At 39.6% G+C, this 144,179-nt stretch overlaps 2 protein-coding genes across 4 annotated transcripts; both read left to right on the top strand.

The window, feature by feature from the left end:
- The first annotated feature begins 81,350 nt into the window (after window positions 1–81,350).
- On the top strand, window positions 81,351–88,831 carry CAV2 (caveolin 2). 2 transcript variants are annotated; one of them, XM_056118136.1, is made up of 4 exons: window positions 81,351–81,578; window positions 81,976–82,163; window positions 86,696–86,861; window positions 88,202–88,831. In XM_056118136.1, the coding sequence occupies exons 1-3, from the start codon at window positions 81,429–81,431 to the stop codon at window positions 86,844–86,846; spliced, it is 489 nt and encodes a 162-aa protein (XP_055974111.1). In that variant the 5' UTR covers window positions 81,351–81,428; the 3' UTR covers window positions 86,847–86,861; window positions 88,202–88,831. The 2 variants fall into 2 exon arrangements, with proteins under 2 accessions (XP_055974111.1, XP_055974110.1); XM_056118135.1 differs by having other exon boundaries at window positions 86,696–88,831.
- Window positions 88,832–106,237: 17,406 nt separating this feature from the next.
- On the top strand, window positions 106,238–143,514 carry CAV1 (caveolin 1). Of its 2 annotated transcripts, none has more exons than XM_056118555.1 (3): window positions 106,238–106,554; window positions 107,951–108,115; window positions 141,293–143,514. In XM_056118555.1, exons 1-3 carry the CDS (start codon window positions 106,525–106,527, stop codon window positions 141,632–141,634), a joined length of 537 nt encoding a protein of 178 aa, XP_055974530.1. In that variant the 5' UTR covers window positions 106,238–106,524; the 3' UTR covers window positions 141,635–143,514. The 2 variants fall into 2 exon arrangements, with proteins under 2 accessions (XP_055974530.1, XP_055974532.1); XM_056118557.1 differs by lacking the exon at window positions 106,238–106,554 and adding an exon at window positions 107,009–107,033.
- Window positions 143,515–144,179: the final 665 nt, after the last annotated feature.

The following is a 144,179-nucleotide window of genomic DNA, read 5'->3' as shown; positions in this document are numbered from 1 at the left end:
ATATCTTACTCAGAACTTCTTCCATTATGACCAAGATGAACAATTTTTTCATAACTGCTCCGCACTCTCTGAAATGTATATAGTTATGCTTAAATGTGCTCACTACTTTAAGTAGCAAAGGTTTATGTGCTTACCAAAATTAATTTGGTCTATTGTCTGAGAGACACAACTACAATATGTTTGCCAGCCTCCCATACCATTAGGTATTTATAGATTCTCTGACCAGTGAAACCTCAGCAGAAGTGATCTTGGTCATTTGCAGCACGTTCATATTATTATTGCCATGTAAGTCAGCCATTAACAGAGGATTCCTTTAGAAGATTCCTAAGCCTCCCTCAGGAACCTCAGGAAGTGAAGCTATCACAAGATGAGAGGGGTTTGACTCTCTTAAGCAGTTATATGGATTTGTCCTCACCAGAGGCATACATGTGTAAAAAGAAATAAGCATTTGTTTTATTGGGATGTCATTATTACAGTAGCTGCGGCTATTGTTACTTATTTTAAATAACACAGGAGCAATGCTTTTAAGGACTTATTTGTAGCAGCCTTTGAACAAATGTCTAGTTTTTTATTTAGAAAATATTCTTATAAGTAGAATTTTGAGTCAATAGTTATAAAAAATTTGTCATAAAATTAGCTTTCAAAAAGTTTGCATATCATTTAAAACACATGCCATCGATTTATATTTAATAAATAATTCAATTAATTGAAACTCAATAATGGATTCTAATGGGTCAAAAAATTTTATAAGGCATCTACTACAATTTTGTGTTACCTCTTTTAATAATTATTTGTGTGCCTTAAATTAACTCTATGTAACATGCCTATCCTTCCATTTATTCCAAGTTTCATATGCATTATAATTTTAATTATAAAAGATATGAATTAATATGGTAAATTAATTATGCATCTAATTTCATATATGTGAAAGAAATAGTTGCTGTTCCGAATCTTATTCTGCCTTAAAAATACCATCCACTAGGATCCTCCCAGGAGGGGAGATGCAGGTTGAAAGTAGACTGGACTGAACATGTTTGCCACTCAATGCCTCTTTTGCTGAACACAACACCCAAAAGGAGAGAGAGAACAAAAGGGAATGCCCTGCCACAGTGGCAGGGGGGAATGGGGGGATGGGGGGAGGGATATTATCTTGGTGGTGGAAAATGGGCACTGGTGGAGGGATGGGTATTTGATCATGGTATGACCGAAATCCAAGCACAAAAATTTGTAAATCTACAACTGTACCTCATGGTGTTTCACTAATTAAATAAATAAATAAATAAATAAAAAGTACCATCCACTAAAACCTTACTCATGTAATCTTCAATTAGATTTTCGCTTTCCAGAACTATCACAGAACCAGTTAGTTAGTTAACAAAACAGATATTTCCTTCTTGTAGTTTTTATTGGCTTAAAATGAACACAAGCTGTAGTTCAATCAGAGGTGAGAGAATGAAATCTAAATGGGGAAGTGGCAGAATATGCACTAGAAAAGAAGATAGAGTTATCTGCTATTTGTTTTGGTCTCCTTTGAAAGCTGCTGCATCTCTGCTCCTGGTTTGACACTTGGAAGCTAGGAACTTTCCAGCAGTGTTGAACAGGACTCCTTTGTCCCCTTGGGAGAAGCAGCAAGCCATGGTAGACCACAGGAACCAATAAAAATACCTCATCCTATTTTCACTGGATCACATTTCAGCCTTTCTGACAGATGGAACATTTGGAAAGGAATAGTAATGACCATGGGGAATTGATACTCTACTTTTAGGGAAATACTCAATAAATAAGTAAGTGATGTTTCACACAGAGACTACCTAGGTTTATAAAGTGCTTAGAAGCCACAAAATCTTTTTCTAGGACTTTGATTATTTTTTATTATCATAAAACTTAATTTCTACATAATTTCCTTATCATAGTAATAGTCCACAAATAAAATGCTTCATTTTTTAATTGATATTTATTTTTTTACGTTTTCCTCTCAATTCTGAAGTTATATGATTTAGAGCTATCTGTCCTTAAAATATATACATTATGTGCACTAATTACAAGCTAAATGAATTAATGTAGCGAGTGAGAAAAGGCCATGGTGATGTCTTCAAAGGGTCCCAGAGGCCCTCACAGCTGATCATGACTGTCAACCTGACACACTGAAGTATAAGATTAAGATTAATCTGACTAAAAGAAGATAATCCTTGTACATTTTATTCAAGCTTCTTGAACACAACACTATTATTGCCAAATTCCTTTAAAAATGAGTCACATTATTTGTCAGTACAACTTGACGAAAGAAGGGATTCCCCTCTGCCTACTTTAGAATCACTGATAAGTTAACTAATATATCAAACATTGGGTTCTTTTATCAGAGATTAGTCACTAACGCAGATAGTCAAAAATCTTCCTCCAACAGAAGGTTTTCTGGTATAGGAAACTTGTGCCCAAATCTGTGAAGAATAACAAGTACTCCCCAGCGAGCTGCCCCAGGATTATCCCTGCATATGTCAAGAAGAAATTCAATAAATATGCCTGTAACTGTGTGAAATATGTCAAAAATCTAAAGGTACAGGGTGTGTTCAGTTTGCTGTTTTGGATTCAGACAACTACAACCCACAAAGTGAAGGGAAATATTTAGATTTTTATCAGTGCAGATGAGCCATCTTAAGGTACAAAAACTTGGGTCAGGAAGAATTTCACCTAGTGATATTATTTAAGTCTGCTTTTTTGTTTGTTTGATTTTGGTTGGTTTTTGAGCAACGCCTGATGGTGCTCAGGGATCACTCCTGGTTTTGCACTCAGGGGTCACTCCTGATGGTTCTCAGAAGGACCATATATAGTGCCAAGGATCAAACCAAGGTTGGCTGTTTGCAAGGCAGTGCCCCTACTTGCTGTAATAATGCTCTTTTCCTGGATAAAATTCCTTAAGAACAAATATTGAAGAAGTTAAATACAACAGTGAAAAATTATATGTATTTTTATATTTTATTATTATAGTACAATTTCTAGAATACTAGAAATAAGTCTAAATAAATAATGTTTATGGCATGACATTCATATCTAATATTTTCAAGATAGAAGCATACTTAGAGAATTTTTAAAGAGGATCAGAATGATGCCAGAGAATTATGAATAAAGATTAAGGATCTGTTTTGGCAGGTAACAACTAACTAAAAAGTAGAAAAGAGCACATACTTCATTAAAATGAGGAGTTACTTAGAGATGTGAAGAATGATGGTTGAAAATTATGAAAAGGAAAATTGAAGAAATAACACAAAAAAGTTTTTGATAATCAAACATTTTTTAACTTTAGGGAATTCTTGAAAAACCCATCAATTAGATCATATTAAACTCTATTTTCTCTGAGACAGGCTGAAAAATTACATTAGTGCTGCATAAGCCAACCAATAGTACCTGTCACAGATGAGAACACACTGTCAAGTTTGTTTATTTATTCTTTTGAAACGATTCAGGAAGGACATCACACATCGTATGGAGCACTCGAATTTTTGCATCACTGTGTACAAGTGTAGAGAGTCTTACATTTTTAATCACAGTGTTATAGTGTATTTTGGGGATCTGCAATTTTATTTTTAAATCATTCAGCTGTTCTGATTTGCCATGATCCAGCACCTACAGAGGTTACATACACTATACTCAAAATTCAAATGCTAAATTATATATAAGAAAATGGAGTGGGAAACAGTATGTTCCCTCTTAAATCATCATGTTCATTCTTTCCTAATATTTTGTTCAACATAATGTGTGTTTCCTAATCACAGACTAGGTTCAATTTTTTGCGTTCCCTTTTGCATTTCAGAGGGAGTCTGAAAACTTAAAAGCACCATTTGTCCTTGAATTTTCCTCTTGCTTCAATTCTTCCTCTAATTCCGGCTCTTTGATTTTCCTCACAGAACCCTTTGCTTTCCCAGTTATTCATCTCTCTCTCTTATAGAAAGAACATCCTCCCTTGGATGCTGAATAATCTTTCTCCAGACCACACAATGTGTCTTTTTGTGTAATGATGGTGGACAGATGTGATTTTCCAATGAATTCTATTTTGCTTGCTTATTTGTATATTCTTCAGACTTTGGTCTTTAGTCTGCAATAAAATAAATCCACTAATTCACTTCTCCAAATTTATACTGAGAGATGTTTTAACTAGTTTGAAATGATTTATTAATTATACTAAATTCTTAAATCCCTTTATTGAAAAACATGGAATACACTAGGTAAAGCTAAAAACCACAGTTTTGTCTCATTTAAAAAAAAAGGTTTTCAGGGGCTAGAGCGATAGCATAGCGGGTAGGGTGTTTGCCTTGCACATGCCAACCCGGGTTCGATTACCAGCATCCCATATGGTTCCCGAGCACCACCAAAAGTGATTCCTGAGTCCATGAGTCAAAAGTAACCCCTGAGCATTGCCGGGTGTGACCCAAAAAGCAAAAAAAAAAGTGTTTTAAAGAGTAAGAATTCTTAAACAATAGCTTATTTTTTCGCAGAGGAGTTTTTACAATATTTATGTAAAATGAACACAAGCGAAACTCATAAATAAATCTCAAAAGAGATCACTTAGCCACAAAAAATTTTCAGATATTCATTGCTGGCTGAGACCTCTGGGGTCATCTTGGAGAGACAAAGTTCCAGCAGTCACTCCTACACTGCAAAACTGACACCATGTCTCTGAACCAGACACCACCTTATCAGGACTGAGTCCCACTGAGAACTTAAATTGCTGAAAACTTCATGTACTTGGTCACTGTGGCTGAGAACTCCAGGCCTTTCTGAAGTTGGGATGGGTGACCTCCCCATCCCCATACCAGTACTTCCAAAAGCCCTGGCAGCTATATGACTAAGCACCACTGCTGCCATATAAGCTCATCTTTCCACCTGGTTCCAGAGACTCATAAATAAATCTCAAAAGAGAAAGATGAATGAATGAATGAATGAATGAATAAACAAAAAAATGAATACAAAGAAGTCCCACAACCTATGTCTTAAAATTTTTCAATTATATTTTTCATTCTTAAAATAGCACTTATGGGGAGTGGGGTCCTCCCACACTGTACTCAGGGGATCCAGAGGCTACTTTCAGTTATTTTCAACTAACTGGACAGAAAAATTGAATTCTATGTCTCAAGAAAGTGGTTCTGCTAGGGACCTGCAGTGTCAGGAACTACCAAGACTACCCAAGTAGTGGACCTCTAGTGCCATACCCAGGGGTGTTCAGGAACCCAGGTGATGCCAGGATTGAACCTGGGTCAGGTGTGTGCCTTACATTCATCCTAATACCTGTAGTATCTCCTCAGCCCTGGTATGATTATTTGTTAACAAAGTATATTAGATCTAAGCTAGCATTAAATTTTATTATATAGATGAGATAATGGGTGTCACAAAAACTAAACAACCTACCCAACAGCTCATGATTTTGACAGCTGCATTCAGGGTTGTAAACTAAGTTTACTCTACAGGGTCATATTAGGAACTAGGGGGTGGCTGGTGGATAAGTCAAGCAGAGATGGAGTAGAGATGGGGCAAAAAAAATTTTGTTTTGCCAGAGTGATAGTACAGCAGGTAGGGTGTTTGCCTTACATGCTACCAACCCACGTTCAATCCCCGGCATCCCATATGGTCCTCCAAGCACCGCCAGGAGTAATTTCTGAGTGCAGAGCCAGGAGTAACCCCTGAGAATCACTGGGTGTGACCCAAAAATGAATATATACATATATACCTGCTGAAATTGGGATGGTGAGTCTAGTAGATGACAGCAGAAAGAAAATAAACTAAATAAAACATAAAATGGATCATTTGCAATGACATGTCTCCCTTTAGACAAGGGCCTCCTTTAGGCAGTTCTCCCTTTAGACACGGGAGGGGTTACATATAGCTAACTCTTTTTCTCACTCATTAATTGTTTTTTAGCATGTTGATGAACTGACTTACAGGTAATTTTAATTTTCAAGCCTGGTGAGGTGAAGTGGAGGAAAAGAAAACATTCCTATGGCAACTTCAGCTGAACAACATTTTTTTCCAAGGACTTGGTAATAACAGCAGAGCTCATGGCCCTTTAAGAAGCCTGCTTTACTCTGAAGGAAATTCCTTTGACTTGGTCTGTTATTTGGTTTCTGATTATGCATTCATCCATTCAGTCATCAAATTTAGGTACTGCCTACTATACACCAAACAACTTCATCATTGTTAATATTTACAATAAAGAGAAGATGTTTCTTTCATGTGAAGACACAGCATGGAAAATATGAAATCCTTCTTTCTAAGTGTTTGTAAATAATCACCTTGCCAATCTGAAATATTTGTGTGTTTGTGTTCAGAGCAAACAATTCCAATGTCTCATAATAGAAAAGCAATTCCTCTTATCTCCTTGAATGTTAAATCAACAAACAAAATACTCCTGAGTTGACCATGAAAGAATCGGGTGCATTCAGGGTATACCAGTTCAGAGAGCAAGCACTTGCTTGAGCCATGTATCACGTTATATGACATCTATACATAATAAATAATTTACAGAATTAAAATAATGGCTTTAGATCATACATTTATTTATTTTTTTATTTTCAAAGAATCTGTGACTAATGTTAAAGGAGTCGGTTTTCTCCTTCATCTCTCTCATATCAATTCCACACCTGGTCTTTAGTAAAACAGAATAAATAGAAACAGACCATTTTTAGCATAATGCACATACAAATGAACACATGAACCACATTTACTGTGTATTCATTGTAACAGTCATCATCACAGTAGCACCAATGTCTGAATTTCCCTGACCTCCTCTAAGGTTTAGAAGAACAGAATAACATTCTACAGATGCACACATACCTGGAGAGTCTTAAGGATCATGTGGTTTCAGGATGACACATAGACAAGAAACAGATCTCGCTTTTATTATAGTTTTGTAGTAAAACTTAGAACTGTTACTTTATCTTGCTAATAATCTGTATTGCCAAATGATGGGGATTTTCAGTGGAAAGAAAGCCTTTTCTTACTATATAATTTATGCATAATTAAGAAACACAGATTAACTGCTCATTTAAATTATATATTCAATAATAAAGTAATTTAGCTCCTACCTTACTTATTCTTCTGCTTTGTGCCTTCAGTGAAGATTGCTAATATGACTTAAGTCACACACCATGTTAAATCAGGAAAAGGTATGTTTTACATAGTCCCCAATGAATTGATTGCTGACTCTATTCATTGAATCTGATCCACTTCTTTTCTTAAACCACTGTTATAGTCTAATGGAAGAATTGCCTAATTTATCATTGCCAAGGGGTTGGATGAGCGCCTGTAGAAAGACTATAATCCCAAGAACAAAATGTCCACTTCTTAAAAACCCTCCAAATCAAAACAGGCTATTGACAAGTTCATAGAAAAGACACTGACAGAGAAAAATTCAAAAGATAATGTACTTCCCGGAGGGTCTGTATGTTTTCAGTTCTCAAAAGGAATATAATATGTTCCAATGAAAGGGCTATTCTGAACTATGCACATTTAAACTATGACACAGGAATGAGAAAAGTATCTTTAACAGGGAACACTGCTGCTTATATAGTTCTTCAAAGAGGACGGGATCCCAAGAGGTCTCATGAAATCTTACAAAACAAAGCCTTAAATCCAAACCAATTAAATCACAAAAAATATAAATATGAAACAAGGAGGGGAAGAATTGAGATATCTAGTAATAATATCCAGTATTAGGAAATATTAGAATAAATATCAAAACACATTTATTTTTCTCTTGGGGGGCCACATCCCCAAGTGTTCAGGGCTTACCCTGAGGGGACCATATGCTGTGCCAAGAATTGAACCAGGGATGTCCACAAGAAAGTCCTGTACTATCACTCTGGCCCTTCAAAACATATTACAAGAAAAATGCTAAATACAAGTGATTCTTGTATTTCTTGTTTTTTCTTTGGGGTTTTTGGCCACACCTGGCAGTACTCAGAGATCACTCCTGGCTCTGCACTCAGAAATAAATCCTCGCGGTGCTTGGATTGCCAAGGATCAAACCCAGGTCGGCCACATGCAAAGCAATAAATAATATGCCCTACCTGCACTGCAGTACTGTTTTTCTGGCCCCTCCTTCTTTTCTTTCTTTATTCCTTTCTCTTTCTTTTCTTTCTTTCTTTCTTTCTTTCTTTCTTTCTTTCTTTCTTTCTTTCTTTCTTTCTTTCTTTCTTCTTTCACCGTGTTTATTTACTTGTGGTTCGGGGACTATATATGGGGGGTGCTCAGGACTTACTCCTGGCTCTATGCTCAGGGATCACTCTTAGAAGGGCTTAAGGGACCATATGGGGTTCCAGGGATCAAATACAGGTCAGCTGCATGCAAGACAAACACCCTCCCAGCTGTACTATCCCTCTAGGACCCCCCCCTACACACACCCATATTTCTTTATTATCATCAAATGAAAATGAGTAAACCATCTTCTGGAAAATTTGCCAGGTTCATTTAATCAATGATTATTAACATATGTTCTAATATCCAAGACCTAAGATTTGATGTGTTGCCAAAAAAAATCTGGGTGTAGACAAAAGAAATGCAAGGAATTCAGCCTCACCTTTGGAAGTTTTCAAGAGAAACGATTTTATGGAGAAAACACTTGTATTAATATAGAAAGTTTATTTTAACTTGAGTGTGTGGGTAGTGGATCAAGCAACAGAGGGGAGGTGAGCAAGGGCTTTGGAAAAAAAAACAAAGATACAAACAGAGTTGTCAGAACTTGGCTATTCTGTTTTCTATTAGATTCTATTTGGACTCCGGTGGAGTGAGTATTTGAGTGTGAAACTAAAGAGTAGCTGAGAGCTATCAGCTTTGAATTCCCTTACATTTCTTCTTAAAAGTACAACCTTCCACATCTTCCTCAGTTTTCTCAAAAGAAGTTCTCTTTAGTTTGAAATAGTCCATTAGCAGCACAAGAGATAGTGGGGTTTCCAATATATTTTAATTAGATTATTTGCACAGATGGTAGCGAGTCTATTATTTCCTCCATCGCAACATCCCTCCATGTGTATTTATCTGATTTTACACCAGCAGTGGGTATTATATCTTTTTTTAAAAAAGGAAACAGATCAAAATGTACTTTAGGAGTGATTTCTTCTAACTTACTTCCTTGTCCCTTCCACATCAGGCTTAGTACTAAGTTTTCCTTCCATCAGTAGGGACATTTGGAGGATTTTAGAAACTAGCAAGCATTTTGTGTATCATACCTGGTACCATAGCACAGCAGGTAGGGCGTTTGCCTTGGAAGACCCAAGTTTGATTCTTTTGCCCCTCTTCGAGAGCCGGGCAAGCTTCCAAGAGTATCTCGCCTGCACGGCAGAGCCTGGCAAGCAACCCATGACTTATTCGATATGCCAAACACAGTAACAAGTCTCATAATGTAGATGTTACTGGGCCCACTCAAGCAAATCGATAAACAACTAAACAATGGGAGGACAGGGACAGGGACCATGCTTAGTGTTTTTTATGCATTCAGTTATTATGTCCCTAAAACAACTCTGTGAGATATGCAGTCCATTATCCCTATTTTTTTTAAGAAGAGGATGCTGAACCTTGGTTGAAATGAATTCACTTTCTACAGGTTACTGAAGGAATTCAATTCACATTGAGCCGGGGCCGAGTTCAAAGAGACTAACTCTAAAAACTCATACTTTTGATTATTCAGTGTGATTGTGGTCTCTTAAGAAAATAGCAAATTCAGCTAAACTGCTTTTTTAAAAAATAAGACGGAGAAAATAAAAACAGAGTAACTTTTTGCACACACTGCCACCCTCTCTTCATATGGAAAAGACTTAATAATTTATTGAAAAATGAATAATGTTCCACTATAAATGCATTTTTCTAAAATTCATTGCACTAGCTGACAGAATATTTCATTTTATTAAAAAAATTGCACCAAATATAATCTTTTGACTTCATTCAAAGAAGCTGCATGTTACCATGTTGTAAATATAATTGAAACCTTCTCACTAATGAAATTTAATATGCTATCTTTGAGGTATACATTTACTGAGAAAAAGGTAGGATTATTTCTTATGTTTTGATAATTTCATTGAGGCATAATTGATATACAATAAACTACACATTTTAAACTATATCATTTGAAAAAATTTATATTTGTATATACCTAAAAGACATAAATCAAGTAACAATTATTTCTACACCTCAAAGTTTCCTTTGTCTTTCTGCTTTAATTTCTTTCTGTCACACATGTTATAGGCAACCACAGATCTGCTCTATATTACGATACATTACATTTTATTTCATTCCAAATAAATGAGTGAAATCAGAATGTGTACTTTTTGGCTTCACATACTCAGCATAGTTGAGATTCAATGTTGAGATATAAGTCAAAAATTCACTTTTATTGGTGATAGAGTATTCCATTGTATAGATATATTGCTATTGTTTACCTGTTACTATTTGATGAATAATTATTTCCATATTTTTACTTTCATACAAAAATATGTAGGAATACGTGTTTTCATTTCATTTATTCTTAGGAGTAACTTGACTAAATCACATAATAAGCTTATTTACATCACTGTGTTTCCAAAGTAAACAATACTGCCCCCCTAGCAGGAACTCTGGATTGATCCATGTGGATGGTAGTAGCCTCTGGTACAATTGGGGTGAGGGGGGGTATTCTCTGTTACCCCAAATAAGATAGCTTTTAGGGCAGTTCTGAGTGATTTTTTTCCTAAAAGGGTACAATAGGCCAAATTCATTTTATTACCTCTGAATCTGGTTTCTCTCCCGGGAGCAGAGGAACCCAGGTGTGTGGGACCCGGGACTGAGATCTCCAAGCCTGCACGGTTTGGGACTGGACCTGCCAGAAACTAGACAGTTACACCCACCAACTGCTGTGTAACTCCAACAACGGCCAGGATCCAGAGATTATCACACTCAGCTCCCGGAAGCGTGCAGCTGCATTCGAGGCCGCGCAACATCTTATCATCTCATTCCTACTTTGGACAAACTGGCAGGCTACCAAATGTAACCTGCCCACATGGCAGAGTCTGGCAAACTCCCCGTGGTATACCCAATATGCCAAATACCAGTAACAATGATGGGTCTCATTCTCCTAACCCTGAAAAAGCCTTGAATATGGCACTTTAAAAAAAAAAAATCTCAGGGCTAGGACGAAGAAGACGTTACTGGCACCTGCTCGAGGCAATCGAGGAACAACAGGGTGGTCGTGATCGTGATCGTGAATCTGGTTTAAAACCTGCCAAACTGAACATTTCTTTCAACAGTTTGAGAGGTAGGAAAACCTTGTTTTTCTTGTATCATGATCTTCAAGATCTGATGGCTGCTTATGAAACTTTTTAAATTAATATCCTTTTCACATTTATCTTCAGAGGTCCATATCCAAATGCGTAATTTACAACTAATCTGCTTACCTATGCTAAAATATTCTCTTAACTGTGGTCTTCAGCCAGAAACATGCCACCTAGGAGTGAGGTATAGATTAGGGATGAGCAACAACTATGGTGGAGGGAAGTGTTCGACCCAGAGGAGGAGGGGGTGCTGAAAGGTGGTAAAGTGTTACACATGAAACCCTGTTAGTACAATACTGTACACACAATGCAAAAACTTTTTTTTTAAAGTACCTCTCAGAGAGGCAGACTGGTATATGGGAGGCAAATAGCAGATGGGGTGGACATAAATAAGTAAAGGGAAGTAGAAACTGCTGGGAATGTTGTTGCAACATTGCATGTCCGAAGCCCAAACATGAATAACTTTGTGATTTCACAGCAACCAAATAAAATTAAAACTTCAAAAATAAATAAAATATAATCTCCAAGCCATTTCTTGACTTCATATTTGTCCATTATACTCTGCATATAAGCACCAAGTGTAACCTTACATTAGTTATCTCATCATCCCTACTTCCAGAATTGGACTTCAAATTCCTCTGCACATACAGATGGGGAAAAATTTCTGACCATATGAGTCCATTTAACATATAAGAGAAAGTTAAAACAATCATTGCACATAAAACCCTCCCAAGTTTATCACTCATTACATTTTGCTTTCCTTTACTGTCTCAGAATACATGTAAATCCTTCACATCTCATACTGCCTTGCCTCGTGAGTTCCAACATGACTTGTAATCTCAATAGATTGTCCACCTACCCACCATTTCCCTAATTAACTCATCTTTGTCATCCCGTACTACGGGAAGTCTTTCTTCAACCCTTAAGTGAGGTGAATTTTTCTTCCCTTTAAGCTCCATATTTCCATGGGTCTACATCTGGAATTGTACCAGCAGACTGTTTCTCATTATGTGTTTATGAGATTTCTACCCCTGTAGATTATGTGCCCTTTGGCACAGAGGTATTACAACGTCATTATTGCATCCATGATTCATACAACTTTGCTTGACCCAAAGCTAAAACTAATAAATCTAGGTTACATGTACAGAAATTCACCCACTACTCATCTGATAAAGGCCTAATATCCAAGATATATATATAAAGCGCTGGAAGAATTTTGCAGCAAGTTCCTAAAGGATTCTGCCACAACCTTATTTGGCCACAATATTTCAACCAAAATTAACTGGTTTTTCAAGGCAGAAAATTGAGCTCTGGACAATAGTTCCTTAAGGTCTTTTGAATTTCATTAGAAAATTATTAGATAAATATATCAAGGGCTCCTGGAAAAAACATCTTATTATATTACATGAAGACCAAAAAGGTACTTCTTGAATAAACTAATTACTTGATTGTTTTGGAGATTTTTGACCAAAACAGGGAAATGCCTCCTCTGAAGAGCTCTCATCTTCTAAGGATGCATCTGCATATGAAACAGGGCAAGGATGTGTGACTCAGAAATTCCACTCACTGGAAGTCAAAAGAATATTTTTTTCCCAGTGGGCTTAAGGCCATTATCACCACAACTTTAATGGACCAGTGTGACTGTGATCCATATAACCTCAGAATTATAATCATAAAAATAAATTTAAAATATTATTCCAGAGATAACTGAAACACAATTTAAAAATAAATAAATATGGATGGGACATAAAACTGGTCAAATGGCATCACTCTGTCCACAAAGTTGCTGCAAAAGAACTTGGATATTTTGCAAATATTTATCTTCTTATCACATTTACATACACACATGTATACACACTTATCTGAATTATATTCTCCTTCAGTCCAGCTCACTGAAAAAGTAAATAAATAAACCTAAGTGATTCAGGCTTAATTCAGTTCATTAAATAAATAATTTCTGTACTTTTCAAACAACTCTACTTTCTATGGTCCATTCTGTTATCCAGACTCCATTTCTACCTGCATATGCTCATTCTCCCTGAGGACAGTTTCATTTATGTCATTACTATCTAATCTTTGCATCATGATTATGAAGGAAAGTCTGATTGGTTCAATCAATCCTAATCTTCTTTGGAAATTTTTCATGGCTATTAAAAGAAAAGACGAAGAAGTACTGATAGGGTGAATTCCTTTTTTAAGGAGAAAAATTTATTGACAGTGGATAGTCAAGATGTTAAATGCATTTTTTAAGCTGTGTCATTGATTTTGAACTTGTTATCTTATAAGAAATGGATATGAAGTAATGAGTTGGATAACGGAAAGGAAATGGCTAAGGATTTGAGTGTGAAATTATTAATATTCACTATAGTAGGTACTTGACAATAAGACACACTTGCAAAAGGTCAGAAAGATGATGGGTAAGTTTAGGATATGTTGCACTTCATAGGTTTTTCATATGGAAAACTTGTTCAGAAGCTCAGAAAATTAACCCACGTGCACATTTAGATTTAATTTCCCTAAACAAAAGTAAGGAAATATAAAAGGAAAATATTTAGGGCTGCACTCAGAAGAAGAAACAGAAATTAGACCATAAGAAGAAAGGTAGATGTCCTTGTCATTGAAGAAATCACCCTCCATCATTACTCCAATTTCCCTTTCCTTTTAATAAATGATGGCCTCAGACTTGCTGTTCATTCTTCCACAAGCCGAGCAGAATTCCAGAGTTTTCCTGGACACTTTTGTTTGTGAATTTTCACTTAATCTCAATTTTGGTTTCTTTTAACATTCCATATAAAATTTACATACATATTGCCTGATTAAAACTCACATCTAGTGAGATCTAGTGGGGAGAATAGAAACCCTAGATTAATATTTCAAGTCAATTTAATGGTTAATTATTTTAATACATATATTCAATTTAATTTATATATGGGGGATTGAGACCCCCATGATTATATTTTTTTCCTAAGTATTTTCATATAGGATTGTTTTCTTAGATCTTGTTTCAAGTGCATAACTTTTTATAAATATCAAGTGAATTTTTATATGAAACATTTCCTGGCAGCACCTTAACCAACGTATCCAACCTTAAATGACTTTTTCCAAAGTTTCACTGGAAGTGGATAAAATGTTTCTCATTAAATTTGTAAGCCAAACAGTGATGAGATACTAATGCCTAAAAGGTACCAATTAAATCTTAAATAAAACATCTATATATAAGCTTTACAACATTCTTGTTATTCCCCCTATGCATAGCTTGACAATATTCATTTTCCATTCATTAAAAAATTGAAAATTACTATCAGTCCCTGGCATTGTCTGTTTTCTGACCTACATAAAAAATATCCCATAGGAACATTTTCCCTGGGCCATTGTTTGGAAAAAGAATGTTAACATCTTTGCCTAGAAAATTCCTCTGTTAAAATACATAAGCCGATTAAATCTCTTTCCTTCCTCAGTGCACTTGCTTCCATTAAAGGTAATTGCTTTTATGCTTAGATGTATAGATACTAATTCTCTATTTAAGAGTTTAATAAATGAGAGGGGAAGTACAATTCAAGAAAAAATGTACTTTGCAAAATTTTCAGAGTAACTTGCTTCTTCCAAGACATTTGGGAATAAATATTAATAGGGAATATGAATCTTACGCACCAAGTTAATGAAAGAAGACTTTGGCTATTGTTATTGCTTCACTTAAGGCATTAATGCCATGTCTTATTCTTTATATAGAATATTTTGGAGTATTCTTTTGGTTAACTAAACTTAAGAAAGTATCCAGATTCATGTCTTGCTACATACAAATTCTGATTACATATATTTGTTTCATGCTCTCCAAAATCACTTTAAGAAGTGAGCCACATCAGAATATTAGATAGTGGGTCTGGAGAGAATTATTATCTTTCTCCATCTCCATTTCTACCTCTTTATCAACATCTAGCAGTTTGCTTTCCTCTATTTTGCAAATGAGGTTTCTCTATTGGTCCTAAAGATACACTATTCCAACAACAAGAGCTCAAGGCACATTCAACTTGATTATGTAAGCTAACTTAAATCATATAAGTTACATATAAAATGGTTCCACAATCTCATGCCCAGCCTCTCAGCTCATCATTGAGGACACACCATTTCACTGTTCCTTGTCAAGTGTCCTAGAGGAGTATGCTAGATCTATGAGCCTGCTGGTGTCTAAAATTTCTGATGTTTACTGGGACATGAAACTACTCATTTTATATTCCATCTAAAATTGAATCACACCCACGCCCCATCACACTCTACCCCCCACTCCTGTATCTACATACACAACGGGATCTTGAAATGAGAGATGAAGGACACTCAGTTCCTACGAAACTTTTTATTTTCTAAATGTTTCACTCCTTGTGAAATTGCTTAATCTCTTATGGAGAACAAAAAGACACATACACATTCTCCCTGGTAGTAGAACTAGAGTATGTCTTTTTTTGTTCTTAATTTCATCTGTCTTTTGACTATAAAATCTAACAATTGAACTTGGAATATAGACGGAAAGAGCTCTTTGTTCTCATCTGTGTGCTTTTCCTTCCTTGAGCCATGGATGCTTTGTCCCTTCCCCCTTTGTCCCATAAAAGGTGGCAATTCAACAAGGAAAACAGAAAGTTCTCAATAGTATGTACATTGAAGTGTGACCCATCATAAGTCCTTTTTATGTCATCTTGTCATACATTTCTTGTCTCACCAATGAGATTAAATGAGCTAGTCCCCAAAGTGCCTTTGTCCTGAATCTCACTTGAACTAGCACTTCCGTCTTTGTGGTATGTTCTACATTATCTTTGTGTCAAAATAGCAGAGTTTATCTTGGGTCAGCCAATGATTAGCCCAGGAGAGTTGAGATAATCTGGAATAAAATGGTTCTGAAAAGTTTTCCCTCTGAATTTGCAATAATATAGATCTTTCCTGTTCCCTAGATATTTTAAAAAACTCATTTTATATTTTCAGTTTTATTGAGGGAATAATGGACAAAAACAATAACATTTAAAGTATGTTATGTGAGGAGTATGATCCTTGCATGCAGACAACCCTAGTTTTATCTTGAGCTGCATATGGTCCACACAGCACTGTCAGGAATGATCTCTGAGCACAGAGCTGGGACTAAACTCCAAAGCACTGTCTGATGTGGTCCTAAAACAAAAACAAATGAAGAAAGTACCAGGAAGCAACCGATAGATTTTGTCAGGGGACAGATAGTACAGGGATTAAGGCTCTAGAATTGTAAGCATCTGATCATGCTTCAGTCCCCAGCATCAAATATGATCCTCTCAGTATCACCAAGTGTAATCCCTGAGCATATAGCAATATAGTGCTGAGAGAAGGACTAGGTACTGCAGGGTTTGGGTCAAACTGCCCCTCAATTTAATAAAATTAAATATACAATGGGGACTCCGTGCCAGGCTGTTTTCACTTGGGCCGCCCCAGAGTGTGGCAAGTGAGAGCCCTCCCCTCCCCAAGGGACTCAGCCCTGGCTGCCGACCTCCACTACCCAACCACTGCCACGCTCCAGGCCGCTTTCTGGATGCTCGAACCAAGCCTCACGCATGAATGAAGTCCCATGGAACCCAGATAATGCGGAGCTTTGTGACCTTGGATTCTGGACTCAATGGGACTCAGGAGCAGAGATCTTAGGCCTGCTTCCCCCAGTCTCTGGTCATCCAAGGATTACACCCTTAAACCACACCCTGCTGGCAATCTCCTCATTGGCCACCCTCCAGAACTCATGGCTTCTCCTCCCAGATGGGAATATAAAATGAGGCCCCCCATAACCATGCCACCAGACTCCGCACCAGGCTCTTTTCACTTGGGGCACCCCAGAAGGGGGGCGGGTGAGAGCCCTCTTCGCCCCAGGGGACCCAGCCCAGGCAGCCAACCTCCACTACCCAACCACCACCATCCTCCAGGCCACTTTCTGGACACATCATAAGACACTTCCTACCCATTTTCCATAATTACCACACCATATTTAATGAGGTTCAGACAGTAGGCAACAAATCATAGAGAGAAATATGTAAATATATGCCTCTCAGAGAGCCTGGCAAGCCACCAAGAATATCCTACATGCACAGGCAGAGCCTGGCAAGTTCCCCGTGGTGTATTCGATATGCCAAAACCAATAATGACAGCAGGTCTCATTCCCCTGACTCTGAAAGAGCCTCAAATTGTTGGGAAAAGACGAGTAAGACAAGGCTGCTAAAATCTCAGGGCTGGGTGGAGTAAAGACGTTACTGGCTTCTGCTTGGGTAATTCGACGAACAAAGGGATGACAGTGATAAAGAAGTATACAATAGAGTCAGTTATATCTTTAGTCTATTCCCAGAGACAAAGGTGTTCTCTAAGTTCTGTAATTCAATGACAATTGGCAGTAAGAAATTAGAATATTGGCATATGTCATGCTCTATTTTTCATTGGCTTAATGCTCCACTTTGTACTATAATACTATATTTCTTAGAGCTGCAGATAAAGGGCGAGGATGAAAGAGATCCAGAAGGTCACACCCTTGTTTTCTAACATTTAAGACTCAATAGGCGCTGTATTGTCTATTTACAGAAGACTAGAATGATTAAAATTTCTCTACTTATCATAATTCAGAACACTTCGCTTAGACCCCTAGTGATGATCAGAGGAATAGTATATTCTTCATAAAACGACTATTCATCATTAATCTTGCTTGGGACTGTTTTAAAAGCCCAGTCTTCTCTAAAATCATGACGTTCACTGTCCTAATCTCATTTGATTTAATAATTATTTGATAAAGATAGAATTTCTTTATGCTTCCATGAAATATATTCAGCCTCTAGGCAGAAAAGTAGTCATTGAAAAGAAGAGTCAAAACGCTCTTTGTAAAATAACCATTTACAACTGAGTGTTGATGGAAATTTGAAAATATAAAGCCCAATTTTACTTATAAAATTATTAATTAAGAGGAAAGTAATGCATTCCATAGTAACTTGAAAATAATTAAGCCAATTATGAAACAGCACCAAACAATTTTCACTGTTATGCTGAAAATGATTTCTTTTTTAATAGAGAAATGACATAAACTTACCATGTTTTATACATAGTAATTAAAATAAGAATCTTCATAAACAAAAGCATCATGGTTTGAGTTATGATATGAAAACTTGTTCTCCAAGGAGAGAGAGAACAAAAGGGAATGCTCTGCCACAGAGGCAGGGTGGAATGGGGGGGTGGGGGGTGAGAGGGATACTGGGACCCGTGTTGGTGGAAAATGGGCACTGTGGAGGGATGGGTATTTGATCATTGTATAATTGAAACTCAAGCACAAAAATTTGTGAGCCTACAACTGTACCTCATGGTGTTTCACTAATAAAAATTAAATATTAAAAAAAGCTTGTTCTTCATAGAATTTTTTAAAAATCACCGAAGTATATATATCACAATTTTCTTTTATGAAATTCTTGTTTCAGATTAACATATCTTTAGAGTAATTCACTTCTGATAAAATATTGTAATCTGAAGATATAAACATTATCTGGGATGTAAAAAAGGGAAAATGTTAAATATTTAAGTAGTGACTTGCCATCGTCACTAATGTGTTGGAAAGATACCACATCACATTTTCTATAGTAGATGATTTCTATGTACAGGAAAAACAATGCTATTAGCAACAGTGAGTCTCACATTAATAAAACATGTGAAATTTCCAAAGTCAAAATACTAAACAGTTAAATTATTACAAATAAAATAAAGTTCCTATGAATATGTAGGGACTAAATACCAATTCAGTGCCTGATCCAGATAAACTACTTAGTAATATACATATTTTTTAACAATGAAAGAAAATGCTCATTGACAAGTGTACTGGCTAGGTACCTCCATAGATGGATAACTCAGGATTATAAAGTACAATGTTTCACAAGAAACATATGCAAAAATACAGCATGATAGAATTATGTGGAATGGCAGAGTCACATCAAGTTTAATAAACAATGGATAATACTTCAGCTTAAAGATTTTGCAGAAACAATCACAAGATAAATAATTTTTAAGCTTGTTCTTAAAGCACAGATCTGATTTAGGTATAGGAAGAATAGGAAAAACATATCTGAGGATTAAGAATGTACAAATGCAGCACATTAAAAAATTCTCTATTTAAAATCTTAACAAAGCCACTTGGCTCCAAACATCAGACTTAAATATTTGCATGTGTGAGAAACTGGCAAAGATGGAAGTTGTGAAGGCAAGTCCAGACCATCTCGGGAACCATTCTAAGGACTCAAAATATTCCTATAGGTTCAGGACATTTCTGAAGTTGTTAATTAATTAATTTTTATTGAATCACATAGTTGCAAAGTTGTTCATGATTGAGTTTCAGTCATATAATTTTCATAATTCTCCAACCCCCATCCCTTCACCAGTGCACATTTCCTGACACTAACGTCCCCAATTTTCCTCCCACTCACCCCCTGACACCACCACCACCACGGAAGTCATTTAAACAGAAATAAAGTATAATTGAATTCGGATTTCAAAAAACCATGCTGTCTCATCAGGATGCAGGCTGAGTTTAAATCAGACAGGGAGAAGAAATGTAGAAAAAACAGAAACAACACCGATTATGCATCACTCCATCTCTGAGTTCTTGGTTCTTGATAATACAAAGCTCATTGGATGAACCAATGAGTGAGTGTTTAATGCAGCTTGCTTTGCGATCAATTTTAAACTTGGCACACATAATTTTAGGGCAAGAGTAGCGCTGAAGTTGCAATGGGCTGATAAGCAGACATGCTATACCTAATAACAGACTTTTCAGAGATGTTACTTATATTTAACTGCACCTGGGCTCAGGAGGAAATTAAAGGTTAGATTTTATTTTACTGTAATATATGATGTTTCTATATTACTAATTATGCAATGAGGGTAGATTATATATGAACTCTTTTATTTTCTTTTAAAATAAGAACCTTACCCATCAATCCTGGGGACAGGAGTAGATGGACAGCTAGGGGCCTTCTCACCAATACTCAGCCTGGGGGTCAGGCCTGAGGGTCTACCCAGCTCATTGCTGCTGTGCTGCTCAGGCTTGGCAATCAGCTGAAGGACTGGAGGCTGGACATCAGGCCTTAGGGGACCGGAACTGGAAAGCAAGATTTCACATATGCCACCCATGTGCTCAACTCTTTTGAGCCACATCCCTGACTCATATCATTTCTTTTTATAAATGTTTTTGCTCTGATACTACTGTTTTGGGCATATCGAATATGCCACAGGGAGCTTGCCAGGCTCTACCATGAGGGCAAGATACTCTCAGTAGCTTGCCAGGCTCTCTGAGAGGAATATAGAATTTTAGAGCGGATTCTAATCGCCCTTGCAGGTGTCCCCATGGTTCAAACCATATTTGAATGCCATCAAATATGATGCGGTAATCTTGGGAGATAGGTATTAAGTGTCTTAAGATATGTCCGGAAGGTGGCCTGGAGTGTGGCAGCGGCTGGGTAATTGAGGTAGTGGAGGTTGGCCGATGATGTATTTATCTGGCACTGGCAGGGTGGGGTTTGTGGGTGTGATCCCTGTATCACGAGAGATTGGTGGAAGCAAGTAGGACAGGGTAAGCTGGGGCTTCTGGGTTTAACCCCTGGGTCACCTGAGATTGGTGGGAGCAGGCAGAGGATCTCTGTTTCTGGGTCCCGTTGAGCCTGGAGTCCAAAGTCACAAAGTTTCGCTTACCTGGTTCTGTGGGGCTTCACTCATGCATGGTTCTTGACCCGAGTGTCTGGAAAGCAGCCTGGAGCATGGCGGTGGCTGGGTAGTGGAGGTAGTGTAGACCACCAACTGGGAGCTCTTTGGCGCTCAAATTGGGGCAACATGGGAAGATGCCATAATTGACCACATTGACGAAGAATACAATCAACTGGTTCAGCACCTCCATGATTGTGCTAGGAACGCCGAGAGAGAGAGCCACAAAAAGACGCCTGTCTTCAAAAACTCTAGAAAACATGACTTGGCACAAGCCTCAGGCAACCACAAGTGAACGTTGGAGCTTGCAAAGAAGTGCAGAGAAGCAATCAAGGAAGACCTCAAAGAGAGAAGAGCAGCAGTGCTGGCAGATGTGGTAGAAGCCAGGAAAAGCATTCACAATGCCCGCCCCTCCTTTGCCAACTACAAGACCAAGATGACTGCCCTCTGACATCCTGATGGATCAATCATATCTTCCAGAAGTGCAATGGAAAAGATTATTCATGACTTCTATTCGGATCTCTTCAATAGCCAAGTCCAACTGCCCACATACCAAATTCCGCAGGATATATATGTTGTTCCCAACGTTCTCCCTTCCGAAATCTGACATGCCATTTCCTTGGTAAAGAAGCAAACAGCACCTGGCCGACAAGGTCAGACCCGAACACCTGAAGAATCTGCCATCGGTACTCATCAATACACTGGCTCTGCTCTTCACATGCTACCTGTCTGAATGCAAGGTTCCATCCCAATGGAAAACCAGCAGGATTGTACTACTGTACAAGAAGGGAGACATCCATGACATTGGCAACTACCGCCTGATCTGCCTATTGTCTGTCGTCTACAAGCTGTTCATTCAAGTCATCCTGAATAGGATTGGCAGAACACTAGATGAAGGACAATCATGCGAGCAAGCCGGGTTCCAAAAAGGAATCAGCACAATCGACCATATCCACACGATAACCAAGTTCACTGAGGTTTCTCAGGAGTTCAAGATGCCACTCTGTCTAACGTTCATTGATTTAAAGAAGGCCTTTGATTCTGTTGAGACTGAAGTGGTCATCAAAGCCCTATTCAAACAGGGCGTTCAAACTCAATACATCAGGATCCTCCATGAGCTGTTTTACGAATTCACTACCAGAATCTCACCTTTCTACAAGAAAGTGATCATCCATGTCAAGAGAGGGGTTCGGCAGGGTGATACCATTTCACCGAAACTCTTCAATGCCACCTTCGAGTACGTCATGCGATGACTGGAATGGGAAGGAGTGGGAGTGAAGATAGATGGTTGGCAACTATACCACTTCTGCTTCGCTGATGACATTATTCTAATAACACCAAACATTACCCAAAGGGCACAATTGCTGGCCGACTTCAACCGTGAGTGTGAAAAGGTCGGACTACAGCTGAATCTCACGAAGACAATGTTTATGAGAAACAGTCTCGTTCCTGACATTCCATTTGCTCTCAATGGAACGACCATCTCCGAATGCAACAGTTTTGTCTACCTAGGTCGAGAAACTAACATGAAACAAATTACCTGGCACCTGAGTTGCGCAGGAGGAAGAGAGAGGCTTGGAACGCCTTCAAGAGCATTGAAGAAATAGCTAAGAGGATGAAAAACCTCTAGCTCCGGGCACATCTCTTCGATTCCACTGTTCTCCCTACATCAACATATGCCTCAGAGACCTGGGCCCTATGAAAACAGGATGAGAACGTTATTCAGGTCTCCCAAAGTGAAATTGAAAGAGCTAGCTTGGAGTATCATGCTTCACTCAAGTGAGAGAAAGAATCTGAAGTTCCAATCTCCACTGACAATAAAGAATCAGGGATGCTGTCTCGTTTGCCAAGGCATCAAAAATCTGACGGGCTGGACATGTAACGCAATTTGGAGATGACGTAGGACTAGAGCCATTATGAACTGGATTGCACAGGACCTTAAATGATTGATGAGATGGTCAGACTTCTTCGTCAAAACTCTGAACGATAAGTTTGAGGCTCTTCATGTTCCTGGAGTGAGCAGACACCATTGGCTACACTAGCACATGACAGGGACAAATGGAGACGTTACTGGTGCCCGTTTGAGCAAATTGATGAGTAACAGGATGTCAAGTGATCAAGTGATCAAGCTCTAATCATGATCATGATCACGATCATCCTATTGTTAGGCACCAGTAATATCTCAATTGTGAGACTTGTTGTTACTGTTCTTGCATATTAAATATGGCACGGGGAGCTTGCCAGGCTCTGTTGTGCAGGTGGGATACTCTTGGTAGCTTGCTGGGCTCTCTGAAAGGAACGGAGGAATCAAACCCAGGTAGGCCACATGCAAAGCAAACGCTCTACCCATTGTGCTATCACTCCAGCCTTAAAATAAAATAAGAACAAAAAATTAATTTTTTAAAAGGAAGATAAAGTGATCTATTGGACAACTTCAGGAGAAACAATGTTCTTATCATTTGAATTCCAGAGAGAGAATTAGGAAAATAATTATTATTTGAGGAAGTAATAGCCAAGAACTTGTGTAGTCACTCGTATCCACAATGCTCAGAATTTCAAGCAGAATAAATTTATACACACAAAAACATATTATAATTTAAAATGGCAAATATTAAGATAAAAAGATAATCCTAAAAGCAGATAGAGAAGAACAAAAAATCACATTTAAGGTAACCACCATGAGACTATCAGCAGATTTCTCAAGAGAACCTCTAAAGACAAGGAGGAAATGGCATATTAGAAGAGTTGAATTAAAAGACCTGTAACCAAGAACACTTTATGCAGTGCTATTATCACTCAGATTGCTAGGTGTAACAATGAGCTTTTCAGATAGTTAAAGTAATCCATTAATACTGAACTTTATCTACAAAAAATATTAAAAGTTTTCTAAAAATAGAGGAGAACACTTTTAGAAGAATATATGGGACTGGGGTAATAGTACAGCAGGTAGGGCATTTACCCTGCACACAGTTGAATCAGGGTTCAACCCCCGACACCCCAAATGTTCCCCCAACTCTGCCAAGAGTGATCTCTGAGTACAGAGCCAGGAGTAAACCCCTGAGCATAGCTGGGTGTGTCCCCACCTCCCAAAAAGTAGTAAAATATGTGAAATATAGGAAAATATGAGAATGAAGAGTAACAAGGAGCCATCTTAGAACAAACCTACTATTTATTTACTTTCAATTTAACATAAAATACAAATATAGAAAGCCAGACATAAAACTTCATGGTAATCAAAAGACAAGAATAATTATAAGAAACAAATCAATATTCATTGATGACACAGTAAACTTAAGAAAGCAAATCATAAACCACCTCAAATTAGGTGAAGCTGATATAGACATTCACTTCTGAGAAAATAATTCTTATGAGTTATGTGTTGAAGATTCTATCTCTTCTGTTTATTTGTAGTAATTTAGAAATATATCTTCTATGAGATCTCAAAACTACAGTTCTACGTATTAATTTTTCATACATCAAATAATCATAAAAATTTTTTTTGAGTTAACAAAACTGATTTAGCAGAACCCAGAAGCTCCACCCTGGGGGAAAAATGTAACACTTCAATGGAGAGTAACTAATTTCAACTCTTAGGAAATCCAGGGAATCCCATCTTGAACAAAAATATTTTCATATTGCCTTTGAAGAGCAGAGTGGGAAAATGTTGAGGAAATAGACCTTCCTTTTTCTGCCACATGTGAATAATTATCCAGCTGCATCTCCAAAATAAGTCTGGCTGGAAAGTTCTTTCAAAGGAAATATGCATATTTCTAATGCTATTTATTGTTCTCTTGGTTCATGATGGAATTATGAGGATCTCCTGTTTTTTTCTCTAAATACAAATAAATGTAGTTTGGTGATTTGAAACATATAGGTCCTCCCTGCAAACTTTTCTTCTTTTAGATTGGCTAGATGACAGGGAGAGCCTTTTGATAGGGGAAATTCATTTAATCTACTAGAGAGCAAAGACTATTATAAAATCATTGTTATATTGATAATGAAAATTTTTTTATATTTATAAAATTGTACTAAATACTCTTTTAAGATGGGTTTTTTGCTCTTTTAGACTTTCATGTTCTATTCACATCTATTAAAAGGTATGTCACAACCATAAAGACATACTTTGCTGAGCAAAAGATATTTTACAAATGTTTTTCTTTTATTATAAATATATTTTTAAAAAATTCTGGGCACTAGGTCCAGTCTATTCTCTTTCAAAAAATATTTCAGCTGGTGACACCACAAAAAAACATTTGAAGATGGCAAGAGATAAAGGGCAGAATAAGAAAGTGGTACTGTGCTCTAACTTCAGCACCATGCCATCATTCAATTGAGACATTTCCTTAGAAAAGGAAATATTTACCCACTGTTACAGCTGAAGTTTCAAAATAATTGAAACTTTTATATATAATATTAAAAAATAAAAGGAAATTAATGATGGAGAAGCAATCAAAAATATAAATCAGCATAGGCTAGTGAAAATGAAACCTTCAAAATGCCAGTAAATGCATTTGATAATGTTTCTATGTAGAATATAAAAACATTAAAACACAGGAATGCATATTTACTAATCAAATATTGAAATAGAAATTGCTTTTTTTAAAAAAAGATAACTGATCAGGAAAGTGCCATATTGCTAAAAGAGTATAAAACTGGGTAAGGTCTCTAGGTGTGAAGATTTTATGTGGATCAGAATTAGGAAGCTATCCCTGACATCAAGCTGGAAATTTGAAGGGAATCTGGCATCTGAGAAAGGTGAAAGAAGGAGCGGAGTATAAATATTTTTCCACAAACACTCCTAGATCAGGAATTTGTGTGACTAAGGCATGAAACATAATTGAAGTTTAATATGAATCTAAAAAAATGTGAGTAATATCTGCATAATTTTATGCCCTATATTCTACTCATGAAAGCAAATATCATTATCCCTAAGCATTAATATTTGAAATGATTCTCACCTCCCATGATGTCTCCACTCTTTCCACTCTGTTAACCTCTTAACTAAATCTGGACCTCACTCCTTATCTACTATGAAACTTTGAGCAAATTACATACATATCTTAGTTTCTACACTTATAAAAACAGAAACAACTAATAACACCTATGGCATAATATAGTACAGTTGATTAAATGAGATAACACAAAGAACTAAGAATAGTGCCTAGAAGTTGTCTTATCAATAAGTGGGAGCCACTCAAACTATCACTGTTTTTAGTATTACAGACATATTTCAGGAGAACAAAGCAGCTATCTATATTATTTGTCACCCTATGAAGAGGAAAAAAAAAGTCAATGTTACAAAAGAGGGCAAACATCAGTGTTCTTGTAGGAATGGTTCTACATCATTCTATCCCAGTGGGTTTCAGATGACCAGTCAAAAAACACAATTCCCAGACAAACATTTATCTGAATAGTATTACCCAGTAAAAATTTCTCAGATGGGAAGCACTCTTTGCTTCTGCGTCAAATTCAGTAACTATGCTCAATAAAGGCAAAAGAACTCGTGATAAATGTAACAAGCTAACTAAAGGGAAAAAAAACACACACATCTATTAAAGAGAAAGGGGGAGGGAGGAAGAGAGAGCTCAAAGATCAGAGTCCATACCCAGAATGCACAGGTTCTGAATTCAGTCCCCAGAACTGCAGATGCCTACTCCAGTACTGCCTGTTGTAGCTCTGTTGATCCCTGGATATTAAGGTAAAGGTAAAGGCCCTCCCGTTGATCGTCGATTTGCTCGAGCGGGCCCAGTAACGTCTCCATTGGAGACTTTGTTGTTACTGTGTCTGGCATATCGAATACTCTCGGTAGCTTGCCGGGCTCTCCGAGAGGGGCGGAGGAATAGAACTCGGGTCAGCCATGTTGGCTGCTTGTAAGGCGAACGCCCTACCCGCTGTGCCAGACACAGTAACAACAAAGTCTCCAATGGAGACGTTACTGGGCCCGCTCGAGCAAATCGACGATCAACGGGAGGGCCTTTATCCTGGATATTACTAACCCCTATTAAAAACAAAGAATCAACAAACTAGAAAACTACACAAAATGGAAATTCTAGAATTGATATCTATATATCTCAATAAAATTTTGCCTATGACCAGGTTAGAGTTAGCAAGCTTAAAATTTAAAATCTTAGAGACACTAGTAAACCTTAACAAAAATATTGAATTATTTAATCTGACAAGAAAGAGAATAAATTTTTAAAAATTGGTCCAACCAAAAAAATCCTGTGAGGGGATAGCAAAACATTTACTTAATTTCATATAAATTTGGAATCCCAGAGAAGACAAAGGGAGAGTGAGGCATAAACTTAAAAATTTTGCAAATTAATGTAGCAAAATTTAATAAATTTTGAAAAAAAATAAATGTGAAGAATCTAGAAACAGCAATTACTAAGCAAGACATACAGAAAAGCTATAAAATATATTGAAATGGGATTATAGAATTAGTAGTGGGTAGGACACTTGTCTTGCACATCACCAACCCAGATTTGATCCTCTAAAACCACATATCGCATATTGTCACCAAACCCTAACAGGAGAGATCCTTGAGTGCAGAACCAATCTGCTGCCATACCACCCGGCAGGTACCTGATCTCGTCTAAGTGCAGAGCCAGGAAGGAGTCTTGAGCATAAGAATGGCCCTCAGACCAAAAAAAAAAAAAATTTAAAAAGATAAGCTATATTGAGATAGTTATGTTCTATCACATACACACACACTACACACTCATGAACCCCCACTCCCCCCAACATACACATGTGCACACATATACACACAGTTGCATATTTTCATCTTCCTCTAAATTATTAATTGCTAATTTAATTTTATTTATTTTACTTCTATATCTATCTATATTATATTTTATGTCATTTTCTGAATATCTGAGAGGATAAGTATCCTGGAATTCCATTAAAAACCAATTTTCAGTGTATTGGTAAATGGATGGCACAATTTTATATTAGTTACCACTAGAGGTATTTTTCACTCGGAGAAACAGACATCCTTTGGTTAATTTACATTTTGTTTATTTCTTCATTTACTTGCTTTAGCATCACACCCGGCTGACTCAGGGTTCATTCCTGGCTCTGCATTTAGAACTTACTAATGTCTCATGCTCAGGGTCCTGGGGTGCTCAGGGGAGAATATCGGGTATCAAGAATCAAACTGAGGCCAACAACATACAAGGCAATCCCCTTTTATTATCATTCCCGTCCTGGTTAGCTTACTTTCAGGGGATTAAAAAATAGCACTGGCAACTTCCAAAAGCAGTCTCGACTTGGGATTGACCTCTAAAATGATGTCTGTCTAAGGACATTCCTCGAAACACTAGGAATTGAGCTTTATATGAAAATCCACTCCTTGGAATATACAAAGAGCCCAAAAAAACACAATACAGAAAAGACATCTGCATTCTTGTGTTCACTGCAGAACATTTCACAATAACCAAAATCTGGAAACAATCCAAGTGCCCAAGAACAGATGACTAGATAAAGAAACTATGGTGCCACATACACAAAGAAATACTACTTGGCCCATAAAATAGATGAAGTCATACAATTGCCTGCTACATGAAAGGATCTGGAAATTATCATGCTGAGTGAAGTTAGTCAGAAGAAGGACAGACATAAAATGATCTCTCTCATATGCTTGATATAAAGAAACAGAGTAGGGGAACAACAAATCCCCCAAAGCAATAGAAACAAAAAGCATGAGAAGTGGTTTACAGTAAGAAGCTTACAAGCTGGTGGGCAAGAGGAGAACAGTTCAGTGAGGGTACAGCATGACACTGGCTTAGGAAAGTGATCATCCTTAAGGAGAACAGAGTGCTGAAAGGAGGTATAAAGTGCCTGCCTTAGAGGTAGGCTGGAGGGAGGGATGGGGAAGGTAAGGAAACTGGCGCCATTGGTGGAGGGAAGTGGACACTGATGAAGGTTGGTGCTGGAACATTATACACCTAAAACCCAATAATGAATAACTTATTTTTGTAAATCATGGTGATTCAATAATTTAATTATTCAATTATTAATAATAATTCAATAATTATTTATTAATAAATGATGTTTGTCATACACAAACAAGTGGTATTTCAAAAGTTAAATGTCAAATTGTTTCATGAAATTTGAGCACAATTTTTACAAAATCCTAGTATAAATAACTGGTACATTTCCCATAATGTTTAAAGGTCTATATTGTTGCTGGAGTCATACATATTTGCAATGAAAATAACAGAAAGCAAAATATTGAGAATTGTCATGCAAAAAAGAAAACAGGATAATAAACCACTTTCTTCGCCATTGGTACCAGTGGAGAATGTCCAACACTTATTGATAAATTTTAAGGTTTTTATGTAACTTTCAATTTCATTTCAACATGGAAAATAAGGTCCAGAGCAGTAGGATAGCAGGTAGTGTATTTGCCTTGTATGAAGCAAAGAATCAATTCCCAGCATCCCAAATGGCCCCTGAGCCTGCCAAGAGTGAGTCCTGAGCTAGGAAATTCCCTGAGCATAGCTAGGTGTGGCCCAAAATCAAACAAGCATGGAAAAATTAAAAGAATGCATAGCCAACATGTAAAGCAATGCCCAAATCAGTACATACCGTAAGTTCAGTTAGATATAAGGAGTGTGAAAACAAAATCAAGAAATTCAGGAAAATAAGAGCTATGCTCTTATTTAAGCTATGCTCTTATAAGAGTTGGTGAATGAAATTCAAAGAAAAATGGGTGTGCTTCGAGGTACCAGAGAAATAGTACAATAGGCATTTGCCTTGCAAGTGGATAACCCGGGCTTGCTATGATCCCCCTAGCCAACTGGGAGTGATCCCTGAGCCCAAAGCTGGGAGTAAGCCATGAGGATTTCCAGGTGTGGCCCCAAAACCGAAAGAGAAAGTGTGTATGTGTTTGTAAAAATTGATGTGTGGCAAGCAGAATGGATATGCATTTCTTTCCTGGCTTGTGTGATGAAGGGGTCAATAAGCAAGGACCTCCAGTTGCATAAACAGCTCTAAAATTATCTTTCACCAAGAGTAAACATAATTTTTTTACAGAAGTAATTTGTTCCAAGATAAGACAGATAAAGTATACAACTCAAAATAAAAAGGTCCAGAAATTCCAAAGTTATTTCAATATTTCTTTGAATTTTTCAAAGGTCTTAATGGTGTATATACACCACATATTTTTTTATGCCATTGGGAATTTTGGTTGTTTCCATGCTGGCTATTGCAAATAATGCAATCAACACAGGTGCATATATACAAAATGGAATTACTACTCAGATATAGAAAGATGAAATCTTACCTTTTTTAACAATGTGAATGGAAGGACAGGATGTCATGCTAAGTGAAATAAGTCAGAATACAAATACCAATAATTTCATCCACAGTGAATTATAAAGAATTAAACCAAGGGAGTGAAGCCCCACAGAACCAGAGAAGCGGAAATCTGTGACCCTGGACTCCAGGCTCAATGGACCCGGGAACAGAGATCCTCTGCCTGCTCCCAGCAGCCTGGCAGACCTCCACTACCTTCACTACCTCAACTACCCAACCGCCTCCATGCTCCAGGACACTTACCAGACCATACGGCCGCTTTGCGGTGGCGCGACACATCATAAAACACTTAATACAAGATCACCACACCATATTTGATGGGGTTCAAATCTGGTTTGACCCATGGGAACACCTGCAAGGACGATTAGAGGCTGCTCTAAAAGCCTCTCTCCCTCTCGGAGAGCCTGGCAAGCTACCGAGAGTGTACCGCATGCACGGCAGAGCCTGGCAAGCTGTTCGTGGTGTAGTCGATATGCCAAAACCAGTAAATATGATGTGTCTCATTCCTCTGTCCTGAACGAGGAATACCAATAATACCAATACTTAATACCAATACAGCGGTGTTAAGAGAGATGAGGAAGGAGAGGCTGATAAAATCTCAGGGCCAAACTAGGCTGCCAAAATGAAGAAAGACAAAAATGACTGTCTGTACTTTCAATGCACGTACACTGGCATTGGATGCATCCATCGAGGACCTGATGGTGCAAGCACGAAAGATTAAGTACAACATCATTGGTCTGACTGAAACGAGAAGGCATCAATCACATCACACCGTTTTTGACACTGGAGAAGAACTGCTCCTCGGAACATGCAACAAAAGAGGCATCGGTGGTGTCAGTGTCCTTTCGACACCTAGGCATTCAAATGCCTAACAACCCGAAACAGACGATTACACTTGAATAGATATGGCTCGAGTTCGATTCCTCCACCCCTCTCGGAGAGCCCGGCAAGCTACCAAGAGTATTCGATATGCCAAACACAGTAACAACAAAGTCTCCAATGGAGACGTTACTGGGCCCGCTTGAGCAAATCGACGATCAATGGGAGGGCCTTTACCTTTACCTTTAGATATGGCTCACTGCCGGCAGTTTCTATCTTCGTTGTCTATGCACCAACATCCAATTCTGATGAAGGAGAAATTGAGAAGTTCTACACGGAGCTGGAGAAATTCTATAAAGACCACACCTTTTACAAGGTCATTGTCAGTGATTTTAATGCCAAGATAAGATTGAGAAGATCAGCCGAAGAATTCCACATCGGGACCCATAGCCTAGAATGGAACGAACAGGGTGTGAGACTGAGTTCATCATGTCGACCAAGACAATCCATGGTAACTTACAATTCCAGAAGGCCAAATCTAAATGTTGGACATGGGAGTCTTCCGGTGGATGGTTCCACAACAAAATTGACCACGTCATTATTCAATTGATGGTCTTGCCTGACTGATGTTGCTGTTGTCCCAAAATTCCAAACGGGATCACACCACCATCTCCTTTGTGCAGAGCAGGTATAAAGGGCCACAAAGCTTAAGAAGAGAACTCCACCAAAACAACCACCAACTGGGAGTTCTTTGGCACTATTGAGGCAAGATGGGAAGATGCTGTCATTGACAAGATGGACGAGGAATACAATTGAATGGTTCAGCACCTCCATGATTGTGTGAAGAATGCCGAGAGAGAGAGATGGCCACAAAAAGACACCTGTCTTCGAAAACTCTCAAGCTCATTCGCCAATGTGGCTTTGTGCAAGCCTTAGGCAACCCCATATGAATGTCCAAGCTTGCAAAGCAGTGCAGAGAAGCGATAAAGGAAGACTTCAAAGAGAGAAGACTTCACAGAGAGAACAGGAATGCTGGCAGGTGCGGCAGAAGCTGGGAAAAACATTCACAATGCCTGCCCCTCCTTTGCCAACTATAAGACCAAGATGACTGCCCTCCGACATCCTGATGGATCTATCACATCTTCCAGAAGGACAATGGAGAAGATTATCCATGACTTCTACTCAGATCTCTTCGATAGCCACGTCCACCTACCCACATACCAAATTCCGCAGGATGAATATGACGTTCCCAATGTTCTCCCTTCCAAAATTTGACACACCATTTCGTCGGTAAAGAAACAAACAGCACCTGGCCCAGACAAGGTCAGACCTGAACACCTGAAGAACCTGTCCTCAGTACTCATCAATACACTGGCTCGGCTCTTCACACGCTACCTGTCTGAATGCAAGGTTCTATCCCAATGAAAAACCAGCAGGATTGTTCTACTGTACAAGAAGGGAGACATCCATGACATTGGCAACTATCACCCGATCTGCCTGCTGTCTGCTGTCTACAAGCTGTTCACTCGAGTCATCCTGAATAGTATTGGCAGAATACTAGATGAAGGACAACCATGCAAGCAAGCCAGTTTCCACAAAGGATTCAGCATGATTGACCATATCCACATGATAACCACATTCACTGAGGTTTCTCAGGAGTTCAAGATGCCGCTCCGTCTAACTTTCATTGATTTAAAGAAGGTCTTTGATTCTGTTGAGACTGAAGCGGTAATCGAAGCCTTAGCCAAACAGGGCATTCAAACTCAACACATCCGGATCCTCCGTGAGTTGCATTGCAAATTGACTGCCAGGATCTTGCCGTTCTACGGGTAGGTTATCATTGACGTCAAGAAAGGGGTTCGGCAGGGTGATACTATTTCACCGAAACTCTTCAGTGCCACCCTCAATAATGTCATGTGACAACTGGAATGGGAGGGAATGGGAGTGAAGATAGACAGTCGTTAACTATACCACCTTCACTTCGCTGATGACATCGTTCTAATAACACCAAAGATCAGCCAAGTGGCACAAATGCTGGCCAACTTTGACCCTGAGTGTGGAAAGGTCGGACTACAGCCAAATCTCATGAAGACAATGTTTAAGAGAAACGGTCTTGTTCCTAATGTTCCATTCACTCTCGATGGAACGAACATCTCTGAATGCAACAATTATGTGTACCTAGATCTAGAAGTCAACATGATGAATGACCTAGCCCCTGAGTTGGGCAGGAGGAAAAGAGAGGCTTGGAATACCTTCAAGAGCATAGAATAAATAGCTAAGAGGACGAAGAAATACTCAGGCTCTGGGCACATCTCTTCGATTCCACTGTCCTTTCTGCATTAACATACATCTCAGAGACCTGGGCCCTATGAAAACAGGATGAGAACGCTATTTGGGTCTCCCAAAGAGGAATTGAAAGAACTATGCTCGGAGTATCATGCTTCACTCAAATGAGAGAAAGAATCCGGAGTTCCGACCTCCATCAATGCTCAAGAATCAGGGATGCTGTCTCATTTGCCAAGGCATCAAAAATCAGATGGGCTGGACACATAATGAGATTTAGAGATGACCGCCAGACTAGAGCCATTACCAACTGGATTCCAAGGGACGTCAAAAGATCATGTGGCCACCCACCTATGAGATGGTCAGACTTCTTTGTCAAGACCCTGAACGACCGGTTTGTGGCTGTTTGTATCCCTAGACGAGCAGACACCATTGGGCTACACTGGAGCATGACAGGGACGAATGGAGACTTTACTGGCGCCCAGTCGAGCAAATTGATGAATAATGGCATGTCAAGTGATCAAGTGATCAAAACAAGGGAACAGTCAAATGAAAACAAACTTTTAGTCTATGACCACAGATCTAAGATTATGAGGGGAGAGGGAGAGGGAAACAAACAGGTTGAAAGTAGAATAGTCATAAAAGTGAAAAGCATATTTCAGATGTTGCATACTCATGAAAAGATACCACATCTTTAAATTATCACTGTATCACTGTCATCGCATTGTTCATTGATTTACTTGAGTGGGTGCCAGAAACGTCTCCATTGGTCCCAGCCCTGACATGTTAGCAATCTCTCCTTATTCGTCTTTCCCAACACTGCTGTATTAGATGCTCTTTCAGGATTAGGGGAATGAGATCCATTATTGTTACTGTTTTTGGCATATTGAATACGCCACAGATAGCTTGCCAGTCTGCCATACCTTTAAAGTATCAGATTGAAAATAAGAAGATTCTTTTGTCATTGAGCTAAAACTTTTACAAAATCTCTTGAAGAAAGGAGGGTAGGTAAGATAGAAAAGGGACTGATATGATAATAATAGTTAGCAATGATCATGTTGGACAAGAAATGAGTGTTAAAAGTAGGTAAAAGGATGTACCTGATAACCTTTCAGTATCTGTATTGTATTGCAAACAACAATGTCCCAAAGGAAGAGAGACAGACAGACAGATAGAGAGACAGAGAATCAGAGAGACAGCAAGAGAGACAGAGAGACAGCAAGAGAGATAGAGAGGCAGAGAGAGATAGAGAAACAGCAAGAGAGAGCCAGAAAGACAGAGAGAGAGAGAGAGAGAGAGAGAGAGAGAGAGAGAGAGAAGAAAAACAACACCTGCCATAGAAGCAGGCTTGGGACAGGATGAGGGGTGGTAATGGAAGGGAAACTGGGGACACCGATCCTGGGAAATGTACAGTGGTGGAGGGATGGGTGTTGGAACACGATATGTCTGAAACCTAATCACGAACAGCTTTGTGAGGGTCTATCTCACAGTGATTCAGTTAAAAAAAATAAAAAGAACAAAAAATATCTTGAAGAATTTTTCCTAAAACCATTGTTAAATAGCCCAAATGAAAAGACATTAAAGAGCTGCCTTTGTAATGAGTCATCTTTCTTATTTATCACATTAGCACATTAATCTGTATTAAAATTACCACCATAGAAGATTTGAAAAAAATAAAGCAAATATATACATATATATCACTAGGACAAAAGTTCTAGTGATTAGTTCTATGAACTAATCCTCTTAAGATACTGAAGTCACCTTAAGAAAAACAAAATATTTAACTATAAGTAAACCTATACAAACTTGATCTTTGAATTGAGGAAAAAGTTACAATTAGACTTAGTATTTCTATCTGCATATCATGCAAGTAATTTCTAAATCATATATTGTGCCTAATATTAATATTTCTAATATTAGGATACTATCCTCAGAATTCAGCTTGGACCTCAGAAATGTAAGGAGATGGTCGTAGTTCTGTGTATTAGACAGACTGAATCCTTTTGAGTAATTAACATGTCAAGTTTAATGAAAATAATCAACATTTATTGTGCACTTAATAAGTACGGGCATTTTGCTGTATTTAAATATTTGTTTTATTTCAGTCTCTTGTAGGTCTAAAGAGTTAGCGCTATTATTATTTTTGTTTTACAAGTTAAGACTCTAAGTTTACCAGCTGGCAGGAGGAAGAGCCAAAACAGATAACTACCATCCAACCACATCTCAGGTCCCTTCACCACTAAACTGTGCTCCTCTGTATTTGAAGTCAGCTTTTCAAAAGGTCACCTTCAATCCAGCACAAATTACTCTGCCCTATTGGCACATCAAGACTTCTTAAGTCACACAAAGTTGTATTGAAATTATCCAAAATATTGTGCTATTATGAGTCAGGAAAAATAATAGTGTGTCATAAATTTTGTATACTTCAAAAACTAATCATGTAGCCATTAACTTTATTAGAAGCAACTTTTTCAGACTAGCTAAATTTTGTGAAACAGGCTTAGGACTTTAAATTTGTGTATGTACTGCAACAAAGTACACCACTTGGGTTTAATTTATGAGTATATTTTACTTAGCAGTACAATGCTTTTCATAATATTGTAATAACAAAACCATCGCTCTGAATAAACAGGAGTATATGTGTGCAGTCGCTTGTTCCAAGGAGTTTTTCAACTGTAAACCAAGTTTCACAGAGGGCAGAGGCAAAAGGGAAGCCTGCTACTATCTTATCCTGCAGTGCAGATGATATCAAAATGGGTGATTGCCTGAAAGCCAGATTGTAAACTGTATTTGGCGAAGACTAAATAATCAAGATAGTAAGGCAATAACTTTAAAAGAAAACATCTTTGGTTTTCACTGTTTTTTAAAATGTCTGTTTTAAAAAATTTTAAAATACAGGGTCAGGTTTTGCACCAGTTCTTTAAATTTTCCAAAGTGCTAGTTTGCCTTTTCAACTTGCTATCTCTGAATGTGTTAGATTACAGGATTTTCCTCCCTGAATTTAAGGCAATAATGTAATGTTAAACTGCGGAATTAAAAAAAAAAAGCCAACCTCTATAAAAATCTACAGTTCCACTAATGTATCATGGAAATCTGAGTGCCTAGCTAGAGTACTGTTGGCATAGTTCCTTTTCTTTGTTTCCTATGTGATAGGGAAGTAATACCCCAGTTGAAAAGGAGCTTCTGGGCCAGAGAGCTAGTACCAGGGATAGGCATTTGCCTTACAGGGTATTGACCACTCTCCCCAGAGACTGCTCAGTGGTCCTGAGCACTAGGCCAGGAATAGCTCCTGAGCAACAAGGGATGTGGTTCCCAAAAGCTATGTATGTACTTTGTACTGTACTTTGTTGCAGTACATACACAAATTTAAAGTCCTAAACCTGTTTCACAAAATTTAGCTAGTCTGAAAAAGTTGCTTCTAATAAAGTTAATGGCTACATGATTAGTTTTTGAAGCATATATATATAGGCTTATATTTTATATATATGTATATATGTACATACATACATATATCTGTATATATATACATATGTATATACTTGAAAGGGAGTTTCTTTTACTGCACACTTCATTATTCTTTTCCTTCTTTAGATCTTATTAAAAGTTATGTTATAATGCAGTCATAAATCTAGAAGTACACAAAAAAAACAAGAGAAACACAAATAAACATTTTCAATAAGTGTTCGAGAGAGTCAGAGAGATAATACAAAGGTATTAATACAAAGGTATAAGGTGCTTGTCTTGAAGGAGCCAACCACGATTTGATACTGGGTATAGCATATGGTCCCCTGAGCATTGCTAGCAGTAACCCCTGAGCAGAGTCAAGAATAAACCCTTAGCGCTGTGGCCCAAAAAGCCAAAAACAATTTTTTTGAAGTTTCAGGAAATAAAAAAGTAGAATGCAATGGGAAATCTACTGAAGTCGCCAAGAAAAATTTACAGCCCAGAATATGTTGATTTTCCTTCCTTATACTCACCCTGATCCATACAGTAGAATAGAATGAAAATGCTTATAAAGATGACTTGTTAATAACAGTATAAATTATATAATTTGGGAGAACGAAACAAGAAAGGAAGCGTAAATGTAAGCCTCTAATGTCTTTTTATGAGGAAAGAAAAGTAGAGATACCGTGTAATTGGTAAATAACACAAAACAAAAGTGGAAGATTGTAATGGCAAGGGTGTTTATCTCTTTCAATGTCAATATATGATATCTATTATGGTCACGGTCCTCCCGTTATTCATCAATTTGCTCGAACAGGCCCAGTAATGTCTCCATCGTGAGACTTGTTGTTACTGTGTTTGGCATATTGAATATGTCATGGGTAGCATGCCAGGCTTTGCCGTGTAGGTGAGATACTCTCAGTAGCTTGTCGGGCTCTCTGAGAGGGGTGGAAGAATCAAACCCAGCTCAGCCAGACCGGCTGTGTGCAAGGCAAACGCCCTACCACTGTGTTATCACTCCAGCCCATGATATCTATATGAAATGTAATAGTGACAAAGGGGCCTGAGGGATAGTACAGCAGGTAAGGCACCTGTTTTGCAACTGGAGCACAGGTAAGGTGCTTGCCTTGGTGGTGGCTTACCCAGGTTTGATCACTGGCACCCCATATGGTCTCCTAGTCCCGCCAGATAAGATTCCTGATCACCGAGACAGGAGTAAGCACTGAGCGCCACTGGGTGTGGGTCCCCCAAACATACACACAAACACACACAATAGCCACATAGGAAGCATAGAATGTAGATATTTGAAGTTAGGTAGCAAAATTGGAAGTACTAGAAAGAGGGGGAAATTGTTGCCTTTTCGAATTAAAGCTACATGTAGGAAAAGACTAGACAGGGAGCTGATACTTTAAATTATAAACTTTTCTATATCTTATTTTAAACATGGTCTATGGACTATGTTTATAAGAATTTTTAGTGTTTGTAAGAAAAATGAAAGGCTTTAAGTATTTCCTATGTTCAATATTTGAAGTTAGGCCTGATAGGCAAGGTGACAAGGGAAGGAAATTGCATAAAAAATTCAGAACCTTGAAATAGTGCATTAGAGAATGCAAAAGCTCCTGGTGAGGATTAACTGCTATGACATAATAATGTCTGTTTCTATTCTGGCCAATAAAGCCTGGCAGTTTGTCTCTTGTTATCCTATTAAAAGTTCTGGAATGGAAGGATTAATTAATTTTGTTTTTCATAAAAGACTTGCTGACAAGGCCAGAGAGACTCCACTGACAATTCCACTCGAGAGCCTCTCCCTTCTTTGGGCAATGAAGATGCCAGCAATAAGCTACCCCATCCTCTCTAAAATCTGCTCCTTCACTCCTCCTCCAGGTATAGATCTCTACCATGCAGAAACACTGGGTAATTCTGTGATTCTATGATTATTGCCGTCCTTGAATACAAATGTTTAGAGCTGTAACACAAAAATAGCTCAATTTTCAAGAACATGGCACCTTCATAGAATATAGTGCCTATGGTTTTTAAAGAAAGTGAATTTTTACAAGTCCATTAAGTTACAAAAGTTCTTTTGATTCACACCACAATAAGTAAATAGTTGCCAATTTGAAAGTATTATTAAAATCCACAAATATAAATGCACAGGTTGCCCCTACCACACACACACACACACACACACACACACACACAGATTCACATCAATGCGAGCAAACCCATGACTTGTTCAGCTTTCTTGCCAAGGGGAATAATCATTGTATATGCATGACCCACATTTGACATGTAAAATGCATGAGCAGTGACTCTGGGATGAACTCTGCCATTGATGCTCTGATACTCTGGTTATTAATCACAGGATGATTAACTTTTAAATTGTCTTTATCGAAGAAACATTATTTAAAGTATTAGATCATCCTAAATCAGTTGTCAATTGACATTTCAATCTTAACTTGACCAAAATGGAGTATTTTATATTCCTTCTCAAAACTGCAGGTTTTGAGAAAAACTCCTGCTGGTTTCTGAGATAGGTTAGAAACTCAGCTTTGGCTACTTCATTCCTTAAGTCATGAAAGTGATCTATATAGGCTACCCTGACTCTTCCTTCCTGCGCCATCCTATCAGGAAATGCTGTTGACTCTGCCGTTAAAACATACCTAGACATTCTTTATTTTTAGTCTCAGTGACCTCTCGGCCAGCATGGATTAAGATCTCCCTAGAAGCCTCCTAATGACCTCCTTTCTTCCATTCTTGTCCTTTATAATACTGTCCCGACCAGTAGTCAGAGTGATTCTTTCATTTGTTATCCCTGCAGTTGCCATGCTGGAGGGTTTACTCAAAGTGTTATCAATTTGGCCAGGAATCAAATCCAGGGCCTCCTCGTGCAAAGCATGTCTTCTGTCATCTCAGTCCTAGGCCCAGACCCAGAAGAGTCATTTTAAAATCTGCTTCACGGTCACTGCAACAGCCACCATGTCTGGATGGGGTAAAGATGGGAAGAGTCTAGGCGAGGGCAGTGCTAAGTGCCACTGCAAGGTGCTACAGAGACAGGGTGGGGTGGGGGGTGGGAGGGCTACTGATATCATTGGTGGTCAAGAATGGGCACTGCTAACCACAACACCCAATAAGAGAGAGAACAAAAGGGAATGTCCTGCCACAGAGGCAAGGTGGGATGGGGAGGATGGGGGGTGGGAGGGATACTGGGATCCGTGGTGGTGGGAAATGGGCACTGGTGGAGGGATGGTATTTGATCATTGCATAATTGAAACCCAAGAACAAAAATGTGTAAGTCTGCAACTGTACCTCATGATGTCTCACTATAATATATATATATATATATATATATATGAATGGGCACTGTTGGAGGAATGGGTACTCAATCATGGTATAACTGAAACCCAAGCACGAAAGTTTGTAAGTCTACGTGGTGTTTCACTAATAAAAAAAAAACCCTGCTTCATAGCATATCAGTCCTCATCTGTGGCACTGTAGCACTGTCCTCTCATTGTTCATCAATTTGCTCAAGCAGGCACCAGTAACGTCTCCGTTGTGAGACTTGTTACTGTTTTTTGGCATATTGAATAAGCCATAGGAAGCTTGTCAGGCTCTGTTGTGTGGGTGGGATACTCTCAGTAGCTTGCCGGGCTCTCCAAGAGGGACAGAGGAATCGAACCTGGGTTGGCCATGTGCAAGGCAAATGCTCTACCCGCTGTGCTATCGCTCCAGCCCCAGTCTTCATCAAAACCTCCCAATTCTTCTCATCTCCACTCCACCCCCCCAGAACTTAAACAAAATCCCCTGGACCCCTTCCAGTCCCTACTTCTACCATTACTGCCATTTCCATTACTATCCCTTCAATCAATTCTGGTCACACTGCCCTCCTGGTTATTCTGTCAACTCACCACACATGCCTTTAAGACCTTGCCCTTGAAACTCCTTTAGCCTAGATTCTGCCCTGAGATAATTTATTTTTGAGTCTTCGCTCCTAGGCAATATCTTCAATGGGGATTACCTTGCGCATCTCTCAAAAGGATTTTTTTTTCTGTATCACTTATTTGATTTTGTTTAAGTCTCATTGTCTAACTCTTTATCTCATTTGTTTGTTATGATCATTGTGTATCTCCCTACTCATTTGTCTTCTGTTCTGAAATAGAAATGCCATGAAATCTATGTCTAATATTAGGAGATAAATATTTACTGAATAGCAAATGTGAATAAAGTGAGAAATTTACATCTCACTGATAAAAAGTATGGGCTCAAATAATGTAACGATGCCCCCACATCACTCAGCTAATAAGTATGATAGTATTTAAAGACAAAATTTTAAAAAGGACAATTTCCCAAGTATCACAGAGGCATCTAAGGTCTCTAGAGTTATTAGATTTACTTGTAAATCTGTTTGTTTACATCTTGTAGCTTCATCCTGATACTACACATAAATTTACCTAATTTGCTTGATTATATTCTACTTTATCTTGGCAGAAAGACAGATGCTAGCAATTTTACTGACTTAAATAACTTACTTTTTCATAGAGGACTTTGATATAAATGGAACATGGCAGATAGACAAAAGTAACCGTGATACGTCCTAAATAAATTTGGATTTTTTTTACTTTGCATACAAATTTCTTATTTTCAGGAAATCTATATAAAGCTCATGATCTAACTCATCAAAGTTTCCATAAGGGATGGAAGTAATAAACAAGTTGGTATTAGTCATTAGTGATATGCGCTCATAAACCACATGTGAAGATCATACATCTGTTAGGATTCTGTTCTTAATATGCTTTTCTTATTTCCAAGACTGAAGGGAGGAAAGCATATAAAGATTTTTTAATATGTTTGCCATATGCAAAATGTAGTGCAAGTTACTCATTCAATCTTACTAACTCATAAGAAAATATTTTATTTAATTTACTTCATGCAGTTGTTATTAGACAAAACAATTTTTTCTCTCATCAACATTAAGACAATAATAATAACAATAAAAATAACAGCATACCAAAATCAAATCTCTAAAATTTACGAGAGAAAAAAGTACACATATATTGGTTTTGTTAGAACTATAAAAGCATCATCCCATAAAACGTAAAAAACCTATTCAAATATAAACAAGTACCAATCTAACAAATAAACATCTAAGAACCATTTTTTTCCATGTTCTTGTATTTGCATTTCCAATAATGTCACTCATTTGATTCGTGAGAGTCTGCATTTGGAGGGAAAAGACGTACAAATAACTTTCCAAGACTTCAAGGCTCTGGACTTAAGCCTCCAAGACTCCATTTTATAATTTTCATGATTCTAATAGCTCCATGTCTATATTCTTCTTCTTTAGTCTCGCATTTGATTCATATTCAGCAAGTCACATCTTTGAGTCACATCCTGCATAAGACACTGTTGTCTCAAAAACTATAATCTGTGGAAACAGAGAGAAGAGGAAAATTAATAGCAGAGTAAGGCTATGTGAGTTTAAAGATACTTTCAAAATATAAGAAAATGGATCGTGGGCCGGAGTGATAGCACAGCAGGTAGTGAGTTTGCCAACCTGGGTTTGATCCTCAGCATCCCATATGGTCCTCCAAACACCACCAGGAGTAATTCCCTGAGTGCAGAGCCAGGAGTAACCCATAGTATCACCGGTTGTGACCTAGAAAGCAAAAGCAAAAAAAAAAAGAAAGAAAATGGATCATTTCTAGTGTGAGATCATAATAAGGAATTAAGAATGAACAAGAATTTGAGTTAAAATAATTTTTTATTTCATTTTAATCTTTGGCATTTTATCATGTGCAATATAATTTCTTACATGAATATAGTACAGATGAGTTCTCCAATAGGTCATGCAGTTTTTTGTGTCACAGAAACTAAGATAAATTTGTAGTCCAATGAACGTGCATTCCTTTAAATATATGTTAAAAGGGGCTGGAGTAATAGCACAGCAGGTGGAGCATTTGTCTTGCACGCAGCTGACACGGGTTCAATTCCCAGCATCCCATATGTTCCCCTGAGCACCGCCAGGGGTAATTCCTGAGTGCAGAGCTGGGTGTGACCCAAAAAGAAAAAATTATAAATATGTAAAATAATGTGCATAATTACAGGGTTACATAATACTAAGATGGTTCCCACCGTGTTAACAGTGATAAACTGTCAGACATTATGCTCTGGTTGGAGAAAGGTTAACTAGGGTTACCGCATGGAAATTGTTACAGTTTTTAATTTTCTAAATTACGTGGGGTTTATTTTCAAAGCCTATTTTGGATATTTTTATAACAGGGTACAGATCATAGATAGTGTAGGAATTATTTTATTCTAAGCAAAAATGGAAGACATTAAATAACTTTAAACCAAAAAGCAAATTTGCTTTCCAGACAGGTTGTACCAATAGCAGTAAGAAGGGCAGGTTGACAGGAACAAAAACAGTTTGAGGTAATTCGGGAGTAAAATTGTGATCATCTAAAGACAATGACAGAAAAGATGCAAAAATAGGTATATTTGAAGACTTTTAAACATACATAGTTGGCAATATCTGCTTATGAAAATGACAGAGAAGGTACATTTTCTGATAAGGATAATAAAATGTATGAAGATGCCAATAAGATGTAGAAAACATTAAAGAGAAACAATCAGGTCTAGATAAAGAGAGAGAAGCATTTAATTAAGGTATTTGTATACCAATCCACATAAAAAATTCTGGTGTCGGGTATGAAAATTATCGTTTGTAATCATTGTATTATTGTATCACTGTCATCTTGTTGTTCATCAATTTACTCGAGTGGGCGCCAGTAATGTCTCCATTTGCCCTGAGACTTTAGCAGTATTGTCTCCATTTGCCCTGAGATTTTAGCAGCCTTTCCTTACTTGTCTTTCCCAATGTTGCTATATTGGAGGTTCTTTCAGGGTCAGGGGAATAAGACCCATTGTTGTTACTGTTTGGGGCATATCAAATACACCATGGGTAGCTTTCCATGCTCTGCCGTGCGGGCAGTATACTATCAATAGCCTACTGGGCACTCTCTCTTTTTCATGATCACGATCATCCTGTTGTTCATCGATTGCCTTGAGCGGGCCCCTGTAAGGTCTGTTCTGAAATATAAATATAAAGAAAGATTGTGTTCATCTGGGGAATATAAAGTAACAAAATGGGAGACTAACACTCAAGAAGAGCCAAGATAAGTACCAGGAGGTTCACTCCATAGCTTGGAGGCCAACCACACATGCTGGGGGAGAGGGCAGCTCAGATAGAGAAGGGAGCACCAAGTAAAGGGTGTTGGGAGGATCCTCCCAGGATGAGAGATGCATGCTGAAAGTAGATTATAGACCGAACATGATTGCCACTCAATGCCTCTTTTGCAAACCACAGCACCCAAAAGGAGAGAGAGAACAAAAGGGAATGCCCTGCCACAGGGGTGGGATGGGATGGGGGTGGGGAGGTGGGAGGGATGCTGGGAGCGTTGGAGGTGGGGAATGGGCACTGGTGGAGGGATGGGTACTCAATCATTGTATAACTGAAACCCAAGCTCAACAATTTGTAAGTCTACAACTGCACCTCATGGTGTTTCACTAATAAAAATTTTAAAAAAAGAATACTAGACACAATTTAATTGAAATTGACAAGCTAATTCTAACACACATGTTGCAGACTAACAATTTTAAACTAAGTAGGACTTACATCATTTGATTACAATATACAAAACCACATTACTCTGTACAGAGAAGTGTGACGGTAAACTACATAAGCCAACACCCTCAGGGGCTATGGATATTTTAAATATATCTTGGTTTTCATTATAGTTAGGACACTGAGGATTTTTATACTGATGCATTTTATTTATTTATGCCAAACAGGTAAGTTCATGTGTTTGAAAAAGACTGTCCTCATCTCTCCTCTTCAATAGTTATCAAAACTTTACATGTCAAAAAATTTAGACAGACAGCACCATGCACTTTCACAAATAGGCCAAAGAGAAAAAATACAGTCAGTTTAATCAAATATTGTTTGTAAGATGCATCATTTTATCCACACTTTTTTTGGCTAACACTTCTCTTGACCTCCGTCTCTCACCTCCCCTCACCTATCCATCCTCGCTCTCATTTCTCTTCCAGTCACTTTGTCTCCCTCTGGTCACTTTCTTCAGTAAATCTATCTCTCTCAAACTCCCTCATAAAGAAAGATTTTACTTCTTCTCACACTCAGGATTGAACATTGAAGTACCTACTTACTACTGCATATATTATTTATATTTTATACTAACTCATAGCTTTTACTTTGAAATGCTTTTTGTATTTTCAAAGAAGCTATAATGAATGTGTTATCATTCCCTTCTTTCCTTTCTTTTTCAATTAATTCAATACAAAATAAATAAAAGATGTGTTCCTTCAAGGGAAGGGAGATATGCTTATGTAAATCTAAATATACTGAATGAATTTATTTGTGTACAAAAAGATATCTAAAGGAGAAAAATATAGTGAATTAGTATATTTTTCATTTTATTATGGTTTCCAGTACATTTATGAAAATAGCTTGTTAAGACCATACATTTTGCTAGGCGAGTGGTTTTTCATCTGTTTTGTATTTTGTTTTGGGGCCATGCTCAGCAGTGCTCGGGGCTTACTCCTCACTCTAGGCTCTAGGATCACTACTAAGGGAGCTTGGGGAACAATATATAGTTCTGGGGATCAAAACCAGGTTTGCTGCATGCAAGGCAAACACCCTACTCACTGTACTATCTCTCTGGCCCACGGTGTTTTTGGTCATTTTGTTCTGGTTTTCGTTTGGGGGTCACACACAGAAGTGCTCAGGCTTTCTGAGTTCTGTGCTCTGTGCTCAGGAATCAGTCCTGTGAGTCTTAGGGGGCCATGTGGGGTGAAAGGAACAAACCTGGGTCACCCATATGCAAGGCAAGAGGCATACCCATTCTACTATCTCTCTGACACTGACAGGTGTTTTTTAATCATATTGGTTGAGGATGAGTCTTTGATAATCAATTTTAAAATTCAGTCGCATTTATTTGACTTAAGTTCCTTTTCTTACAATCATAGAATAGTAGCTATAATCACATAGTTCTAATATTTTGCTTATTATTTCACTATAGTTATTCTTATGTTTATACATTTTTACTTTATAGAATAATTGCTGATTTTAAATTATTACAATAGAAACTTTAGATACTATAGACTAGATACAACAGACTATAAGAAACTGAACCTGTTTTTCAAATGAAACAGTGATGAAGTAAAATAAATTCAAAGATGTTTCACTTCAAACAGTAACAAGCACTACTAGAAGATCAAGGATGCAAATTAGTAAAGGATAGAAATACTTTTCTGTCACAAAATTAACTTTTAAGGATACTAGAATTTGAGGGGTAAATCTTTGTATTTAATCAAATCTTTAACATTACCAATGTTCTTCATTTCTTTGCATTAATCAATTAGATCTCTATATTTACCTATTTTCACTGGGTGTATCTAGGCAGAGTCTCCTGCCCCCGTGCCTGGCTGTCCTCGCCGGGGCCCCTTGGAGGGGAGCAGGTTGAGTTTCCCTCCCCGCCCCAACCAGGGCTCCAGCAGCCGAAGACCTCCAGAACCAGCCATCACCATGCTGAGACCACTCTCCACACGCATGAAGGTACCAGCAGAGGAACAAAGGCATGCGGGTCCTGGGGCTGAGATCTCCAAGCCTGCTGGTATCGGGGCTGAGCATCCTCCACCCAAATCCTCCATCTTCTAGTAGGCAGGGGTCACACCCACCAACTGACCCCCTGGCTCCGTGTAATCCCATCAACATCCAAGACCCAGAGACTACAAAACCCAGCTCCCTGAAGAGACTTCTTATTATCTCATTCCTACTTTGGACAAACTGGCAGGCTACCGAATGTAACCTGCCCACACGGCAGAGTCTGGCAAACTCCCCGTGGCGTACCCCATATGCCAAATACCAGTAACAATGATGAGTCTCATTCTCCTAACCCTGAAAGAGCCTTGAATATGGCACTTTTTAAAAAATTTCTGGGCTAGGACGAAGGAGACGTTACTGGGGCCTGCTCGAGGCAATCAACGAACAACAGGATTGTCGTGATCGTGACCTTATCTAGGCTACCCTATGGTATGTCTATGACCTTTAATCTGGTGGGTTTGGACAGCAGGATGAATCTGAAGAATATCAAGGGATGAGAGGGAGAAATCAATGGGGATTTTAGTCTAACAAGGTCCTCCAGTAACTGTAGACATCTTCCACAGGCGACACTGTCAAGCATCTTCTAGATTCTGGGCCCCAGCCCTTCTTCCTTCCCTAGGGTCTATGGATTTTGGTCAAGACCCCAGATATAGTGACCTTTATCAACTAATTCATCCTTGATAATAGTGGCATTATATTCTGCTTAAAAACCATACCCATGTCCTTCCAGGATCTTGACTGCTCAAAGATTTCTAATCTCCTTCCTATGCATTTAATTTTATAGGAGACTAGATCCCAGAAGAGGTCAAGCAAGTACAAATAAAAGAAATGGGTCAAAAGCAGAGACCCCAATCCTTCCACATGATGGAGTGAATTGTATGAGTGATAAATCAGAGTCAAACTATAAACAGAGACCTATATATGGATAGATGTTGTCAGATGTTTTAAAAATATGGCCATATTTGGCTAGAAATGATAAAACCCCTACTCTTAGTTAAAGATTTACTTCTCTGCTGCCAAAGAAAACATTGCAGTAGATTTTCTAACTTGCTATATTTTGGTAATTTTTTTATATCAATCCTTTTCCTGAAAACTTCCCTCCTATAGTTTAGATATGACTCTTCTAACTTAAAAATAGTTTCAGATGGCTTTAATATCTGGACAAAAACTCACTTGGAAACAGTAAACATCATTCTTCAAAAGAAAGATCAAGAGCCTTCACAGAAGGTCTTGAAAAGTGGGCGGGGATCACATTTTCTGAGTGTCACTGAGGAGCATCTTCTGAGATGACTTCCAGAAGCAAACTCCAACTCGGATTGTACAGCTGCTGTTTTCTTTGCATTCCACCTTCCACAGCAACAGATTTTTTAGATAAAATCAGTCCAAATTAACATAATGGAGAGGATGAGAATGAAAAGTTACCAAAAAAGAAACATGTGAATTTATAATAAGTCTTCATTTTATGAGTTTTGCTTAATGCCCCTGAAAGAATTTGTAAGTATATTTACCACTTTGCAAGCATCTAAGTTTATATACGATGCATTCTTTACCACAGTTCAAACAGCTTCAAAAAGGTAAGTGTTAGAATATTATAAATACTAAATTACTCTTCAACACAGTCACTGGCATGTAAATATCACATAATTTTATTCCATCATCAAACTTAATAACTATGAGCAAGTAATTGACAAGCTCTTAACAATTAAGAATTTGGCTTATATTTTTTATTTATTGAAATGATTATTCCCAGTGATTTCACCTGTAGCATCTACAGAATTTTCAAATAATATTTGGTGGGAGGCATATCCTACAGTACTCAGAAATTACTCTTTGCGCTGAGCTAAGAGATCACTCCTAGTGGTACTCAGAGGATCATTGTGGTACCAGGGATTAAACTGGAGTTGACCTTATGTAAGGTAAATTCCTTAACTCTCATGCTATCTTTCTAGTCCTAAAGTAATATTTTTATGCTTTACAGTATTTTTGATCACTCTATTACATATATATAGCACAAATATGACTATATACTATATTTTTATTGCCTGTGATTCCAGACATGTGAGGATTATATCTTGCCTTCTGAAGTAAATCATCAGTAGAATGCAATAAGAGTATATTTACTGTTAGTAATAGCACAATTCAACAATCAGAAGTGATTATTGATGTCAAGAGAGGGGTGCGGCAGGGTGATACCATTTCACCGAAACTCTTCAGTGCCACCCTCGAGAACATCATGCGACGACTGGAATGGGAAGGAATGGGAGTGAAGATAGATGGTCGGCAACTACACCACCTTCGCTTTGCTGATGACATTGCTTTAATAACACCAAACATCAGCCAAGCGGCACAAATGCTGGCCGACTTTGACCGTGAGTGTGGAAAGGTAGGACTACAGCTGAATCTTACGAAGACAATGTTTATGAGAAACAGCCTCGTTCCTGATGCCCCATTCGCTCTCAATGGAACGACCATCTCCGAATGCAACAGCTATGTGTACCTAGGTCGAGAGGTCAACATGACAAATGACCTGGCACCCGAGCTACGCAGGAGGAAGAGAGCGGCTTGGAACGCCTTCAAGAACATCGAAGAAATAGCTAAGAGGACGAAGAACCTCCGGCTCCGGGCACATCTCTTTGATTCCACTGTTCTTCCTGCATTAACATATGCCTCAGAGACCTGGGCCCTACAAACAAGATGAGAACGCTATTCAGGTCTCCCAAAGAAGAATAGAAAGAGCTATGCTTGGAATATCACGTTTCACTCAAATGAGAGAAAGAATCCGGAGTTCTGACATCCGTCGATGATCAAGAATCAGGGACGCTGTCTCATTTGCCAAGGTGTCGAAAATCAGATGGGCTGGTCACGTAATGAGATTTAAAGACGACCACTGGACTAGAGCTGTTACCGACTGGATTCCACGGGATGTCAAAAGACCGCGTGGCCGCCCACCTACCTGATGGTCAGACTTCTTCGTCAAGATCATGAACGATCGGTTTGAGGCCCTTCATGTTCCCGGAGCGAACAGATGCCATTGGGCTACACTAGCACGCGACAGGGACAAATGGAGACGTTACTGGCGCCCGCTCGAGCAAATCGACGACTAACGGGAAGTTAAGTGATTAAGTGATTAATAGCACAATTACTATAAAACACATTTGTATTATTTAGTTGATCAAAAATGAAACTTTTTTCAAGTTTTTATGAGTAATATTAAACATAAACATAAGCATATATTGCATCTCCTATTAACAAGCTGGGTTAGGGGCTGTGTTCAGTGTTTATAGCTCCCTAATTGAAAAAGAGTTTTCTGATGCAGGACTTTGAGTTTGTCCTCAGCTGCATGCCCTGGAAACTTTTATAGCACTAAGCATTGCAGCATTCTAAGTTTATTATGGGTGAAGTTCTACTTATTTGTGCAAAACACAAAATAAACAAATTTTAGAGAGGTAGGAAAAAAAACTCCCATAAGTAACAAAGCAAGTTTATTTTGCTAGCAGAGGTATGGAAATCAAAATTTTAAATTGATACCCATAAAACTATTTTTTCTAACATACTTCTTGGTAAGATTCTGAATATCCCCTTACAGAATCTATGGATATGATTCTCTTTGTCTTATTTACAGAGATAAGGAAAAATGATCCTCAACTATGAAACAGAATAATGCAATACTTGTCCACAGAGAACTGTCTTAGTCACTTTGCTCTAAGGATGTTATTTCACTTTATCATCAAGCCTATTAAGCTATGAATTAAAAAATCAATCTGACAAAATTTCAAGAATCCAAGAGCTGAACTCTATCATTTTCAATATTAGTTCAATTTTCTCTCTAGCACTGAGAATGTGAGCAATTAACAAGCAATAAAGAATCCTATTGAGCCTCAACCATAGTTGAGGCAGTTATGTATTTGTTCCTGAAAGGGTCTCAGAAAAAAATAAGAGAAATAGATACTATCCTTTGAGAGTTGCAGGCGTCCTAAAGGAGATCATTCATAATACCCAGACAAGATGTAATTTACTGCCATGTGACATCCTATCTAGAGGAAAGAAATGACCCAGAAATATTAGTGATATATAACTAAAAAATTTCAGACTGACAAAAATATTTAGAGATAAAATTATTCAATTTTTTATTTAACATGTACAAGTTTTCTCCTGAACAAAAATTAAATCTATAAATAGCTATCAGAAAAAAAATCAGAGAGACATATAGGTGATAATATAGGGGCATTAGCCAGGGTCTTTTGACACTTTGATGTGTAGGGGTAAACCCAAGTGTGCCTCTATTCTTAAACATGTGACCCAAACTAAAATTATTAAACTCAAAAATGGGTTTGTTAATGAGGCAGGGAGGAGTTAGGAGAGAATCCTGGGACATTGGTAAAGGTAAAGGTAAAGGTAAAGGCCCTCCTGTTGATCGTCGATTTGCTCGAGCAGGCCCAGTAACGTCTCCATTGGAGACTTTGTTGTTACTGTGTCTGGAATATCGAATACTCTCGGTAGCTTGCCGGGCTCTCCGAGAGGGGCGGAGGAATCGAACTCGGGTCGGCCATGTTGGCCGCTTGTAAGGCGAACGCGGGATGCTAACACTGAGGATGGGTTCAGTGTTGGAGCACTGTATGCCTGAGTCTCGATTATTAAAAGCTTTGTAAATCACACTAAGTGAAAAACAAACAAACAGAAAAAACTGAATTAGGCTGGAGCGATAGCACAGCGGTAGGGCGTTCACCTTACAAGCGGCCAACATGGCCAACCAGAGTTCGATTCCTCCACCCCTCTCGGAGAGCCCGGCAAGCTACCGAGAGTATCTCGCCTGCACGGCAAAGCCTGGCAAGCTCACCGTGACATATTCGATATGCCAAACACAGTAACAACAAAATCTCCAATGGAGACGTTACTGGGCCCGCTCGAGCAAATCGACGATCAACGGGAGGGCCTTTACCTTTTACCTTTAGTGCTATGGTTAGTTACTGTGTGGAATTCCTAATGCCTAATGTAATGGCATTATGGAGATCTTTAAGTGTAAATTCATAATTCCACACCCATGGATAGAATTAAGGTTCTTTAAAAGTTATAAAGGAACTTCATTGGCCTTCCAGGTTCCTTCTGCCATTTGAGATTGCAGCAAAAGGATGGTCATCTGTGAAACAGGAAGCCCGATGTAAACACTGAGTCTGAAGGCTACCATGGGTGGACTTCCCAGGCTTCAGATCTGTGAGAAATAAATATTCATTGTTTACAAGCCACCCAGTAGACAGACTTATGTCTTAGCAATGTAAAAGAACTAAGACAATGAGACGCTGCTTATCATCCACCATTAAACAATAACAAATAATAAATATTATTGAGAATGGAAAGAAACAAGCATTCATATACTTACTGCTGTGGGAATGTAAAATGGTGTAGTCACTTAGCTACACAGTTTGGCTGCTCCTCTAAAGACTCAGACTTACAACACGACTTTAAATTCAATTCATAGGTAGGTATACAACCAATAGGAACAAAAAAAAAAAACAAAATTGATTTATAATGCAAGAGGGATCATTTTGAACTTATTGTTCTATGTGAAAATATTCAAATAAATCATATAGTAAATTAATTCATTCATATGAAATGCACAGAAAAAGACAAACCTAGAGACACAAAGTGTATTACTAAATGGTTACATAGTGCTGGGGAGACACAAGGCTTGGAGGAGGGGGTGGGGCATGATAGCTAATACGTAAGAGTTTCTTTTGAGGGGATAAAAATATTCAAATATTCACAATGGCCAGAATCTGGAAACAACCCAGGTGCCCAAGAACAGATGACTGGATCAAAAAACTATGGTACATCTACACAATGAAATACTATGCAGTCACCAGGAAATATAGTCATGAAGTTCATGAAATTTGCTTTAAAATGGATAGAACTGGAGAGTCTCAAGCTGAGTGAAATGAGTCAGAAGGAGAGGGAAAGACTCAGACTGCTTGCACTCAGATGTGAGATGTAAAACACATAGTATGAAACTCCTACCCAAGGCAGTAGAAATGAGAGCCAGGACTGATTCATGGTTAGAAATGGGGAAGTTTGCCACGACTTGGAGAGAGGGGGCAGTTATGGTAAATAAGCGATCACTATTACAATTATAATTGGAATGATCACTCTGGACAAGAACTGAGTACTGAAAGGAGGTAAAGGGATATACATGATAACCTTTCAGTGCTGTATTGCAAACCATAATGCCGAGAGAGAGAGAGAGAGAGAGAGAGAGTGACAGACAGACAGACAGACAGAGAGAGACAGAGACAGAGAGAGACAGAGAGAGAAAGACAGACAGACAAACAGACACAGAGACAAAGAGACAGAGAAACAGAAAGAGGAAAACAGGGAGACAGACAGAGGCAGAGACAGAGAGAGAGGGAAACAAAGAAAACTGCTTGCCATAGAGGTAGTCTGGGGAGTTGGAGAGAGAGGGAAACCATGGACATTGGTTGTGGGAAATGTACACTGGATGGGTGTTGGAACACTGTATGACTGAAACCCAACCATGAACAACTTTGTAATTGTGTATCTCATGGTGATCCAAATGAAAAGATAAATTAAAAAAAATAAAGCTGCCAAGAAATAACCAAAAAATGTTCAAAAATTAATTGTGATGATGGTTACATCATTTTCTGACAATACTAAAAACACAGTAATATACTTTAAATCCATAAATTACGTGACATGTTAACTACAACTCACAAAGTTTCTATTAATTAAAATGTATAAATATATATCTGTATCTTTTCCAGATAGAGTCCATATTGCATTTAGACCATTTTCCCAGATCATGCAAAGAGAAAGTTCTTCTTCCTGCTCTTTCAGAACAGTGTTTTCTGAGTACTTTAGAGTTATTTGGGCCAAGCCTGTAGCCTTGTGGGTGGCCCCTTTTACTGACCTTTACTCAGGGTCAGCATGCTTCCCTTAGAGAGGCATGAACCACTCCCATTTACTTAAAATATTGTTGCTCTGTTTTCCCTTCTTGCCTTTATTGTTGAAGAGCTAGCACTGACTATTGAGAACTGATTATTAAGCATCACTGGTTTTAGGATTAATTCTAGCCTTTTAATGTTATCAACTGAGAGAGGCAACAGAAAATAATTCTAAACATTGGCTCACAATTAACTATTCATTTGTTTTTAAGCTGTTTTTCCCCACAGATTGAAATTATTAATTCCATCTTGTATGCAATATCAGCACTCCCAGAGTATAATGCTCTCACTAAATAGAGGATTTGGGAAAACAATCCGAGGTATTACCAGTATTCAGGGACAGGCAACAATAGAATCTAACATTTGTCTTAGAATAATCATAAAATGTGTAATATATATGCAGGTATTTAAAAGTTAGCACTTTTCTACTCTGGTTGCTTTGAGAATTGTAATCAACACCTCATTATGTGAAAATACAAAACACAGACTATTATATAAACAAACATATCTTGAATTTTCCATCAAAAGATTCCCTTTATATCAATGCGGTATCGTGAGTCTAAGATGATATTGTGCATTCATTATCCAAAAAAAAACCCAGAAAGAATCTAATTAATTAGGAAATATCTTAGACCAAGACTCCGGGGATCTGCAATTAAGACCTTGACTTGAATATTAAGTCTACAAATTTCTCTGATCCTCCGTTTCTTTGTCTCTAATATGGTTTAATACCAATTGTCCTGCTTAACTCAAGGAGTAATTTTCACAACAAATATAGAGAAAAAGAAAAACTTATACAATATCAAAAAGTATGACTTGGGTGAGAGAATAGCACCATATTAAGTATGGGATCACCTTTCCTTTTGTTACTTTATTTTCTACCAATATTGAGCCAGTAAGAAGATTAAAATACTTTCAATGGCAAAATTAAAAAATGTAGCCAGAAATTTTTATTTTATTCTTATGCTATTACCTTTTTACAATGAACAACTCAAGAATAAAAAAGGTACAGTAACCACCAAAGCTGCAAATCTAATGATTTTTACAGTGGTATTAAAATTTAACTATTCATTTATGGTTTTTCTACTGTATGATATTTTGGCAAGAGGGAGGAGGATTCTCTTTTCCTCAATCTCCTAACAACTCCAATTTCTTCATGCTATCGAAAATACACTGTCTACCATCCATAGTCTTAGAAATGCAGGAAGATGATCTGAAAATTATTGTCAAGCTCAAGAGCAATAGGTTCAATTAGCTAAAGCCAATATCTGTCTACGTTGATTGTCCTTGTCTGACTGTCAACAGTGTCCTTTTAGTCACAGAAACATTTTCATTTAGACTTAAGATGCTAACACTCAGTTTATATCATGAAGTTAAGTACAATGAGACATCTGGATCGGTTATTTTTCAACTACTTCCTCTAGGCATCAAAATGGACAGTGCGTAAAGGTCCTAAAATTTATATTCTCTTAAAAAATAGCAAGCAGTTAAGTTTTTTTTTAAATTTTTATTAGTGAAATACCAAAAGGTACAGTTGTAGACTTACAGATTTTTGTGCTTGGGTTTCAGTTATACAATGATCGAGTACCCATACCTTCACCAATGCTCATTCTCCACCACCAATGATCCCAGTATCCCTCCCACCACCACCCATCCCCCTACCATCCCACCCTGCCTCTGTGGCAGGGCATTCCCTTTTGTTCTCTCTCTCCTTTTGGGTATTGCGGTTTGCAATAGAGGTTTTGAGTGGCAATAATGTTCAATCTATAGTCTAATTTCAGCATACATTTCCCATCCTGGGCAGATCCACCTAACACCCTTTACTTGGTGTTCCCTTCTCTATCTGATCTGCCTTTTCCCCCAGCATGTGCGACTGGCCTCCAAGCCATGGAGCAAAGCTCCTGGTACTTGTCTCAACTATTCTTGGGTGTTAATCTCCTGTTCTGTTACTTTATATTCCTTCCACAAATGAGTGCAGTCTTTGTATGTCTGTCCCTCTCTTTCTGGCTCATTTCACTTAGCATGATACTTTCCATGTAGTACCACTTGTATGTAAATGTCATGACTTCATCTTCTCTAACAGCTGCATAGTATTCCATTGTGTAGAAATCAAAGTTTCTTTAAGCAGTCGTCTGTTCTCAGGCACTTGGGTTTTTTCCAGATCCTGGCTATTGTAAACAGTGCTGCAATGAACAACCAAGTGCAGATGTCACGTCAACTATATTTTTTGCATCTCTGGGATATATTCCCAGGGGCGGTATTGTTGGGTCAAATGGGAGCTCAATTTCTCATTTTTTGAGAATTGTCCATACTGTTCTCCAGAAGGGCTGAACCAGTCTGCATTTCCACCAGTAGTGTAGGAGGGTCCCTTTCTCCCCGCATCCATGCCAACACCAGTTGCTTTTGTTCTTTTCCTTTTTTTCTTTTTTTTTTAATTTTTATTAGTGAAACACCATGAGGTACTGTTGTAGACTTACAAATTTTTGTGCTTGGGTTTCAGTTATACAATGATTGAGTACCCATCCTTCCACCAGTGCCCATTTTCCACCACCACTGATCCCAGTAACCCTCCCAACCCCCATTCCCCCCCATCCCACCCTGCCTCTGTGGCAGGGCATTCCCTTTTGTTCTCTCTCTCTTTTTGAGTGCTGTGGTTTGCAAAAGAGGCATTGCGTGGCAATCATGTTCGGTCTATAGTCTACTTTCAGCCCACATCCAAAAAAACAAAAGCTTTTGTCCTTTTCAGTCTCTGTGGTGTGAGGTGGTATCTCATAGTTGTTTTGATCTGCATCTTCCTAATGATTAGTGATGAAGAGTATTTTTTCATGTGCCTTTTTGCCATTCAGATTTCTTCCTTGAGAAAATTTCTATTCATTTCGTCACCCCATTTTCTGATGGGGTTGGATGTTTTCTTCTTGCAGAGTTCAACCAGTGCCTTACATATCCTTGATATCAACCCCTTGTCTGATGGGTATTGGGTGAATATCCTTTCCCATTCTTTTTTTTTCCCTTTATTTTATTTTATTTTTTTTAAAGTTGTAGATTTACAATTTTTTGTGCTTTGGTTTCAATTATACAATGGTCAGATACCCATCCCTCCACCAGTGCCCATTTTCCACCACCATGGACAATATCCCTCCCACCCCCATCCCCCCATCCCCCCTGTCTCTGTGGCAGGGCAATCCCCTGTGTTCTCTCTCTCCTTTTGGGTGTTGTGGTCTGCAAAAGAGGCATTGAGTGGCAAACATGTTCAGTCCATAGTCTACTTTCGACATGCATCTCCCCTCCTGGGAGGATCCTCCAAACATACTTTATTTGGTGCTCCCTTCACTATCTGAACTGCCCTTTCCTCTAGGATACCTGGCTGGCCTCTAAGTTATGGAGTAATCCTCCTGGTGCTGATCTCAGCTATTCTTGGGTATTAATCTCATACTTTGTTACTTTATATCCCCCAGATGAATGCAATCTTTCTATGTCTATCCCTCTCTTTCTGACTCATTTCGCTTAGCATGATACTTTCCATATTGTACCACTTGTATGTAAATTTCATGACTTCATCTTTTCTAAGAGCTACATAGTACTCCATTGTGTAGATGTACCAAAGTTTCTTTAACCAGTCATCTGTTCTTGGGCATTCAGGTTTCTTCCAGTTTCTGGCTATTGTAAAGAGCGCTGCAATGAACAAACAAGTGCAGATGTCACTTCGACTATACATTTTTGCCTCTCTGGGATATATTCCCAGGAGTGGTATAGCTGGGTCAAATGGGAGCTCAATTTCTAATTTTTTGAGAATCGTCCATACTGTTTTCCAGAAGGGCTGAACCAGTGGACATTCCCACCAACAGTGAAGGAGTGTCCCTTTCTCACCACATCCACGCCAGCATCGGTTGCTTTTGTTCTTTTGGATGTGGGCCAGTCTCTGAGGTGTGAGATGGTATCTCATTGTGGTTTTGATCTGCATCTCCCTGATGATTAATGATGTAGAGCATTTTCTCATGTGCTTTTTTGCCATTTGGATTTCTTCTTTGAGAAAGTTTCTGTTCATTTCATTGCCCCATTTTTGGATGGGGTTGGATGTTTTCTTCTTGTGGAGTTTAACCAGTATTCTGTATATCCTGGATATCAACCCCTTGTCAGATGTGTATTCGGTGAATATCCTTTCCCATTCTGTAGACTGTCTTTGTATTTTGGTCACTGTTTCTTTAGAGGTGCAGAAGCTTCTTAGTTTAAGATAGTCCCATTTATCTATCTCTGTTTTCACTTGCTCGGCCAGTGGCGTGGCATCTTTGAAGATACCATTAGCTTCAATGTCATGGAGGGTTTTGCCAACTTTATCTTCAATGTACCTTATGGTTTCTGGTCTGATGTTGAGGTCTTTAATCCATTTTGATCTTACTTTTGTACATGGTGTTAGGCAGAGTTCTGAGCCTATTTTTTTGCATGTAGCCGTCCAGTGATGCCAACACAATTTATTAAAGAGGCTTTCCTTACTCCACTTCACATTACTTGCACCTTTATCAAAGATTAGATGAGCATATGATTGAGGAGAGATGTCAGTGTATTCAACCCTGTTCCATTGGTCTGCAGTTCTGCCTTTGTTCCAGTCCCATGCTGTTTTAATTATTACTGCTTTGTAGTACAGTTTGAAGTTCGGGAGGTTGATTCCTCCCATTTTCTTTTTCCCAAGAATTGCTTTAGCTATTCGTGGGGGCTTATTGTTCCATATAAATTTCAAGAGTGTTTGCTCCATTTCTTTGAAGAACATCATGGGTATCCTTATAGGGATTGCATTGAATTTATACAATGCTTTCGGTAGTATTGCCATTTTGACAATGTTAAGTCTCCCGACCCATGAGCAGGGGATATCTTTCCATTTCCTCATGTCCTCTTTTATTTCCTGAAGTAGCGTTTTGTAGTTTTCTTTGTACAGGTCCTTTACTTCCTTAGTTAAGCTGATTCCTAGGTACTTGATTTTCTGGGGCACAATTGTGAATGGGATTGTTTTTTTCATGTTGCTTTCTTCTCTCTCACTGTTTGCGTATAGGAAAGCCATGGACTTTTGGGTATTGATTTTATAACCTGCAACTTTACTATACGAGTCTATTGTTTCTAGGAGTTTTTTTGGTGGAAGTTATTGGGTTCTCTAAGTAGAGTATCATATCATCTGCGAATAGTGAGAGCTTGATTTCTTCCTTTCCTACCTGAATGCCCTTAATATCTTTTTCCTGCCTAATCGCTATTGCAAGTACTTCCAGTACTATATTGAACAGCAGTGGAGAGAGTGGGCATCCCTGTCTCGTCCCTGATCTTAGAGGGAAGGCTCTCAGTTTTTCCCCATTGAGGATGATGCTTGCTTTAGGCTTGTGGTAGATGGCTTTAATTATGTTGAGGAAGGTCCCCTCTATACCCATTTTGGCTAGGGTTTTCATCATAAAGGGGTGCTGGATCTTATCAAATGCTTTCTCTGCATCTATTGATATGATCATATGCTTTTTATCTTTTCTTTTGTTGATATGGTGGATTATCTTGATTGATTTCCGAATGTTAAACCATCCTTGCATCCCTGGGATGAATCCTACTTGGTCATGGTATATGATCTTTTTGATGAGTAGTTGGATTCTATTTGCTAGTAGTTTGTTGAGGATCTTTGCATCTGTGTTCATCAGAGATATCGGCCTGTAATTCTCTTTCTTTGCGGTATCTCTGTCTGCTTTTGGTATCAGTGTGATATTTGCTTCGTAGAAACTGTTCGGAAGTGTTTTTGATATTTCAATTTCGTGGAAAAGCTTAAAGAGCATCGGGAGTAAGTCCTCTTTAAAGATTTGGAAGAATTCACTAGTGAATCCATCCGGGCCAGGACTTTTGTGCTTGGGGAGACTTTTTATTACCATTTCAATTTCCTTGATGGTGATAGGTCTGTTCAGGTATTCCAGGTCTTCTTGGTTCAGCCTTGGGAGTCTGTGGGAGTCTAGGAATTTATCCATTTCCTCGAGGTTTTGATGTTCCGTGGCATAAAGCTTCTCAAAGTACTCCCTGAGGATCCTCTGAATTTCTGTGGTTTTTGTTGTAATGACCCCCTTTTCATTTCTGATTCGGTTTATTAGGGTTTTCTCTCTCCCTTTCTTTGTGAGTTTAGCTAGAGGCTTATCGATCTTGTTAATTTTCTCGAAGAACCAGCTTTCGGTTTCATTGATCTTTTGGATTGTTTTTTGGGTTTCCATCTCATTAATCTCTGCTCTGAGTTTTATTATTTCCTTTCTCCTGTTCGGGTTGTGCTCCTTTTTTTGGTCCTTTTCCAAGCTCTTAAACTGTGAGGTTAGGTTACTTATGTGTGCTCGCTCCTCCTTCCTGAGGAATGCTTGTAGAGATATAAACTTTCCTCTTAACACAGCCTTTGCTGTGTCCCATAAGTTTTGGTAACTCGTGTTCTCATTTTCATTCGTTTCTAGGAATCTTTTGATTTCCTCTTTGATTTCCTGTCTAATCCACTCGTTGTTCAATAGTGCACTGTTTAATTTCCAGGTGTTTGATTTAGTTTTCTGTTTTTGTGTGTGATTTACTTCTAATTTCAGCGCATAATGGTCTGAGAAGATTGTTGATACAATCTCTACCTTCTTAATTTTATGGAGGCATGTTTTGTGGCTCAGCATGTGGTCTATCTTGGAGAATGTTCCATGTACGCTTGAGAAGAATGTGTATTCAGCTTTTTGTGGATGAAGTGTCCTGTATATATCTACTAAGTCCCTTTCTTCCATTGTTTCCCTCAAATGAAGTATGTCCTTGCTAAGCTTGAGTCTGGTTGATCTATCAAGAGGTGACAAAGCAGTGTTGAAGTCTCCCACTAGTATTGTTTTGCTATTGATGTCTTTTTCCAAATCTATGAGTAGTTGTTTTAAGTACTTTGCTGGTCTCTCATTAGGTGCATATACATTTATTATTGTAAGTTCTTCCTGTTGTACAGATCCTCTGATCAATAAGAAATGGCCTTCACTGTCTCTTATGACCTTCCTCACTCTGAAATCAATGTGGTCTGATATAAGGATGGCTACCCCAGCTTTTTTATGGGAGCTGTTTGCCTGTAGGATTGTTTTCCAGCCTTTGACTCTGAGTCTGTGTTTGCTTTGACTATTGAGATGCGTTTCTTGCAGGCAGCAGAATGTTGGGTTCAATTTTCTAATCCATCCTGCCACTCTATGTCTTTTAATTGGTGCGTTTAGCCCATTGACATTGAGAGAGATTATTGTTATGGGATTTTGTCCCATTGTTCTGTTAAAGTTTGGTGTATTTGAGGGGCCTTTCTTGCCTTAAAGTAGCCCATTTAGTTGTTCTTGTAACCATGGTTTTGAGTCTATGAAGTTCCTGAGCTGTTGTTTGTCTGTGAAACTGTGTGTTGTTCCTTCTATTATGAATGAGAGTCTTGCTGGGAAAAGTATTTTTGGGGAGGCATTTATTTCATTGAGTTTTTTTACTATGTCCCACCACTGTTTTCGGGCCATGAGGGTTTCATCAGAAAAATCAGCTGTGAATTTTAAGGATGCTCCTTTGTAAGAGATTTCTTTCTTCAATCTTGCTGCTTTCAGAATTTTGTCTCTGTCTAAGGTTTTGGTCATTTTGATCAGAATGTGTCTTGGGGTATTTTTATTCGGATTTCTTCTAGCTGGTACCCTTCGGGCCTCCTGAATGTGGTCACAAGTTTTCTTCAGCTCTGGAAATGTTGTAGCAATGATTTCTTTGACAGTTTCTTCTTCATCGAGGTTTTCTTCCTGTCCCTCTGGGACTCCAATAATTCTTATGTTACCCCTCTTGGCTTCATCACGATCTTCTCTTGCCATCTGTTCCCGAATTGTGAGTCTCTTTTCCATTTTCTGCTCTTTTCTGGAGAGTCTCTGAACTTGATCTTCGAGCTCACTGATTCTGTTCTCAGCCGCTCTTACTCTGCTGCTGAGGCCTTCCACTGAGCTTTTCAATTCGCCTACGAGATTTTTCAGGTCTGACATTTCTGATTGCATTTTCCTCATTTCTGCCTTCAGATCCTCTTGTCTTCTATTGGCATTGTTTTCCATTGTTTCTTTTAATTCCCTAAGCATCCTAAGTAGCTCCCTTCTGAATTCCTTGTCAGAGAGGTTGTCTAACACTACAGTACTGTTGGTGTCATCTGGGCTAGACTCTTCAATATGAAAGTTTGATGGGCTTTTGCGTTGCTTTACCATTGTGAGAGGTGTGGTTTAGTCCTTCACGTTCACTGTTACTATTCTGCTTGATATGCAGTGTGAGTTAAGATAGGCTTATGAGTTATTGGCTACTGTGTTTCTAGTGGCTGAGCTAAAATAGAGAAGTTTCCATCTAAGAAGTTAGCTTATGGTTCCTATGGTATATGTAGTGGGAAAATATTTTGCGGCCGCGTGAGCGGCCGCGGCTCCGGAAACAGTTCCTGGCACTGGGCGAGGAGTTGGGAAGGTCTCCTGTTTGGAATTGGAGCCGTTCAGCTTTGTTGCCCAGAGCTGGGCCTCTGTGCCCGTCCCACGCAGATCAGGGATTGAAAACCGGCTGTCTATGGGCTGTTTCTAGCTGCGCGTGCCCAGAAAGGAACCCAGGTCCTTGGGGGCGGGCTGTACCTGTTGGAATTGGAGCCATTCAGCTTTGTTGCCCAGAGCTGGGCCTCTGTCCCTTTCCCATTCTGTAGATTGTCTTTGTATTTTGGTCACTGTATCTTTTGTGGTGCAGAAGCTTCTTATTTTAAGATAGTCCCATTTGTTTATCTCTGTTTCCACTTGGTTGGTCAGTGGAGTGTATTCTTTGAAGATACCGTTAGCCTCAATATCGTGGACAATAGACTTGTACAGTAAAGTTGCAGGCTATAAAATTAATGCCCAAAATTCCATGCCTTCCTTAATCACTTAAATCACTTAACTTCCTGTTAGTCATCGATTTGCTCGAGTGGGCGCCAGTAACGTCTCCATTTGTCCCTGTCGCGTGCTAGTGTAGCCCAATGGCATCTGTTCGCTCTGGGATCATGAAGAGCCTCAAACCGATCCTTCATGATCGTCACAAAGAAGTCTGACCATCTGGTAGGTGGGCGGCCACGCGGTCTTTTGACATCCCATGGAATCCAGTCAGTTACAGCTCTAGTCCAGCTGTTGTCTTTAAATCTCATTACGTGACCAGCCCATCTGATTTTTGACACCTTGGCAAATGAGACAGCGTCCCTGATTCTTGATCGTCGATGGATGTCGGAACTCCGGATTTTTTCTCTCATTTGAGTGAAACGTGATATTCCAAGCATAGCTCTTTCTATTCTTCTTTGGGAGACCTGAATAGCATTCTCATCCTGTTTGCGTAGGGCCCAGGTCTCTGAGGCATATGTTAATGCAGGAAGAATAGTGAAATCAAAGAGATATGCCCAGAGCCGGAGGTTCTTCGTCCTCTTAGCTATTTCTTCGACGTTCTTGAAGGCGTTCCAAGCCGCTCTCTTCCTCCTGCGCAGCTCAGGTGCCAGGTCATTTGTCATGTTGACCTCTCGACCTAGGTACACATAGCTGTTGCATTCAGAGATGGTCGTTCCGTTGAGAGCGAATGGGGCATCAGGAACAAGGCTGTTTCTCATAAACATTGTCTTCTTAAGATTCAGCTGTAGTCCTACCTTTCCACAGTCTCGGTCAAAGTCGGCCAGCATTTGTGCCGCTTGGCTGATGTTTGGTGTTATTAAAACAATGTCATCAGCAAAGCGGAGGTGGTGTAGTTGCCGACCACCTATCTTCACTCCCATTCCTTCCCATTCCAGTCGTCACATGAGGTTCTCGATGGTGGCACTGAAGAGTTTCGATGAAATGGTATCACCCTGCCGAACCCCTCTCCTGACATCAACGATCACTTCTTTGTAGAATGGTGAGATCCTGGTAGTGAATCCGCAGTACAGCTCACGGAGGATCTTGATGTATTGGGCTTGAATGCCCTGATTGGCTAGGGCTTCAATGACCGCTTCTGTCTCAACAGAATCAAAGGCCTTCTTTAAATCAATGAACGTTAAACAGAGCGGCATCTTGAACTCCCGAGAAACCTCAATGAGCTTGTTTATCGTGTGGATATGGTCGATGGTGCTGAATCCTTTGCAGAACCCGGCTTGCTCGCATGGTTGTCCTTCATCTAGTGTTCTGCCAATCCTATTTAGGATGACTCGAGTGAACAACTTGTAGATGACAGACAATAGGCAGATCGGGCGATAGTTGCCAATGTCATGGATGACATTGAACAGTAGTACGGTCCTGCTGGTTTTCCACTGGGACGGAACCTTGCATTCAGACAGGTAGCGAGTGAAGAGCCGAGCCAGTGTATTGATGAGTACTGACGGCAGGTTCTTCAGGTGTTCAGGTCTGACCTTGTCTGGGCCGGGTGCTGTTTGTTTCTTTACCGACGAAATGGCGTGTCAGATTTCGGAAGGGAGAACGTTGGGAACGACATATCCATCCACACTACCTCCAGGGCCTTCCTATACACAAATAATGAGACAGAGAAAAGTGACATGAAAAAAAACAATCCCATTCACAATCATGCCCCAGAAAATCAAGTACCTTGGAATCAGCCTAACTAAAGAGGTAAAGGACCTCTACAACAAAAACTACAAAATGCTGCTCCATGAAATAAAAGAGAACATGAGGAAATGGAAACATATACCCTGCTCATAAATAGGAAGAATTAACATTGTCAAAATGGCAATACTCCCCCAGGCATTATACAGATTCAATGTGATCCCTGTAAGGATACCCATGAAATTTTTCAAAGAAATGGATCAAGCACTCCTGAAATTCATATGGAACAAACATCCACGAATAGCTAAAGCAATTTTTGGGAAAAAGACATTGGGAGGCACTACTCTCCTCAACCTCAAACTCTACTACAAAGCGGTAATAATTAAAACAGCATGGTACTGGGACAAAGGCAGAGTCACAGACCAATGGAAAGAGTGGAATATCCTTATACACACCCCCAAATGTATGAGCATCTAATCTTTGATAAGGGAGCAAGAAATATGAAGTGGAGCAAGGAAATCCTCACCACATGCAAAAAAATGGGCTTAGACCTTGATTTAACACCATGCACAAAAGTCAGATCAAAATGGATTAAAGATCTCAACATCAGGCCATAATCCATAAGGTACATTGAAGCATGCAGTTAAGTTTAAAGGAAACATACATATCTGAACAGTTAAAAGTCTGTTAAACAGAAGACAACAATACAAAATACACATGTTATGGCTGCATAAATAGTTTTGATACTGGTGTCTAATATATTCAGAGAAAAATAATTTATTGACTAATGATAAAATATTTCAAAAGACTTTTTTAAATAAAGATATCATCTCAAATATTTGGTATTATCCCTTCCCTGGAAGCAAGTAGAATAAATCTCCCCAAAGGGATATTTTAGTTAGATTGATTATTTTGGCCCCAATGTATTCCTGTGTTTTCCAGTGATCCTCTCTTTGGAAAGAATATCAGTCTCAAACCAGTACTCAATTTTGCTTTTTATCTTTCTCCTAATTTTAAAATAGCAGCAGGTTTTTACATTTCATTTTAACACTGCCAACTGTAGTATTTTCTTACATTTTCACTGAAATGTTTATTTTGTATTGTTTTGTCATTTTGAAATCAAACATGCATGCAAATATGGTGAGTATATGGAGCAACTACAGCTCTTATTTTGTGCTGGGTAGGAGTGTAAATTAATTTAATCACTTTTTAAAGGATCAAAGCACTTACTATAATTGAATATATTATTTACCCTCTAACACAGTGAATCTTAAAACCAAACCCACAAAATATGTATTTTATATATGCACAAAAAGCATGTTCATAGTAGCATTATAGTAGTCCTTCATAGCATGTAGTCCATTATAGTATAGTAACAGGAAAAGAAATCTCAGATATACATAGTATTAGCATGACAAACAAATTGTGGAATGCTGATGCAGTGAAATAGTAGTGAAAAGAGTTAGACAAAGTTTATCACTAATATATATATGTACTTCAAAGTCAGCTTAATGAAATTAATTGAACTCAAAGGGAGAGTGTTTATTTGATTTCCTTCACACGGAATTTAAAACTGACAAGTTATAATACATCATGTTAAAGTTGAAGATAATAGTTACTTTGGGATAAGATGAGATGGGTAGAGAGGCTAGTATAAAACAGATCTTTGAGATCTGATAATGTTCTAATGATCTGAGTGGAAGGGTTATATAGTGTGTTTTCCTTAGAATAACTCACTGAGCTATAAACTTATAAACTGGGCATTGATAGCAAATAAATATAAACACACACATAAACAGACACATATATGTATACATGTAAATATAAAACATCTATGTAACACTTTAATAAGAATTTTTATTTAAGTTATGATTTCTTAGATTTTTTGGTTGTTGTGTGTAGAAAATATTTTGCTGGCAGAGTTGATAAGAGTCAACAAAATCTATTGGGGTGATTCAAGTGTCAACTTGAACCAATTAGGGAAAGTGAAAATGGAAAATGGTAAAGTCATTGGTTTTAGAGGTAAAACGGGACTGATTGATGAGGATAGAAGCAAGAAGGGAATGAAGAAATTAAGTTTGACTCCTGGACTTTGAGTTTGACAAACTCTATGATTAGAATAACTTGAGGGGTCCAATTTGGTGGTAGAAATAAAGAGGCAGTTTTTTAAAATATACAGTTTGAATGTCAGAGTTATCATCTGGGCATATAAATACAAAACTTAGAAACAGGTTTAGACCACAACACCCAATAGTAGAGAGAGAACAAAAGGGAATGCCCTGCCACAGACGCAAGGTGGAATAGGGGGGATGGAGGGTGGGAGGGATACTGGGATCCGTTGTGGTGGGAAATGGGCACTGGTGGAGGGATGAGTATTTGATCATTGTATAATTGAAACCCAAGCACAAATATTTGCAAGTCTACAACTGTACCTCATGGTGTCTCACTAATAAAAATTTTAAAAAATAAACAGGTTTAGAATCATCAGCATATAAATACTATTTATAGCCATTGTACTGGAATGTTTCATAAACTAGCTTCAAATCTTTCTTATGTAAAATGTCATCAGTGGATATTGATAGAGGAATAAAAAATATTCAGGACACACAGAAGAATCTTCGAACCGAGCATCTCGCTGCAGAGATGCGTCTAGACTTTAAGCAAGGTTGACTTCACCTGAGTTCCTCAGACCTGTGTTGTCCCTGGTGGCCGTCAACTTCCAGAACTCAATGAGAAGGGCAGGTCCACAGGTTCAGTGATGGCAAACTCCAGGCCTCAAAGGATAGGGGATGATCCAGTCTCTCTCTGCAGAGATTTCTCCGGACCCCATTTATATAAATTTTAGAATTCCAAGAGTGTGCAACCGCTCTCACAGCTTCGCGACATCTTATGCTGTTTGTATGGGGGAGATTGTCTGCCATATAGTCAGGGGGAGGGTAGGACGGGGGGTGGATGTTGGGGACATTGGTGATAGGAGATGTGCCCTAGTGGAGGGTTGGGTGTTCTATCATTGTATGACTGAATCAAACATGAAAGCTTTGTAACTGTATCTCATGGTGATTCAATAAAAATGAATAGCTCAATAAATAAATAAAAATAATAAAAATAAAATTTAAAAAATCTCAGATGAAAATAAATAAAAATGCTTAAAACTCAAAAATGAACACACAAGCATGAAAAAATTTAATAAGGATAAATACTGATCCTCTTAGTTTCGAATGATTAGCTATGTACTGTGTAGATTACACTATGTACCATGTGTAATCTAATCAAAATACAAATAAGAACAGAATATTTAGAGATGTTTCAAATCAAAGGATTAATATGAATCATCACAAGAATAAAGTGGCAGAAACAGCCTACAGATCAATAAAAATAAAGTAACATAGTACTACTGTTCAGACCCCAGATTGAATATTTACATTTTTAAGTGTGATTTTGAGATACAGAACATATTCAAAGAAAAATATCAATTAAGAAAAACATTTGTTAATAGTTATACGTGAGGAACAAGTAAAAGTGAGGTGTTTTAAATTTGGTGTTTTAAAGCTGCCTTCATACTCTTCCAGGGTAGACATTTCTCATTGTAAAAAAAAAAAAGAAATGAAAAGAAGAAAAAAGAAAAGAGTTAAAGGTAATACATGGGTAAAGATGGAAAGACAAATTTTTCAGCTAGAATTTTCTAACAAATATATTTGGATTGCATTAAAAGTAATTTTCCATTGCTAAACATTACATAAAATTTCTTTTCAACTCTGAGATAGTTTTCAGGAGAAAGAGATTGGGAAAAGTAACACTTTAGAAAGCAATAATGGGACAAAGAAAGGAAGATAAAGGAAGGAAAAGAAGTAAAAGATAAGAAAACGGAAACAGTTCTAGAATACTTTCTCTAGCAGGAAACACTTACTTTGGCAGGAAAAACAAAATTAAACCAACAAACAAAGAAACCTCCGCAAAGTAAGATCCATGATACAAGTGTACCCAAAATAATCTCCCTATATATAAAAAGAACATGTCTACATATTTAATGTTTTTCTAAAAATCAAACACTGATCATATTTTGTCACTTCCTGTTTCCTTTGTTATATTTTAATAAAAATATTTGTAATACAATACGTACATGGTGAAACTGAACAGACTTCTCCACAATGATAAAATAAAATAATAACTCTATTTTTGGCCCAAACATTTAGCTATTTGTATTCTACTCCTTCAGAAAATACTTTGCTTTCATAGTGAGTCTTCAAAACCAAGAAATTTGAGTAGCATGCCCTTTACAGCAGCATTCTGCAAATTCAACTATTTCCAAATAAAGTAGTAAGCAGTGTCTCGGGACCACAGCACTGTAGCATATGTTTATTTTCAGTGAACTATTTATCCAAAAAATTCTAGATAGCATAATAATTTTTAATAGAAAAAAACTAAACTTGTCAGTAAAATGCATAATTATGCAAATACATATAGGCTGACAATAACAAGCAGGATCTTATTTTTATTTTATTTTTTTAATTTACTCACTTATTTTGGCTTTGGGGCCGCACCCAGGTATGTTTAAGCTTACTCCTGGCTCTGCACTGCGGGATCACTTCTGGCTGTGCTTGGGAGATCATTGGAATAGCTGCAAGCACCCTACCTGCTGTACTATTGCACAGACTTCAAAAAGCAGAAATTTACATTCTTTTTAAAATTTTATAAAGAATATAAACCCTTTAAAAAGTTTTAAAACTTTATATTCATAAACTACTATGAATAGGAGAGTCATCATTGTTATTTAGTAAATGATTATTATCGCTTTCCGAAAGTGAGATGGTGACTGAATAAAATATTCTGAGGAACAGGGTGTATTTTAATGAAAACTTGTTTCTTTTAAGGTTAGCAAAATTAAAAGTTCTAAATATTCTGAAGCATTCCTTCTTTGTTTTAAAAATTTTCAAAAATGCATTGAATAGATTTTTACGCAAAATATATTAATTTACTGATAGTGCAGCCAGAGAAAAATAACTTCATTCCGAGTACTTATATAGTACTTCATATGATAAGTTATTTAATAACTCCCTTTAGATCCAATCCTATATGCTAAATAAGAATCCTATAAGTTATTAAGGAACTGGAAGGAAGTGAGGATATGAATGCAATTCAGTGACTAAGAATGTATGTATAGAAACACCTAACTTGCCTAATTCGTTTTATATCTTTATGTAGAAGGAATCTGCTGGCAGCTTGTATAACCCTGGACAGAAATAGACAAATAACCTTTTAAAAGCTCCCTGGAAACAAAATTCTTCCCAGATATTTATTGATAGGAAAATATATCTAAAAATTCTTCTGCTTGGCCTTTTGTCAACATCCCAGTCTCCCAGCTGCTACAAGCAACTCAGTCCCTTTTCTCTTGACTCTATGACTCTTTCAAGCACAAAAGATCACAAAACAGACACCAAAACAGTAATTTACAAGAAGTAGGTATAAAACAGCCTGTACTCTTGTCCTTATTCTTCTATTAGTAGTATGTAAAAAGGCTAAAAATAATTTTTAAATATTCTCATCCCTTATTTCTGACTAATACAGATGGGTTGCATTATTTTATTTTACTTCATTTTTTGTGGTTTTGGAAATAAAACAGGCCATGTTCAGAGACTTCTCCCATTTCTGTGCTCAGGGATTGTTCCTCTGGTATTTGTGCGACAATGTGGTACCAGGGATCAAACCTGATCTTCTGCATTGTAAAACATGCACTAAGCATGCAGAGTTATATTTCTGGTCTATAATGTTACTTTTAAAAAATGACATAAGGACTGTAGAGATAGCTCTATGGGGTTAAGGCACCTGCCTTGCATTTGGTCAACTCTAGTTCAATCCCAAGTACCACACAGTCTCTTGAGCAGCACTGGGCACAGAGCCTGGAGTAACCCCAGATTACTAGTGAGTATGGTTCAAACCCTGACCGCCCACCAAAACGTACTTAATCACTTAACGTCCCGTTAGTTGTCGATTTGCTCGAGTGGGCACCAGTAACGTCTCCATTTGTCCCTGTCGCATGCTAGTGTAGCCCAATGGCATCTGTTCGCTCCAGGAACATGAAGGGCCTCAAACCGATCGTTCATAATCTTGATGAAGAAGTCTGACCATCTGGTAGGTGGGCGGCCACGTGGTCTTTTGACATCCCATGGAATCCAGTCAGTAACAGCTCTAGTCCAGCTGTTCTCTTTAAATCTCATTACGTGAGCAGCCCATCTGATTTTCGACACCTTGGCAAATGAGACAGCGTCCCTGATTCTTGATCGTCGATGGATGTCAGAACTCCGGATTCTTTCCCTCATTTGAGTGAAACGTGATATTCCAAGCATAGCTCTTTCTATTCTTCTTTGGGAGACCTGAATAGCGTTCTCATCTTGTTTGTAGGGCCCAGGTCTCTGAGGCATATGTTAATGCAGGAAGAACAGTGGAATCAAAGAGATGTGCCCGGAGCCGGAGGTTCTTCGTCCTCTTAGCTATTTCTTCGACGTTCTTGAAGGCGTTCCAAGCCGCTCTCTTCCTCCTGCGAAGCTCGGGTGCCAGCTCATTTGTCATGTTGACCTCTCGACCTAGGTACACATAGCTGTTGCATTCGGAGATGGTTGTTCCGTTGAGAGCAAATGGGCGTCAGGAACGAGGTTGTTTCTCATAAACATTGTCTTCGTAAGATTCAGCTGTAGTCCTACCTTTCCACACTCACGGTCAAAGTCGGCCAGCATTTGTGATGCTTGGCTGATGTTTGGTGTTATGAAAACAATGTCATCAGCAAAGCAGAGGTGGTGTAATTGCCGACCATCTATCTTCACTCCCATTTCTTCCCATTCCAGTCGTCGCATGATGTTCTTGAGGGTGGCACTGAAGAGTTTCGGTGAAATGGTATCACCCTGCCGAACCCCTCTCTTGACATCAACGATCACTTCTTTGTAGAATGGTGAGATCCTGGTAGTGAATCCACAATACAGCTCACAGAGGATCCTGATGTATTGGGCTTGAATGCCCTGATTGGCTAGGGCTTCAATGACTGCTTCCGTCTCAACAGAATCAAAGGCCTTCTTTAAATCAATGAACGTTAAACAGAGCGGCATCTTGAACTCCCAAGAAACCTCAATGAGCTTGGTTATCGTGTGGATATGGTCGATGGTGCTGAATCCTTAGCGGAACCCAGCTTGCTCGCATGGTTGCCCTTCATCTAGTGTTCTGCCAATCCTATTTAGGATGACTCGAGTGAACAACTTGTAGATGACAGATAATAGGCAGATCGGACGATAGTTGCCAATGTCATGGATGGCTCCCTTCTTGAACAGTAGTACTGTCCTGCTGGTTTTCCATTAGGATGGAACCTTGCATTCAGATAGGTAGCCAGTGAAGAGCCGAGCCAGTGTATTGATGAGTACTGACGGCAGGTTCTTCAGGTGTTCAGGTCTGACCTTGTCTGGGCCGGGTGCTGTTTGAAATGGTGTGTCGGATTTCGGAAGGGAGAACGTTGGGAACGACATATCTGTCCTGTGGAATTTGGTATGTCGGCAAGTGGACATGGCTATCGAAGAGATTTGAGTAGAAGTCATGGATAATCTTCTCCATTGCCGTTCTGGAGGATGTGATGGATCCATCAGGACGTCGGAGGGCAGTCATCTTGGTCTTGTAGTTGGCGAAGGACAGGCGGGCATTATGAATACATTTCCCGGCTTCTGCTGCATCTACCAGTACTTCTGCTCTTCTCTCTTTGAGGTCTTCCTTGATTGCATCTCAGCACTGCTTTGCGAGCTCGGATGTTAGATTGCGGTTGCCTGAGGCATGCGCCAAACCACACTGGCGAATTAGCTCAAGAGTTTTCGAAGATAGGCGATTTTTTGTGGCTATCTCTCTCTGAGACCTTGGACTCCAGGCTCAGCGGACCCAGGGACAGAACTTCTCTGCTTGCTCCCACCACCACAGGTGACAAAGGGATTCTAATCAGGAGCCCCACCCTACCCTGCCCTGTCTGCTTCCATCAACCACCCAGGGATCGAATTGCGCACAGGAGACCCACCCTACCCAGATAAATACCCCACTGGCAGACTTCCACTATCACCACTACTTCCACTACCCAGCCGTCGCCACACTCCAGGACGCTTTCCGGACACATCATAAGACACTAAATACCCATCTTCCAGAATTTTCGTACCGTATTTGATAGGGTTCAAATATGGTAACACCTACAAGGGTGATTAGAGGTTGCCCCAAAAGCCTCTATCCCTCTCGGAAAGATTGGCAAGCTACCGAGAGTATTCCGCCCCCATGGAAGAGCCTGGCAAGCTATCCGCTGTGTATTCGATATGCCAAAACCAGTAACTACAACTGGTCTCATTCACCTGACCCTGAAGGCTTCACCGACAGGGCAGCACTGAGAAGGATGAGAAAGGAGAGGCTGACAACATCTCAAGGCCGACCTAGGCTGCCACAACGAAGGAAGACAAAAATGATCGTCTGTACTTTCAATACACGTACGCTAGCATCAGATGCATCCATTGAGGACCTGATGGTACAAGCGCGAATGATCAAGTACGACATCATTGGTCTGACCGAGACAAGAAGGCACGAATCTCACCATGCCGTTTTCGACACTGGAGAAGAATTGTTCCTCGGAACATGCGATAAAAGAGGTGTTGGAGGCGTCGGTGTCCTTGTCAACACAAACTTGGCCAAGAGCATTGATTCATTCGAATGCCTAACAACCCGAATCAGACGTTTACATTTGAATAGATGTGGCTCACTGCCTGCAGTTTCTATCTTCGTTGTCTACGCACCAATATCTCATTATGATGAAAGAGAAATCGAGAAGTTCTACATAGAGCTAGAAAAGTTCTATAAAGAAGACCACACCTTCTACAAGATCATTGTGGGTGATTTTAATGCCAAGATAGGACCGAGAAGATCAGCTGAAGAACGTCACATCGGGACCCATGGCCTAGAATGGAACGAACAGGGTGAGAGACTGTCTGAGTTCATCATGTCGACCAAGACCATTCATGGTAACTCACAGTTTCAGAAGGCAGAATCTAAACGATGGACATGGGAGTCTCCCGGTGGACGATTCCATAACGAAATAGACCACATCATATTCAATCGACGGTTTTGCCTGACTGATGTCACTGTTGTCCCAAAATTTCGAATGGGATCAGACCACCGTCTCCTTCGTGCAAAATTCTACTTCACAGAGTGGGGAGAAAGGGCTGCAAAGTTCAAAAAGAGAACTCCCAGAATGACCACCAACTGGGAACTCTTTGGTACTATTGCAGCAACATGGGAAGATGCCATTGTTGACAACATTGACGAGGAATACGATCGACTGGTTCAGCACCTCCATGAATGTGCGAGGAACGCCACCAAAACTTACATAACTCTAAATTAAAGAGGAAGGAAGGAAGGAAGGAAGGAAGGAAGGAAGGAAGGAAGGAAGGGAGGGAGGGAGGAAAGTGAGGGAGGGAGGGAGGGAGGGAGGGAGGGAGGGAAGAAAGAAGGGAGGAAGAGAGGGAGGGAGGGAGGAAGGGAAGAAAGGAGGGAAGGTGGGAAGGAAGGAGGGAAGGAAGGAAGGAAGGAAGGAAGGAAGGAAGGAAGGAAGGAGGGAAGGGGAAGAAGGGAGGGAGGGAAGAAGGGAAGGAAGGAGGTAAGGAGGGTAGGAGGGAGGAAAGGAGGGAAGGAAAGAAGGAGGGAAAGAGATAGGGAGGAGGAGGAAGGAAGGAAGCAAGGAAGGAAGAAAGGAAGGGAGGGAAGGAGGGAGGAAGGAAAGGAGGCAGGAAAGGAGGAGGACAGGTGAACTCACTTCAAATTGAGCTATAATAGATTTTTGTTCAAAATGAAATCCAAATAAAATAAAATCTAAATATGTGTTTTAGTAACTAATAATCTTATTGTGTACATTTGTGTTGATATTTGGGAATTATTCAACTATGCAGCTTTGAAGAAATATGTTTTCAATTGACTATAAGTTTTACTTATTAAAAATTTAAATTAAAATTTAGTGTTCAAAAAAGGTTAATTAGCACCTATCTTGTGTTCAGCAAAGATAAAATTAAAAATTCCTATGAAGCTATCTTATTTATAAATGCAGTACACTAAAAATCAATGGGACACTCAGAAGATTAAACAGGAACATCCTTTCCTTATGGAAAACAGGATAAAATAAATCTAAAATTAATTGTCATACATTGTTTTGAATGGGAACAGAATGATCTATGCTATGCACTCTAATAATGAATATGGACTCCTCAACAGTGCAACTTCTTCCCCGTCTATTTCTAAAGTCAAGTATTCCCAAACAAAAGTTAATTCAGGAAATTCTTGTGTATAAAAAGAAAACTTTGGCCAAAGGAGCTGCTAGCTGAAATAGTCAGAAGATTAAGCTGGCACTCATTATAACAAGCTACTGTGCCTTAATATTAAACAAAAAATTCCCTGGTTCACCAGCAGAAGGATAGTTTTACCCAAAATATGAAGAAAAGACTAAATAGCAGGTAGGAAAAGAAAATGAACAAGCTTTCATTAAACCCTACACAACTATTTGGAACCACTCCACAGAAATTATTAAATAACTTTCATAGCAGTCATTTTTAAAATATCGTTCAATTCATTTTGTCAGAGGTAATCCTGAGCTTTAGAGAAGGGCAAATTGAAGAGATGCATTGATGGAGTCGGGGGCACATTGTCTAAGGAACAGAACACGCAAAGTCCAAGAGAATAGCTCATGTGCTTAAGTTGTACACAGAAACTCAAGACACTGCAGTTCTTCCCAAATTTCTAAGACTTTATCATTGCAGACAGTAAGCAAATCTTGGAAGGAATGTTTAAAAAATTTGATTGCAACCACCTTTCTGTTTCACCAACAAGTTTATGAGCGTCCCAGTTTAAGGTTGCTGAAACTTTCAGAACTATTTGATTGCTGGTGTCCAAAATTACTTAATTCTACTGTCCAAATATGGAATCAAGAAGCACAAAATCTCTATTTTGTCCAGCTATAATTATTCAAACAGACTTGGATTTTTGTGAGAAAACTAAAGGAGGTCGCCAGGTGGAGAGAACCTAAAAGTTGCTTTCCATCGGTCTCTCTATGTGGCGTTTATATACCATTAATACCAGCATTATATCTAACTTTTATAATCATTAGAGTGTTCTTCTGAAAAATTTACAGGGCAAATAAATATTATTCAGCTTCATTTCAAACCTTCTCTGGAATTTCTAACAAGCTGGGATTAAAATTTGAGGTTGATCTTTGTTTGTTGCAAGTTTTATCTGTTTTAAGCAGAAACTCCCAGACAGTGTCCATGGCATAGTAGGGTCAGGGGCCACTGCCAGAGATATTCAGCGAATAGGAGGGGAAATTCTATTCAACAGTCCAAGGATGCTGTGCTGCTCAGGCCCTGCATTGCTAAGCATAACCAGGCAGTGCTCTGTGGCCAACAGAGCCACACCCGGTGGTGCTCTGAAGCCTGAGAGCAATTCTGAGTAATGCTTAGTGAGGTGGTTTTCATGCAGTGTTAGGGAATGATCCTGGGCTGGCCAACCCCTGTGGTATATCTCCAGCCCCTGAGCCATTTTAAATTGATTGTTTGTTGCTTTACAACACTTTATAATGTCAAGATATATCACTTTTTACCTTGATGAATGTATGTATCATAGCTTACTTATCATAACATTCTTGTATAGCTTCACTTCTCCATAAATGTGGAATTAAAACAATCATAACTTTCAGAGGACATACTACACAGAAAATCATAAGTCTTCATTGGGGTGTGGACTATTAGAAGCAATAAGCGAGTACAGTTAAATACGATATAAAAATACGTTGTGTTTGGGGCTGGAGAGAAAATACATCAAGTAAGGCATTTGTATTGCAGACAACTGACCCAGACTCAATCGCTGACAGTGCATCAGGTCTCTTAATCCCTGCCAGGAGTGATCCTTGAGAATTAAATCAGAGACAAACCCTGAGTACAGCTGGGTGTTTTCCCCTCAATATAAAGAAAAAAATTCAAAGAAATTTAAAGATTCTTATCCTCCCAGATTAACTTTCTTACAATACCAACTCTACTTAAAGCAGTATACAGATTCAATGTAATCACTATCAAAATTTCAGTATCATTTTCAAGGAAATATAACAAAATACCCTATTTTTTAATGAAAATACTAATTGGAAAGGCTATCTGTACCCTCATGTTCACAGCAGTATTATTCACAATAATCAAAATATGTAATCAATCTAAATTCCCACTGACAGATTACTGGATTTATAAAAGTTGTACTATATGCACTCAATGGAATACTACCCAGCTACTACATTCAGGTAAAAAACATACCTTTTTGATAACAGAGAAGGAACCTGAGGTGATGATGCTAAGAGAAAAAAAAGTCAGAAAAATGGAAGATGAATTTACTCATTTAAAAATAGGATATAAATAACTAAAAACTAGCAAAACTCAACAAAAATAACCCGTAGGTTCTGAAAAATATTATGATTACCAGACGGAAAGAGGAAAGAGAAGGAAGGAATGGGCAGAGTCAACCATTTTAATAGTATGATAACTAGAACTTCAGGGGTAATGATGGTGTGGTTTTTATGCATATAGTGTTGTTCTCCCAATGTTCACCATTCAGACCAATGAATAAATGAATAAAATTTTACTTTAATAAAATAAAATGTGTATGTTATCCCAAGTAGCTAGAAGAATAGCACTGTAACACTGTCCTCCCATTGTTCATCAATTTGCTAAAGTGGGTACCAGTAACGTCTCCATTGTGAGACTTGTTACTGTTTTTGGCATATCGAATACTCCATGGGGAGCTTGCCAGACTCTGCTGTGTGGGCACGATACTCTCAGTAGCTTGTCGGGCTCTTCGAGAGGGACGGAGGAATCAAATCAGGGTCGACCACTTGCAAGGCAAATGCCCTACCCACTGTGCTATTGCTCCAGCCCAGCTAGAAGAATACTGAGAAAAAAAAGAAAATGGCGGTATTATGGTCCCCAATTCAAACCATCCTACAAAGAAATAGAAATAAAAACAGCATGGTATTAAAACTAAGACAAATATGCAACTGCTAAAATAGAATTGTGAGATCACCCTTATTATGTACAGTTAATGCACAACAACAACAAAAAAAAACCCCAAGAACATACAACTGAATAAAGTCTATTCAAGAAGTGTTTAGAAAACTGGATTGCCAGATGCATACGTATGAGGCTAAATCTCTATCTGATATGATTCGTTATTTAAAAAAGAGTAACTCAGTGAATTAGGACTCAAATGTAAGGTCTGAAACCACAAAATTCATATAGAAGAAAGCATACGTGATATTCTCCCTGATACCAGCCTTACAAGTTTGGGGAGACTAGTCGCCAATGGCAAGGGAAATGAAAGTAAAACTAAACCATTCAGACTACATTAAACTAAAAAAGTAAATGATCACTTTCTAAGAAAACCAAAAAACTACCATAAAAATAAAAATGTAACCAATTGGTAGAAAATAGTTGTGTTTACCGACACATCCTATATTTGACAGGGAATAATATCCAAAGTGTATATGAAAACCATACAACTAAAATTGGTCATAAGCGTGGTTTGTGATTGAACACAAAGCGCTTAACTTTTCCCATAAACACAAAAACAGTTTTTGACAATGTCATACCCAGGGATTCTCAATCCAGAGAAAGGAAATTTTGAATCCCCACAGAACACTTGGAAGCTTTGATAACTGCCAGAAGATGAATACAATGGGGTGCATTTTCTAAGAAATGTTTTTGGCTCCCTTTAATGGGACAATTTGTAAAGTTAAAGAAAGTGGACTAGAAAGAGTTTTATGATCTCTAAACTACTGATGTGTTCCCCATATCTCCATTCACCTTCTCCCTTTCCTGGTACATCTCTCCGCTAGTTGATAAGGAAAGTATACGATTTGTTGTGGTAATCAACTCCTTGTGGTAGAAACTCCTTGAGGGGGGTAGAAGAGATAGTAGAGGAGGTGGGGAACTTGCCTTGTACAAGGCTGATCCAGAGGGCCTCACTTGGAGTGATCGCTGAACACAGAGACAGGAGTAACTCCTGAGCACAGACAGGTATAGTTCAAAATACAAAGCCAAAAAAAAAAACTTCTTGAAAACTGTAGCTTATAATTTCTAAGAATACACTAATAGGAGATTCCTCTATTCCTCTCTTGGAGAGCCTGGCAAGCTCCCCGTGGTGTATTTGATATGCCAAAAAAGTAACAAGTGAGGTGTCACAGTGGAGGTGTTACTGGTGCCCACTGGAGCAAATCGATGAACAATGGAGGACAGTGCTACAGTACTATGCTAATAGGAAAAGCAAAATAATCAATTTTATGGTTCCTCTCAAAAAATCTTATATATTGAAATGGTGGTATAAAGAAGAACTTAATTAAAATAAAAGTCACCCACAGTCCCAAACCAAAGAGGGGGGTGTCAATCAGTAAGAATTTATAAATTGAAAAATATATCGGAAAAGGAGGAAGTCTCTTCTTTTTATGCTATATGCTAATATAAGGAATCTAAATGTATTTCTTTTAAAAAATTTTAGAGAAAGTTTTTTATTAAAAAATAGCATCCTGGATATGATTTTATGATCTGAACTGCCCATTAAGACCATGTTAGTCTCTCTCTCTCTCTCTCTCTCTCTCTCTCTCTCTCTCTCTCTCTCTCTCTCTCTCTGTCTCTAGTCCTGCAACCTGAAAAAAAGAAGTCAGTTTCTTGTAATAACTTGAGCAAATAGCAAGTGTTCCACTAATTCCATTTGGAAATGTAAATGTATAAGAGGACAAAGAAATATGAATAAAGAAGCTCAGTTGTTGCTAGATTTTCAGCCACTGAAAACGTTTACCATCCTCTAATGCTATGGAAATGATTTTCTTTCTGGATAAGAAAGAAATCTTCCTGGATAAGAAAGAAATCATTCTGAAATCTGGAATGATAATTTGGAGAAAACTTTATTTTGACAAGATGTCATGTAGTTATCTCCCTTTCTTCTGGTCATTGGCATTGGAGGTTTCCTTAGGGACTTTTAATTCCTTCTATTCACTTTGATAAACTATAGCTACTCCAAAAGAGTCCCAACTCCCAGAGTACACCGTACATAGATGAAAGGAAGAGGCATAGATGTGCAGAAAACAGGCCTAAGGATGATGTCGAAGTCATCACTTTATGGGAAACAAGGGCCAGGGAGATAGTTCAAAGTACTGGAGCTCAGACTTCACCTGTACGAGACACAGATTTGATTCTGAGCCCTACCTGGTCCCCTCAACACCACCAAGAGTGACCTCAACAAGCATCTGGGTGTGGCAAAAAAGCAGGAAAGAAGAGGCCACAGAGATAGTTCAGGGATCAGTGTTGGGATGAACGCATGCACATGTTTTTTATTTATTTTTTTGTTTCATTTTGGGTCCATACTAAGTAGTGTTCAGGATTTACTCCCTACTCTGTGCTCAGGTATTACTCCCAGAAATTTATGGGATGTCAGGGATATATCTCTCTCTCCTGTTCCACAGGACATAAGTTTGATTCCCAGGACCTCAAAAACACCTCTCCCACATGCACGTACACTCGCAGACACACACACATACACACACACACACACACACACTATGGTTGTGGACTGGAAGTCTCTGAGCACCACTGGATCTGGGCATTGAACTGTTCATTTACGAATATAAAACTCAGTGGCCCCAAATCACCTGCATACCTGCTTAAAGAGGAGGCCCCTAACATTAAGAAAGAATTATCTCTGGGAGAGGAGTACAGAAGTATGTATGAGATTCAAGCACATGACACTCTACAATGTGGTACCTGGTCCGTACCCAGAAGGAGCCAACTTCTAATTAGAGACATCAAATTAGAGTTCCAAAATATTTTTTCCAATTCAGATCCTGTTTTTGTGTATGTGCGTGTGCATGTATAAATTTATTGTTTCCCACATAAATGTTTGTAGGAAGTATTTCTTCACAGTCATTTCACACAACAGGATTTGATATATGCATGAGCTCTAAACACACACATTCAGCAGTACATCTTCCATGCTAGCTAGAGCTTAGCCTCTGAGGCAAGCTGCAGGAGTGCCTCTAGTCTAATTTGCTTTGGGCAAATTTCCACTAAGTCCTTTTCATCTCTCAAAACATGAGTCTAAAACCATTAGAGCTTTAATCTTTTATGAATATGCTAACTTATTTTGTGAACAGTGTGTGTCAGTAGGCAGCAAACTAGTTCATCTCAGGGAGTGGAGCTTTATGCTAGGGAGGCTTGCTAACGTGATTTCTACAAGGTCCTTAGGGACATGTCTGCATCTTAGAGATTTCTAAACTCTTTCAGTGAGGTAATAAACTCTCTCAATAGAGTAATAATTGAGATAATAAAGGAATAATAATAATTGAAATAATACATTCTGTTAACAGTGTGATGAATTGTGGAGTCTTAGAATGCAACTTTCTAAGGACAGAGGTTCCTACTGGACTCCACTTTGATGAGATAGTTAGAACCCTAGCATGCACTTGGAGGGTGGCCTGGAAATCAGATCTGTTGTGCGTTTTTTTGTTTTTGTTTTTGTTTTTATCTCACAAGGAGTCTGCAGCATGGGGAAACAGACTGAATGGTGGGCACAATGTAAGAGTTTTCAGTGGATTTAATTCATTTCATTCTCATGGCCCTCTTTTTGCTGAGGTGTCCATGAAGCCCCTCTTCTGGGGGGCAGCACCTGTCTCTCCATTGGCCACCAAACAGAGTTTACACTTTGGAGGCAGGAAGTGAAGACAGATCCTGTGTGTGTGTTTGTTTGTTTTGTTTTGGGGACCACATCCAGCGGTGCTCAGGGTTTCCTCCTGGACCCTGAGCTCAGGGATCACTCCTGAGTGAGCTCTGTGGGGGGACCATATGGGATGCCAGGGATTGAACCTGGGTCAGCCCCTTACCCGCTGTCCTATCACTCTGGGCCCCTGGAGACTGACCCTTTGACGCCACGCTCGCGCTCCTACCCCCGAGGGGAGCCGGCATCCCTGGACCACCAGGACCCGCGCTGAAGCATCTCAGTCCCTGCGCATCCGACCCTGTAGCGCAGCAGAGGCGTGCGCGGGACACCGGTGCGGGGTGGAAGCGGATTCCCCGCGCTCCCGGTCGGGGAGGGCGGCCGGGCCCCGGGTCAAGAAGCCTCGGAGAGGGGGGAGTAGGACCCCCACTCACTTCTAGCCGGCCCGGGGCGGGGCTCGGCGGGCCCGAGAAGCAGCGGCCGCCGCCCGGGCGGCGCGGGGCGAGGCGAGGCGAGGCGCGGCGGGGCGGGGCCGCGCGCCACGGGAAGGGGCGGCCGCCGGGCCGGGGAGCCGCGCCGCAGCCTGAGCGCGCCGGGCGCCGCGATGGGGCTGGAGACCGAGAAGGCCGACGTGCAGCTCTTCATGGACGACGACGCCTACAGCCGCCACAGCGGCGTCGACTACGCCGACCCGGAGAAGTTCCCGGAGCCGGGCCCCGATCGGGATCCGCACCGGCTCAACTCGGAGCTCAAGGTGAAACGGCCGGGCGCGCGGGACGGCGGGGCTGGGGTGTGGTGGAGGGGGGGCGGTGGTTGCGGGGGTGCCCCGGGGTGCGGCTGTGTGCCCTCCTCCACGCCGTCGCTGCCGCGCCAGCTCCCAGCCCCGCGGGGTCTGGGTCCCGGAATCCGCCCTCCCCGGAGCCCGCCTGTCACTCGGCCAAATGCCTGCGTGCCCCGTGTGACCCTCGGAGTAGGGCCCTCCAGTTCAAGTGCTTCCTTCTTGCTCTCTCCCGCCTCCCATCGCAACCACCACCCCCCCCCCGTCTCCTAGCCATCCCCTCCCCCACTGTCCCGTCCCCAGACACCCCAAGTCCCCGGGCTCCCAGGGGCGGGCAAGTGGGGTGACAGTGCCCAGGCCTGTGTCTCGGCAGGTGGGTTTCGAGGATGTGATCGCCGAGCCTGCCACCACTCACTCCTTTGACAAAGTCTGGGTGTGCAGTCATGCCCTGTTCGAAGTCAGCAAGTACGTGCTCTACAAGTTCCTGACCCTGTTCCTGGCCATCCCCCTGGCCTTCGCCGCGGGAGTGCTCTTGGCCACCCTCAGCTGTCTGCACATCTGGTGAGAAAGAGTGGGAACTGGGCTTTCAGCTTCGGAATGTCCTCTGTCCTCTGCCCTCTGCCCTCACCTTTCTGCCAGAACAAGCTTGTTGGGGGGGGGGGGGGGGGGGGTAGGGTAGGGGGGCGGGATCTGGTGGGGGTGGGGGGGTGGGCGGTGGGTGGCACCTCTAACACAGCTGCAAGACTTGGTAGGGGGAGGAGAGGACAACATTCTTTGTATGGAGGCAACGTTCTTTGCATCAAATCATAGGTTGGGCTGAGGAGGTAAAAGAGAGTGTAAAACAAAAAGGAATGTGCCTCTGACCTAGGTCATGGTTTTCCGTGGGCCGGTGAGGCCCAGCTGACTGCGGAGGTGGACAGCCCAGGGCCATGCTTCCTGCCACAGGCCCGGCTCACTGCAAGCCTTGTCGGGACTTGTGCCTGTGGTTCTGGGCAGGGCTCCTGTTTGCTTTCATCGTCCTCTATTCAGTCACCACCTGTGCTGGGGGTAAAACAAAAGCGATCTTTGAGCACAATGCCAGCGACAATAGAATTGGCCAGGGATGTCAGACCAGGTTCGGTGGAGCCAAGGATGGAATGGTCCAGGCCTCCCCCTGGCAAACGGCAAGGATGGAGCCAGAGGTGTTGCCAGGTGTGAGGGTACTGGTGAGGGCCCTCAGTACAAATGAATGAAAACTCAAGCTACAGCACAGTATGATAGGCCTCCAGATTCCTACTTCCCCTGTGAGGCCAAGAGAGGTCTGACATGGAGTTAAGGGAACAGGATAGATACTTATCGGGCTTTGGGAGGGTGTTTTTAGTACACTCAAAACGTATCATAAACCTTTGGAGAATATTTTTTAACTTTAAACAAAAAGTTGAGGAACATATTTCACTTTTCAAACAAGTGACATTGTGTTAAAACACCACTTTCTTCTGCAAATAGGAGCATTCTGAGTATCCCCTGTAAGGCAGCAGTTGTCTGTTTGTGCTTGGCCACGACCCTGATGATACCCTTAACCCAGGTGCTTCCATGTCTTTCTCTATCACTTACACAGTATTGCCCCACCTAATCCTGGCTGTGTTCATTATTAGAACTTACATTATTCTCCATTCCCCTGTACTGGGAGAATCAATTTCTCTAGTCAGTTAGCTTGGTTATTAGTTCCACCAAGACAATTTATTGATATTGAGTGTTTTGTTTGTGCTAAGCATTGGTCCAGGATGAATTAGATGTAGGATCTACATTTAGCTAGTTTTAAAGTGTATTGAGTATACAAGTTGGCTTGGTAAAAGAGAAGCCAAAGAAATTTTAGGTAAGTCTGTTTAGAAGGGAGGCACTAGGCAGGCTTTATAGAGAGAAAAAGAGTCAAAAAAGAGTCTTAAAGTTTCAAATAAAATTCAACAAGTAAAGGAATAAGAACACTGATTTTATTTGATTACTCAAGAGTGTAAACAAATTAGCCATGTTGAATATGCCAAAAGACTGCCAGAGAAATGAAAATCTTTACTGTTATACAAGAACAGAGCCAACAAGGCTGGACAGTTTACACATGGTTGACACTAGCTCATGGATTTTTAAATAAGATACATAAGTTATTAGCTCTAGTTTTGGATTCCAGTTAACTGAAACTAATAATCTAACCTCTATGCCCATTTCTCACTTCAAAAGAGCAGAGAACTAAATGACCACAGAGAATATTATGAAATGCTTACCATTTGGAAATACAGTGCCGAATTTATACTCAAGAAACGTGGGTTTTTCCTATAGTTCTTGTGGAGGAATTGGGGGCAGAGGGAAGCTTTCATTTATTAAATGATTGAAAGGCATAAGCAAAACTACAGTTAACCAAATGAAACTTCTCTCTATCTGGCATTCCTGAAAATAGGAAGCATGTGTGTGTGTGTGTGTGTGTGTGTGTGTGTGTGTGTGTGTGTGTAGTGCATTCAGTGGTGAATCATCAAACTGCTTCATTTTCAGCTACATAAAATATATTGTTCAACTTCAGCTTGTTTTTCAAATTACATTCATATGGGCCATTGATATTTAACTACCACACATTTGTTATCAGGCAACTGAGATTACAAGTAAAATTAAAACTGCAAATAAAAACTGTTTTACACCCACTTAAAGTGGGCCGGAGTGGTAGCATAGCGGGTAGGGCATTTTCCTTTCATGCAGCTGACCCAGGTTCGATTCCTCCACGCCTCTCGGAAAGCCCAGCAAGTTCCGAGAATATTCTGCCCGCACAGCAAAGCCTAGCAAGCTATCTGTGACATATTTGATATGCCAAAAAAAAAAAAACAGTGACAAGAAGTCTCACAATGGAGACATTACTGGGCCTGCTCGAGCAAATCGATGAACAATGGGAGGACAATGCTGACCCACTTAGAGTAAACCAGAGCTTACCAAGTTTATACTTTGGGAAAATATTCCTCTGCGCCAATTAGTGAGAGTAAGGAAAAATCTTATAGATCAGCAAACCAGTTTCCTCCTCCTTCTCTTCTTACTGCCTTCCTTGGCAGTAGGTGAGTGTCATTTATTCTTTAAACAACTATAATCATCAAACACCCAAAATAAATCAAGATATTGCTATAGGTGGATTATACCTAAGAAATATGACCAAAGTTCCCCTATTCCTTATTTGTGGTAGGATGGAATTCATTGGTTCAAATGACAGAAATGCAATATGGCAGCCTGTTTCCCAGATTTTTTAATAAAGCAAAATGCTATGTGACATAATCTGAATGACACTGCATAGTTCATAGAAAACAAATGTCTGTGTCCAAAAGCTTTTATGAACCAGTGGATAAATGTATGACCTTATAAATTATAAGACATGTTAAGAAGTATCTGGTTGAACCACATTGAGCCTCAGCCAAAATTTGAAGCACTTTCTAAGTGCTAAGACTTTCAAAAGGAAAGTGAATTGGCATGTTGAGAACACAAATTTTTTGGTATCAAAGGACCACTGAATCCTCTGACGTGCAGTGAAAGAGTGAAAGAACAAGTTAAAGAAAATAAAATGGAAATGAATTTACAGCTTAGGGGAAACTTGAAGGCCTCAAATCTGGGCAACCACACTTTACCGAACTTCATCCTATGTTTAATTCCCTTTCATGACATGAAGATCTAAGAAGTGATGAGGATTGAATTTTTCTTAGCCAAAGAAAAAGTGAAACGTGCACTGTATTCTCAGTAAAGTTGATTTGGTTAAGAAGATTTCCGATCTAAACCTCAATCTTCCAATACATCAATTTGAGAGTGTTCTGTTATAATTGTTTTTATTATGTAATCTAACTTCAAAATAGTCCTATTATTCAATTTAATGCAGCATCATATGCACATTACAAAGGTACAGACTAGGTAGTAATTTAGCCAATAAGTAAGGAATTCTTGTTCTTCCTTGAACACTTGCAGTAGTATGCATTTGTCCACACATCAAATGAGAAATGTAAACGTAAAGGGACAAGAAGGTAAAAGTTGCTTTCATTCAGGTTTTCTATTCAATGATTCAGGTCCAGAATATTCCATAATAAAATTTCTTTAAGCACTATTTCAAGCCTTTAGCACTTGGAAGAGAACACAAGATTAACATAATCTGTGTAGACAGTCAATATGAATAATTCAGTATTCTAAAAATATCTCAGTCAGACAGTTGTCAGATCTTTTTCATGTTGGACAAGACCTTTGTGTGAATTGTATTTTAATAGCAAACCAAGAAAATAAACTTACTTCTTTATGTCCATCTAAGTAATTGAGTCAATCAGTAATGCTTGACAATATTTTTATACTCTGAAACATTATTACAATAGACAGTGTTATTCAAAGGATTACGTATAAACAGCTAACCAGCCTGGTATTATGAAAATATGCAATTATCTTAAGAAAGACATACAGGAAAAAAAATAATTTCAGGAGAGTCTAGTTTTTCTTGCCTAATAGTAAGACATAATTGCAGAATTCTTATAACTATAGCACACAGCCCTGTTCACTGTTTATAATTGCTATGAAAAATTAATAACATGTAAAGCATAACAATGCCAAATTCACTTAAGCTCAAACATTTTCTAATGGTCAAGAGTTTTCTCAGAGAAATATAAGCATCTCTGATACATTTATAATACATGATGCTTTCTGATAGATTTGAAGATCCAAGAGTTTGTTCTAGTACTTCAAAAAGCACAAAAACATCGGTACACAACCTGACCCAAGTGGAAAGGAAGTGGAATGAGGCAACAGGAAAAGCTATCAGGAAGCAACTCAGGAATAAAGAATTAAGCAGGTTAATGTTTAGGGACAGATCAGGTAGATAAATTTGTTGTTTATTTTTGTTTTACTGATTCAAATACCACACACCATTAGTAGTTATGTCTATTTTTTAAGCAATATACCTTCTTCATATCTTTTCACTATATGGTTCATTGCATATTTGTTTCAGATCTTTTACCAAAGGTAAATAAAATCGGCTATTATACCTTTCATACATATGCAAGAGTCAGTGGACTTATCAACATAGATTTTTCTTCCATCCCTCTCTTCCTCAATTCCAGGATTTTAATGCCTTTTGTAAAGACCTGCCTAATGGTCCTACCTTCCGTGCAGACAATATGGAGGAGTGTGACAGATGTTGTCATTGCCCCTTTGTGTGCAAGCGTAGGACGGAGCTTCTCTTCTGTCAATCTGCAGCTGAGCCATGACTGAACACGGGGACCCCAGGTCTGGTGATTTGGAGACTGTTATTTGTTGTTGTCATATAAAAGCACTACTGTTCTCTTCAGTCCCCCAACCCCCACTGTTCTAATTAAGAAAACTATTAAAGTGGCCAACTACGTTTAGTTGCAATTATTGACAGACCTTTTTATATCTAACTTCGTAACCACAATTAAACAGTAGGTTGGCAACACTTAATTTTAAAGGCCGTTTTTGCTTTAGTACAAAAGGATATATTTTATAATGATGAACTTATAATAACAAGGGACATTTTCCTCAGATAATATAATAGTGTTGCTCACAATTGCTATAAAAGCCTGAGGTTTCTTAGTACTTTTTATGTCGCAAAGAATGTTTTTAAAATTACCTTTGCTGGTAAAGTCATAGCAATTCTTAGAGATAAGATGTACAAAGATCGTAGAAATTACAGTATCAGAGTATCCAGTGGTTTTATGGGGCTATCAGTAAAACAAATGTGAAAAGAGATTTGTGAAAATAAGTTTCTTTAAGGCATTGTTAACCAACAAGTCTATTTAACAAAGTGTTTCATTTTACTGTATATTTTGTACTTTATGTAAATGTTGCTCTAACCATATTGCTTTAAAGCACTTTTATTGTATTTGTTATCTTGTTAAATTAATATATGGTGTGAGTAAATGTATCTTCCATATAAAGCTTCATTGGTGAAATTGCACTGTCTTGATTATGCAGATGTATTTTCTTTAGAAATTGAATGTAAAAGGACAAACTATAAGCATTATCTCACTAATGTTTCCAAGCAAAATCCTGAAATATTTTTTATCATAAGATAGTATGATCTTACAGTAATCCAAACTCTAACTGATATATTTGTCCCGGTAATTTTTTTCTCTTTTTATTAGAAATTAAAACTATATTTTGCATTCTTACTAATGTTTTACCCTACCTTCAAGTAATGCTAGTGCTGTTCAGTAACATTTAATGGTTAAAGGCTATTTCTGACACTTAAAGTATAATTTCATCTAAAATGACTCGATATTTGTCAAATTGTTGGGTTCATGCTGCTGAGCTACATGCATAGCTTAAAAGTTTGCAGCTATAAAATTACAAGATACTAACATGGATTTAGTTACATAGTTAAAATTGTCCTTATTTTGAATATCAGGTTCTACTTTCAGTGTTAGGACTCACTTCTTTGTCTTCTAATGTCTCTGATATGTGTTGTTACTATAATTCATACAACATAAAAAGAGTATAAATGTTCAAATTCAAATTCCAGTATTCCTATCAGAATGTGAATTGACATTCCCTTAAATATCTTAATAGATTACAAATCTTCATTCAATGAGGGTCATTTATTTTTCTAGATTGGCAGGGCTGGTAAATGTAAAAGATGAATGAACTGGAATACTACTGGGGACCAAAGCAAATGAATGATTAAATTATGAAACTCATCATTTTGAAGGTAGCTGCAAAAGAGACTTTTCAAAATCGATCTAGACGATCATAGAAAAATCATTATCTGATCATCATTCCCTTAAAGTATCATCACTCATTTAACTGCATAGATTTATTAGGTTAGTTTAAAAGGTCAATGAGTCATCCTTTTATAATTATGCCCTCTACCAAAGTGTTTTAAATATTCAGATATATTGAGTAGAAAATGTGTTTGATTAATAAGATGTCACTAAATAAATCATAGACTTCTATCTTTAAAAGAATATTGGTAAGTTTTAAATGAAAAATATTTTTATAATATATAGTTATATAACAAAATCCATTAATTTTTAACAAGTGATATATATGATTTTATTTTTTCTGAATAGCTGATTACTTTTAGAATAAATTTTATTTGGGTAATTAATAGTTATTTTCTTTCAAAGGCTGAAATTTTGTAACAGTGGATTCAGATTTCATGTGTAAACATGTTAATTCTTAATTTGGGAGGAGAGAAATGATGAGGAAGCTTTCTCAATATTCATAATAAACCTTTTAAAAGCTTATAACTGTGTTCATTGTTTTTGTTACATTAAATTTCAAAATGGTCAATAAAGTTATAATAATATGTGTTCTTATTCATGAAATCATTTATAAAGAAATATGAGATTGATAATTTAATTTTTCTTTGCCCATAACTTAAAGAGGTACATCTGTCATTTGGTGGAATGCCTTATTCAGAAAACTTCCACACTTCTTCTCTCTATGAAATAAATTTTCTTCTTATCCATCCTAAATAAACTGATACTTCTGTTTTCAATTTTTTAAATAAAAAAGTAAAACAATATAAATCATATTTATTAGGATACTATTACCATGAAGTCAGGCCAGAGTTCAAAATTATTTTTGGAAAGTGCATCTGTGAGCAGTCCTTGCTGATACTGGCATAGTATGGAGAGATGACCAACCTCTCATAATAAATCAAGAGTTTGGCTTTTTTAAGTGTTCTTTATAGTTTTCACTCCAGCTGGAGCGATAGCACAGCGGGTAGGGCGTTCGCCTTACAAGCGGCCAACATGGTTGACCCGAGTTCGATTCCTCCGCCCCTCTTGGAGAGCCCGGCAAGCTACCGAGAGTATTCGATATGCCAGACACAGTAACAACAAAGTCTCCAATGGAGACGTTACTGGGCCCGCTCGAGCAAATCGACGATCAACGGGAGGGCCTTTACCTTTACCTTTTACCTTTATAGTTTTAAAGAACTTTAAGTTTTTCTTCACAATAGTTATATGTGACATTGATTTATTTAGGTGAGTTTCTTGAAAAACTTTCGGAATGGAATGAGAACTCTGGATCTGGATTCATTTCTTCAGTGCCATTTGGTAGCGGGAAGCAGAGGGGGTGAGGGCGGAGGGAGGGACACATCACGCTGGAGGTTTATACTCCAGGTAAGCTCAGGGAACCATTCAGGGTGCTAGGGATCAAACCCAGATCAGCCACATGCTACCCACTATATTATTTCTCTAGCCCCTTAAGCAGTACCATTTTTGAAGCACTGTTAAATCCTCCCATCATTTTACCTTTGTCTCTGGTGTTTCATTGTTGTCTCTAATCTTTAATGAAAGAATTAGACTGAAGGTGGCAAAGGAATCATCCATTTAAGAGTGAAAGTGTATGCATTGAATCACTGTGTTTTTAGCACAGCAGTCCTCTAATTGATAGAAAATTCAATTTTCTCTCTGGAAATTCCCATCTCATTCTCTTCTGTGAAATCAAGAGTCTAAGGACTTGGTTGTATATCTACAAATCATTCTTGTGGTTAAGCCTAAGAATTTTTTTTCTTTTCAGTGAAGTAATTTTTTTTTTCTTTTTGGGTCACACCTGGCGATGCACAGGGGTCATTCCTGGCTCTGCACTCAGGAATTACTCCTGGCGGTGCTCAGGGATGCTGTAAATCGAACCTGGGTCAGCCGCGTGAAAGGCAAAAGCCCTACCCTCTGTGCTATCACTCCATCCCCAGTAAAATAGTTTTTATTCAAAGAAATTTACTTAGAGTAGTGTAAGGGTAGGGAAAAAATACAAATTCAAGAGATAACACTGGCTTCTCCAGAGTGGAAAAAAACAAGTTCAAAAATTTTTTAAGTCATGAATTTTCTATCAATTAGAGGACTGCTGTGCTAAAAACACAGTCATTTAATGCATTCACTTTCACTCTTAAATGGATGATCCCTTTACCACCTTCAGTGATTGCTACCTACAGCCTTCTTTGAAGTTCTCTGCTGCTCTTTGGTCTCTGGCTCTCTCCTGGCCTCTCTAACAGGAACATGCGTCCCTCACAACAGGTCTAAGCATTCATGTTCCCAAAACTACACATATCAAATATTTTGTCAACCTCTCTTGGCAGTTAGCTTATGGTCAGACCAAGCCTGATAACTAACTGCATTAGTTAGTTTTCACTAGTCAGGTATCTGGAACCAAAAACTTAACTTGTATCTGGCTCCCTGAAATTCTGAAATGTTGCCCAGCATTTTAAGTTCAATCAATATCTTCTGAGTGAATGATTAAACAAATGATTAATAAAATCTTGGGACGACTGTAGAGCTGTAGTGGGAATCACATTTAGACTTTATAATTTTCTTTGTTGAGCAGAGGGATTTGAAATGCACTGATTTTCATCAAATTTTTCTCTTCAATGTTTTCTCACACATAAATAAGTTAGTTGGGAAGATTTATATGAATGTAAAGCATATCATGTTCACCTTTGGGGTTAAACTTGTCTTTATTCTCAATACTCTTATATGAAACAATTCCCCATTTTGATCTTTATAATACTGAGGCCTTGAGTAAAAGGTAAAGGTAAAGGCCCTCCCGTTGATCGTCGATTTGCTCGAGCGGGCCCAGTAACGTCTCCCTTGGAGACTTTGTTGTTACTGTGTCTGGCATATCGAATACTCTCGGTAGCTTGCCGGGCTCTCCGAGGCCTTGAGTACTTTTTTAAAATAGCATTTAAAAGGAGTCCCAATATATTGTTTCATTTGAATCCCAGGATAATGTTAAATAGCATAATAGAGAAATTTAATAAACAAGTTCATTTCTTTAGCTTGCAACATTTTAGAATGTTAGAATGTCATTTTAGAATGTTTAAGACAGCAAGAGTTTAATAAGTTTTTGAGATTACAATTATTTAAATAATTTTTTAAAAAAGTAGATACAGTTTCAAAGAGAAATCACGGAAGCTAATGTAATTTATCCAAATCAGGATTTGGTGTATTTTATTCAAGATACATATGTGTGTAATATAACAGAAAGAATTAAAGAAGGCTGGAGAAGACGAGAGTAAAAATAAGTTGACCTTCCATAATCAAATCATTCCAATGGCATCCTATTCTATTTTAAAAGAAGTTTATGCCCACTGTTCAGCTCCTTTCTTTGGATAATATCTGAAATGCCACCAGTAAAACCTTACAACTTGATGTTTAAGTGAAAAATACTCTAGGGGTAACATCAGTCTATTAGCATTCATCTAATACGCCAGTCTGGACAGAAGCTGAGAAGGGCAAACTGAAACTAAGTGAGAGAACCCAAGCATAAAGCTCTTAAGCTAAGTCCCATATTAATTAAAATGTGTCACCAAAGTGGAAGTCAGGATAAAAAAGAAGTTCCAATAACACCATCTTTACCCTTCACAACTTTACTTTTGAAAATGTAACCCAAACCCCTAGAGAAGAAAGCAATGGAAAAGGTGGGTTAGGAAGGTAGTGGGCAAATGAAATCAACCAAAGACTTTTTTATTAAGTCTTTAAAGTTTCTTATATCTTATTAAATGAAAAAGTCCTTGGGGCTGGAGTGATAGTACAGTAGTTAGAACACTGCTTTTCAGGAGTCTAACTCGGGCTCCATCCCCAGCATCCCATATAGGCCACAAGCACCCCTAGGAGTCATCTCTGAGCTCAGATCCAGGAGTAAGCCCTGAGCACTGCTGGATGTACCTCCAACCCCCACCCTTCTCCTGCCCCCACCCACACACACAGAAAAAAGAAAAATCCCTGGAAGACTCTGCTAAAGATCAATATGCCCCCAAAACCAAGCAGAAGAACATATGCAAAAATAAAAACTTAGATACAGTTTGTGACCATCTGTGTCTTCCACCTTGCTTCATGTTGCAATGCATCGGAGGCGAAGAAAAAAGACCGTGCAGCAGAGAAATCGGAGGACACCTCTCCAATAACTCCCAAAATAGGCCAGACACCTATCTGTCTGCACTTAGATGTGTTAGGTCATTCAGCCTGGCTGGGCAGCTGGAGAAGTCGTTTTGCCTTTATAGGAAAAGGTAGGGGTGGAGAGTGATGAGAAAAGGAAGCGACATGACTCAGAGTGGGAAACAGCACGTAACCAAGGGCAAATATTTCACCCAGATATAAATGGAGCAGGAAGAGATGGGAGCAACAGGTCATCTCTGGAGCATTCTTTCCTTGCCCTGGCTCCGAAATGCTTGTCATCGAGCACCTGCCAGTAACAAAAGGGGAGAGAAGGGCAGTTAGCAGGACCTGCTTCTCTAGTGGAATGGGACACCATTCCTAACCAACTGCTGTCTCAGCTAACTGGGGCAGTGAAACAAGGAGTCTTTTTGGAAATCGATGGGGATAAACATACCATTTCCAAATGAGGCAAGCTGCTTTTACTGAGGAAGAAACTGGACAACTTTCTGCATTGTTTCAGTGGGAGAATTCTGCTCATTAAAACAAACAGTAACACTGACATTTGTTGAGCATTTATTACCTGTGGGACACTTATTTTATCTGCCCAATAACCCTGTATGATGGGATCCTGTTATTATTTCCACTTTCAGAGGAGGAAACTAATGCCCTGCAATGAAGAATTTTCCCAGGATCGCACTAGGAGTCCAAACTTGAGTTAAGAGAAGACATTTAGCTCAGGCTCTTGATCACCCTAGAGATGATCCTCTACTTCTAGAACTTTTGATGGCTATTGTATTGATTTGTTCTGTCTTGATGACAGACCTTTCTCTAACTCATTTCTTATTCAGATATATCCCCTTTCCTATGCCGAGAAGTATCCTTTCTCTACTCTCCCATGGATGGAATCAGTTTCAAGTTCTCAGTGGTACAAGTTCCCAGGAAGTTGCATTCCACTCTGCCCCCTTCTATTTCAGGTTCCCAACTTCCCAGAATGCCTCCTCAGCCAACTACACCCCACTTCACTGGACATACAAGTTCCTTCCTTTCACAATCTGTGCTCTCCGCTCCAGTTTTCCTCAAAATATATTTCTCAAAGACCATTATTCTCATCTTTGATATATTTTGTGAAATTTCACTATATTTAACAAATATTTCCTCAATGTGAATTAAAGTTTTAATGATGGTATTTCTCTTTAGATAAGGTAGATTATGAAAATAAGCTTATAACTTATAGAAAATACTAATGGTAGTAATAATTTCTGTAGCAATCAATCTTATTTTTCTAGGTACAGGTCATATTTTGTATTTTTTTTATTTGCTTGGAAATTTGTTGGTTTATATATCATTCGCATATTCTCCAATCTGGCTGCCTTTTATTTTATCTTATAATTCCAGGGCATGCCATATAAAATTTATTTCCTCTGATAGAGTAATTTGTTCTTGATAAGTATTCAAAGGAAGAAAAACTTAAATATACAATTATACCAGTAGCCTAGTTGTAGATTGTCATACTACTTTTCAATGGGTTTGTTCAATTTCTCATTACAATAGACCTGTATGATCATTTTTCTACAAATTATAAGCATTTGCATATATATATTATTTTACTTAGGTGGTTTGTGAAACCATTACAATATTACATTTTCCATATATAAAAATTTATTATGCATTAAAGTTTTATACATTGTGTTTTCCATGCTCACTTTTTTCTGATTATTTATTCATAGTGTTGTATAGTAATGCTATGCTTTGCAGAACTTGTATGCTGAACCACAAGCACAAGATAGAGTTCCTTACTCTATTCTCTAATATTGCCAATGACTCACAATCTTCTTTTCACTAGCATTCACTATTTTTTCTTTTGTCTTTTCCTCCTCCTTCATCCAGTCCAGTAAGCTGAATATTTTAGAAGACTATGCAAGGTAAAGGTTTGCCAGGCCCTACTATGAGACAAAGTGGATCAAACAATGTGATCTTGATTTATTTAGAATTGTACTAAATGATCTCATGAAGTTTAATATTCTTTTCGACTACTGCAATGCACTGAAACAAAGTTATCAAATTACAATTTTTATAATGGAAAATATTTTTATATACCTTCTCACAAAGTGATGACAGTAAACTAATAAACTCAATATTATCAAAGTATGGAGCATGTTGAAAATTAAAAGTCATAACAGGGGCTGGAGAGATAGCACAGCGGGTAGGGCATTTGCCTTGCACACAGCCGACCAGGGTTCAATTCCCAGCATCCCATATGGTCCCCTGAGCACCTCCAGGAGTAATTCCTGAGTGAATGAGCCACGAGTAACCCCTGTGCAACACCGGGTGTGACCCAAAAAGAAAAAAAAATAACAAAAGTCATAAACAGGGGCCAGAGTGATAGTACAGTGAGTAAGGCATTTGCCTTATACACAGCTAACTAGGATTCAAGTCTTAGCATCCGGTATGGTCCTTCAAGCACAGACTAGAGTTGTTCCTGAGCAACACTGGTTGTGACCCAAAAAAGTAAAAAAAAAAAAGTTATAACACAAGAACATGTTTTCAAAAGCTCAAAATGTTCTTTTTCTTTCCTTTCAGCTTAAATATTACCTTGATGAGACAGGTCTAGCATACATTTAGGGTTAGCTAATATCAACACTTAGAAAATCTTCCCAGAGTATGTAGCATCTTCAATCAATGTTTTGGGCTCCATGCAAAAGAGTAGTTTGGGGAGGAATGAAGTGGGAGAGGGACATGACCAAATCACTGGAAATAAAACACCCATATGTCATTTGTTATGTGGGAGAAACAACTGAGCAATCAATTTAATTGCTTTTATGTGTTACATTTAGCTTATGATGATTAAATATTTGAACACAGACCCCTGAAGTCAGATATGTTGGTTTTATTCTAGAGATAATATATAATGAAATGTGAACAATACTTTAGAGAGAAGAATTCTACTAAAGCCATTTTGTTGTTAAGAGAAATTCTAAGAATACTGTTTCTGGGGACAGTGGGATAAATTTGGGGCCATGCGAGGTAGTGATCAGTGGTTATACCTGGTGGTGCCCCCCCCACCCGGGCTAGCAGCATTCAAGGCAAATGCTTTATCCCCTATACTAGCTCTCTGGACCCCACAAATGGAATCTCTGAAGCGATCATTTCATTAGAATAGGCTCATGCAAGAAAAACGGTGATCACAAATATGCTCAAACTAGAGAATTGGCAGAAAGAATACAAAGTAATTTTCCTGAAAAACTCTGAGAATGATGAGCTCTTGTCAGAGCAGATATAGCGGACTTCATACAGTGGTATAAATTAGGAATTCGTGGAAAAACATCCATGATTTTATATTTCTAGAATTGAAAAACTATTGAGAATTGTAAAGAAAAATATCACACACACACACACACGCGCGCGCACATAGCCTACACGTGCGCCAGCCCTAAAAAGAATGCAATGAAATCTGCCCACCATGAAAATGAAACACTTCATAACACAAGATAAATCCTAGCTACATAGGCTGAGTAAACTAAGAATCTGTTCTGTCTTGAAAGTTAAATGGCCATTGATGTTTCAACTCCTACCGCTGGCCAATACCTGTTAGGTGTGGCTAAAGGAAGAGTTTAATATAGCTCAGTTTCTTTTGTAGCCAAAAGGGAAAAACCTCCTCTTGGCAGCTGTCCAGTTTGTGATTCTTGATTTCACATTCCAAGAAGACTTCAGTTTATAGAAATGGAAAGAACTGCCAGTTCCCTGCAAGCAACTTGGCTGAAGTAGCCTGTAGGGTTCCCCCCTTCAACAACACTTCCGATGCTTCCTTCAATTTGCTTACAAATATTTTATAGTATGCTACTTCCTCCTGTCAGGTTGGGATTCCCTGTAAGTCATCCAGCCTGCAGGTCTGCTGCTCTTTGCATGATGTAAAGGCTCTTTCATGGTGCCTTTACTGGGAAGAATTAAATGATCCTTATTCACAGAGAAATGGGGAATGGTAATATTTGATATATGTATTTGCTGGCCTAACTTCTGCCTTTTAAAAAGGTTTCAGTACTTGTAGATTTTCAAATGTCCTATATTACTGAGTCTCAAAATGTAAAGCAATGTATATCTCAAAATATAATTTAATGTGAAGACCCTAAAATGCAGATTCATATTCAGTCCATCTGAACTTGGACCTATGTCTGCATATATACACACACACACACACACACACACACACACACACACTTTTTCTCTGCAGTAAGCAGAACTGACTGGAAGCAAATCAGCATGGAATGAAACCCATACCCTAGTTTGAACAAAAGTTGATGTGACAAACACTAATTTTCTCTGGAATTATTGAAAAAGCAAATGATTATAATAAAGTAAAGTTCACTATAAATATGAGGCCAGTTAATGAATAGTCAATATGAATATATATGTATATGCTTTAAAAGTAAAATAATTTATGATTAAACATCACACATCACTGCTTCACAAGGAATAACCTAGTAATTAATTTCCTCCAGGTAAAAGCATTTCCTGATAAAAATGTTTATTTACTAGGGTAAGGGCCAAAAGGAAAAGGAGTTTCCTTTGTTAAATAATGGAGCTCTGACTTAAAGCCAGCTGGGATGGTTATTAAACAAAGGGATTTTATGGATGACTGCTCCCAAATATTTGCATAACTTAAGGAAGATAAATAAGTTCTATGCCTCTTTATAATTTCATTGTATCATATTGTATAGTATACACACCGGACAATGTAATTTTATAATCGTCATTTAAAATAAAAATTGTAATAATGTTAAAAATTAAATATATGATGTCCGAATATGATACTAAATGCCCTACTAATATAATATAGTAGAAAATACTATATATGCAGGCATAGAATGCTACTTAATACCATAACAAGTCACATATTATGCATATTTAATTATGCTTTATTACAATGTGCTATATTGTAACATTTTTGTTGTTGTCCTTCTATATCCTATGAAAGTGTCATACCTTGGATTAGGTTTACAAAGCTCCCATATTTCTAAAGAGTGGTCATAATTCTGTTTTGCTTGAATAGGAGGAAATTCAGTTATTGTCTTCACTGCACTGCACTGCACTGTCCTCCCATTGTTCATCGATTTACTCGAGCGGGCCCAGTAACATCTCCTTTCATAGACTTGTTGCTGTGTTTGGCATATCGAATACATCACGGTTAGCTTGCCAGGCTTTGCCGAGTGGGCGAGATACTCTCGGGTAGCTTGCCTGGCTCTCCGAGAGCCCCTCATAGAGGGGCGGAGGAATCGAACTCTGGTTGGCCAGGTTGGCCGCGTATAAGACAAATGCCCTACCTGCTGAGCTATCGCTCCAGCCCTCTACAGATATCTAACACTTCTATCTATCCCAGCTACATATAATACAGCAATCTTTTTTTTTAATCACTTACATTTTTTTCCTGAAAATTGCTATGCCTAAGAAAATATTAAGTATTTCTTCTTGGATTAGGTAGAACTGATTTTATTGTTAATATAAATCTACTTACATGAAAGAATGAACCAAATACTTGTTTAACTCATTTCTTCCATTCTAACTCCATTATCCCTTTATTACATTTGTTTTAAGTTAGGATTACTAAAACCTCGTTAGAGAATGCTGGAATAATGACTTTGCTAGGACTCATGCTCCAGCTCTTGAAAATATCCAGGTAGGTACATCATCAATTTGAGTTTGAATATCTGTGATTAGTAATACAATTTTTTTTCTACATTTCAAAGAAAATCATGTATCATTGGATTAGGTCCTAAATCTAGAACAATAATGATGATGATGGTCTGTTTTCTTAAAAGATAAAATGTCAACTGTCCTGAGAACCACATTCTACATTAAGGCAAAGAATGCATCTTATGACCATTCTGAAACCTATTTCCCTTAAGAATCACTAGCAAGCTTCAGATTTGAGAAACTTCATGTACATGTTTACAATTCATTTAAGATGGGGAACTTTTTTTGTCACTTGTTTAGCCAACTAGGAAGGTATTTTTAGATTTAAATTTATTTATTTATTTTTATAAAGTTGTTCATGATAATTTATTACATTCAATATGTCAACACTAATTGCACCACTATTGCACCTTCCCATCACCATTATTTCTAATTTTTAGTGGGAAAATATTTTTAAACAGAGAGTGAATTAAAATATGACAAAAAATAAACCTTAGATTAAAATTTGGAAAACTGAAAACCAAAATCAGTCTGCAGTCGCCACACAAAATTGTGACATTGGGCTCTTCACACCTTCCTGCATTCTCACCATTTCCAAGATCACACGCATGATAACATCATTCCCCCATCCTAGACTTTGGACAGCTCATATGACTTGCATTGTTCAACAGAACAAACAAAAGTGACAAGTTGCCATTTCAATCCTGAGCTTCTAGAAGCCTTGTATATATATATATATATATATATATATATATATATATTAGATAAAAGGTAAAGGTAAAGGCCCTTCCGTTGTTCATCGATTTGCTCAAGTGGGCCCAGTAACGTCTCCATTGGAGATTTTGTTGTTACTGTGTTTGGTATATCAAATACATCACGGGTAGCTTGCCAGGTTCTGCCGTGGGGGCGAGATACTCTCGGTAGCTTGCCGGGCTCTCCGAGAGGGGCGGAGGAATCGAACTCAGGTTGGCCATGTTGCCTGCGTGCAAGGCAAACGCCCTACCGCTGTGCTATCGCTCCAGATATATATCTATATATATATATATTAGATATATATAGATAGATCTAGATCTAGATAGATATATATAGATAAGAATTTTTAATGGGGCAGGCATGATAGTTCAGTGGGGTAGGCATTTGCTTGCTAGGGTCTGACCCAAGTTCCATCCCTGATACCCCATATGGTGTTCTAATCACCACTAAGAGTGATCCCTGAGTTCAGAACCAGAAGTAAGCACTGAGCACTGTGGAGCATCCAAAACAAAACAAACAAGAATCTATTACAACTAATCTGTTCTAGCTTGCTGTCCCAAGGAAGATGAGAAACATATCTTAAATCAGCAGAGCCCAAGAAAACAAAACTGTAGTCTATGAGAATAAGTGCTTATTTTTTAAAGCCACTAAACTTCGTGTGCACAGTAATTTGTGCCAAATTACAGTAGCAATACTTAATATGCCCTGCCAATTTTAAATAAATGGTGGGTATAATGGCAAAAAACTGCTGGTTTTCCTAAACTTTCACTTTTTCCCTCTTTCTAAAACCAAAATGACATTACACAATAGCACTATCTGTGTCAAGTGTGCATAACTGAAATTTACATGGACCATCTTTTAGGTTTTTGTACGGTGATCATATCCAGTGGTGTTCAGGGCCACCAAAGTCACAAAAGGTTGGAATTGGGGGAAGGATATATTGCCAAGAACTGAATTCAGGGTAGGTCTCACACATGCTACTGTTTGATTAATCTGACATAGCTGTAACATTTATACTGTGTCTTTACCAAAATTTTAGTTAGAACACAGAAAAGAATCACACTATTTTCACATAGAATTTGCAATCTATAATTTTTTGCAAAAATTAATCTTGTTTCATTGATATTAAACAGCCAGACAGATTGACATTGGCAACAAAATTGTATTTGGTGTGTGAGGGAGGTGGGAGGGGGTACCTGGTGGTACTAAGAGTTTTCTCCTGGCTCTGTGCACAGGGATCACTCCTGTCGGTGCTCAGGGGATATAGTGCTGAGAATTGAACCCTGATCCAATGCATGCAAAATAAGCATGTAAAACTACTGTATTATCTGTCCATTCTCAGCAGCAAAATTGTAAGCTGACATAGTGAAAGATAAAGACCACACATATCATTTCCATTATAGCACAGCGGGTAGGGCGTTTGCCTTGCACGCAGCCAACATGGCCGACCCAAGTTCGATTCCTCCACCCCTCTCGGAGAGCCCGACAAGCTACCGAGAGTATTCGATATGCCAGACACAGTAACAACAAAGTCTCCAATGGAGACGTTATTGGCACGCTCGAGCAAATCGATGATCAACGGGAGGGCCTTTACTTTACTTACTTTACTATCAAAAATTTTAAATGAAAACTTTCATACAAGCATGTACTGCTGGTAACTCACCCTTGAATATGGTTTAATTAACACATTTTGTGGTGCCTGCCAGAGTCAATATGTTAATTAGAGTGATAAAAGTCTTAATTTAAAAATATTGATGAAAAATAAATATTGATAAGAGTCCTAAAATTACATATTTGAGTTTGAAACTTGCTTATAATTCAGAAATACCAGATGAACTGTAAGATGTGTTGGCAAAATCTTGACTGAATTTAAAGGGAAATAAGAAAATAAGTGAATGATGATCCTTTTGGAATTGTTTTTGAAGTTCTTTTCTAGGTGGCCCTGGAAATCTTCCCCTACTCTACTCATTCCCATGCCTAAGAAAGTATTGTTACCACAGAAATACGTCTTTCCTTCATTTCAAAAGTCTGATCCTGGGGGAATTTAGGGCACAAAACTTATTGCATGATTTAAAAGCAAAGCTTTCTACACAACGGAAAGGAAACTGGGAAATAGCAAAGTAATTTTTGACACGTGTGTCCTCCTTAAGTGGAGACTCAAATTAGAGCTGAGATACTTATGCTTCCTGTTTCCTGGTTGGACCCCTGGAGTTTGCAACTCCCTGGAGTTTCTCTGCTCCATTTGTTCCTCTACACATAATACCCACCACTGGAAGCTCCATAATGGTTCATGGGGGCTGCCCACCCAGGTTTATAAAATTTGTTCAGAACCCAAGAAAAGATTAGAAGTAATAAGAATGTGTCTCTGGCCCTAAAGATCATATTCAATGAGCCTGAAAGGCTTTGTAGAAATGTCCTGAGGGGATGACTCATTGAGAACAGACTGGAAGAAGTACGTATCCGCAGGCCCAAGGTGCAGAACAAAGAGAAATTCTGCATCTCCCTGATGAATAATGATGTAGAGCATTTTCTCATGTGCCTTTTAGCCATTTTGATTTCTTCTTTGAGAAAGTTTCTGCTCATTTTGTCACTTCAGTTTTTGATGGTAGACTTTAGACTGAACATGATTGCCACTCAATGCCTCTTTTGCAAACCGCAGCACCCAAAAGGAGAGAGAACAAAGGGGGAATACCCTGTCACAGAGGCAGGGTAGGTTGGGGGGGACGTGGGGTGGGAGGGATACAGGGATCAGTGGTGGTGGAGAATGGGCACTGGTGGAGGGATGGGTACTCGATCATTGTATAACTGAAACCCAAGCACAAAAATTTGTAAATCTACAACTGTATACCTCATGTTGTTTCACTAATAAAAATTTAAAAAATAATTCAGAGAAGTTCCTCCATGGACAACTTCAACATTCCTAACCAAATTATAGATCAGATTATATCCAATTCAAACAAAATGGAAAAAACTAGGAATCAATCAGGATAAAAGTTTGACAATTGGAAGGAATGAGGATTCATAAATAAATCAATTCAGGAATTAGAAAAGAAAGTTAGATCTTATAGTAAATGTCAGTGCTACGTATGCTTCCCACTTAAAAGAATATGTAGTGAATAAGATCAAATAAGCAAATTTGATCAAACTTGATGCTGTGTATTTATTAAGCTCACATTTTATAACAAAAATTCTTCAAATGAATATATTCCAATTCAGAAACTGTAGATTGAACATTTCCCCCATAACCCCTCTCGGAGAGCCCAGCAAGCTATCGAGAGTATCTCGCCCTCACGGCAAAGCCTGGCATGCTACCCATGACGTATTCGATGTGCCAAACACAGTAACAAATCTCACAATGTTACTGGGCCCGCTCGAGCAAATCGATGAACAACAGGAGGTCAGTGACAGTGACAACCCTTGCATCCAATGTGATTTACAGTGTGCTAAGTGCTGTAAATGCATCACCTCATGAAATATACTCAGCATCTTTTTTGTGGATTCCATTTTACAAGTAAAGGAAGTAAAGATAATTTAAAGAAAGATCAGAAAAGAGTACAGTCTCAATCACTGAGTTCAGAAAGGTTTTTAATATGTACAAACAGATAAAGTACTTTGGGGCTGGGAAGATTGTAGCACAGACTGAGTAAGTGCTTTGCCTTCAGGAGACAAAGTGCATTTCCAGGCACAAGTCACATGGTTCCTACCCTCCCTTAACACAGCACGGGAGTGCCTCCACCTTGCAACCCCCAAAGCCAAGCAAATCATTTAAAAATACTCCATATATGGAATGACCTGAACAATGTTTACAGGGACTCAGAACTAGAGAGCTGTTGGCTGTCCACCCAGGAATGCCAAATGTGTCGTGGGTAGCCCCTCTAACTTCATGGTGGACCTTGGGAACATGTGTAGGAGTAGCACAGTAAACACCAGGGACCCCTCAGTGTCACAACCTTTATTCGAAAGCAACTCTATGTCCAAGATTTTGGCATTCACTCCACACTACCATAAAACCCGCTCTCCCTGCTGCTATGGAAACTGGAGAGGAGAGGTGAAGCAAAGTGACAAAAGCCATGGAGGCTGCCAAGGCAACCCAAAGCAGTAGTAAAAGGGTAGCTGTGGGAGCAACTGTGGTAAAGATGAAGGAAGGTGTAGCACTCTCTTCTTTTTTTGGGGTCACACCTGGCGATGCACAGGTTACTCCTGGCCCATGTACTCAGGATTTACCCCTGGTGGTGCTCGGGGGACCATATGGAATGCTGGGAATTGAACCCGGGTCAGCCACGTGCAAGGCAAATGCCCTACCCACTGTACTATCGCTCCACCCCCAGCACGCTCTCTTTTACGCCCAGAAAAAGTCTTGAGCCGACTCACATAGGTTATCCACCCTTCTCCTGCAGCTCTCAGAATGGTTACCCGTTCCATATGGGAGGAAGGAGTTGCACTGTAATCAATGCATAGCATAGCAGTCTAACAGGCGATGTTCATGATCTGTACCCTCTTAATTTTCCTCTGAAACACAAAAGAGATTGGTGTGGGCTTCATGCAGAAGGAGGAAAAATGACAGGATCAAGTGATGAGATAATGCTTCATCTAGAAAACTGTTGCTTTCCATTAGCTAAGATAGAGGGTGTGGACAGTCTGGTAGTTATGGGAAGAAACTGCAATGGAATTTGGAGGATGAAAATGATAAGGGCAGGTGTAAGAGGTGGTTATAGTGAAAATCAGGCCATTCAGTTGAACACACAGGTGTAGGTATACTGAAACTTATGAACACAAAATGCATATAGTCATTGTTTTGAATTCACACCCCTGACCTTCCAAATATCCCTGCTTTTAAAACCTTGACATCATTGTATGTGACTGAATTTTAGATTCCTAATACTAGAGTGCTATTGGATGAAGCCATTTGAGAGTATCAGAAAGACCTGAGGTGGAGGGATTAGGAAGAAAGTGTACTGCAGAGGGGTGTAGAGCAAGAGCATGAGAAGACAAAAAAGCAGTTAGGTTGACCTTCCTAACTAAGAGCAAACCCTCACTAGAATCCCATTTCCCACAGGCTAACAAGCACTATAATTTTTTCATCAACTTTAAAATGAGATTGCCCCCAAATTCCTTAATCAATTTTATCTTTTAAGCTTTAGTTCTTTAAAGAAGGTTGGTTTACATGAATGCTCTAATTTAGCTCTAGATTTTCAGTATCATAGATCATATATGCTCTAATAAAGTGAGTCTTTAAAAAATAATGGAGGACAAATAAGTTGCCAGTTGCTTTCTCTCTCTCTCTCTCTCTCTCTCTCTCTCTCTCTCTCTTATTTAGTAAATGATTTGGAGAAAGTTATTGACTTGCCTCCAAGCCTAATATTATCTGTGTGGGTATCAAAGAAAAAAATGTGTGTGTTATTATTAATATCATCCAGTTTTAAAATCTGGTCCTATGCTAACACTGTTCTTTATCTTTTCTTTATTTCTCATAAAGTTGGAGCCAATTTTCCAAGTCAGCTATTATAAACAGAGTAAGATCTGTTTGTCTTTGGTGCCAGCTTCTTGTTGAGGCAAGTTAATGAAGAGTTTGTGGGTTTTCCTCTCATTAGGAATTCATTTTGGCATTGACAACGCTTCACTGATCATTACGATTTCGTGTGCTGTTGACTCAACTTCAAATTCAGTGAACACTTTCCCAAAGCTGTTTCTATCCCATCTATGAATGTTAGTTAAGCATTCACTCTCAGGCCTCCCCAGAAAGTCCATTCCTTGCTGGAATGCAGGGCAAGCTGTCTCCCTGTTCCTGTTGACTTTTTTCACAGTCAAGATTACTCATCGCAGCTAAAGACTGAATAACAATAGATGGGAAATGGTTTCCACATTTTTCCATAGAACATTACCCACAAGGCTTTGTGGCCAACATTTATGAAGAATTAGAGGAACAGTAATTTTTTAGCCATCATTAGAGGTTGACTAGCTCTATTAGGACACATTGAATCTGACCTAGCATATCATATTTGTTAATATGCTTAAATGCTAAAAGAATTTATAGAAGTAACTCAACAAAAAATACAATTAAAAAGAACCAAATTTTGGAATATCTTTTTAATTTTAATAATGATTAGCCCGTGTAATTACAGTCATTTCAACATTTGGGACATTGTCTCTGCCATATTCCAGCCATTTTTTTTTTCCCCACAAAGTTGCACCACTTCTTTGCTATCAAACATAGTCTGTTCTCCTTAGCGTTCTTTTCTGTTTTATGGGTTTTTCCCCCAATAGAAAGATATTTTTAAGGGTAGCCTACTCTATTTCCACTTTTTTTTATGTACTTCACACACAATCCTCTTTTGGAATGCCAGAATTTTTAATTTAACATCCACCTCTCCAGGGATATTCCCAGCTTTATCGGATCTTAGGTAAAATGTCCCAATCTTATTCTTAGACAATGCATTTTTCCTAACTTAATATGTCCACAAAGTAAAATGATTGGTTATTAATTCATCTTTTGCTGCTTTATAATAATGTAAAGAGAGACAGCTGATGTTTAAGAGATAAAATAATTTTATTTCTAACATAAAAATTAAATTTTAATGATAATGGAAAAGCCAACACTCCCCTTCTCACAGTGAATGCATTTAATCATAATAATATTAATAACAATAACTCTTTCTGGTAAATTTGAAAGTCCAGTGAATATTTCTACAGTGATAAATATTTTACGCATTTTTAACGAATGCATTTTTAATCTGTAGGCATAAGTCCCCTTTGTTCCAGAAAAGATCAGTAATAAAATTATAGAAATGTTTACTTAACATTTACATTTTTTAATTTCAAAGTGTTCAGGAGACTTTTCAGAAGTGACTAAGAAACATAAACTTCTGCGTGCTGATTTTTCTAAGTTTCTGTCCACAACAACTAGACATCAAGGAGATTCTCTATAAGCACAACACAATCATTCACCCACCCACATAGATTCCTGCCTTGTGCTTCGTTATGAAACACACCTAAAACTTCCAGGCTATTTGTGGAGAGGGGTGTTTTCTCAATCCCTTGCACCCCCCAGTCCACCCCTCCTTGTTCAACACGAAGGTCGCTGCGTCTTATAGGCAGCGAGGGGACGCCGGCAATGAGAACCAACTTAGAACTGAGCAGAATTCTTTCTGCAGCCAGGGTGCCCTTTTTGGGCATCTCTGCAGGCGCCTGGGCTCCCTCCTTCACTCCCCACCCCTGACCGGGATGATGCACTGCAAAAACATTCGCTCTGCCCAGGACGCCTCTCCGTGGTTGGTAGCTGGGAAAATATCGCCCCAGGTTCCAAACATCTGCCCCAGCCGCCTCGCGCTGGTGAAACGCTTTCTCACCACTGTGAGCGGGCCCCGGGCTCTCCCCGCCCTCTGCTGCCAGAACCTTGGGGATGTGCCTAGACCCGGCGCCGCGCACGTCCCGGCCAACCGCGAGCAGCAGAACAAACTGTTGGCGGGCGGCCAGGAGGCTCCCTCGCAGCCACCGCCCCCCGCCAGCGCCTCCCCCCCCCCCCCCCCATACAATACAAGATCTTCCTTCCTCGGTTCCCTTAAATCACAGCCCAGGGAAATCTCCTCGGAGCCCTCCTCCAGCCACTGGCCAGCATGTCTGGGGGCAAATACGTAGACTCGGAGGTAGGCTTGGGTGGCCGCGTGCCCGTGCGCCCTTCTGCCGGCTCGCCCTGCAAATACCCGGGTGCGCTCCTGCTCGGTCCTCTCCCACTTCGGGGCACTCATCTCGCGCCGGCACCGCGGAGGAATGGGCCTGGGCGGGGAGGTGAAGAGCCGGCAGGAATGTTTGATGTTTTTGGTGGGGGGGAGAAGGGGACAGGACTGGGGAGAGGGGTGGGCGCAAAATTGCAAGCGCGTGGCAAGGGAGATCCAGGTCCCGGCGTTGGGTCTAATCGGACACAGGGATGCCGTTCTGGATGAGCCAGGGGAGCCTTGGAAGTGGGGAGGCGCGTGTGGCGGGCAAAGCTCAGGGTGGGAGGTCATGCCCCCCACATCACCCCCTTGCAATCCCGGGGACCGTCCCCGCCTCTCCCCGCCAGGCACCCGGCCCGGCCGGCCCGGGCGGTGGCGCGCGTCTTGTTTGCACTTTCCAAAGCTCTCAGGTCCCGCTCAAGAACCCTTCCCGCGTCTCGGCGCCTGGCAGGAGGGGAGCCGAGCGGGTCGCACCTCCCCTCCCCTCAATGACCGCCACACGCTTCCCACCGCCTCCCGGGGCGCGGGCTCGGCCGAGGCGGGGGGTGCAGCCGCTTTATTTACCAAACGCCGCCGCCGTTCGGGCCGACCGCCTGGGTGGGGCGGAGGGGAAGGTTGGGGAGTCCTGCTGCAGGTGCGGGGCCCTTCTAGGGAGTGGAGGGCCCTAAAAGTGGGGTCTGACACCTGGTTGGGCCCAGAGAGGGGAGCGTGAGGGACTTGCATTCGCGCCCGGAGCCGGAAGTGCTGTGCAGGGACCGTCGAGGCGCGAGAAACGAGTAAGGGGCGCCGGCAGGTGCGCCGGAGCTAGGGCAGCCGGGCTCGGTGCAACCGGGGTTCAAGCTGGACCTTGAGGATGGAGGAGGAAGGCATTCCGGGGCTGGGGTGGACTGGGGGTGCAGGGCCGGGCCAGGGGAGGGGGAGCGGGAGAAGCCCCGGGGAGGCGATCGCAGGTGGGGGTGGGATGGGGTGCGGGTGGGGGGGCGGGCGGCGGGGGGTCTCGGCGGGGCGTGCCCAGGGCGGGGGCCGCGGCGCTCGGCGTGGCGGGGTGACCCCTGGCGGCCGGCGGGCGAGGCCGGCGCTCCCTGCCTGGCACCGAGGGGTGTGGTGTCCTCCTCCCAGCCCGTTAAAAAGCTCGCGGCGCCGGGGAGGTGGCTGTGCGCGGCGCCTCTGCTGCTCCAGGCGGGCTTGCCGGGTGGGTCGGAGCCTCCAGGTCGCCCCCCACCAACGCTCCGCTAACTCGCCATCGCTTGTGTTTGTTTCCTCCCGACCTCGCCCACCCACCGCCCCGTGCCACCCGTCCTTTGCCTCGTCCTCCTGCCCTCCGCAGGGACATCTCTACACGGTTCCCGTCCGGGAACAGGGCAACATCTACAAGCCCAACAACAAGGCCATGGCAGACGAGATGAACGAGAAGCAAGTGTACGACGCGCACACCAAGGAAATCGACCTGGTCAACCGCGACCCGAAGCATCTCAACGACGACGTGGTCAAGGTAAGGGCCGGCGGCCAGCGAGAAAAGGAACCCCACCCCCACCCCCCACCCCAGGGGAACGCTGTCACAGCCAGGAATTCCCGTCGGGCAAGCAGCAGCCCGTAGCCCTGACTTTGCCACACACCGTTGCAGGGGTGGAGGTGGGTGGGCGTTGATGGCTGGACAGCCCTGACACTTATCGGATCTATCACACCGCTGTTCTCTCATTATTAGGTTTTATTTGTTTATATTTTGGGCTTGGGGCCACACCCTGGTGGTGCTCAGGGCTTATTCCTAGTTCTGCACTCAGGGATCACTGCTGGTGAGGTTCTGCGGTCCATATGGGGTGTCAGGGATAGAACCCAGATCTGCTGCGTGCAAGCAAGCACCTTAACCTCTGTCTCCCGGCCGGCCCCTAACTTGAGTTTTGCAGTTCTCCTAGAAACTGCAGTTCTCTACTAGATGGGACACCTTTTGGAGTTTTCAGTAACAGACAGCCCCGCCGTTCCTTGGGCTGTTAGTTTTATAAGGGTGATGCCTCCAGCACATGGGATGAAAGCATTCAGTGGATTTTGTCAGGTCAGACTCTGAGCGGGACACGAGAGTCAAAGACAGTGGGCAACTGTTCCCCCACTGAAGAAAGGTTCTGACTAAAGATGAAGGTTCTTGTCTTTTTATGTATTATGCAATATATATATATATATATCTCAGCATATATAGGCATACACACTTTTGTATATCTGTTACATATAAAGTCTATTTTAATTCGTCGAATATGAAGTAGTGTATAATTAAGTTTACAGAGTCATAAATAATGTGCACTTCTTGACTTCTCCCATAGGCAGCTCTAGGTAGGTTTGGGAAGTTGCTTCTTGAATCACGACGGGGGTGAGTGTTCCCTGAGCTAATAGGACAGGTTGGAGTGCCTTTTAAAAATTTTGGGAGGTGTTTGGTGAGATTAAAAAATATATAGGTTAAGTGAATGGGTTATTTGCCAAACAGTTCTGACTTTGTGGTTTTTAACTGTCATTATGTTATTCAACTTTGACCTTCTTAGCAAATCAAGTCAGAAGGATTTATTGTCTGAACCCATCGGGATTGGGAAATCATGGGCCTACGCCATCTTTGGCAGAGGGTTTTATTTGAGGGACTGGAAAGCCAAGGAAAGTAGAGGCCTCAAAACTAGAGTGTGAAACTCCAATTCTGTTCAACCCCAGAGCAACCAGTGAGGTGGAGGAACAATCGCCACCCTCCTAGTCTCCTGTCCACGGTTGCACCGCGCTAGAGTGCAGCCCGTGCTCACACTTATGAATAATATATTTCAAAAAGGGGAACATTTTAATCTGTAACTGGAAGGAACATGTAACAGTCTGAATGGACTTTCTTGGCTTGCTGGTAGAGGAAAACGGAAAATTGGAGCATTCGGCAGATTCTTCAACTAGCCAGATTATGGAATATTTCAGAGCAACAGCAACAATAAACACATCTTATAAACTGGAAGTTAGGCTGGTTTGAAACTGAGGACCGAAGACTTGACCTTGAAGGGGAAAGAGGTGCTTTGGCTTTGGTCTCTTCTGTCTTTTTTGAACAAGAAGGAGAGGCGCCAGGGAAAGCAGCTGGTTTCAGAAAGAGCTGGTTTCCCGGGCACCTCCCTGCTCCTCCACTGCCCTGTGAGTGGGACTCTGGGAGCAGGAGAAGCTCCCAGGATGAGTCAGAGAGGCCAGATGAGTGGATGTGGGTCTCCACACACAGCATGACTAAACTGGAAGAGAGGATGGTCCCAGTGGGGAAAGAGACTTCAAGGCAGATGGGGAGGTGGAGAGATTGGGGAGGGGGGGGCTGGAGGCGGGGGATGGCATCACAGGCTTAGAGGCAACAACAGTTTACAAAGTAGCATTACAGAGAGCTAGTGTGCTGCTCCTTATACTAAAGAAGTTAAACTAAGGAAGAGTTGGAGCCAGTGCCTGCAGTCCTGGGGAAAACAAACTGCCCACTTGCTACTGGGAGCTAAAGGAGACAGAAAACAGCCACTTTCTGAAGAATGTGCTAGACCCACTCCCTCAGCTGGGCTGCCTGTAGAAGAGTTCAGAGAATTCCGTACAAGGATAGACCTTATGACTGGCACAAACTTTTGCCCCAGAAGTACCACCTGCCAGTGCTGCAGGGATTGAAGCCTAGATCCTCTGGTGTAGGTAAGGAAAAGGAAGGAAAAGTTCTGAATATCTTCATCTAAACATAATCACAGAAACAGACATAGTCCTCTGCATAATAACCATGATGGTAAATAATAAATTTCCCTAAACTTGTCTTTTGGCCACATAACTTCAAGTAACAGAAGCATCCAAAGCTGCAGTTAAATAACACCATGATAGAGGAAGGTGATCAAGTGAATCTGCTATACAGTGTTCCCAATTAAATAAGAAATTGTCTGTGCACACAGCTTGTTTAAATTTCAAGCAACAAATATCAAATTAAAGTTTAGTTTCTCGGTCACACTAGTCACATTTCAAGTTCTCCACACATGAGGAAAGCAACTGGTAACCATAGGACAGCAGAGAGAAAAAGTGTTTCCAGTGTCACAGAATTTGTCATTGGACAGCAGCAGACTATAGGTTCCCTGAATGTAAAAGCTCTCTCTGCCATGTTTCGAAAAATTCTCTCTGGATGGAGAAGTGGAACTCCAGCGTACAGATTGAGAAACAACACTATACCCTTTTAGTCCGTTTGGGGCAGAAAAGAAAACTCAGAAATTGATATGCCACGAATTTAGTCTTCAGGAAGGTAGCACATTCTCAGTTATTCCACTAGTGATAATGACATAAATTAAACATACAATTTAGGGGTCGCAATGATAGTACACTGGGTAGGGTGCTTACCTTGCCGTTGGCCGACCTGGGTTCAATTCCCCAGCAACATCCCATATGGTCACCGAAGTTCACCAGGAGTGATTTCTGAGTGCAGAGCCAGGAGTAGCCTCTGAGCACTGCTGGGTGTGCCCACAACACACCAAAAATAAATAAATAAATAAATAAACAAACTATACAATTTAGTTCTAATAAAATTGGTTTATCATCATACTTGAGTTAATTGCACCAGGATATCTTTGTATCCAATTTATCCAAAAAGGAATTGCTTTTTGGAGCGATAACAGAGTGGTAGGGTGTTTGCCTTGCACGCAGCCAACATGGCCGACCCGAGTTCGACTCCTCCGCCCCTCTCGGAGAGCCCGGCAAGCTACCGAGACTATCTCGCCCGCAGGGCAGAGCCTGGCAAGCTCCCCGTGATGTATTCGATATGCCAAACACAGTAACAATTGTCACAATGGAGACGTTACTGGGCCCGCTCGAGCAAATCGATGAACAACGGAAGGGCCAGTCAGGCCAGTCATTATCTCCACAAATCAGAAGTCAGAAAAAGTACAGGGATTGAGTCACTTGTCTTGCACATGGCTAATACTCATTCTATCCCCAGTACCACATATGGTTTTCTGAGCCCGGTTAGGAGTAACCTCTGAGTCAGGAGTAACCTCTGATAAACCTTGAGACATCCTGCCCTCCAAAGATTTTAATAAAAATGATCACAACTTCTGACCCTCATTCTCCTTCTGATATTTTGATGTCTTTTCACATTTATATTTTCATTCAGATGTTCATTATACACTAACCTGAATTTTATAAAGTAGTTTCAAATTTGACTATAATATTAGCTATAGGTCAAATAATTTATTAAACTCATATTTGCTAGATTCCATGCCACATACTAACAAAGGGTAAAGGTAAAGGCCCTCCCGTTGATCATCGATTTGCTCGAGCGGGCCCAGTAACGTCTCCATTAGAGACTTTGTTGTTACTGTGTCTGGCATATCGAATACGTCACGGGGAGCTTGCCAGGCTCTGCCGTGCGGGCGAGATACTCTCGGTAGCTTGCCGGGCTCTCCGAGAGGGGCGGAGGAATCGAACTCGGGTCAGCCATGTTGGCCGCTTGTAAGGCGAACGCCCTACCGCTGTGCTATCACTCTAGCCCACTAACAAAGGGTAATTCTTTTATTTTCCTTTCTTCTTCTTTTTTTTTTTTTAAGAAAAATTGACTTTTTGTTTTTGGCTACATCTAGCAGTGCTCAGGACTTACTCATGGTTTTGCACTTAGAGATCATTCCTAATGGGGCTCAGAGGACTATAATGAGGTACCACTGATTCAATCTGGGTTGGTTACATGTACACAAGTTCCCTACCTGCTGTATATCTCCCGGCCTCCACAAAATGTAATTCTTAAATAAGTACTAGAAATTATAAAGATTAGTGTTAATGAAACAAGATGCATGAAGATATAAATTTCAAATCATTGTCAGTAGTTACTAGTCTCTTTTTTGCTTTGACTCTCAGGAGACACAGCTAGATACTAAGTGTCATTAACCCATGTGATTTCATCATAATTTTGAGATAGAACATAAATAATAACTCAAAAGTGAATAGTATTAGATATTCTTCCATAATAAAAGGTAGTTTAGGTATCAGAGAAATAGCTCAAAGAATGAAAAATCATGTTTTTCCTAGGGAGAACAAGTTCAGTCCCTGCAATGTGTGGTCCCCTGCACACTACTAGAACTGACCCTCAGTCACAGTGCCAGGAGCAGTTTGAACACTCCTGGGTGTGGTCCCCAAATAAATGAACAAGAAAAGGGCTTTGAAAACTGGATGGTATTAGTTATCTTGAATTGATAATCATTCTATATGTCAAATCATTGCACTGTATAATTTACATATATTAGTCAATTGATCCTTAATAAAATTTTGAAGAGTAAATGGTAGCAATATTAAGCATGAAGGAGACCCTACTAGACATAGGGTAGCAGGGTGAGAGGAGAAAAATGCATTACAGGTGAATGGAAAAGAGCATGAGGGAGATAGAATCGAAGCTGAGTCGTCAACCAGTGGGCTTCAAATCGCTGACAAAAGCACAGCATGGATTTTATATGAGCCAGACTAGAAATGGGAATTTCTCTCACAGAGTATGAGGCCAGGAGGTTTCATAGACTGCTTCAATTGGAATTCCAGAGTTCTGAGTGGTCGTAAAGATGAAAAGACGGATGGGGGCCAGGTCATAGAAGGAGGCCTGTATCAGTAAGTCCTAAGTTTAGATTTTGTCGTGTCAGCAAGGAAGCAAAGAAGACTTCAAACATGAGGATGGCATGATAAACTGGGGCTTTCTGGAAGATGACTTGTCTAGGTTCCAGATTCGATGAACGGTAGCTGGTATAAATGAGCGAACACTGAAAACACATCGTGATCCAGACATGAAATGAGAAGTAGGGTGTAGAGTGACACAGGGGCTAGCATCATGTGTGTACAAAATGACAAGTTTAGAATTCTAAGAGAACAAAATGATGACCAGGCTAACTTCCAGTTCCATTTTTTAACATTAGGAGACATTTCAGGGTTAAATAAATTAAACAATGTATCCTATCCATGTTTTCCACATGTTTGTGGTCCAAATAGTTATTTTTTTGAATTTATTGTATTTATTTATTTAGTTTTGCTTTTTGGGTCACACCCGATACACAGGGGTTACTCCTGGCTTTGCACTCAGGAATTGCACCTGGCAGTGCTCGGAGGACCACATGGGATGCTGGGAATCAATCCCTGGTTGGCCCTGTGTAAGACCCTACCAGCTGTGCTATTGCTCCAGCCCCCCAAACAGTTATTTTGAATAGATGAGGTAAGACAAGACTAGGTGAGTCTCATGGACTACAGTCATGAGGGAAGTAATAAATTGAGATGACTCTAAGATGAACTCTAATGCAAATTAGAACATCTCGGAGATGCTGAAAAATTGAATTATGCATGTAGAACTTTTGATTCTAAAACTTAAATATAACTTCTTCTTCTATATATAAGAAGACCTGTGTATATTTCATAAGCCACTAAGTAAAGGTGCGCATATGATAATAACATCAGTTTGGGTTTCAAAAAAAAGGTCTAATCTATCTGAACCTTATCAACTAGAAAGCATTCTGGAACATTGGTGATGAATATCAATATAATGGTGGTCTCTAACCTGATATTTATTTGATATGTCTGTAACTAGAGAATACAATTTTAAAGCTCAGAATGTCATTCAGTCTTGCTTATTTATTTCACAAGATGATGATCTATACTTTTGTGCTCATGCATGGAATTTAGAATCCAAAGTTTGTAAAAGAGTTAGGGTTGTATTTGATGGGAAATTATTCTCACATTCCTGAACAAAGAGGAATACTAAAATGGGGATACTGTTTGTTCTTAAGTATCTGAAACAATTTCAAATTTAACCAAGAGCGAAATATTTTTTATGTTTATTGAAACAAGAGGATTTTCCCCTCCAACTCCTGTTGTCAAGAACATTGATAAAGTTATACAACTTGGGTAGTTATTGAATATGATTTTATATCATTTATTAAAATTTAGAGACAAGACATACCAAATATACCTGAAATTGGGGGGAAAAGTTCATGATGTAAGTTACTCTCTAGCTAACAACATCATTGGCTATATTTTTAAAGAGCTTAAAGTAAAAACAGCTGTAATATAAGCAGCACCTGTAAAGTCCGGTACTTAAAAAAAAAAACCTGCGTATGCATTCCTTATGCACTCTAGTTAAAAAATATAGCTGACACTTTCATATTCCAAGTTAAACTGCTTTTTATTTTGCCCTATGTGTCAATGTAGGTTCTCTAAGAAATGCCCAGAGAAATATCTTGATCCGTAGGGAAACGGAACTGTGTGCATTGACCTGTGAGTTTCTTGACCCTTTTATACTATTCCTGGCTGATTTTGCAGTAAGGAAAGGGCAGGGATGCTATTTTCACACTAAGGTAATTTAAGGTGATTTATGTCAAAAAACACATTCATTTATCTTCTGTGTGTGTGTGTGTGTGTGTGTGTGTGTGTGTGTGTGTGTGTGTAACCTTACTGATGGTAATAACATCAGTTTGGGTTTAAACCCAGGAGAAAAATATTTGTTATTATACTTCTTTTCTAAGAAGTTCCCTTAAAAGAAGCCCTCAGCCCCTATATTATTTATTAAAATGTAAGACAAGACATACCAAATATGCCTGAAATTGGGGAAAAAAGTTCATGATGTAAGTTACTCTGATTAACAACATCATTGGCTATATTTTAAATATAGCCAATAATGTTGTTGAAAGGCTGAGAGGCACCCAAGTAAAAGTAGAAAGAGTATTGTGCTAAGGTAAGAAAAGATATTTTTGGAACTTTTATAACTTTATTCTTTGAAAATCCCTAAATATGCACAGACAGAAAATGCTGTTTCACTTTACAGACAAAAAATTATTCTCACATACTGTATGTGCATACTGCTATGCAGATATACAGTAGCCAGATCAGTTTTCATGAAACATGATGGACCAAATGCTTTCGTGATCTCTTTAAGGGCAATAGCTTTTTCTTCCTCCGATGTTTCTGAGGCTCATAGAGAGCAAACTTTCCTGGCTAATAAACATTAAATAAATTTCCTCAGATGTTTCTGAGGCATACGGAGAACAAACTTGTCTGGGTAATAAATATTAAATAAACACCAGCCCTAAAACTATGTTCTTGGCGATCTACATTGTGTATCTGTGATTTCTTTTCTCTTGAAATGGTCACACATTGGGCAGTGCTCAGGGCTTACTCCTAGCTCTGTGCTCAGGGATAACTCCTGACAAGTCTCAGGACTTGTGGGGTACCAGTTTGGCCAAGTACTCTATTATGTCTCCAGCCCCTGCCTTAATTTAACTATTTTTTTTAAGAATGAGTGTCTTTTTATATAATAACTCTCCACTACAAAAGTAATTCACCTTGTGGGGCTAGAGTGATAGTACATTAGATAAGGCACTTATCTTGAGGTGACTGACCCAGGTTTGATCCCCAGCACCACATACTTATTGTCCCCAGAGCCCTGCCAGGAGGGACCCCTGTAGGCTAGGTAGAAGAATACCCTGAGAACTGTTGAGTATGACCCAAAAGCAAACAAAGAAAAAGAAGTAATTCACCTTTTAATAAACGATTAGTATGCCTCTACTATTAAGTCCCTGAGGTTATAAAATGGAAAAGTCCTATTGTGAGCATTGCACACATAGGGTTTGTAGCTACCTCTTTGCTTCTTTTGCTGTTACCTTCACAAACTTATAATTATCTTACCAAATTTTCCTGTAATCTTTCAGATTTTATTTTAACATAACTCATGTGAAGAAAAACCCTTTAATTTAATATTGTAAACCAATGACAAATCTATGTTAAAAAAATTAATTCATGCCTCCAAATGGAAAAAATAGAAAAAAAGAACAAACAGCAGAAAGCTCCGCATCTATAATGTCTCAAATTATTCCTGAGTCAGTAAACAAGGCTTGAAAAAAATAAGAAACATGTTTTAAACAATCTACTCCTGTTTTGATCCTTATAAAAGTGTGATGTGATTAAATTATGGTAAATGCTCAATTTTCCAATATTCCCTTTCCATATTGAATATTAACTTCTAAGTTTCCTAGTTAATATTTGAAATGTTTAGTCTTTCTTAAAACTTGATAGGCTCTTTAAAAACCCAAGAGAGCTCTTCCATTTAACTTAACATCAAAATCTCCGAAGGAATTTTTAGAATATAGAAACCTGGGCCCATCCCATATCTATTCAGTTAGAATATCTAGTAGTGGAGGTCTCAGGATTTTTGTTTTTTAAAGTTTCCCTCCCTATATGATTATACTGTGAAGTTAGGTTTAGAAATAATTGCATATAAAGCATATAAAGTAAACTTGTTGGTTTACTGGTTGGTTGGTTCCACCTAAGAGAACAAGTGACTCTGATTATATGGGGATATATATATATGTGTGTATATATGTATGTATATATATATATATATATATTTCTAGACTTCCTCCCCACTAGAAGAGTACTTGAGTCTTGGGGCCAGTTAAACCCTGACTGTTTTGAAATACCATGGAGGACTCCCAAATCAAACTTGCTCAATAGTCATCCATCCTTTGAGGTCACTTGGGCTCAGAGCCAACTGCAAGCTTAGAGCCTCAAGGTGACCTAGGAGTGGGGTGGCCTTTATGTTCTAGATTGGCTCATATAAACCATCCAATAGTGTTTGCCCTAACCATTCTTTATACTGGTTAGAAGAGTCCCCATTAGAAAAATTAAATGGTCACAAATAGGCTGGCAATGACCTGCCATTGTTTTCTATACCTGGAGTATACTACAGGTTCCCACTTACATTACTTTTTGAGCAGAATGGGTAATGTTCTTATAATCCAAGTATGTTCTACCTTTATTTACTTCACTCTCCAATGTTACCCTTCTCCTTCCCATTATTAGTGTCATCAAACAGGACCAGAACTTAGAAGAGAAGCACTTAGATACCCATCTACTCTATAATCAGTTTCTTTCCTTGAAACACAGGGTTAATGAAACGGACATCCATCCAACACATATTTTGTCAGTTACTCAAAGATTAAAATGTCTAAAATAGCTTTTATTCTTTAGCTAGTCCAGGAAACCTAAAATGGCATGCTTTCACATTAGCCATTGTTTAGGGTGGGAAGTGTTTTCAATTTTGAGGAAATCTGCATGACCCATATACTGTGTAACTATCAAGGGAATTAACTGATAGAATAGATTTACACCCGCAGAGAACATATACTTCTTACCTCTGCTGGGAACTATGTCGATGTTTCAGGTATAAAATGCATTATGTTTTTGTTATCGAATCTTGAAAAGATGTCTCTTTGCTGGCCATTATTTTATAGTACGGGAAGTACATACTATTCCCAAAGACACAAATGAACTTCCCCTTGGCCTGCTAGCTGCTTAAATAATTAAGAGTCAGGCGTTTTTTAGTTTGAGGAGGTTTCAATGCGTTTTGATGGTGTGTGTTTCTGCTTAATATCGTATCGCATATCACTGTATCACTGACCTCCTGTTATTCATTGTTATTCATCGATTTGCTCGAGCAGACCCAGTAACATTGTGAGACTTGTTACTGTGTTGGCATATCGAATACGTCACAGGTAGCTTACCAGGCTTTGCCGTGCAGGCGAGATACTCTCGGTAGCTTTCCGGGTTCTCCGAGAGGGGCAGCGGAATCGAACCCGGGTCGACCATGTTGGCTGCATGTAAGGCAAACGCCCTACCCACTGTACTATCACTCCAGCCCAACAAAAGAGAAATGTTGAAAAGCTGTATTCAATATATAAACCTTGCCTAAGCCCAACAGGACAAATGCATTTAATGCAAATGAACATTGCTAGATTCTCTGTAAAAATCATAAATTGTGTTCAAAGATTTCACTGGATCATCTCATGTTTGTTGCAAGGATCGGCCACACTTTTATTATCTCATTTACAATGAATAGCTGGAAAAGATACTGATTTCTTGTCCTAAATTATGGGTAGAAAATTGGAAGGAAATTCAGCAGAGAGAAGGAAAGAGCCATGAGGCATCTTGTACTTAACTCTGACATGGATGGGGATTTGCAAAGGCCAACTCCAAGGTCTCCTCATTCGTGTCTTTGCACAATGCAACTGTGTCCAGTGTCACTCTTGGTCTGAGGCATTGACTGGGTATTTATTAACTCGCTGCTTTTGTATGGAAAGGGTTTTGAGTTTGAAAGAATGCGTACATGTGAACAAGTATGCGTGAGGTCATCGAATTAGGAAGCTCAACAGTCCAGACCAGAGCATAGCATCTTAGCACTCAGCTCCTAAAGGAGCACAGGTATTCAGCATGCAGCAAGAAAAGAGTTTCACGGGATCCCCAAACCTCCCAGAGCCAAGACTCAGAGCTCTGAGGGTGTTTTTCATATGCTGAACATGAAAGACAGATTGTTACGGTTAGAGCAAGGGACATCCAGGAGTCTGATCAACAGGTACCGTGAGCATTGCATGCATTTGCCCCTTTGTTGACCTGGTGACCCTTGGGTGCTTTTAGTCCAGAAAGGTGTATACATGAGGTATAGACTTTACTAAAGGACAGCAAAATTCTAGTCAGAAAATTGACTTGATTGGTAGAGCACATGCCTTACATGTCATGGGTGAGATCCTAGGGCCCTGGGTCCCCAAGTTCAATCCTGCCTGACTTCCTGAGCTAGTTTCAGTGCAGTGGGACCAAGCGCAGAGTACCACATGAGCAGGTGAAAGTGAAATGAAGGTCTGACTGCTTCCTCCAGCTAACAAAATGGTGCAAGTGATTTGAGGAGTGTGTTATAATTAGCATTTGATCCATTTAAGATTGTTGTTGTGTTAATGATCAGTTTGCAGATAAGGAAACTCAGTCTTTGCCATCGGGAGGAAGTGGTATACTCAGAGTTTGAACCCAGAGAGTGAGGCCCTAGAGCCCAGGTTCTTCACCACCAATGCTCCAGTGCTTTTAATTGGTCAAAATCCAGGCAGACAGAAGTGCCCCCATAGTACAGGAAAAGATGATCTTGTTCTCGTTTGAGGTGGGGCAGTGGGGAGGGTAGGAGGCAGCTTTTGCAAGTTTCCGGGCCTAACCTGTGTTGGGAGTGAAGGCTTGCAGTTTTAAGGTCAGACTCAGCTCCTAGCAGGGGATCTGGGGAAGGAGGAAGAATTAGTGTACAGATAGATGGCCAATTCCAAACTTCAAGAAATGTGACACATCTCCCAACAGTATCAGGAGGGTTAAGTCCCAAAGACTACAAGTGGGAGTGTGTCCTCAGCAATTCAAAACAGAGCCGCTTGTTGAATCACTTGAATCTTTGAAGCATTGATTGCCCACGTTGGCTAAAGCCCTGGGGTGTGGCTGATTCTGCTGGGATTTGAGGGCAGGGTTGGGGTGAGAGAGCGATGCAGGTTCTGACAGGCACTTTGCATTTAATAACTTTATCTCAGGCTCTCATTTTGCCGGTTCAATGGCTGTCTGCGACATGTATGCCAATACTTTGTGAAAAAAAAAAAAAAAACAGAAAACACTGAGAAAACCTTTCTCATGCTGCTGGGAGAACGCCTGCTTAATTGTGAAAGTAATTTCTCAGAGACTTCCTCCCCAGTAATTACATATTTGTTCTCAAAAAACAAATGCCAGAAGTAAGGAACAGACTTAATAAGGCATTTTACAAGGCACCATTCATTACACAGAAGAACAATAAAAGTATTCTGTCAATCATGGCTTTGCTGTTTGCCTTTTCTGTGTGCTGAGTAGTAAGGGTAGCATTTCTGGATACGAGCCTTCCCAAGGGTGTTAAGGAAATGGAACTGCACGCATTGGGATTCTTCGCCAGTTAATGTTATGTCAAAAGATCTTTCTTCTTCACTTCATCCTCAGCATCACACCTTTTAATAGGGAGTTAAACAGTCCACAGCAGTGAATAACCAGCAATTCACCAAATTAGTAGGCTCAGGTCCTCTATCCAGCTAGTACAAAAGATAGTTGTGAGAGCCATTCTCAGTCTCTGCTACATGGGAAGGTCACTGGACAAAGGTTACGGAAGCATCTTCTCTGTGCCACACAAGGGGCGTGTCTGAAGTTCTGCTGCATCGGAGTCAGCCGAGCAGAACTGGAACAATCCATGCTAGGCCTTGCTCCGATATCAAGGGCTCTGAAGGCCTTCCCTGAACAAGTTCAGTACAAGGGGCTGTTGCTTCCCTTTGCTCTGTCTGTATTTTGTCTTTGTCTCTATTGTAGAGCATATGGGGACCTTCTAATCGCCCCCTTCTCTAACCTTTTGCCTCTCTACCTCCTCCCTTTCATGTACCTTCAGAACAAAACCATCCCCCCACAACCCAGCACTTTATCTGCCACCAGAAAACAGGTGCCAAATCGAAACTGACAAAAGAGAAAATGAAATTCTCTTTTAAGTAATTGACTGTCTTCCGTTGCCCCTTTTTAACATAGTGGGCACACTTAAAATGCTACAAGAAAAAGCATATCCAAATAATGAATAATGAAGTCAAAAGTAGACCCTCTTATACTAAGATAAATAGAAAATACTCTATTGTATGTACGTATCTCATTTTGAAGACTTTTTTTTTGGTCCTAATCTTCAGTTTGAGGACACAAATGTCTCCTGAGTCTTCGACTCTGCAGTTTGTGCCACCTGGGTAATGTCCTGGAGTCTAGAGGATAAGGGTAATCTAAGCATCAGGCAGGTGGGGCAGACAGATTCTCAGCAGGCCAAGAGATGTGAGCACTGCTACTTGGCATTGCCCCCTGATGCCAAAAGCATGAAGGCTGAGGTAGATGTCAGGCCACATGAGAACTTCCCTGCCAAGTAAAGGAGCACTCCACTCAAATTCTCCACCGCCGCCGCCCCCCACCCCCCCCCCCCCACACACACACACATCTCATCTACTTCTGGATAATAGCAAACATTAGTGGTGATAATAGATTAGGACAGAGCCATGAAGAAGAATCCAGAACTTTCCTTGCCAGAGTGAGACAGTGTCTCTGACCTCTCCAGGGCTCTTTATCCTTCTATTTCATTTCATTACATCTAGATGTTAAGTACGACAAGTTCTGACATTCCCTTGCTGGGAAGTAGTGACTGTTAATCCATATTCTAAAAACATAGACCTTTCTTTGTACCTCAGAGGTGGTCTCTCATAGATCTCAGATAAAGTCTTATTAAAAATACACAGACAAAACATTTCAATGTCTCTAAGACTCAGACATCATTCATTTCATTACAGTTGTCTGTGCCAAATGAAATAAGGTAGCTCATTTCCAGACAGCTCTCATCTTCTGTGACAGGAAGTGGATTTTCCCTGGTGTATATAAAAAAAGAGAATTGTCCATTTGACCACATTTTTTCTGTCAAGAAGCTAAGATTGGGATCAACAAGCCTAGATCAGTATCATTCAGGGTTAAGGCTAGGGAGGATGATGAAGCAACTATCAGAGAAGGAAAGGATGCTGAATTGTGAATTTTAGATGTGACTGGTATGTAGCAGGGATAACAATCCTAGAACATTTAATATTTTATCACAGGCTAGAATAAAAAAGAGGGCTCTCACCTGACAAATGGCATCTATTAAATGACCTTGTTCATATCTCTAGTAACAGCATAGTAATTTTTGACAAATTAAAAATGACCCATAAAAATACTATCAACCTCAAGGGATGGTATAGCAATAGCAGAGCAGGTAGGGCACTTGCCTTGCACACAGCTGACCTGGGTTTGACCCCCCACCATCCGAGATAATTTCCTGACCATCACCAGTAGTAATTCCAGAGTATAGAGCCAGGAGTAACTCCTGGGCATTGTTGGGTGTGGCCCCCAAACAAAAATAAAATAATCAACAATATATAGTGATTTTATGTTAAATGCTATAAATGAAACAGATGTTAAGTAAAAAAAAAGTAGATACAGATGAAAAATAAAAAGGTATCAGCAGAGAGATAGAAAGTGACTCCTTTCGGGGAGTCTCCAATGGGGAAAACCAAGATGCTTGGTGAATAAAATGGATGTAGAAACCACTTGTAATAATTTCACAGTCTACTATAGCACTGTAGCACTGTTGTCCCATTGTTCACCAATTTGCTCGAGCAGGCACCAGTAACGTGTCACAACAAATTGTGAGACTTGTTACTGTTTTTGACATATCGAATACATCACGGAGAGCTTTCCAGGCTTTGCCGTGCAGGCGAGATACTCTCCGTAGCTTGCCGGGCTTTCCGAGAGGGGCAGAGAAATCAAACCCGGGTCGGCTGCATGCAAGGCAAACACCTTACCCACTGTGCTATCGCTCCAGCCCTTCACAGTCTACAAGAGACCAAATTCCCCAGGACAAGAAGTCACTATAATAAACATACACTTAAATTAAGCCACCATGCCCCACACCCCTGGTATTTATGCTTTGGTCTGAGGGAAGTTGAGATGGTAGAGAGACCCTAGGATAGAGCAAAGGGAAGAATTAAGACATGAAGAGAATTCACTCCCCACCTCAGCATGATTAGTAGAGATTGCCTTGTCAGAATGACCCGTGAGAAGACTTAGCATCAAACAAGAGGATAGTCCAAGGCATGTGTCTGACCCAATTCAATGCCTAGCTAGGACTATATGGCATTAGAGAAGTGTCAGCTATAGCCCTAGAGGCCCAAGGTACAGCTGGAGTGACCTTGGTGTTCCTGGGCATCATAGGGCCCAAGTAATATCACATCCTCAGATCCTAGCATTGAACCACTTCCTGGTTTAGTGGAGAATAGAGTATCTCTGGGAGTTCCTTCAAAACAAAATAAAAACTACCAAGAGAACCTTGGTGGGGGGATGGTGCGGGGAAGGAAAAAAAAAGAAAAGAAAAGGAAAAAACCAAAACACCAAAGTGTTAGAAGGGAATGCGAAATGGCAAGTGTCTTTCTGTATTGCCTGGCTACTATGAGACTTAAAAGAGAAACATTGCTCAGACACAATCTTCATACAGAACCAGGAAAAGGAGGAAGGGATTTACATAGTTTTAGAAAAAAAGCATTAAGTTACATGATAGAAGAACTTCCAAAGCATTATAGTTGGTACCTCATGATGGTTGTTTTGTTATTGTGTGTTAAGTTCCTTGTCTATTTAATTCTCAAATTTTTTCAGCTCTACAGTTACAGTTTGGTGGACTAAAACTTTCAAATACAGCCTCCTAATTAAACAGAAGGCATAAGTATGACCACTCTCCTCTAGTTCAACAAGATACCAGTTTGTTGGGGAAAAATCAGAGCTGACGTGACCTTTTTAAACAGTGGTTGTAAATACAAGTGGCAAATATCTGAAAGTAGAGCACTGCAAAATGCATGCATTGTGTGTGCTGAAAGGTCACTATGAAACATTATCTTTATGGCAGGCCTGCCCATCCACTCCCTCCTACATGTTGCATAGTCACACAGTTCTGCAGCTCCTAGAAACCCTTATTGTGATGCAAACTCATGAGAGAGCATGACTCTGTAAAGAGTGGCTTTAGACCAGAGATTTTAGTCTGGCTACAAACCGTCTGGGGAATGTTTAAAAATATTATTGTGCACCCTAGCCCTTGAAGTTCTTTCTGAATTGGTCTCTGATTGACCCAGGCTGATATTTTTAAGATTCAGTAGGTGATGCTAAGCTGTAGTTGGAATTGTGTCTGGTTTAAATGCTCAGTAACAATTTCCTAATCATAAAATTATGTACTGTGATAATACTTTCAGTGTCATAAATGCCACGGCAGGAAAATTAATCCCCTAGCTTTTTTTTATTATTAGAATATAGCATTTGTCACTCAAATTCCCATCACAATAAATATTTTCTGGAACTCTTCTGTAAAATTGTGTAAGAGGCTTTATAGGAGGGGCAAGATGCATATCACTTATAAAATCCAGTTCTATTTTCCCATTTCTTGGTCATTTCTTGATTCTCCCCAAGAGGAAGTTCTGCTGGTTTAAGACCTGCTGATGTCACACTTTTACTACTATCCCCACTTTCCCTTTTGGGTTAATGGCTCAGGCATACTAGACATAGATCTGATAAAGAAACCTTGTTTTCCTTCTGGACAAAGGATCAGGGAAATGCCATTTATTTCTCCGGAGCCTGCTTCAAAAAAGAGAACTCAAGTCGTGGAAAAGTACTTTACCAATACCAATCACTCCTCAGAGAAAATGGGGAAACTGACCTCAAGAAATCTGAATTCATCCCTTTCTTAGATACTAACTCTCAATGTTACCTTTGGGCCTTAAAGAGCCCATCATAACCCCTGGACAGCAGTTTCTTCATCTACAACAAGCATGAAGTTGAACTCACTGATCTCAAAGTTGCTGTTATTTCTAAAAATTTTAATCCAGTTGGTCAGTATTGATAGGAGACTGGAAGACTGTAAAAGTCCATGTAGAGGTTCTTGTGGGATAGTTCAGGAGAAAAGGCATTTTCCTTTCATGTAGCCAACTCTGATTCTAACTGTGGCAACACATATGGTCTCCCAAGCATTGTCAGGAATGATCCTTGAGCACAGAGCCAAGAATAAGCCCTGAACACAACTGAGTTTGGCCCCAAAACTTAATAATAATAATAATAATAATAATAATAAAGTCTAGGAGTTGGTTTCCCAAATACGATCAGGACCGATTGCTGAGTAACTTCTAACCACCACTGGGTGTTGCTCAAAAACAAAACAAACAAACAAACAAATAAAAAAAAGTCCATGTAGAGAATGGGCCTCTTACAACAGTAGTTTTATTGTGTTCTTCATAATTTTTAACTTTCATCATTTTCACTCAACGTTCAACCTATAGACTTAAACAATCTTTGATATACTGAGCTAGCAATAGATGGTATGCTGAATACAGACATATAACAAATAAGCTTTTGGAATTGAACAACATCAAGAACTGGGATTCGTTTCCCCTGTTGATCTAGGCTTAGAACTCTGTGGTCTTCCCTTTTATTGCCCTTCACTGCAAATTAGCTCTTTTTGTTTGAAGATAGATGGGAGAATAAGTTCCAAGTTAAGTTGCAGACTTTCTGTCATTTTTTTCTAATTAGCAATTTACCTTAGTTCACATAACAGAGACATACATATTGTTGTTTGTTTTGTTTTGTTCTGGGCCACACACAGAGGTTCTAGGGACTTAGTCCTGGCTCTGAGCTCAGGGATAACTCCTGGAAGTACTCAGGGGGTCATATATGGTCCCAAGGACCAGCTGCATGAAAGGCAAGCACCTTACCTGCTGCACTATCTTTCTGAGAAGTGCATATTTCTTGCAACTTTTGTTAGAGCAATGGTCTTGGGAAAGTTTAGCTAACTAAAAAATGCTGAGACTTTAGAAGTGCTGACAGTTGTCATATCCACCTAGTTTGAGTGCCCGTCTTTCTGAAGTTCTTTTAACAGACCATCTGTGAGCAATAGGATAGGATGACTAAGAGACACAGGGCAGCTCTATTATTTTGAGTCAGAGTTTCCCATTACCCGGCCACGAAGTTCATTTCTTTCTGACCCGTATAAAGTTCAGCATTCAAGACCACGTATGAATTTAATCCCATCTCTTAGCACTCTGTTGTGTTAACTTGGAGATAAACATACAGTTGTTTGAGTTTTGGACCACCTGAATATTTTTAGGGAAACCGTCCACTCCCTAAACAAAGTTATGTCAAAATCTGTGGGCTTGAACCCAGATTTTATGATAAATAAAAATGGAATGGGTTTGTCTTCCTTTTCATTTGTTACCTTTACTTCATTCTCTGATGGAAATTATAGTGACTGGGATAGAATAAATGAATGCAATCAAAGAATGCAATAATTAAGCCTTCTGAGACATATGCCTTACTTGTTTTTTTGGGGGGGGGCCACACCCCAGAAGTTTACTGGGTTTACTCCTGGTTCCACTGTTCTCCCTGTAGATTTATTTTGGGTGCTGGAGAATAGTACAGCAGGTAGAGAGCTTGCCTTCCATGTGGCCAACTCAGGTTCAATCCCCAGCATTACATATGGTCCCCCAGCACCATTAACAGTGATTCCTGAGTGCAGATCCAGGAGTAACTGGTATTGTGGGGTATACACCAAAAACAAAAACCAAGAGATTTATTTTATCAGGGTGATGTACTTGTAAGTAAAGGTAAAAGGTAAAGGCCCTCCCGTTGATCGTCGATTTGCTCGAGCGGGCCCAGTAACGTCTCCATTGGAGACTTTTGTTGTTACTGTGTTTGGCATATCGAATACTCTCAGTAGCTTGCCAGGCTCTCGGAGAGGGGTGGAGGAATCGAACTCGGGTCGGCCATGTTGGCCGCTTGTAAGGCGAACGCCCTACCCGCTGTGCTATCACTCCAGCCCCTTGTAAGTAGAAAGAAAGAAATATAACTTACAAATGACAGTGCTTATTCAACAAATATTATAGTACCTACTAAATTTCAGGGAACATACTATAGATTATAATAAATAATCACACACAATTGCAGTATTAAATAGGTATGTATGTCAGAGGATGACTGAAAAAAGGTTCAGGTGGGGAAAGGAAGATCCAAAGGAAGTGTTTGAAGAAAGAACAGGTAAGGTGTCACTAATTAAGACTAGTGAAGAGTAATTGAAAAAGTGTTCCTAACAGAACCACAGAAAATAGGAAGGCCCAGATGCAAGAAAGGCTTGGGCCTTTTTCTGGGAGAAATTATTCAGGATTCAAGTCTGAGTTGAAGAGGGTTGGGGAGATTCCTCTATTACCTCAGTAAAGGATATTGACTCTCCTGGGTAATTATTCCCAGGTGAGCCTGAACAACTGAGTCCATCTCTTTAAATTTTTTTCACACTGTCCCATTTTCAGTCAATTCTTTGGTGCTCTTTGCGCTTGGGTTTGGTTTGGTTTGGTTCTTGCATTTTATGTTTGCCAGCCTCAAAAAGTATGTGTTTCACAAATATCAAAATGACTGAATGGTTTACAAGGCCATAGGTCTGCAAATCAAAACTACCTGCAATAAATAAGCATTTGATGTCCTAAAGATTTCTTCACTTATAGTTCTATTTCATCCTCTCATATTCTGATTTTGTAAAGCAACTGTTTTCATCTAGAGATAATTTTTCCCTCCCTCCCAAGCTCACCTGGCACTGAAGATCTTTCTAATCATTATAATTTAGGGGGGTTACTGGTTTCTGAGTGTGTGTATAGGACGGGATGCTGGCAGTTATCCTACAGCACTAAGAACAGAACTCCCACTCTGACCCCAGCAACTAAGAATTATCATGTCTAAAATGCCAGTAGCACAGACTGAGACCCTAGGATAAAGTCAGGGAGCTGTGTGTTTCAGAGCCCTTCATGGGCTGTGATTATCCTTGGTTAGATTTTATAGGAACCCTTGTATATATCCTTTTCCTTCCTTGCCAAGCAATGTTCCAACCTGCAGAGATTTATTTCACTCATTTTTTATTTGTTTAATAAACAAATCGGAGCACTAGAGGGAAAAATATTTCAGTGGTGAGGTAAGACGAAGGCTCTTCGTAACCCAAGTTTGACTTAGCTGAATGGTAGGAAGCAAGCTCTTCCATCAGGAAGTGAGCTGTAGAAACAGAAATGAACTTGAAGTTAACAACTTTTAAAAAGCTCTTGTTCAAACAAATATATATTGACCAATGAATAGCCTGAAAAAAAATAGTGAAGATATTTCCATTTCTGGTATCTTTGTTAGAAGAAAAAAAAGTTTTTCTTTTCTTCTTTTTTTTTTAAGTGGAACAGGAGTTTTTATTGATTGAAATTCACTTAGAAAGATGTGGAGGGGAGAGAAACAGGGGAATTACATGTTCAAGAGAGAACACAGTTTTCTCCAGAATGGAAAAGAGTAAACAAAGAAACAGAGACAAACAAGTGAGATACGTATTCAAGAGAGAACATGGGCTTGAAAAGTAAGCCTATTTTCTTTAGTGTGGTAACCATTCATATTTGACCCATGACACACCCAAAGTCTAAAGAATAACAAACTCCCAAGGATAAACACAGAATTTCAAGAGCGAGTGGTGCCTCTGCATGAATCTATATAATTGCATGTTGGGACATAATAAGGTTTCCATGCATTAAATAATGTAGAACTTTTCTCTTTGGGAAGATAACTGTCAACACTTTGAAAAGCTGCAGTTCTTTTTCCTCCAGGGTGGTAAATGTAAGTGTCTTACCTTCCAGCTCAAATTCAACACTCCAGTCTCAAAAATCCTAGCACTGGCCCTCGAGTATTCTATTTTTACACTGTTCACTATTTCAGGTTACTTGGTTGGGAACATTGAGCATTCAACGAGTGCTACTAAATCAATACCAGAAATCTGAAGATTTTGAAAAGTAATTAAAAGATATACAGCCTGCTTTGTACCTAGTCATGCATGCAAGGTGCCTCTTATGATAATAAAAATGTGAGGCCATGTGGCCTGGTCACATGGTTTCTGGCTCTTCAAAGAGGCCAAAGTGCATCAAATGTAGTTTTGAGTTCCTATTTGAGATACCCATAAGAAAGAGATAGAGCCTAGTTAAGGTGGTACAAAGATAACTAGAACCCCACAAATTAACTAATCATTGATTTAGTGATTACAAAAGGAAGTGTATTTATTTATTTGGGCTGTTTGTATTACTTTAAAAAATGCAAACTGGATAGTTTCAGGCAACAGAAACAGTCTGATGGTGCAGAAGACAATGCATTCAAAATCAATATGTCAGCAAGCTGTGCTCATTCTGAAACCCATAAGTAAACTCTTCCTTTGTGTCCTTTTAGTTTCTGGTGGGTCATTTACTTTCTGTGGCTTATAGCTATTTAATTCCAATTATTTTACCTTTACCCCATGAATCTTTACATTATCATCTTTTTCCAAATCCATCCACCATATTGGATGAAGGGCCCACCATACTCCATTATGTCCTCCTCCTAATTACACCTGCAAGATTCTCTCTCTAGATGAGGTGATATCCAGAGGCACAGAGCTTCAGACTTTAAGATCTCTTTGAAGGGGGTACAATTCAATTCATAGTAGGATATAAACTTTATGTCTATCTTTGTTATCAAAACAGAGAAGTTTAATTTTTCAAAATGTAGCATGAACCCTAGGATAAGTCATACTCCCTCCCAAGAAAACAAGAGAGAGAGAATTTAGGGTTGCCTTAAATGAAAGAAAAGAAAGAGTAAGGCAAGAAGCATTTCATCTAAAGCAAAACACATTGCTGTGGGTCTTGGTGCCATTTCCTGACACACCCATGTTCTCAGTCAAATGCGCATCTTTCCCCCAAAGGCATATTTTATATTTGACTATAAAAAAGTATTCATAGTCACTTCAATTCATTCTAAGTACAAATAACAGTCATCAGCTCTCTAACAGTATTCCGATCAATGAAGCATGTTAGTGGGTGGTTCCTAAATTTCTAATGCCTGATGACATCAAAGCTAGGGTCATATCATTATTGTTTCTTGTGTTGGCAACCACATCTACATTTCATGTTTACTGTGTTTTTTGATAACATCGTTTCCTTTTCTACTTAACTTAATCCTGTGTAGCTTGATTCATCATATCCCAAACATGTACAAAATTTATTTCTATTGTTGTCATGAAAGATCACATCAAGTGACTATCCTGAAAACAATGAAAAGCCATAAAGAACAAAGAAAGTGGCATATCAGTGATGTTTATCCAGAGAGCATGCCCCATTCTATCATAGCTGCAAGACTGCCGAATAAAAACAAAGAGACAGAGTCTGTTAAAGAACTCTTGAATTCTCTGAATTCTGCTTCTCGGAAAGCAAGAAGACAAAGTATTTTCAAGAAGGGTCAGAGCAGAAATGGAGAGGTTTCTAATAAACAGTATTAAAAAACAAACACCAAAGTATATCTTCCTCTGTACCATGTTGATAATAACCAAAACAAAACTTTATCTGCTCTAATATTTGTGTGATGACAAAATAGACCAAAGTCACTTTTCTCACAATGTTTCCCCTTCATTTAAATGACACATAATTGTAGACTATATTCATAGACTTTCTTTCCTGCATTGGATACACACACACACAGACACACAGACACACACACACACACACACACACACACACACACACACACACACAGTAAGGGGTAGAGGCACCAAGGAAAAAAATGTCTCTCCAAACTTCCCAGACCCATCCTGGGGTTCTTCTGCTGATTGCCTGCAGACTGGGGCCAGATGCTACCCCTTCTTCCTTCTTCCATCCTTGCTCCCTCTTAGAGGCTCCTCCACACCATACTCTTATGCATGGTGCCTGTTTCCAGCCAGTCTATTTAGTTCTTTAGTTACTCGACTCACTGGGAAAAAAACAAACAAACAAACAAAAAAACAATTGAGTAGAAACATGCTTTAATAAATATTTTCTAAACATGCTTCCTTAAAAGAGAAGACTTCTCACTGAATTGTTCCCTCCTCTTTGGATTTTTTTCCAAGATACCAACTCACCTAAATGACAACCAACCCTGTACTGCATCTGGGATCAGAATAGGGGGGCTCTTCCAGAGCTTTGGAGAACAAGAACATCTGGAACGAAATGGGATACACAAAAATAGAAAAATAGAGTGGACTTGAGATCCCAAGCAAAGAATTCCTGAGAAACAATGATCATCAGAGAGTTAGTTATGTTTGCCTAAATCTTTTCAATATAGATTTACAGCTCCTTTAAAATATATTTGTGGAAGGAACATGTACTTGCTAATTAATGTTTGCTTTGAACTAGGTGTTGTAGAGGATGATTTCAAGACAAACGCAATACTAGGTATTGTGGAGGATTCCAAGATGTGTATAACTGATAGATTTGTCCTAAGTCAAGATTTGGTCATTTCTTAGCTACAACATATTTCCTTAGTGGGGAAAGAAAGACCATTTCCATTCTTATTATGAAGAAATTTGTGCAGAGAAGTGGATGAGCATCCTATTTAAAGGCTCTGTAAAGTCTCGGCAGCAGCAAGAGGGAAAACAAGCTCTAGGCCCCAAATAGAAAGCCTGCCATGAAGCACCCTCCAGCCCAACTCTCTTCTCTTACTCACAGAGGTCCATGACTCCCCACCCTCTTCCAGCTTGAGACTGATTAGCCACAGGCCTCACCCACCCTCCTCACCAAGCGGTACCCTGATGTCCTACCAAATCACGTAGCCCACCACCTCCCACCCACAGCAGTTGAAAAGCACATCAATATTCTCACCGAGGTTTATATTTTTCCCCCTCAGGCAGTGGGAGGATTCGCTGGAAATCCTAGTAATCACCAGCATTAACATAATCCAGGCCTCCTGTTTCCAGCTGGGGTTGCCCTTTCTAGCAGCAACAGTGCCAGTTTGTCCCAGTAAACATGTGGGTATTTGCCCTTACCCCTGAGAGTACACATGGGCATTACAGCAGAGTTCCTGTGTTCTGGTAACATTTAATTGTGCTAGTTCTCAACTGGCTCTACACCCACACACGCATGCACAGCATTGAGTTCATTGACTTCAAAGGCGCCTCAACATGTTGAAAATATGTGTGAGAACAGTAAAGGGAGTTTGAAATGAGTCTAAATTCTCTTTCTGTACAATAGTTCAGTTCATCTGTTGGCTCCGAGAAGTGTGTTAAAACACACATTTGCTTTCAACCTTCGCCACTCAATGCCTCATTGGCTGATCACAACACCCAGGAGGAGAGAGAAAACAAAAGGGAATGCCCTGCCACAGTGGCAGGGGGGGATGGGGGGATGGGAGGATGGGGGGGAGGGATATTATCCTGGTGGTGGAAAATGGGCACTGGTGGAGGGATGGGTATATGATCGTGGTATGACCGAGATCCAAGCACAAAAATTTGTAAATCTACAACTGTACCTCATGGTGTTTCACTAATAAAAAAAAAAAAACACACACATTTGCTTATGCTGACTATAGAATCATGAAAAAAAAAATCAGGATTACCAGGACCAGTTTGTGTTTTTCATAACAACAGTCACTTATCCTTCTCCAGCAATGCATATTTATAGGTTTAAACTATAGAAAGCTTTCCACAGAGAATTTTCTTTCAGTCATTATACACCAACTTCCAGATGTCATCTAGTACATGAGGAATTTCCAGAAAGAAGCAGGAAGCACACAAGAGTTTTGAAGCCTGGAAGTATCACTGAATCTAAGGAGATGTGGCATTTGGATATACTAGTGCACTCTTGTATGAGTAAAGAGGAGTATTCTGAAAAGTGCAGCTCCCCTAGACCCCCATCTCTGAGTCTGATCAAAGACTGAATGAGGCTTGAGCATCTACATTATTATATGTCTTATTTCTTTTATTTATCTGTTTTCTTTGTTTCTTTGTTTTCATTGTTCATGACTGGGTTTTAGTCATATAATGTTCCAACACCAGTCCTTCCACCAGTGTACATTTCCCACTACCAATGTTCCCAATTTTATTCCTGCCCAATCCCCACCCCTGCCTGCTTCCATTTTGGGCTTTATGGTTTGCAATACAGATACTTAAAGGTTATCATGTATCTCCCTTTACCTACTTCCAACACTGAGTTCTTGTCCAGAGTGATCATTTCTAACTATTAGTGTCATACTGGTCCCTTCTCTGTCTTAACTCCCCTTCACGCCACACATACTGTGGCAAGCTTCCAACTGTGGACCACAGTTGGAAAAGCATCTACTTTTTTTGCTTTTTGGGTCATACCCGGCAATGCACAGGGGTTATTCCTGGCTCTGCACTCAGGAATTAATCCTGGCGGCGCTCAGGGGACCATATGGATGCTGGAAATCAAACTCAGGTCGGCTGCATGCAAGGCAAACGCCCTACCTGCTGTGCTATTGCTCCAGCCCCAGCATCTACAGATCACAGATCACAGATCATCCTGTTATTCGTCTATTGCCTCGAGCAGGCCCCAGTAACGTCTCCTTCATCCTAGCCCTGAGATTATATTCAAGGCTCTTTAGGAGAATGAGACCCATCATTGTTACTGGTATTTGGCATATTGGGTACACCACGGGGAGTTTGCCAGACTCTGCCATGTGGGCAGGCTACATTCGGTAGCCTGCCAGTTTGTCAAAGTAGAAATGAGATGTCACAATAAGATGTCGTGCGGCCGCATTTGCGGCTGCTTGGTTCCGGGAGCTGGTTTTTATAGTCTATGAGTCTTGGCCAGCCACCACCATGCTGAGACCACTCTCTGCACACCTGAAGGTACCGGCAGAGGGACAAAGCCACATGGGTTCCGGGGCTGAGATCTCCAAGCCTACTCGGATTGGAGTCAAGAATCCTCCACCCAGATCCTCCAAATTCCAGTAGACGGGGGTCACACCCATCAACTGGCCCCCTGGCGCCGTGTAATCCCATCAGCGGCCAAGACTCAGAGACTATAAAAACCCAGCATCTACATTTTTAAAAAAACCCTTTCTCTTCAATTGTTTTTGTTTGGTTTTTTGTTTGTTTATAGTTGTTTTGCCACTCTGTTGCCTACTGAGAACACTTAGAAAGTGAGAATCCCTGCAAAGTGTTCTGTGCCCTCAAGAGTATTATGTGTAGGCATACAAATAAGGTGATGAGTCTTCTACATGGACCTTGTTCTTGCTCTTTGATTCATATCTGGTATAAATTCAAGTTATATATATAGTTTAGGTATATGGCTGATAGCACTACCAATAACCAGAACTTTCCCAATACTCTGATTGATGTAAATTGTAGAAAGTTGAAAATACTTTATTTCTCGTAGATTTACAGACTTTACCCTAGGTCATATTTCAGGGTAATTATAGACATTAATTGCACACATATTCTGTTGTTGTTGTTAGATTGAATTAATGAGTTAGAAAAAAGTAATAAAATAGAAAAAAAGGTGATAATCAAAATAAAGTTCATTTATCCTGAAACAACATTATCTATAGCTGCATAACAAATTCCCACTCCCCCCAAATTTTGTGACTGAAAACAGCAAATATTCATCATCTTTAGTGTATCAAAAATTAAAATATGATTTAGTTGAATGGTTCTGGCTCAGAGGTCCTTCAAGTTATCTCAGGATCCAACTGGGAAGCATTGGGGTGCAACAGAAGATGTCAGGATTCAGTTCCCATCAAACAGTTGTATTAGGACTTGGACTGTTGACTTGATGACCTCTCAATTCCTTCCACACAGTTCTCTTCACAAGTTGACTTCCAGAAAAGCAATCAAGCCCCTCCCCCTCACCCCACCCCACTGCAAAAAAAAAAGAGAGCAGCAAGACATATGCCATAACCCTTAGTAACCTAATCTTGGAAAGTATCACCCATCATTGTTTCATCATTTAGAATCAAATCATTAAGTCCAGTCCATACTCATTAGGAGGATATTACACAAAAATATAAATGTCGGCAAGTGGAATGGGAGAGGATGCTTAGCTCCTGCCTCTCATGAAATGCATTAATTTGACTTTACTTTGTCATTTATCATCCTATTCATGCTTTGCAAAAACTAAGTGGTGATGTAATACTAATATTTTCTAATACCAGTTCAGCTATGGTTTCAAGGTTTCAAAGTTGTATGTGTGTGTGTGTGTGTGTGTGTGTGTGTGAGAGAGAGAGAGAGAGAGAGAGAGAGAGAGAGAGAGAGAGAGAAAGTGGGGGGGGGAAGAGAAACAGACAGACATAGGATAATTCAGACACAGAGTTGTTTCAATAGCTTTATAATGACAAAAGCATTATCTTCTGTTCTCTGGAATTTTTTTTAGGTACAATGTCTTACAATAGTACTAATGTTTATGCTTAAGGCTTCATTGTTCCTATATCACACCATCCACTGGGTTGTCAATGTCACCTCCTGGTCACAGGCTGACTTTTTTTAATGAAGGAAAAACATTGTAATTTAAGCAAGATGAAAGTGTTTAAGAACCACATTGCACACCTGTTTCCTCCATAGCAAAATCAGAAGTGCATGGAATGCCCACCCAGCAGACTCCAACTTAGATCTCATTGGCTAGAATTAATGAGTTAGAAAAACTCATTAATTGTGTCACATGTCTACCCTGAACATGTCACATGTCTCTCACTAGGTAGACCAATATAATCAGGGCAAGTCTAATTTATAGACTTATCTTATTTATAGTCTTATCCATAACCTATCTCTGATATCAAATGATTGTTGCTAGAACCCAGAATATGTCTCAGTGAATTAGAATACCTGCCTGGCTAGCAGATAGCCAAAAATTTGAACACAAGTGCTTCCTGTTTGTGCCAAGAAAATCCCAAATCCAAATATTCCCACTATCTGTGATCCCTGGGAACAGGGTTTGGGAGACGGTTTATTGCTATGAATTCATCAGATTCTATTGGCAGAAAATGGGACAGTGAATGTTGAACAAATAACACACAGGTTTCTGTGAACATCCTGTATTGTCATTTAATGTCAACATTCCTTCATTAAGAGATAGCACAGCAGTAGGGCATTTGCCTTACATGCAGCCAACATGGCCTACCTGAGTTCGATTCCTCCGCCCCTCTCGGAGAGCCTGGCAAGCTACCGAGAGTATCTCGCCCGCACGGCAGAGCCTGGCAAGCTCCCCGTGATGTATTCGATATGCCAAACACAGTAACAACAAAGTCTCCAATGGAGACACTACCGGGCCCGCTCGAGCAAATCGATGATCAACGGGAGGGCCTTTACCTTTATATATCCAGTACAGTCAGAACTTCTACTAATGCTCTAAGAGTTTCCCATAGAAACAGAATAAACAAGTATCATTGTTTATGATACCCTAAAATGAATGAAAAGTTTCCTTCTTGAAGCAATCTTACCCAGAAAAAAAATGTCCAGATTTCTAGACCAATAAATAACCATGTTTTAAAAATTCTGTACACATATGGTACGCTTTTAAAATATTGTCTTTAGATATGTTTAACAAGATGAAATTTTCTGAGATTTATTGCGTTTATTGCAAGTATTATCAAAACACAATGAGACAGATGGCTTTCCTTGATGTGCATGACTAGATTTTTGTTAGCTTGTTTCTGAAATAGTAGCATCATAAGCCAATGTTGCACAAAGGTATTTAGTGTCATTTATAAAAATTCTCTGAATATAAACTGTCAACTCCTTATAAATCATCTGTTAAGACACAGAAATATCACTTAAGAGCATTTAAGCCTCTGATCTTAAGACTCACACTATAATTCTTGCCAGAAGGGCAACTTGTATGATAGATGACAGAACAGAAAATTCTAGAAAGTTCTAGAGGAACCGACCTCATTTGAAGCATCTCATTCTAAGAAATTAAATGGCACCTGCACTTCTTGACTTTTGGTTTTGTTGAATCTCTAATTCCTATTCTACTCTAACTCTCAGTGAGCGGATAAAGTTCTGCTGTAGGCTAGACCTGACCTGACTATAAACAGAGTGAACCTTTCAGGAAAGGAGACTTCAGAGCCAATTTTTTTTTTTTTTTTTTATTTATTGAATCACTGTGGGAAAGGTTACAAAGCTTTCAGGTTTATGTCTCAGTCATGCAAATATCAAACACATTTCCCTTTACCAATACTTATTTTTTCCCATGAAGAACCCCAATAAAACCCCACCCCCCACCCCTCCCCGTCCCTGTGAGGCAGATGAATTCTAGTTAACACTCTATCCGCTTTGATTAGATTGTTTCAATAAAAGATTCACCACTATTATTTAGAGTTTACCCCCCCCCCCCCCAAATCAGACATGCTGAAAAAGCATTGTGAAGTGATTTGCTTTCTCCAGCTGGGTTCAAGAATTAAATGTTGGTTTTGGATTTCTGCTATTTTACTTATTGACCCTGGAAGTATTTCTACTGAAAGTCAGATAGTTAAGAAATTGGTTTCTGTGTTCTGGAGTCGTGGCCGTGCTGGAGAGCCGCTCGTGGGGGGCAACTGGTGGCCTCGGTAGGGCGTGAAGGGCGGAGCGAAACGCCCCCCTTCCCATGAGGTTTTAGTCGCCCCCACACTCCCGGCTCATACCTTCTGTCCACAAGGCTCCCATGTGGCCGCCATCTTTCTTTCCAGAGAGGAGAGGGCGAATGGGGCAACACCCTTTCCCCTCCGGCAGACTTGATGGGCTGGATCAACGCATAGTCCATTCACTTTTCTGCTCCAAGCTGCTGGGTTCTGCATTAAGTCCTTGTGCTTCTGGGGCCATGGCCGTGCTGGAGAGCCGCTCGTGGGGGGCAACTGGTGACCTCGGTAGGGCATGAAGGACGGACCGGAACGCCCCCCGACCCATGAGGTTTTAGTCGCCCCCACTCCCCCGGCTCATACCTGCTGTCCACAAGGCTCCCATGTGGCCGCCATCTTTCTTTCCAGAGAGGAGAGGGCGAATGGGGCAACACCCTTTCCCCTCCGGCAGACTTGATGGCCTGGATCAATGCATAGTCCGTTCACTTTTCTGCTCCAAGCTGCTGGGTTCTGCATTAAGTCCTTGTGCTTCTGGGGCCGTGGCTGTGCTGGAGAGCCGCTCGTGGAGGGCAACTGGTGACCTCGGTAGGGCGTGAAGGACGGACCGGAAGAGCCAATTTTTTTACGCCCCCTCCCCACCCTCCTATTTTCATTAGCATCAGAAACGATACCATTCATACTGTGGAAGCACACAAATTTCTCCCAAATGCATGCAGAGATAGCTCTCAAATCAGTGCCTTAGAAGGGAATGAGAGACTTAATTGGAGACTCAGAGATAGGAATGGAGAATGGCAGAAGGGATGAGGAAGGGGGAAGTTCACTGAAATGGTCTGCAGCTCAGGCAGGGCCTTGGAATCAGGAAGCTAGAGTTCTAATTTAAGCTTTCCCACTGATTCTCTTGGGACCTTGAGAATGCCTAGCCCATTTTAATCACTCAGTGCCTTGATTTCCTCATCTGCCATTTAGAGAGTCCTTGACTGGACACCCCAGGATTGTGAGAACATACTGTACAGGATCACAAAACTACAATGAGTACCCCCAAGAAAACTCAAAATCTCCTAGTTACGGAAATATCCCAACTTAAAATGGAAACATTAACAAGTGACCCCTGAGTACAGAGCCAGAAGTAAGCCCTGAGCACTGCTAGGTGTAGCCCCAAAACAAAAGCAAACGAACATAATGGGACAAGGAAATAACTTAAAGGGCTGAGCACATACTTCATAGACAGGAGGCCTGGGTTCTACGTCCAATACAACATGGTCCCCTTAGCACTGCCAAGAGTGAACCCCCAGCACAGAGCTGGGACTAGCCCCTTGAACACTTTCAGTTGTGGCCCTTAAACAACAACAGAGAGATGAAGAATCTTTAATATGTTAGGTGAAAACAACTTGTGTTAAGAAAAGTAGTTACTACCTAGAAATATTTGACACATTCAACCTTATTCATAGATTTTTCACTAAGGACCAAGTGTGTATGACACATTTGACATCATATGTATCATATTGTCCTCAGCAATCATGCTATATGAGTCTTATAGCAACAAGAAGGGTTAGATTTAGCAGGTTTTTATTTATTTTTTTGGTTAATAATCCTCTTAAGAGTAGAAGAATGTTATGATCGTGAAAGAAAAATTTCAGTGCAGGAACAGGGGGCGCATAGAGGGAGATACTGCTGGGAAAAGTGTCATTTGCACTCTGGCCCCACATTGCTAGGTTTTTTACTTTAGCAATTCACCTCTTTCCTAAACCTCTTCTTGCCTGGTAAAATGAAAATCACCAACTTTGATTTGGATTCCCCAAATTACATAGAGATGGATACAGGTAGAAGCAATTCCTAACTAAAAAGAGCTATGTGGATGCAAATTTATTTGATGACTTGCTTTGTGTTTGCTAAATTTTTTGGCCACACCCTCCAGTGCTCAGGACTGTCTTCTCCCTCAGGGGTCATTCCTGGTGTGCTTGGGGGGGCCCCTCTGGCATGCCTGGGATTGAACTTGGGTTGGCTCTGGGCTCTGTGTAAAGTAAAAACACTACCTGCTATACTATCGCTCCAGCCCCATTTGGTGACAGGATTTGTAGATATTGAACCAGTGAATTTTGCATCTTTGCTTATTTAAAATTTTACTGTTTAGTGTTTTAAATGAAGAAGGCTCTTTTTTTTTTATTAGTGAAGCACCATGGGGTACAGTTGTAGATTTACAAATCTTTGTGCTTGGGTTTCGGTCATACAATGATCAAATACCCATCCCTCCACCAGTGCCCATTTTCCACCACCATGGATAATATCCCCCCATCCCCCCCCCCCCCGCCTCTGTGGCAGGGCATTCCCTTTTGTTCTCTCTCTCCTTTTGGGTGTTGTGGTCTGCAAAAGAGGCATTGAGTGGCAAACATGTTCAGTCCATAGTCTACTTTCAACATGCATCTCCCCTCCTGGGAGGATCCTCCAAACACCCGTTATTTGGTGCTCCCTTCTCTATCTGAACTGCCCTGTCCCCTAGAATACCCGGCTGGCCTCTAAGCTATGGAGTAATCCTCCTGGTGTTGATCTCAGCTATTCTTGGGTATTAATCTCATATTTTGTTACTTTATATCCCCCAGATGAAAGGAAGGCTCTTTTTTAAAAAAGCTTAATATTTTATAGTTTTCTTGTTATTATCATCACTTTTCTTCTTAGCTTGTAAATCAGAATCTTGTCTCAAAACTATTTCTAGATTTTTCTGTATCCCTGTCCTCAAAGTAACCTGTAGATTCCTTCTTTCTAGTCTCTGAAGTTAACTCTTTTCTTAGTTTTTCATAGCCAGTGTTCAATTTGGGCCCTACCCTGTCTAGCTTGGGACACAGCAAAGGTTAACCTGTCTTGAATTTTCTCTTTTCTCTGTCCTGTACACTGCTGTCAAAATGATCTTGATAAATGACTGTATTGACTGTGGCTTCATTGTCTCAGACCAACATCTTCAATAGACATCCTCCCTCCCCCTGCCACTGTATGTTAAGTAAAATTGAGCCTAGCCTCAACCGGTCTTCCCAGTCAAGATCACTGAGGATTGTTACCTATGAAACTTACTGTACCACCCTTCCTTGTTTCTGGGAATTTTCTTATGGTTTTCATTGTTCCTGGTCCCTTCTTCTCCAAATTGTGACCCATTTTCCAAGTCCTGCTTAAGTTTTATTCCCCCCCCATGAAAAATGCCTCAAGTTCTTCTATCTCAAAATAATCTAATTTCCTGAAGTAATTTATTGAGTGTGTGAAGAGTCAATAATCAGTTATGAACTAACCATCACTTATCATCATAAATTAACAATCCCTTATCTTATTGTGTGTGATGTTACAGTGTAACTTAGGTCATGTCATTAACCATTTATTACTTGGCTTATATATTTATCCATGTTGCTTGATTTTACCTGAAAGCAGAAAGGAGTTTTATCATCCATTTGGTTTCCTCTAAAATGTTAATTCTTTTTGTTTAGTTTTGTTGTCACACCCAGCAGTGCTCAGGACTTACTTCCGACTCTGTTGACGGATCACTCCTGGTGGACTTGGAGGACCATATGGGGTATTGGGAATTGATCCTGGGTCAGCTACTTGCATAGCAAATGCCCTACCCACTGTACCTAATGTTTTAGCTCCTGAAAACATTGATTCTTAACCTTCTGCAGGGTAAACAAATTTCAGGAGAACATGGAAATGTTTCCTGGATCTCACCTCTGGAAATGCATTAGAGGCCAGGGATCCCAAGACGTACATTTCCAGCAAGCTCCAAGTTCCCCGTCTCTGCTGGGTGCCTTTGTGCAACATACACAGAAGCTGAACATAAGAGGAAATATGTGTTTGTGGATACTCAGTTTTAAAATTTTTTTCTTTGCTTTCAAACTCATAGTCTTTCATTTCTTCTTTTTAGATTGATTTTGAAGATGTGATTGCTGAACCAGAAGGAACACACAGTTTTGATGGCATCTGGAAAGCCAGCTTCACCACCTTCACTGTGACGAAATATTGGTTTTACCGCTTGCTGTCTACCCTCTTTGGCATCCCAATGGCACTCATCTGGGGCCTTTACTTTGCCGTTCTCTCTTTCCTGCACATCTGGGCAGTTGTACCATGTATTAAGAGTTTCCTGATTGAGATTCAGTGCATCAGCCGTGTCTATTCAATCTACATCCACACCTTCTGTGACCCCCTCTTTGAGGCTATTGGCAAAATATTCAGCAATATCCACATCAACATGCAGAAAGAAATATAAAGGACATTTCAGGCATAGAAGCATACCTGATTCTTTTGTTTGTTTTTTTTCTTTTCATTCTCTTGGTGCCAATTCTGAGTTTCAGTTGCTAGAATAGCAACAATATAAGAATGAATTTTGTTAGTTGAGAACAAAGAAATAACTTCGTTTCCATAAATATTGTCTTTTGTGAGCTAGTTCATCTGAGGTTGGGGGAGGGGGGCGGGTGTTTTGATTTTTTTTAATTCATTAAAAATGTTTTCCTTATATTTTTATTTGCATGTGGATAATTTGTTTTCTTTTTTTTTGCTGAGATGTGAAAATATTATTAAAAGATAATTGAGAGAAATATTAAGAACTGAGGAGGGGGGATAGGAAGAGCCAACAACTTCAACTACCTACTTTAAAATGTTGATCATTTTATAGTAAGGGAAAAACCCTAGGCTGTAGCCATTGAGTGTACAGGCGTATGGGCATATTTTAAGCCAGTTCTTTCCCCATTATCTGAAGAATTAAATTAAATCGCTGCCATTTACTTTAATGATCCGACAGATCTAGTATTTCTTATCAAATTAGAAAGCCATTGTCTGCATTCACATGATCTGACTAATGCCTTACCCTTCCTGAGATTTTTTAACTTGTGATATTTTCTGTGCCTGAATATTTGTTATATAGATCATGAGACCTAAGTGCCTTCCTGTGGCTTATGTTTTCTTTTCAAAGAGGGTCCAATTCATGAGGTCAGCTTCCTCCTCTGCCAAGTCCAGACGTAGAGATACATTCATGAGCTAGTTGTCCACGCTGTTTTCTGACTAAGACCCAGAGTCAAATGACGTTCATGCCCGCACTTGACCACGCAGCATTTTCATTTATATAGAGAATGGTCACCATCAGCTCCATGAAACGAATTAAGGTGAACAGATGAAGCTGAGCCCTCTCTAGGCTGGCAGGAGTGCAAGTCAGCAGAACTGCCTTCATCAGCTAGATGACGTCAGCATGTCTATTCAGCTTCGTTTGTTTTTAAGAGTGATCACGCTTTCCTGACTCCAAGCTAATCCACAACTGGGGTGGTTTAGAGGCTGAACATTGTGTCCCCTTTTCAGCTGACCAGTAGGCCTCCAGGGAAGGGCTGTTGAAATGGAGGCCATTGTGTGAGTCTGTCAGAATTGTGGCAGTGACCCTTTCAAAGGAGAGCACTTGCAACCCTCTGTTCCGCTGTGACACCTCGCCCCCTCCCCTTGCCAGGAGCTTTGGACCTAAGGCAAGCATCATTTTGCTAGAAAGAAGGTGGGGGAAGAGGCAATAATAAAAGATTGAGGTGATTTTGCTGGAATCAGTTCAAATTGAACTCAAACTGAGGAATTTTAACTGTAAACCTGAGTCATAGAGAAAGCTGCCTGGTACATACAAAAGCATTTTATTCCTCCTGCTCATATTAAGATTCTGCCATTAAGGATTTCTTTTTTTAACTTTGTGATGCTAATATTTCTATTTTCATATGCTTATTGGAACGCCTTTTGTTTTATAGTCTCTCTTTCACTTTTCCTGAAGCTTTGATTATCAACTTGTTTTTACTTAAAACAGACACTGGCATGGACATAGTTTGACTCTTAAACTGTGTGCATAACTGAACATGTACTATATTGCATATTTTTAAGTGTAAAGATATTTTTATCTTTATTGGAGGAAAATCATTGGGAAATTGCTTAGAGAATCAGTCTGTAAACTGTGTATCTCAAGACATGTCTGTTCTTCGTAGATGCTTAGTCCCTCCCCTTGTGCAAATAAACTGTCCAAAAGATTGCTGAAATTTTATATGCTTACTGATGTATTTTACACCTTTTTTATCCTGCATGTCCTATAACAGTTACAAGTCTACACAATAAAAATGTTTAACAGTCTATCTGTTTGTTTTATTTTTATATTCCCTAAAAAGTGGTATGTATGTATCAGTCTTGGTGTGTGTGTGTGTATGTGTGTGTGTGTGCGTGTGTGCAAGCATGTGTATGTGTATGTATGAGTATGTACATTGTATGTCTGTGAATGGTATGTGTGTCTGTATATGTGATGAGTTCATGCATTGTGTGTATGTAACTGTAGTGGGTTTGGTGGGAGAAGTTTACTTTACTCATTTTAATTATTACAATGGATTTAAGTGGGATCTTTTCTTCAAGGCCAACACCATTCATGATTTCAGATAAAAATTAATGAAGAACAAAGAGACAGGTGATAGTTATGGTACTTACTTTGCAAGCAGCTTACCGGAGTTTGATCCTCAGCACCATATACGGTCCCTTAGCACTGCCAGGAGTGATCTCTAAGTTTACAGCCATAAGTAAGCTCTTGACACAGCAAGCTGTGATCCCCAAAAACAACAAAAAGTAAAGTAAAAGTTATTTTATAAACACTAAAGATGTAGATCAGCAGTAAGGGCATTTGCCTTGCATGTATGAGACCTTGGGTTTGATCCCTGGCATTATATCAAAGGGAAAAAAAAGTTTAGTTAATAAAAAAGTTAATAATTTATTTTTCACAAATGAGTTAGTTCAGATAAAAATAAGGAAGT

This window comes from Sorex fumeus, unplaced genomic scaffold, assembly GCF_029834395.1.
Source record: "Sorex fumeus unplaced genomic scaffold, SorFum_2.1 ptg000037l, whole genome shotgun sequence".
NCBI lineage: Eukaryota > Metazoa > Chordata > Mammalia > Eulipotyphla > Soricidae > Sorex > Sorex fumeus.
The sequence above is the reverse complement of the archived record's forward strand: the minus strand, read 5'-3'. Positions and strand labels throughout refer to the sequence as shown.

Excerpts from the sequence above, each read along its gene's own strand:
- CAV2 (XM_056118136.1), top strand. The coding sequence starts at position 81,429 with ATGGGGCTGGAGACCGAGAAGGCCGACGTGCAGCTCTTCATGGACGAC. Across the intron at positions 81,579-81,975 it reads GGCTCAACTCGGAGCTCAAG|GTGGGTTTCGAGGATGTGAT; the intron begins GTGAAACGGCCG and ends GTGTCTCGGCAG. Across the intron at positions 82,164-86,695 it reads CTCAGCTGTCTGCACATCTG|GATTTTAATGCCTTTTGTAA; the intron begins GTGAGAAAGAGT and ends CCTCAATTCCAG.
- CAV1 (XM_056118555.1), top strand. The coding sequence starts at position 106,525 with ATGTCTGGGGGCAAATACGTAGACTCGGAG. Across the intron at positions 106,555-107,950 it reads GCAAATACGTAGACTCGGAG|GGACATCTCTACACGGTTCC; the intron begins GTAGGCTTGGGT and ends TGCCCTCCGCAG. Across the intron at positions 108,116-141,292 it reads TCAACGACGACGTGGTCAAG|ATTGATTTTGAAGATGTGAT; the intron begins GTAAGGGCCGGC and ends TCTTCTTTTTAG.